This window comes from Moschus berezovskii, chromosome X (assembly GCF_049115385.1).
Source record: "Moschus berezovskii isolate FMDL1 chromosome X, NW_MosBer_1.0, whole genome shotgun sequence".
Lineage (NCBI taxonomy): Eukaryota > Metazoa > Chordata > Mammalia > Artiodactyla > Moschidae > Moschus > Moschus berezovskii.
This window is the reverse complement of record NC_142488.1, coordinates 81,374,728-81,518,906: the sequence shown is the minus strand read 5'-3', so window position 1 is coordinate 81,518,906 and position 144,179 is coordinate 81,374,728. Positions and strand designations below refer to the sequence as shown.

The window sequence follows — 144,179 nt, the reverse complement described above, 5'->3', positions numbered from 1 at the left end:
AATATTTAGAAAATATATATGTATCCCTTATTAATCGGTTTCCCTGGTAGCTCAATTGGTAAAGAATCTGCTTGCAATGTAGGAGATCCAGTTTGATTCCTGGGTTGGGAAGATCCTCTGGAGAAGGGATAGGCTACCCTCTCCAGCATTCTTGGGCTTCTCAGATGATAAAGAATCCGATTGCAAAGTGGGAGACCTGGGTTCGACCCCAGGGTTGGGAAGATCCCCTGAAGGATAGCATAGCAACCCACTCCATTATTCTTGGCTGGAGAAACCCATGGGCAGAGGAGCCTTGTGGGCTACAGTCCATGGGGTCACAAAGAGTTGGACATGACTGAGAGAATATGCACAGTACATCCCTCACTATATATGACATTGTTTCAAGATCTTTATTAATATGCTAACCTTTTTGTACCTCTCCGTGACTCTATGTGATAATTGTGTGTATAATTATTCCTATTATAAAAATTTTATAGGGAATAATATAGGCAAAACTATTCAAAAATAATTTAACTAACTTTAGAGGCTTCTTTTATAGTGAGGAAAAGGCAATTACTGACTTTCCAGAACTACTCATAAGGTTGAGACCTCCAAAAATTGTGTAGGGATAAAACGAGTTCACCTGAGGCATACCAGGTTAGAAATGCCTGTGAATATGATCATAAAGTTATCCAACAGAGGTTTTGATATATAGTTTAAGGCTTAGGAAAAGAGATTATGGCTGAAATTTTAAAGCTGGGGAACATCAGCCTCTAATTAACTGTTGGAATAATTTACCTTGCTATGTAAAATCAATCTCTTAACCTACATGTCTATAAAAACTAGACTTTCAGCTCATTCAGGGTAAAGACCGTCATACAAAAATAGATGTTATTGTCAAGTAAAAGGTAAAGAATAAGTTCAGTTCAGTCACTCAGTCATGTCCAACTCTTTGCAATGCCATGGACTGCAGCACGCCAGGTCTCCATGTCCATCACCAACTCCCGGAGTTTACTCAAAGTCATGTTCATGAAGTCCATGATGCCATCCAACAATCTCACACTCTGTCGTTTCCTTCTCCTCCAGCCTTCAATCTTTCCCAGCTTCACGGTCTTTTCCAATGAGTCAGCTCATCGCATCAGGTGGACAAAGTACTGGAGTTTCAGCTTCAACATCAATCCTTCCAATGAACATTCAGGACTGATTTCCTTTAGGATGGACTGGTTGGGCCTCCTTGCAGTACAAGGAACTCTCAAGAGTATTCTGCAAAACCACAGTTCAAAAGCATCAATTCTTCAGTGCTCATAGAATTTATAGTCCAACTCTTATATCTATACATGACTACTAAAAAAAACATAGCCTTGATTAGACATAACTTTGTTAACAAAGTAGTGTGTCTGCTTTTTAAATTGCTGTCTAGGTTTATCATATTTTTTCTTCCAAGGAGTCAGAATCCTTTTATTTAATGACTGCAGAAACCATCTGCAGTGATTTTGGAGCTCAAGAAAATAGTCTGCCACTGTTTCCAATCTTTCCTCATCTACTTGCCATGAAGTGATGGGACCAGACACCATGATCTTTGTTTTCTGAATGTTGAGCTTCAAGCCAAACTTTTCACTCTCCTCTTTCACTTTCATCAAGAGGCTTTATAGTTCCTCTTCACTTTCTGCCATGAGGGTGGTGTCATCTGCATATCTGAGGTTATTGATATTTCTCGCAGCAATCTTGATTCCAGCTTGTGCTTCATCCAACGCAGTATTTCTTATGATGTACTCAGCAAATAAGTAAAATAAGCAGGGTGACAATATACAGCCTTGACATACTCTTTGTCCTATTTGGAACCTGTCTGTTGTTCCATGTCCAGCTCTAACTGTTGCTTCCTGACCTGGATACACATTTCTCAAGAGGCAGGTCAGATGGTCTGGTATTCCCATCTCTCATAATTTTCCACACAGTCAAAGGCTTTGGCCTAGTCAATAAAGCAGAACTAGATGTTTTTCTGGAACTCTCTTGCTTTTTCGATGATCCAGCAGGTATTGGCAATTTGATTTCTGGTTCCTCTGCCTTTTCTAAAACCATCTTGAACATCCGGAAGTTCACGGTTCACGTATTGTTGAAGCCTGGCTTGGAGAATTTTGAGCATGACTTTACTAGCGTGTGAGATGAGTGAAATTTTGCAATGGTTTGAACATTTTTTGACATTATCTTTCTTTGGGATTGGAATGAAGACTGACCTTTTCCAGTCCTGTGGTCACCGCTGAGTTTTCCAAATTTGCTGGCATATGGAATGCAGCACTTTCACAGCATCATCTTTTAGGATTTGAAATAGCTCAACTGCAATTCCATCACCTCCACTAGCTTTGTTGGTAGTGATGCTTTCTAAGGCCCACTTGGCTCCACATTCCAGGATGTCTGGCTCTAGGTGAGTGATCATGCCATCGTGATTATCTGGGTCATGAAGATCTTTTTTGTACAGTTCTTCTGTGTATTTCTGCCACCTCTTCTTAATATCTTCTGCTTCTGTTAGGTCCATACCATTTCTGTCATTTGTTGAGCCCATCTTGCATGAAATGTTCCCTTGGCATCTATAATTTTCTTGAAGAGATCCCTAGTCTTTCCCATTCTATTGTTTTCCTGTATTTCTTTGCACTGATCACTGAGGAAGGCTTTCTCATTTCCCCTTGCTACTCTTTAGAACTCTGCATTCAAGTGGGTATATCTTTCCTTTTCTCCTTTGCTTTTTGCTTCCCTTCTTTTCACAGCTATTTGTAAGTCCTCTTCAAGCAGCCATATTGCTTTTTTTTTCTTTCTTTTTCTTGGGGGTGGTCTCGATTCCTGTCTCCTGTACAATGTCACAAATCCATCCATAGTTCATCAGGCACTCTGTCTATCAGATCTAGTCCCTTAAATCTATTTCTCACTTCTACTGTATAATCGTAAGGGATTTGACTTAGGTCATATCTGTATGGTCTAGTGGTTTTCCCTACTTTCTTCAATTTAAGTCTGAATTTGGCAATAAGGATTTCATGATCTGAACTACAGTCAGCTCCCAGTCTTGTTCTTTCTGACTGTACAGAGCGTCTTTATGTTTGGCTGCAAAGAATATAATCAATCTGATTTTCGTGTTGACCATCTGGTGATGTCCCTGTGTAGAGTCTTCTCTTGTGTTGTTGGAAGAAGGTGTTTGCTATGACCAGTGCTTTCTCTTGGCAAAACTCTATTAGCCTTTGCTGTGCTTCATTCTGTACTCTATGGCCAAATTTGCCTGTTACTTCAGGTGTTTCTTGAGTTCCTGATTTTTGCATTCCAGTACCTTACAAAGAAAAAGACTTTTTTTGGGTGTTAATTCTAGAAGGTCTTGTAGATCTTCATAGAACCGGTCAACTTCAGCTTCTTCAGCATTACTTGTTGGGGCATAGACTTGGAATACCGTGATATTGAATGGTTTGCCTTGGAAATGAACAGAGTTCATTCTGTCATTTGAGATAATTCTAGTCAACAAAAGAGTCTGAAATGCAGTATTTGGATGCAGTCTCATAAACGACAGAATGATCTCTGTTCATTTCCAAGGTAAAGAGTGAGAAGTGACAAAATCAAGACTCTTTCAAGATAAAGTTTGAACGTTAATAAAAATGCTATCTAGCCTAGAACGGGCAGGTGCTAAATCCTGGAGAAGCCTGATAGACTGGGTGAATTGGGAGTTATCAAAGACCTATATAGAAGTTTGAAGAGTGGGAAATGAGAAAGTGGAAGAAGTGGAAAGGTATGAGAATGTGATGAGAGAAAAGTTTCAGAATTCAAGAATTCAGAGCTTGTACTCTTGAAGATGTTTACAAATTCTAGGGCGTGGCCATGAGAGGGACATATAGGCATGCTGGTGAGAATTTTTGATGGACTAAAAGATAGATATCAGCATTGTGAACTGAGGTTGTTAGATGAGTCTTCGTGATTTTGCATTAGCTGAAGACATATTTACTCAGGATGACAAGAGGATAAATGAATGGGAAACTGAGTGAAGTGTCAAATCCCTCCCTGGAGATGGGGGATGCCCAAGATATTACTTTCAAAAAACAAGTCTAGGAAAAGGTTGGGCAAAAGGTGGCAGCTTCAAAGAAGGAGTAATTAGAGAGCAAAAGTGGTAGGAAAATTGTAACTTACAAGGCTTCAGGTACACTCTTCTATAAGTTACATATTCCCCAATATGTTCCATCCATCCCTTTCATTTGGAATGCACATACCTCAAGCAAACATCTCTCCCTTCACTGAGTCATCTTAGATCTGTTCTTTAAGATTCACCTCAGGTGTCACCACCTCCAAAAAGACCATGTTGACTTATGCAGTCTGGGCTACATGTCCCTCTTCAATGTCTATCACTGTAAATTCACTAATTACAATTAATTATAATGATCAACCTGCATGTCTCTCTCCTCCACTAGGTCCATGTGATAATGAATGTTGTATCCCTAGTTCCCAGCAGTGCCTGACACAAAGTAAGAACTCTTTAAATGTATGCTGGATGGATATTCCGCCTAGTCAAGTTCAATTTTATTAAGGTTTCATTTTACTAACTCACATGTAAAAATGCCATCTACAGCAAACATTACCCCTAATTTCCTTTTCATTTCATAAACTACTTCTCAGAAGTTAATGTTGAAGTTTTGGCTTAGACCTTTGCTTAAAATGAAGACTCTCATATCTACACTTACAAAGTTTGATCCAGATGATCTAGCATGAGGATTAGAAGTCTGTTTTTAACAGGTGCCTCATGTGATTCTGATACATGTAATCTGAGCATAATATTTTGAAAAAAATTCCTTGAAAATTAAATGCTTAAGGATAGATTAATGATGTATAAGCAATGACTTGAAAGACATACTTATTAGTAACTGTTTTAGGAACTTTCATTTCTGACATAGATTTTGTCACAATGAACCATCATCTAGTCATGTTGAGGTAGTGTGCCTCTGAGCCAGACACCTGGAATTTGTCACATGGAGTAAAATTAAAGCTTCGTTTTCACTCAGACACTCCAAGGGCAAAGCTAGTGGCAAAAGCTGAGTTCTGCTAAATCAAATAGATAAGGTACCCTCTCCTGAGGTTAAGGAAGACTTCTCTGTCTGCATATGCACGAAGAAGCTTCTTGAGGGTTGAAAAGGGAAAGTTCTCTGCTCCATAATAAGTGTAAACATGCAGCCGCTGGCTTCTGCAGTGGGATCCATCTTAGAAAAAATTGTATATGCATCTTTGGGAGGGTCCATGTACCTGTCAGTTGTGAAGAAAGAAACAAGATAATTGGCCAAAGGTAAACAAAGACACAGAAGGACTGTCTTATATAAGTGATTCACATCACCTCTTTACTGCGCTATTCCTCATTCAAAATGCCCTCACTCCTCTCCGTGTGTGTCTCTGCCTAGCTTCTGACATGCAGCGTTTCTCACTTAGGATGCCCGCACTCCTCCGATAGTGTGTATCACTGCCTTGTCTCTGACAAATAAATAAACTGGTTTCCTGTGAGCCTCTCATACATTATATCGTGCCTCTAATAGTAAAATTTGTATCTGCTTTGCAATTTTTGCCTCTTTGAAATATTCTTGCTTTCAAATGGTGGAAAAAGCCAGGGCCATTTTGCCTTTAGCCCCTGGTAGTCTAGTGGCTAGGAACTCAGTTTTCATCCAGGTTATCCAAATCCAATCCTTAGCCAGGGAATCAAGATTTCTCTTCACTGCTCCCCCTCCAAGATCAATGTCAAAGTTAGTTTTAGAAGAATGTTGTAAAAATATCTATAAATATGAGTTGAGTGCTTGATAGTACAATGTGCCAGACACAAGATGAAAAGACATTTGTAGCCGTAATTCATAAGAAAAGTCCAACATGACTGGATTTTATTTTATTCAAGAGTTTTATTCAAATAAATTTTTTAACTTTATTCAAGTAATTTTTAAGAGCTTCATTCAATAAGCTCTATTTACCAAAACAAAACATGCAATTCTTTATACTACTTCATTGTATGTCTATACTAAAATTTATTTTTCCTTTTTCCTCTTAATTATTGCAGTTTCTTATTTCAATTTAGACTTCTAAATTCTCCAGTTTCACCCTCCCAGCTCCAACACCTTTGTAATGCTCCTTATTTGTCCAGTTTCCTTTTAACAAACTAGAGAGGACCAAAGAATAGCGACTTTATTCAGAAAGCAAGCAAGTGGAGAAGACAGTGGACTAGTGTCCAAAATCTTACTCGAGTTAGAATTCAGGTTTCATTTATAGTAGAAGGGGAGGAGGTGTAGCTGATTGTTGCAAACTTTTTGTACCCAGTCAGACTCTAGAGAAGATGTGATAATCCTTTGTTCTTGCAGCTGTCCACATAGGTCTGGTCACCATGCTCCTGTAAATCTTGAGCAAGACAAATGTTATTCTCTGTTCTGCAATTTTTTTTTATCTCTATATGAATGAAACATGTTATACTTAAAGATCAAGCCCTGGAAGCAGAGACTTGAGAAATGGCTATTATGTGCATTTCAGAGTATAGGCAACATTGCTTTACAAAAGTACAGAGCCAGAATGACCAGAGGTATAGACAGATAAATGGATAAATCCAATATGCAGTCAGGACTGTTTTCTGTCACAGCTGAACTCTGTAAGTCAGAGATAACAATAGGGGATGTTGTGGTGGATTTGAATTCCCTGATATCATTGGGAACAATGGGATCCTACTGTGGTAGAGGTTATATATTAATAGCAATATTTAACGACCAGAGACAAAGTGTGTACAATTTCTCAATAAACCAAAGAATGTAATGATAATCAGAGAGTGTTTTGACCTGAAGCAAACTATGGCAATTATCAAGTGATCACAGAGTAAATGTAGAAGTAAATATAATGGAAGCCCACTAAGTTGCTTGTTGATAAAAGTATGAAAAATTCCAAATCAAGTTATAAACCTAGCTTGAGTCACTGTCATGGGAATCCATGGCCTCTTCTCCAAATCCTAAAATATAATTGGGTCAAATCCCTTCAACTCAGGGGCAAATTGTGAACCTTCGAGGAGGGACCCTGCAATGTAGCAGTTCATGTTACACAATGAACGTTCCTCAATCCTTCTCCAGTTAAGACCTGAACCCAAGTAACTATATATTGGTGAAAGGATAATACTGTGACCTTCTTGGGATTAAGAACTACTTACCTGGAATTTAGATTGATGACTTCTACAGACAAAAATGCCACTGTAGTCTACTGGTCAAAGTAGAGACTTAGTGAAATCAGGTGAGAGATGTAATCTTGGCTCACATCCATTCCACAATACATCCATTTAGAATGTAAACCTTTTCTGTTACTTCTCTGGTTGCAGTGTATATAGTGAGAATAGATATATTAAGTATTGATAGCTAGCAGAATTTCATAATATCTCCTTGTCTCAGAGTTAAGTTGAAATACTTCATAGAATTGATCAGGTTGTAAAGTGATGATATGTCAAGTGGGAGGGCTATTATGGTAGAAAAATAGTTTCATGGAGGACTCTAATTGCAGAAAAAGTGAAGTAGAGGGCTCTTCCAAGATCACAAACCAAAAGCCCTTGGAGAATTTGAAGAGATTAGTGCCACTATCAAAGACTTTAGAGATGTAGAGTAAATGATTTCTATAACACTCCCATTTATCACACTTTTTGGGCTGTTGAAAGAGCCAGATGGATCATAGAGAATGACAGTAGATTAATACAAATAATCAGGAAGTGATGCCAATTGCAGCTGTGGTTTTAAATGTAGTATATTAACTGGAGCAATCCAACACAGACCCTGGAATCTAGTATGCAGCTACTGACCTGTAAAATGCTTTATTTAACCTTCTAATTAGTATAGAATATCAGGAGTAGTTTACATTTTCATGGCATGGACAGTGATATATTCTTTACTATATTGCATCAGGGCAATGAACTCTCCTGTTCTCATTCATAACACAGTCCAGAGGAACTTTGATCATCTTGGCATCCTGAAGAATATTACTTTGGCCTATTAGATTGATGATATTATGTTAACTGGACCTACAGAATAGGAAGTAGCAAGCATCTAGATCAGTTTTTATCAAACTTCATTGGTAATTTCTTTTTTTAATTTCCAATTTTAAAAGTTTTATTTTTTTCATTTTATCAAGGACTGATACTTTTGTAAAATATAATAAGCACAATTTATTAGAAAACTGTATGATTAGATGTTGCGAGTATGTCAACTTACTGCATAAGTTTTAGGCATTTCTATCCATTTCTATATTGATACTGTTGGAGACAAATGACAGTTTAGGAACTGACATGAGCCCATGGAGCATATTTTCAGTTGCACTGCCACAGACTTCTTAGTAAGACATATGCATACCAGAGAGTAGGAGATAAACCATGCAAAGTTCTGGTCTTGAGTACATTCAGATATTTCCTTCCATAATAAGAGATAAGTTGTCTCACCTTTTAACACACACACACACACAAATAAGCATAATGCTTTGTGATCCTCTTTGGATTTGGAAGGAAACAGAAAACACATTTGTGCTGCTCTGACAGATTCATTTTACAGCCTATACATCTCACTTTAAGTGGATTCTAGAAAAAAATGGACTCTCCATCAGTTCCAGGCTGTAGGGCAACATGTTTTACTACTAAGGCTTAATGAACCAGAAGTCTCCAAAATGCAGGCAGTTTCTGTGGCAGACAGACATGTTATATGGAGTCTCTGGTAAACCCCAATGAGAAGAAAATAGCACAGAACACTTTGCTTTAGGAAAAATATCTTACTCTACTCTATTTCTATTTCAAAAATATTTGTTTATTTATTTCTTTTTGGCTGTACTGGGTCATCATTGATTCACAAGGGCTTTCTCTAGTTGTAGGAAGTAGGGAATAGTTTCTAGTTGTGGTTTGTGGGCTTCTGATTGCAGTGCCTTCTTTTGTTACAGAGCATGGGCTCTAGAGTCACAGGCTTAGTAGTTGTGCATGGGCTAAGTTGCCCCATGGAATGTGGGATCTTAGTTCCTGGATCAGAGATTGAACCCATGTCCCCTGAATTGGCAGGCAAATTCTTAACTACAGGACCACCAGGGAAGTCTCCTCTATTTTCCATTTAAAAACAAAACAGTTCCTGGCTTAAGAATGAGCCCTAAAGGAGACTATATTATTCACTATGAACTGGTGTTGTCTGATTCACACAACATTGAATTTGGATGTGTAGAGCAGCATTTCACTATAAAATGGAAGCAGTGTATACTTGGGCTAAACATATCTGGAAACTCTAAAGATTCTACCAGAAAATTACTAAAGCTAATCAGTGAATATAGTAAAGTTTCAAGATATAAAATCAACACACAGAAATCCATTGCATTCATATACACTAATAATGATAAAATAGAAAGAGAAATTAAGGCAACAATTCCATTCACCATTGCAACGAAAAGGATAAAATACTTAGGAATATATCTACCTAAAGAAACAAAAGATCTGTATATGGAAATGTAAAGACTATGAGCAGATAATCCAGTAATTGTGCCCTTTAGAATTTAACCAAATGAATGGAAAACCAATATCTACACAAAAACCTACACATGGAGGTTTATAGCAGCTTTAGTCATAATTGCCCAAACTTGAAAGCAACCAAGATGTCTGTCAGTAGGTGAAAGAATAAACTGTGGTCTAGACAATTGAATATTATTCAGCATTATAAAGAAATTAATTCTTTAACCATAAAAAAAGCAAGGAGGAAACTTAAGATGCATATTATTAAGTGAAAGGAGTCAATCTGAAAAGTCTACATATTGTATGAACCCAACAATATGACATTCTGGAAAAGGCAAAACTATGGTTGCCAGGGTCTGAGAGAAGAAGGAATACATAGGTAGAGCACAGAGGATTTTTAAGGCAGCAAAACTATTCTGTATATTGTTGTAATAGTGGGTGTGTTATTATACATTATTTTTCCAAACCCAAAGACTGTACAGCACTAGGAATATACTCTAATGGGCAAACTATGGGTAATAATAATGGATTAATGTAGGTTCAACATTCAGAAAACTAAGATCATGGCATCTGGTCCCACCACTTCATGGGAAATAGATGGGGAAACAGTGTCAGACTTTATTATTTTGGACTCCAAAATCACTATGGATGCTGATTGCAGCCATGAAATTAAAAGACGCTTACTCCTTGGAAGAAAAGTTATGACCAATCTAGAAAGCATTTGAAAAAGCAGAGACATTACTTTGCCAACCAAGGTCTGTCTAGTCAAGGCTATGGTTTTTCCAGTGGTCATGTATGGATGTGAGAGTTGGACTGTGAAGAAAGCTGATCAGCCAAGAATTGATGCTTATGAACTGTGGTGTTAGAGAAGACTTTTGAGAGTCCCTTGGACTGCAAGGAGATCCAACCAGTCCATTCTAGAGGAGATCAATCCTGGGTGTTCATTGGAAGGACTGATGCTAAAGCTGAAACTCCAATACTTTGGCCACCTCATACGAAGGGTTGACTCACTGGAAAAGAGTCTGATGCTAGGAGGGGTAGGAGGAGACAGGGACGACAGAGAATGAGATGGCTGGATGGTATCACTGACTCGATGGACATGAATTTGAGTGAACTCCGGGAGTTGGTGATGGACAGGGAGTCCTGGCATGCTGTGATTCATGGGGTCACAAAAATTCGGACACGACTGAGAGACTGAACTGAACTGAACTGAATGTAGGTTCATCAATTGTAATAAGCATATGTCTCTGGTGTTGATTTGATAATGAAGGATGCTACGTGTTTGTGGAGAAAGGGGATGTATGTGAACTCTGTTCTTTCTTCTCAATTTTGCTATGAACCTAAAACTGCTCTACAAATAAAGTTTATTAAAATTTATGATCACATATCTCAGATTCTCAAGACATCTGGTTATACTGCTTTATATATGCTTTATGTGTGCTTTATGAGCACATATCTCAGATTCTCAAGACATCTGGTTATACCTCTCCCTCGAACACATCTATTACTTTCTGAGGAGCTCCTTATGAGTAGTTAATGAGGAGGAAAAAGCATTGAAAATGATAAATCATCCTGATTTATAGATGAAACTACAAGGCACATCAATACCACCTAGAAGGAATGGCTGTGAAAATCATTTGTGAAGGGAAATCCTTTCAGTAGACAGAATATTCAGCAGTATATATGACTTTGCACATCAGTGGGAGGAGAGATGGCTTGAAGTATGAATCTATATCAATTCATGAGCAAAGACTAAAAGGTTGGTTAGGGATTTCGAAAGATCAGAATTGGGAAATTAGCAAGAAATTACAGTAGGTGGGGAGTTGTTTGAATAGACCTCTTCATATGAGCAATGACTGTGTAGATATTTGTATCCTATGCAAATACTGAGACTTCCCAGGTGTCACTAGTGGTAAAGAACCTGCCTGTCAACACAGGAGACATAAGAAATGCAGGTTGATCCCCGAGTGGGGAAGATCCCCTGAAGGCGAGCATGACAACCCACTCCAGTATCTTGCCTGGAGAATCCCCATGGACAGAGGAGCCTGTCTATGAGGTTGCAAAAGAGTCCGACATAACTGAAGCAACTTAGCATGCACACACACATGCAAATACCAACCAAAGGGCATTTATATCAAGGAAGCTCTCAATAATCAAATTGAAAAAGATGAATGGCTCTTTTGGTTAGTCAATCTCCTTTCCCAATCACCCTGATGCTTATTCAGTAGGTCCATGTACAAAATATCCATGGTGGCAGGGATAGAAGCTACACATGGATTAAAAAACATGTTCTTTCCATTGCCAGAGCTGATCACCACTTTTGAGTGACTAACCTGCTCACACCAGAGGTAAACTTTGAGTCCCAAATATGGTATCATTTCCAATGGACCAGCAGGTTCTCTGGTGTCCAACTGATTATACTAGATAATCTTATTACGGAGGAGGCAACACTTTGCCCTTCATGAGATAGACACATATTCTTGATATGGATTTCCCTTATCTGCCTGGAAAGATAAGATTGTGCCAGCACCATTGTCCATGGACTTACAGAATGTCTGTATCAATTGCATGGTATCCCACACAATATTATCTCCAGCTGGGGTATACATTTTAGAGCAATGGACTCACATAGAGTGAATTGACTGGCTGTCCTAAAGGATGCCAGTGTATGTATCAAACCAGTGACCAATAAATGGTGCAATTTCTCCCATAACTAGGAACTAAGTGGTGGGTAGGTGTGGACTTCCTACAACTACAGCTTGTAATATACTTGAAGAATTTTTGCTTCCATTCCCACAATCTTGGGCTTGGTGGGCTTGGAAATACTAGTGCATAAGGGAGGAATATTTCCACCAGGAAATAAGGTCATGATGGACGGCAAGCCGGAATTACTTTGTAGGCTTTTTTTTTTTTTCTTTTTCAGTTCTACATGCTACTAAAGCAGGGCTTTCCCAGTGGCTCAGCAGTAAAGAATTCACCTGCAGTGCAGGTGCTGCAGGAGATGTGGGGTTGATCCCTGGGGCAGGAAGATATCCTGGAAGAGGGCCATGACAAGAGACTCCAGTATTCCTGCCTGGAGAATCCCATGGAGAGAGAAGACTGGTGGGGTACAGTCCATAGTGTCGCAGAGTCAGACACGACTGAGGTGAGTTAGCTTGCACTGTATGCAGGCCACTAAGCCAATATGCAAAGAAGGAAGTCACTGTATTGAACTAAGTAATTTATTCTAATTTTCGGAGGAATTTTAGTTGTTGCTATACAATGGGACAAAGAGGATTAGGTTCAGAATCCGGGGCCTTGACAACTGGGAAAGGGAGTAACAAGAGGCAACCCCTCTTGTGTCAATTGTTACTCCGTTGCTCAACTGTCCACATCAAATGAAAACTGCAACAACCCAACAAAGTCAGGGCCATAGGATTCAGATCCCGCAGGAATGAAGGTTTGTCACATCCAACTACGTAAAGAACCTCATCCATTCAGATGCTGACAGAGGGTAAGGTAACCAGGGAATGGGAGAGGAAAGGCAGCTGTGGTTACTAACTATGCTTTTTGTTCCTTTTATATTTTCCCCTACTCTCCATCACTATTTTAATGAACAGTTGTGACTAGTATTTTACAGGCAGTATGATCGAAATTATACCACTTTTCAATAATATGGTAGCTTGTGTAACTTTATGCAACTCCTTGGGTGGAGACATGAAATTTTTACTCAGATGAAGGACTGGAATGGATGGTGAGGTGTAAAAGAGGTTTATGGTGCTAATTATGGGCCTTCCTTATAGCTCAGTTGGTAAATCATCTGCCTGCAATGCGGAGACCTGGGTTTGATTCCTTGGTCGGGAAGCTACCCTGAAGAAGGAAATGGTAACCCACTTCAGTATTCTTGCCTGGAGAATCCCATGTACAGAAGAGCCTGGTAGGCTACAGTCCACGGGATCACAAGAGTTGGACAAAACTTAATGACTAAAACACCATCAGTGATGATTATGTTTCATTTCACCCTGCAACTCTTCTCTCCACCCTTTTTCAAATGAATTGGTGCCCCAGGAGGCTGACCTATGTTGGACTATATTGACAAGATCCCACAACTTCTGATTTCCAGTCAGTTGATGAAAGTGAAAGAGGAGAGTGAAAAGTTTGGCTTGAAGCTCAACATTCAAAAAAAAAAAAAATAGATCATGGCATCTGGTCCCATCACTTCATGGGAAATAGATGGAAAAGCAGTGGAAACAGTGTCAGACTTTATTTTTTGGGGCTCCAAAATCACTGCAGATGCTGATTGCAGCCAGAAATTAAAAGACGCTTACTCCTTGGAAGGAAAGTTATGACCAACCTTGATAGTATATTGAAAAGCAGAGACATTACTTTGCCAACAAAGGTCCGTCTAGTCAAGGCTATGGTTTTTCCCGTGGTCATGTAAGGATGTGAGAGTTGGACTGTGAAGAAAGCTGATCGCCGAAGAATTGATGCTTTTGAACTGTGGTGTTGGAGAAGACTCTTGAGAGTCCCTTGTACCGCCAGGAGTTCCAACCAGTCCATTCTAAGGGAGATCAATCCTGGGTGTTCATTGGAAGGGCTGATGCTAAAGCTGAAGCTGCAATACTTTGGCCACCTCATGAGATGAGTTGACTCACTGGAAAAGACTCTGATGCTGGAAAAGGTTGGGGGCGGGAGGAGAAGGGGACGACGGAGAATGAGATGGCTGGATGGCATCACCGACTCTGTGGACATGAGTTGAGTGAACTCTGGAAGTTGGTGATGGACAGGGAGGCCTGGCGTGCTGTAATTCATGGGGTCACGGAGAATCAGACATGACTGAGCAACTGAACTGAGAGCTACTGGGTGGAGAAGGCAATGACACTCCACTTCAGTGTTCTTGCCTGGAAAATCCCATAGACAGAGGCGCCTGGTGGGCTGCAGTCCATGGGGTCGCTAAGAGTCGGACAAGAGTGAGTGACTTCACTTTCACTTTTCACTTTCATGCACTGGAGAAGGAAATGGCAACCCACTTCATTGTTCTTGCCTGGAGAATCCCAAGGAAAGGGGAGCCTGGTGGGCTGCTGTCTATGGGGTCACACAGAGTCAGACATGACTGAAGTGACACAGCAGCAAGAGCAGCAGAGCTAGTGGGGAACCAGTGTTATGCCCCGAGTCTGGTCCCCCCATACTGGTAGAATAAGACACTCGCAGCAATGCAAAAGCAAGAATGGGGTTTATTTTTAGCTCGAGCTAGGGCTCATGCCTCCTCCAGCACAGTGGAGTGTGGACAAGAGCCCCAAGCCCAGGTCATAGCGGTTTTTATAGTCTCAGATTACATAAGCACTTATTTTTGTTCAAAAGATCAAGCTGGCAGAAGCTCATTGGCCAGTTTATGTGCACGCGGGGTTTTTCTGGGGGATTTCCCTTTTTCCTCTGATTGGCCTGATTTGGGGCACTGGCGGGACTTTTGTAGGGAGGAGTTTCTTATTTTTGGCGGCAGCGGGATCTTCTTAGGGAGGAGTTTCTGTGAACTTAGCCTCCACCCTCTCTCCAGAAAATCAAAACTTAGGCCTAAGCAAGGTCTCAGGACTATCCTGGCTACTCAGATGTTAGGGCTCCTAACATCTCCCCCCTTTTCTGTTGTTCAAACGGAGGAATCTTCCTCCGTGGGTAGAGTTTGATCCAGGGATCTTTATACAGACTTACTCAAAAACAATTTTAGGAATCTTTACTTAAAAACAACCTTATCTAAAATGGAGTAACTTTAGTTCTATGAGCAGCAAGCAAAGTACAGAAGCAAAAATGCATTACAGGAACATTAAGTTTTACATTAGGTTACAGCGTCTAATCTGAAATCACACCCATAATATCATTTTTCAGGATATCAGGGAAATAGTTATTTCCCAGGATGTCTGAACCATAGCTACTCTATTTTGACTTTTAATTGTAAATTTTTTTTAATAGCCAAAGCAGATGTCACCATTAATCACATCAGTGTTTTTCTAGGTATGAGAAGATGCAAGAATTGGAACTCATAAAACCTTTTTCTGAAAAGATCTGACTATCTGAAGGCCTGTTCTGCCAGTTTTTTCAGAGCACAGAGTGTCTCATTCCTGATTTTCACCCTGAACTTCTTTCAGGGGGTGTTGAAGGTCAGCAGCTTGCAATGGTCATGATGTAATCTTTGTAGAGGCAGCTGGCAAGTACCAACTTCCAGTCAGCAGGGTCTCTTCATAGCCACATATCCTACCATGTGACACCATTATATGGCCATTGTGTCCCGCAGTGCTGGGAAGGCTCATTCCCAGGTCTAGGGAAGCGATGGGCCACTCAGTGTGCTAAAATTGGACCAGGTCTTGCAAGTAGCAAAAGTCTCTGGACCACTGTCTTACTAGCCTCCTGGTCCAGGAAAATATTCCCTCTTGTTGCTTTTTCTCATACCCAGAGTCACCTTATTACAATTATTGATCTCATATGGAACTGCATATCAGCATTATATCAAGGCTCAGTGAAACAAATGACATAGAAAATAATATAGCCATAGCTAGCAGTTATTAGTAAAATAAGAATAATAAGAACTTTTATTAGATAAAGCCTGGTATACCTGGTGTTAATCTCCTGGTTGTACATTATGGAGCATCTGACCTTTATCTGAAGATTGGTTACTGAGATAAGTCTTGGAAACTAACCTAGAGTGTCCTTTTTAATAACTTAAATCTTTTAGCAGTATCACGTAACAAGGAACTGTCTCAGCAGGGAGTCTTAGTAAACACTAGACCTTAATTAACAAAACTAAAAACTTAATTTAACAATTTACAAAACTTAATATTCCATGATTTTTCATTATGGAGGCATTAACCCTGTAGCCAGGAAGGCTTTAACGCATCAAATAAAAAATGAGGTTTGTCAGGGAGCTGGAAAAAGCCAAGAAGCCATTTTGGATTTCCCATAGCCCTGACTCTGATTTCCAGCTATTGTTTTTAATTTTCCAATTTAGAAGCAGACTGTTGCCATGGTTTAAGGACATTAGAATGGCACAAGTCTAACAGAGTTTTTGTATAAGCATAATGAGCTTTTACATGTCTACAAACCCGACAATTGGATTAATTTCTAAAACTAGCATAGGATCAGGCCTATGGTAGAAAAGCATTTGATTTATATGCAGAGGCCTAAGAAGTCAAGAAAACATTATAAATGATCATACGAATCATGTCCAGCATCTTGGGCAAGCTGTCTACCTCTGATGTTGTCGTCTTCTCATCCTGGTGTAGTGTAGTTTCTTCTGAAAAAAGTCCTTCAGTTTGGAGACAGTCTCTTAAATTATGTCTTTTTCTAGTCCTGGTTGCAGGTCATGAGGCATCTGATCTTCATCCAAAGATAGATCACTGAGACAAGCTTCAGAAACAAACCTAGGGTGCTCTTCAAGAACTCAACCAAATCCTATATTAATATCACATAACAGAAAAGATCCATTCAGGAAATGAGTCTTAGTAGATACAGACTTACATTAACAAACTGGGATTCAACATTCATTAAAACATCTTTTTTTTTTCCTAAAATTACTCTCATTTTTTATCAAATATAACCAAATTAAGACTTGTTTACAAAATAGATCTGTTCTCAATAAACTTGACCTGATTATTTATATAACCATAGACTTTTCTTTTTTTTTTTTTTTTGCTGAAACTTTTATGGAGTCTCAAACTTAACTTTAAAATAAAACCTTTCAGGGCTAGGAAAGTCATCCCAAAGGCTTATCACAGATTTCGCCTAACAGATCTAAGTGAATTCCTCCCTTTCTTAAGGTCTCCAAAGCTGAGATTTTTGTACTGGTTAGTGAGATAACCTTTCTAATTTATCTGATAAAGTTACTGGAAGCCTAAGAGTTTCCAGTCCCTGAAGGGGTCAGATAAAAATGTTCAGTTCAGTTCAGTCGCTCAGTCGTGTCCGACTCTCCGCGACCCCATGAATCACAGCACGCCAGGCCTCCCTGTCCGTCACCAACTCCCGGAGTACACTCAAACTCATGTCCACAGAGTCGGTGATGCCATCCAGCCATCTCATTCTCCGTCGTCCCCTTATCCTCCCGCCCCCAACCTTTCCCAGCATCAGAGTCTTTTCCAGTGAGTCAACTCGTCGCATGAGGAGGCCAAAGTATTGCAGTTTCAGCTTTAGCATCAGTCCCTCCAATGAACATCCAGGATTGATCTCCTTTAGAATGGACTGGTTGGATCACCTTGCAGTATAAGGGACTCTCAAGAGTCTTCTCCAGCACCACAGTTCAAAAGCATCGATTCTTCGGCGATCAGCTTTCTTCACAGTCCAACTCTCACAACCATTCATGACCACGGGAAAAACCATTGCCTTGACTAGACGGACCTTGGTTGGCAAAGTAATGTCTCTGCTTTTTAATATACTATCAAGGTTGGTCATAACTTTCCTTCCAAGGAGCAAGCATCTTTTAATTTCATGGCTGCAATCAGCATCTGCAGTGATTTTGGAGCCCAAAAAAACAAAGTGTGACACTGTTTCCACTGTTTTTCCATCTATTTCCCATGAAGTGATGGGACCAGATGCCATGATCTTTGTTTTCTGAATGTTGAGCTTCAAACCAACCTTTTCACTCTCCTCTTTCACTTTCATCAAGAGGCTTTTGAGTTCCTCTTCACTTTCTGCCATAAGGGTAGTGTCATCTGCATATCTGAGGTTATTGATATTTCTCCCAGCAATCTTGACTCCAGCTTCTGCTTCTTCCAGCCCAGCGTTCCTCATGATGTACTCTGCATATAAGTTAAATAAGCAAGGTGACAATATACAACCTTGACGTACACCTTTTCCTATTTGGAACCAGTCTGTTGTTCCATGTCCAGTTCTAACTGTTGCTTCCTGACCTGCATACAGGTTTCTCAAGAGGCAGGTCAGGTGGTCTGGGATTCCCATCTCTTTCAGAATGTTCCACAGTTTATTGTGATCCACACAGTCAAAGGCTTTGGCATAGTCAATGAAGCAGAAATAGATGTTTTTCTGAAACTCTCTTGCTTTCTCCATGATCCAGCAGATGTTGGCAATTTGATCTCTGGTGCCTCTGCCTTTTCTAAAACCTGCTTGAACATCTGGGAGTTCACGGTTTACATATTGCTGAAGCCTGGCTTGGAGAATTTTGAGCATGACTTTGCTAGCGTGTGAGATGAGGGCAATTGTCCGGTAGTTTGAGCATTCTTTGGCATTGCCTTTCTTTGGGATTGGAATGAAGACTGACCTCTTCCAGTCCTGTGGCCACTGCTGAGTTTTCCAAATCTGCTGGCATATTGAGTGCAGCACTTTCACAGCATCATCTTTCAAGACTTGTAATAGCTCAACTGGAATTCCATCACCTCCACTAGCTTTGTTAGTAGTGATGCTTTCTAAGGCCCACTTGACTTCACATTCCAAGATGTCTGGCTCTAGGTCAGTGATCACGTTATCGTGACTATCTTGGTCGGGAAGATCTTTTTTGTACAGTTCTTCTGTGTATTCTTGCCACCTCTTCTTAATATCTTCTGCTTCTGTTAGGTCCATACCATTTCTGTCCTTTATCGAGCCCATCTTTGCATGAAATGTTCCCTTGGAATCTCTAATTTTCTTGAAGAGGTTTCTTGTTTTTCCTATTCTGTTGTTTTCCTCTATTTCTTTGCATTGATCACTGAGGAAGTCTTTCTTATCTCTCCTTGCTATTCTTTGGAACTCTGCATTCAGATGCTTATATCTTTCCTTTTCTCCTTTGCTTTTCGCTTCTCTTCTTTTCACAGCTATTTGTAAGGCCTCCTCAGACAGCCATTTCGCTCTTTTGCATTTCTTTTCCATGGGGATGGTCTTTTTCCCTGTCTCCTGTACAATGTCACGAACCTCCATCCAGAGTTCATCAGGCACTCTATCTATCAGATCTAGTCCCTTAAATCTATTTCTCACTTCCACTGCATAATCATAAGGGATTTGATTGAGGTCATATCTGAATGGTCTAGTGGTTTTCCCTACTTTCTTCAATTTAAGTCTGAACTTCGCAATAAGGAGTTCATGATCTGAGCCACAGTCAGCTCCTGGTCTTGTTTTTGCTAACTGTATACAGCTTCTCCATCTTTGGCTACAAAGAATATAATCAATTTGATTTCGGTGTTGATCATCTGGTGATGTCCATGTGTAGAGTCTTCTCTTGTGTTGTTGGAAGAGGGTGTTTGCTATGACCAGTGAATTCTCTTGACAAAACTCTATTAGCCTTTGCCCTGCTTCATTCCGTGCTCCAAGGCCAAATTTGCCAGTTACTCCAGGTGTTTCTTGACTTCCTACTTTTGCATTCCAGTCCCCTAGAATGAAAAGGACATCTTTTTTGGGTGTTAGTTCTAAAAGGTCTTGTAGGTCTTCATAGAACCGATTAACTTCAGCTTCTTCAGCATTACTGGTTGGGGCATAGGCCTGGATTACTGTAATATTGAATGGTTTGCCTTGGAAACGAACAGAAATCATTCTGTCATTTTTAAGATTGCATCCAAGTACTGCATTTCGGATTCTTTTGTTCACCATGATGGCTACTCCATTTCTTCTAAGGGATTCCTGCCCACAGTAGTAGATATAATGGTCATCTGAGTTAAATTCACCCATTCCAGTCCATTTTAGTTCACTGATTCCTAGAATGTCGACGTTCACTCTTGCCATCTCCTGTTTGACCACTTCCAATTTGCCTTGATTCATGGACCTAACATTCCAGGTTCCTATGCAATATTGCTCTTTACAGCACCGGACCTTGCTTCTATCACTGGTCACATCCACAACTGGGTATTGGTTTTGCTTTTGCTCCATCCCTTTATTCCTTCTATAGTTATTTCTCCACTGAGCTCCAGTAGCATACTGGGCACCTACCGACCTGGGGAATTCCTCATTCAGTATCCTATCATTTTGCCCTTTGTCACTGTTCATGGGGTTCTCAAGGCAAGTATACTGAAGTGGTTTGCCATTCCCTTCTCCAGTGGACCACATTCGGCTGTGGTCCATGTGATCAGATCGGCTAGTTTCCTGTGATTATGATTTCAGTTTGTCTGCCCTCTGGTGCCCCCTAGCAATACCTACCGTCTTATTTGGGTTTCTCTTACCTTGGTCGTGGAAAATCTCTTCACAGCCGCCCCAGCAAAGTGCAGCTGCTGTACCTTACCTTGGACGAGGGGTATCTCCTCAAGGCCGCCCCTCCTGACCTTGAAGGTGGAGTAGCTCCTCTCGGCCCTCCTGCGCCAGCGCAGCCACCGCCTGTTGGACGTGGGGTAGCTCCTCTCGGCCGCCGGCCCTGGCCACAGGCGTGGGGTAGCTCCTCATGGCCGCACCTCTTTGTGTGGTTCGTTGCGCCGGGGCCGGCGTCTCTCGCGTCGCGTCTGCGCCGCCGGGGCCGGCGTCTCTCGCGTCGCGTCTGCGCCGCCGGGGCCGATGTTAAATGCTTCAGTTTGCTTATTAAAAACCATTTTACCAAATTACTGTTAAGTCATAATTAGTTTGAGGGGAAGATTTCCTAAGATCTGGAAAACACAGATTAAAACCTGTAATTTTTCAGAAACCCTAGAAGTTATAAGCATATTTGCCAGTTCATTCGGTCCGTTTGTTAACCTTTGTACAGTCATCAGGTTCCCCACTAGAATCTTTTAATTTCTTACCCAGTTCAGAAATTTGTATTTATCCAAAAGTCCTTTTTTATAAATCTTCTGGAAGAGGAAGCATTTTCACAAGAAACTTGGTTAGTGCTGTGAAAACACTTTAAGATAGTAATCAGAATTATGGCAACATTGTACCTGAATATATCAGAATTTATATATAAATTGTTTCTAGGATATCTGTATTAGTAACATTTACCATACAATATACCCGAGACTTATTATTCACTTGACAATACTTCCCATGTAATTTAACATGGAAGTTGAACCCAATTAGTATAATATCTCCCTTTGGGATGTTTCAGGGGCCCTCTGAAGCATCCCAAAGTTAGCTAGAAGCCAAAAGGGCTTCATCAGAATGATTTAGGAGTTTTGTCAACAAATATCAGAAAGGTTTAGAGCACTCAGTCAGATGGGATTATAGGTCACTGAAACAATAGCTATTCACTCAGCCATAGCAACAATATAGGATTTCAGAGGCAAATATAGAACAGACCACTTAAGAGGCAAATAAACTTAAATCTATTGTTAAATGCAGTTTAACATCTCAAGAAAACGTTTATTTATACACAAAACTCTTACCTTGGGGTCCACTTTCCACAAAACCATTTTATCACTTTCTGTACCCATTTGTTCTCCCATCCTGAACAGCCAACTGTAAGTCAGACCTACTATCTTTTTCCTTCATAAAATGTAACTTCATTCTTCATACCTTCTTTACTGAATGCACATGTCTTACTTCCCTTAAGCAACCAAGAATTGACCTTTATATTAGCATTCTATAGATTGGTGAACATAAATACCAGTGATAACTTAAAAAAATTTTTAGCGAACATCTCAGGATGGCATCAAACAGTATTTATTAATAGTCTAAAATCTTTAGTTTTTCTGTAAGTTAGTATTCAGTAGTGAATGTTTCAGAATCCTATTTGGAAATGACCTAGCTATTCAATAAACTTTTGTTACTTAATTTAGCACAACCTTAGAAATTCAGGTTACCAAAATCTAGAGAAACTGTTTTAGACAGACATTTTTAATCTTAATAGAGTTTATCTAAAAGCTCATGTCTCATTTACATTTCTTAGAAGTTTTTTTTTTTTTTTCACTCAAGGTAATTTCTTTGTCTTCAAACTTGTAACAGATATGATATTTAATTTATACTGAACCTAGGTTCAATGAAAATATTCTACTTAATGTTAATTACTCTAAGACATGTCTATATTAGATAGATCAACAAACATTCTGTTCTGCTCTGTTCTGTTCTGTTCAGTCGCTCAGTCGTGTCCGACACTTTGTGACCCTGTGGACTGTAGCCTACCAGGCTTCTCCATCCATGGGATTCTCCAAGCAAGAATACTGGAGTGGGTTACCATTTCCTTCTCCAGGGTATCTTCAGTATTTAATACTGAATATTTTCCAGTTTACTTGAACCTGGAATTTATTATTTAATTTAGAATTATTTGATTTGTAAGTGCTTACCCTTTTTTAAGCCAATTAAATAGAGCTCATTTACAAATTAACTTCAAAAATATTACTCAGAGACAAAGACATACCAAGACATATTAAGACAGACACAGTGCGAGTCTTTAGTCATGAATTAGATATTACAATATAAAATTCACTAGTTTATAAAAACAGTTGGACTTATTCTATAGGGGGTCGGTGGAGGGACCCCATAAACAATAAAAGGGCATAAGGAAGGAGAGTCACCCAGTCCCCGCCAGTCTCTATTGCCAATTTTGCCAATGTTTCTTTTAGGGTCCGATTCATCCTTTTTACTTGACCCGAGTTCTGGGGACTGTATTCACAGCGTAATTTTGATTTAATCTCCGTAGCCAAAACCAATCCCTGACAACTTAATCTTAGCCAAATTCGTTGGTCTCCTGGCAGCTGCTCGGAGGCCTGCCATAAAAGTCTGGCGGCACACTCGGAGATTCTCCCTACCTTCTGCACGCTCAAAGTCCCACTGGGGCTGGGTCAATGGAAATCCCTAATCAATTAGGTTTGGCTGCATGGTGGGCCTCCGGTCCACACCCGGGACATGTTTCTGAGCTTCCAATAGAATCCGCTCCCATTCTTCCGTGGTGAAGAGCACCTGTAACAGCTACTGACAGTCATCCCAGGTGGGATTATGGGTGAAAAGGATAGAAACAAAAGGCTTTATCCATGCTGGTGGGTTTTTCCACCAGATCTTGCCAGACCAGAATATAGGGCATCTGGTCCGGGTGCCCGGAAGAGCCAGGCGTGAGAACCTTCCCCCTAACAGCCCGGATGGTGGGCAGGCTGAAGTGGGCCACTCAGAGGAGCAGAGTGTCACCAGCTTATTCCTCTTCACTAGCAGAGACAAGTCTCACACTCTAGATTTAAAGTCAGAGAAATGATCCATCATGTGGGAGAGTGGGGTAGAGTTTCCTTGACCCATGACCACAGAATAGATTTCGGGACAGAAAAGACACAGGAGAGACAGAGACAATGCCGGCACACACGAAAACAGGACAAACGGAGGACAGACAAACATCGGCCAAAAACACACTACTAGGTCTCTGAGACCTCTGAGGCTTCCTGCAGTTTAAAGTAACCTTACCGAAGGGCATCCCCTGCCCACCACATTCCGGATTGGGAGAGACCTCCTCTCTCCCGCAGAGCCAGCTGCCTTCCAGCGTGAATGCTGGGCCTCGACCTTACGCCGGCTACGGCGATCAAATCGCCCCTGATCAGACCTGGCACCGGTGCTGTAATCAGCCCTTCTCCAGGCTGATGAACCCCTTCTGCCGGGAGAGTGTTATTCTCCCCAGTCAGAGGGATCCCGGAAGAGCCCCTAAATGTTATGCCCTGAGTCCGGTCCCCCCATACTGGTAGAATAAGACACTCGCAGCAATGCAAAAGCAAGAATGGGGTTTATTTCTAGATCGAGCTAGGGCTCATGCCTCCTCCATCGCAGTGGAGTGTGGACAAGAGCCCTGAGCCCAGGTCAGAGTGGTTTTTATAGTCTCAGATTACATAAGCACCTATTTTTGTTCAAAAGATCAAGCTGGCAGAAGCTCATTGGTCAGTTTATGCACTCACAGGGTTTTTCTGGGGGATTTCCCTGTTTCCTCTGAATGGCCTGATTTTTCATGCTGGCGGGGCTTTTCTAGGGAGGAGTTTCTTATTTTTGGCGGCAGTGGGATTTTCTTAGGGAGGAGTTTCTGTGAACTCAGCCTCCACCCTGTCTCCAGGAAATCGAAACTTAGGCCTAAGCAAGGTCTCAGGCCTATCCTGGCTACTCAGATGTTAGGGCTCCTAACACCAGGACAGGAGATCAGAAAGAAAGACAAAGTGAGATCAGGGAATTTGTTCTCTGAAGTGTCAGATCAGGCTGAATGTGACCAGGCTCAATCCAAGGTGGTTTTGTATACACAACTCTTACCTCTTCAGGTCTAGAAGTTGTAACAAGTCACTATTACTATCGCTAGGTTACCACACTATCTCATATGGTTCTCCTACATTCTGCCAACACTTTTGTAAATAATTATTTTATAAATAAACCCTTCTATTAAAAAGTTTTAAAGAAAATTTTATTTGATTATAGTTGCTTTACTATGTTGTGTTATTTTCTACTGTGTAGCAAAATGAATGAGCTTACATATATAAATACCCTCTTTTTAAAAAAAAATATTCCTCCCCATTCAGGTCAACACAGAGTGTTAAGTAGAGTTACCTGTGAGGTACAGTTGGTTATCATTAGTTATATGTTTTATACATATTATCAATAGCTAATCCTAATTTCCCAATCCATTGCATTTCCCCCTTTCCACTTTGTATCCATACATTTATTCTCTTCACCTGTGTATCTATTCCTGCTTTGTAATTTTAAAATATTTTTCTCTTTCTGACTTGCTTCACTCTATAAGACAGTCCATCCACATCTCTGCAAATAACCCAATTTTATTCCTTTTTATGGCCAAGTAAAGGAGATTATATAGTGGAAGTAAGAAATAGATTTCAGGGACTAGATCTGATAGATAGAGTGCCTGATGAACTCTGGACAGAGGTTTGTGACATTGCACAGGGGACAGGGACCAAGAACATCCCCATGGAAAAGAAATGCAAAAAGGCAAAATGGCTGAATGAGGAGGCCTTACAAATAGCTGTGAAAAGAAGAGAAGCGAAAGGCAAAGGAGAAAATGAAAGATATAAGCATCTGAATGCAGAGTTCCAAAGGATAACAAGGAGAGATAAGAAAGCCTTCCTCAGGGATCAATGCAAAGAAATAGAGGAAAACAACAGAATAGGAAAAACAAGAGATCTTTTCAAGAAAATTAAGATATCAAGGGAACATTTCATGCAATGATGAGCTCAATAAAGGACAGAAATGTTATGGATCTAACAGAAGTAGAAGATATTAAGAAGAGGTGGCAAGAACACACAGAAGAACTGTACAAAAAAGATCTTCACGATGAAGATAATCACGATGGCGTGATCACTCACCTGGAGCCAGACATCTTGAAATGTGAAGTCAAGTGGGCCTTAGAGAGCATCACTACAAACAAAGCTGGGGGAGGTGATGGAATTCCAGTTGAGCTATTTCAAGACCTGAAAGATGATGCTGTGAAAGAGCTGCACTCAATATGCCAGCAAATTTGGAAAACTCAGCGGTCGCCACAGGACGGGAAAAGGTCAGTCTTCACTCCAATCCCAAAGAAAGGGAATGCCAAAGAATGCTCAAACTACAGCACAATTGCACTCATCTCACACGCCAGTAAAGTCATGCTCAAAATTCTCCAAGCCAGGCTTCAGAAATATGTGAACCGTGAACTCCCAGATGTTCAAGCAGGTTTTAGAAAAGGCAGAGGCACCAGAGATCAAATTGCCAACATCCGCTGGATCATGGAGAAAGCAAGAGAGTTCCAGAAAAACATCTATTTCTGCTTCATTGACTATGTCAAAGCCTTTGACTTTGTGGATCACAATAAACAGTGGAACATTCTGAAAGACACGGGAATCCCAGACCACCTGACCTGCCTCTTGAGAAACCTGTATGCAGGTCAGGAAGCAACAGTTAGAACTGGACATGGAACAACAGACTGGTTCCAAATAGGAAAAGGTGTACGTCAAGGTTGTATATTGTCACCCTGCTAATTTAACTTCTGTGCAGAGTACATCATGAGGAACGCTGGGCTGGAAGAAGCACCAGCTGGAATCAAGATTGCCGGGAGAAATATCAATAACCTCAGATATACAGATGACACCACCCTTATGGCAGAAAGAGAAGAGGAACTAAAAAGCCTCTTGATGAAAGTGAAAGTGGAGAGTGAAAAGTTTGGCTTGAAGCTCAATATTCAGAAAACAAAGATCATGGCATCTGGTCCCATCACTTCATGGGAAATAGATGGGGAAACAGTGTCAGACTTTATTTTTGGAGGGTTCCAAAATCACTGTAGATGCTGATTGCAGCCATGAAATTAAAAGACGCTTAATCCTTGGAAGGAAAGTTATGACCAATCTAGATAGCATATTAAAAAGCAGAGACATTACTGTGCCAACCAAGGTCCGTCTAGTCAAGGCTATGGTTTTTCCCGTGGTCATGTATGGATGTGAGAGTTGGACTGTGAAGAAATCTGATCAGCCGAGAATTGATGCTTTTGAACTGTGGTGCTGGAGAAAACTCTTGAGAGTCCCTTGGACTTCTAGGAGACCCAACCAGTCCATTCTAAAGGAGATGAATCCTGGGTGTTCATTGGAAGGACTGATGCTGAAGCTGAAACTCCAATATTTTGCCCACCTCATGCGACGAGTTGACTCATTGGAAAAGACTCTGATGCTGGGAAGGATTGGGGGTGGGAGGAGAAGGGGACGACAGAGAATGAGATGGCTGGATGGCATCACCGACTCAATGGACATGAGTTTGAGTGAACTCCGGGAGTTGGTGGTGGACAGGGAGGCCTGGCTTGCTGTGATTCATGGGGTCGCAAAGAGTCGGACACGACTGAGCGACTGAACTGAACTGAACTGAATATTCCATTTTATATGTGTATCACATCTTCTTTATCCATTTCTCTGTTGATGGACATTAGGCTGTTTCCATGCCCTGGATATTGTAAATAGTTTTGCAATGAAAATTGAGGTGTGGGCGGCGCAGGCGCAGACGCGGGAGACGCCCGGCTCCGGCGACGCAGACGCGGGAGACGCCCGGCTCCGGCGCAACCGACCACGTGCAGAATCGTGGCTGAGAGGAGCTACCACGCGCCCAGGGTTAGGGCGGTGGCCGAGAGGAGCTGTACCATGTTCATGAGGCGGTGGCTGCTTGGGCACCGGAGGGCCGAGAGGAGCTGATCTATATTCAAAGCAGGAGGCGCAGCCTTGAGGAGATACCCCTCGTCCAAGGTAAGGTACAGCGGCTGCACCTTGCTGGAGCAGCTGAGAAGAGATACTCCACGACCAAGTGGAATATAAGAATCCAGTGTTCTGGGGAGGAAGGAACAAGATGGCGGAGGGATAAGGTGGGAAGACCACTTTCTCCCCCACAAATTCATCAAAAGAACATTTGAACGCGGAGTAAAGTCCACAAAACAACTTCTGAATACTGGCAGAGGACATCAGGCTCCCAGAAAAGCAGCCCATTGTCTTCTAAAGGAGAGAGAAGAAATCCAGCTCCACCCACCAGAACACCGACACATGCTTCCCTAACCAGGGAACCCGGACAAGTCACCCGTCCAACCCCACACACAGCGAAGAAACTACGTAATAAAGAGAACTCCACAAACTGCAAGAAGAGGGAAAGGCCACCCCAAGCAAAGCAATATAAGCAAGATGAAGAGGCAGAGAAATACCCAGCAAGTAAAGGAACAAGATAATTGCCCACCAACACAAACAAAAGAAGAAGATATAGGGAATTTACCTGATAAAGAATTTCAAATTTTGATGGTGAAAATGATTCAAAATCTTGAAAGCAAAATGGAGTTACAGATAAATAACCTGGAGAAAAGGATTGAGAAGATGGAAGAAAGATTTAATAAGGACTTAGAAGAAATAAAAAAGAGTCAATATACAATGAATAATGCAATAGATGAGATCAGAAACACTCTGGAGGGAACAAACAGTAGAATAACAGAGGCAGAAGACAGGATAAGCGAACTAGAAGATAGAATTGTAGAAATAAATGAAACAGAGAGGAAAAAAGAAAAATGAATTAAAAGAAATGAGGACAATATTAGAGGCCTCTGGGACAATGTTAAACGCTACAACATTCGAATCATAGGAGTCCCAGAAGAAGAAGACAAAAAGAAAGACCATGAGAGAATACTTGAGGAGATAATAGTTGAAAACTTCCCTAAAATGGGGAAAGAAATAATCACCCAAGTCCAAGAAACCCAGAGAGTCCCCAACAGGATAAACCCAAGGCGAAATACTCCAAGACACATATTAATCAAATTAACAAAGATCAAACACAAAGAACAAATATTAAAAGCAGCAAGGGAAAAGCAGCAAATAACGCATAAGGGGATTCCCATAAGGATAACAGCTGATCTTTCAACAGAAACTCTTCAGGCCAGAAGGGAGTGGCAAGACATACTTAAAGTGATGAAAGAAAATGCCCTACAGCCCAGATTACTATACCCAGCAAGGATCTCATTCAAATATGAAGGAGAAATCAAAAGCTTTACAGACAAGCAAAAGCTGAGGGAATTCAGCATCACCAAACCAGCTCTCCAACAAATGCTAAAGGATCTTCTATAGACAGGATACACAGAAAGAGTGTATAAACTTGAACCCAAAGCAATAAAGAAAATGGCTACGGGATCGTACTTATCAATAATTACCTTAAACGTAAATAGGTTGAAATTTTCAAAAAGGCTAGGAAACAATTCTCATAGCCATCAATAGTTCAGTGTTGAGTTCATGAATAGTTTTTAAAGTTTGGGACAAACTGTAGTATTTGCTATTTGAAGTACTATTTGTAATTGGCATATTACGATGTAACATTGGTCTTCATTTCCATCTTAAAACGCCTAAAAATGCCTAACAGGTGTTTAGATTTGTGAATTTTAGTTGAAATGTATTTTACAATGTTACTAAACCTGCAGAAATATTGAAATATTTCAGAGAACTTATTCACTGTACATTTAATTTATTTTATTTATAAAAGTTATGAACTGTAGAAAGTTTTACTTGTTGGGTCAAATGCTTGTTGCTTCAAATGCTTGTTGCATTTGAAGTGCTAGTTACAAGAAAATCAAATACCTTCAATGTATAAATGCTATTAAGTTTTTAAAGGACTCTGGAGTATAAGTAAGTTTGTTTAAAGAAATTTAGTCTGTTCAACTTGAAAAAAATAAATAAATAAAATTGGAAAAAAAAAACAAAAATTGAGGTGTATGTGTGTCTTTTTGAATTATGTTGTTTTTTTTTTTTTCTGGGTATATGCTCAGTAGTGGAATTGGTGGGTCACATAGTCGTTCTATATTTAGTTTTTAAAGGAATCTCTATACTATTCTCCATAGTGGCTGTATGAACTTACATTTCCACCAGTAGTGCAAGAGTTTCCTTTTCTCCACACTCTCTCCAGGTTTTATTGTTTGTAGGTTTTTTGATAATGGCCATTCTGACAGGTGTGAGGTGATAACTCATTGTATTTTTGAGTTGCATTTCTCTAATAATTAGTGATTTTGAGCATGTGACTCTTGGCTATATATATGTCTTCTTTGGAGAAATCTATTTTGACTTTCCACCAATTTTTGATCGTGTGGTTTATTGTTTTGATATTGAATTGTATGAGCTGTTTGCATATTTTAGAGTTTGATCCTTTGTTGCTTATTTGCAAATATTTTCTCCCATTGTGAGAATTATCTTTTTGTTGTTTATGGTTTCCTTTTCTGTGCAAAAGTTCTGAAGTTTAATTAAGTTCCATTTGTTTATTTTTTATTTTATTCTCATTACTTTAGGAGGTGAGTCAGAAAAGATCTTGCTGTGATTTATGTCGAAGAGTGTTCTGCAAATGTATTCCTCTAAGAGTTTTATAGTGTCTGGACTTAAATGTAGGTCTTTAATTCATTTTGAGTTTATTTTTGTGTGTGCTGCTAGGAAAAGTTCTAATTTCACTCTTTTACGTGTAGCTGTCCAGTTTTCCCAGCATCAGTTATTGAAGAGGCTGCTTTTCTCCATTGTATATCCTTGCCTCCTTTGTCATAGATTATGTAACCATAGGTGAATGGGTTTTTCTCTGGGCTTTATATTCTGCTCCATTGAATTATATATATATATATTGTATGGTACTGGCACACTATATATATATATACACTGTCTTGAATAGTGTAGCCCTGTAGTATAGTCTGAAGTCAGGGAGCCTGATTCTTCCAGCTCTGCTTTCTTTTTTTTTCTTTTTTCCCCTCAAGATTGCTTTGTTTATTCAGGATCTTATGTGTTTCCATATAAACTGTGAAATTTTTTGTTCTAGTTATGTGAAAGGTACCATTGATAGCTTGATAGGGATTACATTGAATATGTAGACTGCCTTAGGTAGTACAGTCATTGTCACAATATTGATTCTTCCAATCCAAGAACATGGCATATTTCTCCATCTGTATGTGTCATCTTTGATTTCTTTCATCAGTGTCATAGTTTTCTGCATATAGGCTTTTTGTCTCATTCAGTTCAGTTCAGTTGCTCAGTCGTGTCCGACTCTCCGCAACCCCATGAATCTCAGCATGCCAGGCCTCCCTGTCCATCACCAACTTGCGGAGTTCACTCAAACTCATGTCCACAGAGTCAGTGATGTCATCCAGCCATCTCATTCTCTGTCGTCCCCTTCTCCTCCCGCCCCCAAACTTTCCCATCATCAGAGTCTTTTCCAGTCAGTCAACTCGTCACATGAGGTGGTCAAAGTACTGCAGTATCAGCTTTAGCATCAGTCCTTCCAAATTACACCCAGGATTGATCTCCTTTAGAATGGACTAGTTGGATCTGGTTGCAGTCCAAGGGACTCTCAAGAGTCTTCTCCAGCACCACAGTTCAAAAGCATCAATTCTTGGCTGATCAGCTTTCTTCACAGTCCAACTCTCACATCCATACATGACCACGCGGAAAACCATAGCCTTGACTAGACGGACCTTGGTTGGCAAAGTAATGTCTCTGCTTTTTAATATGCTATCTAGGTTGGTCATAACTTTCCTTCCAAGGAGTAAGCATCTTTTAAATTCCTGGCTGCAATCAGCATCTGCAGTGATTTTGGAGCCCCCCAAAAATAAAGTCTGACACTGTTTCCCCATCTATTTCCCATGAAGTGATGGGACCAGATGCCATGATCTTTGTTTTCTGAATGTTGAGCTTCAAGCCAAACTTTTCACTCTCCTCTTTCACTTTCATCAAGAGGCTTTTTAGTTCCTCTTCACTTTCTGCCATAAGGGTAGTTTCATCTGCATATCTGAGGTTATTGATATTTCTCCCGGCAATCTTGATTCCAGCTGGTGCTTCTTCCAGCCCAGCGTTCCTCATGATGTACTCTGCACAGAAGTTAAATAAGCAGGGTGACAATATACAACCTTGACATACTCTTTTCCTATTTGGAACCAGTCTGTTGTTCCATGTCCAGTTCTAACTGTTGCTTCCTGACCTGCATACAGGTTTCTCAAGAGGCAGGTCAGGTGGTCTGAGATTCCCGTGTCTTTCAGAATGTTCCACAGTTTATTGTGATCGACACAGTCAAAGGCTTTGGCATAGTCAATGAAGCAGAAATAGATGTTTTTCTGGAACTCTCTTCCTTTCTCCATGATCCAGTGGATGTTGGCAATTTGATCTCTGGTGCCTCTGCCTTTTCTAAAACCTGCTTGAACATCTGGGAGTTCACGGTTCACATATTTCTGAAGCCTGGCTTGGAGAATTTTGAGCATGACTTTACTGGCGTGTGAGATCAGTGCAATTGTGCTGTAGTTTGAGCATTCTTTGGCATTGCCTTTCTTTAGGATTGGAATGAAGACTGACCTTTTCCAGTCCTGTGGCCACTGCTGAGTTTTCCACATTTGCTGGCATATTGAGTGCAGCACTTTCACAGTATCATCTTTCAAGACTTGAAATAGCTCAACTGGGATTTCATCACCTCCCCTAGCTTTGTTCGTAGTGATGCTTTCTAAGGCCCTCTTGACTTCACATTCCAAGATGTCTGGCTCTAGGTCAGTGATCACGTTATCGTTACTATCTTGGTCGTGAAGATCTTTTTTGTCTCATTAGGTAGGTTTATTCCTAGGTTTTCTATTCTTTCTGTTGTAATGGTGAATGGGATTGTTTCTTTAATTTCACTTTATTATTTTCCATTGTTAGTAGATAGGAATGCACGGGATTTCTGTGTATTAATTTTATATCTTGTGACCTTACTACATTCATTGATTAGCTCCAGTAAATTTCTGGTGGCCTCTTTAGGGTTTTCTAGGTATAGTATCATGTCATCTGCAAACAGTGAGAGTTTTAGATTTACTTATTCTTTTCTAATCTGAATTACTTTTACTTCTTTTTCTTCTTTGATTCACATAGCTGGAACCTCCAATACTAAAACAATAATAAATAAATAAACCCTTTATAATTATCCTAAATTGTGTGCACATTCTGTTAGATGACTAGATCTCTGATTGATACAATTCCCTGGGCAGTGCTCTTGGTATAGTCTACTATCTCTGGCTGTGTGGGTATATGCCAGATATCTATGTAAAATGAAAACCGTTTAGTCATGTCCGACTTTTTGCAACCACATGGACTGTACAATCCATGGAATTCTCCAGGCCAGAATACTGGAGAAGTTAATCATTTCCTTCTCCAGGGGATCTTCCCAACCCTGGGATTGAACCCAGGTCTCCTGCATTGCAGGCAGATTCTTTACCAGCTGAGTCATAAAGGAAGCCCATGAATACTGGAGTGGGTAGCCTATCCCTTCTCCAGTGGATTTTCCCAATCCAGGAATCAAACTGGGGTTTCCTGCATTGCAGGCGGATTTTTTTACCAACTGAGCTATCGGCTATCAGATATGTATAGTCAGTTTATAAAAATTTTATGCACATATATGGATATATATAGCAGTTGATTTCTGTCCTGTTACTTAATTGCAATTATCTTTTAGAATTTGATTGTTAAATATTTATTCAATATTATATAGGACTACTGGGCCTATATAAATCATTCATATGGGATTCTTGGTTAAGTCTAGGCTTGAGCAGACATTAAATGACTGCATCATGACTAAAAAATATATAAAGCTTCACACCTGGTGGGTTGATATTCATATTTCTATCTTGTTTTATGCACTGTCATATTATTGAGATTGCTTTGAGTTATACTACATCGTGGATTTTATTAATTTCTTTCCATCCTGTTCATTTATGATAGATGTAACGGGGTTATAACATGGTTCTTCACTTTCTATTACGTTTGCTGTACTTACAGATCTTTATCTGAGTAAAGAGGCTATAATAAAGGGAAACATCTTTCTCTGGATTATATCTGAAGAAGATCTATAAAAAATTAATACTCTGAATTTTGGGATAAGGAATGAATAGTGCACATCTTAAAAAAAATAGGTAAACAAATAGAATAAAGATTATATTTTGGGGTGGATGGGTTGAAACTGAGATATACTGATAACAAAATAATTAAGTTGCTCTGGGCCACTGAAGACAGAAAGAGGATTATAATTACCTCTGTGAAAGAAGAAAATCTCTTTCATGAAGAGAAGACAGGAGAAAATGGTATATTAAAAATGCACGGAATTTATTTTAGTATTTACACTTTGGTGATGTATTGATGTAGATACATACACACACACATAAAGGAAGGGAGTGTTAAGAATTTGGGGTCTGTAAGGTGCTATACTCGGAGAAAGAAATGGCAACCCACTCCAGTACTATTGCTTGAAAACTCCCAAGGACAGAGGAACCTCACAGGCTGCAGTCCATGGGTTCGCTAATGGTCAGACACGACTGAGTGACTTCACTTGCACTTTTCACTTTCATGCATTGGAGAAGGAAATGGCAACCCACTCCGATGTTCTTGCCTGGAGAATCCCAGGAACGGAGGAGCCTGGTGGGCTGCCGTCTATGGGGTCGCACAGAGTCGGATACGACTGAAGTGACTTAGCAGCAGCAGCAGCACGGTGCTATACTGGGATGCAAAGGGTATCTGTTGCCTTTGAAATGGAAAAGATAGTAGTGGTTGTAAAGATGGAGAGTCTTAAAGCCTAAATATTTTCCATGGATTAACTCTTTTAATTGTAGGGCTGCTGTGAGGCAGGCGGTCTTCAAGGCCTGCATTTCTACACTGTGCTGTCTCCAAATTTGGCATAAAGTTTTTGCCCTTAAGTTGGCAAATAAAGTTTATGGTAAAAACTGCATCCATGTCCTGGCTATTATGAACAGTGCTGCGATAAACATTGAGTACATGTGTTTCTTTCAATTCTGGTTTCCTCGGTCTGTATGCCCAGGAGTGTGATTGCTGGGTTGTATGGCAGCTCTATTTCCAGTTTTTTTAGGTGTTGTACTGGGATAAACCAGAGGGATGGGAATGGGGAGGGAGGTGGGAGGGGGATTCAAGATGGGCAACACATGTACACCCGGGGCAGATTCATGTCAATGTATGGCAAAACCAATGCAAAAAACAACAAACAAAGAAAAAAACTGCAACATATTAATCAAAACTAAGTTTTACCACGCTCCTGTTTCATACCATTTAATGTCAATTATATAATAACTATGCTTAGGTGAAATGATTGGTAGTAAAATGATTGGCCTAGGTTCTGAATTGGGATGAGAGGAAGGTAGTCTCATGTCTATCAACAGACAACTGTAACTGTGTATAGAAAAGATTTAAAAATACTTATATGAAAAGGGATTTTCAAGTCTGAAAACAAAGAAAGACATAAGTACTTATTTTAAATATATACAATAATCCTGTCATGAATTTGGGGAAGGGAAAATACAAAGTTCCTTTGGTGGAAGACTTAGTTGCCTATAGTAGCCCTTCAAAGAATGTGGGGTGAGGGCCATTTGGCCAGACTACGTATTTGAATCCTGTAAAATGTTGATACAATGCTGTCAAAGGAAATGAGAAAGGGAACAGTGTTCACAACCTTTATTTTTCAAAACCTTTAATTTTTAGTATCAACTAAAGTTTTTGAAGATATCCTTTAAAATTATTTCTTTGAAACAGGCTTTTCCTGAAAGTACTACATATAATCAAACTCCATAAGTAAAGTAGTAAATGAAAGAATACTTTTCTGAGTTGTCAGCATCGTTATCTAAAATTCTTTGATGCAATTCCACAGAGCCTAAAAATATCAGGGAATAGTCTGAACGGTGGGAATACTAACCTCACAGTCTTCAGGCCTGTTCCAGAGTAGGATGTAAAAACCAAATGCAGAGACTCTCAATCCACCTAGGTTTTTTTTTTTTTTTCTTGTGTGGATAATAACCTGGATTTTACAAGATGATATTTTAACCAGTTATTCTTAGATAGTACTATTGCGAAAAACATTTGATCAAGATTTTCTTTTACAATCAAGTTCATATAAATATTTGATGACTTATTGAACTATTTTAATTGATACAAATGGTTATTTTAATGACGAGTAAGTTAGTTTCTATTCTATTTATATTTCATAAGTTTCCAAGAGCTATAGAATTTTGAGTGCTCAGTAAGAGTAAAATGGGTGATGAACTTTTCAGTATATAAAGTAATTCTATAAATTTATGTCAACTTAAATTCAAGGAAAAGTAAAAGTTTAATTTTCTCCATGTGGGAAACAAGATACTAAAATTAACTAGCAATTAGATGATATATCATAGAAATATTAATTTTTGTAAACAACTTCTGAGAAATGACATCTTAAAAAACCATTTAATTCTTGATTATAGCATTCATAGTAGTTTATTGGAAGGAATATTAGCATATTCAAGATGTCCTAAAACAGTTCTGCTCTTAGCAAGTTTCTGAGCACAATATCATACTCATGGTGTGTTTCATTTTTTATATTTTTTTCTTTTTAAAAAAATTATTTATTTTATTTGGAGGCTAATTACTTTACATTATTGTATTGGTTTTGCCATACATTGACATGAATCTGCCCCGAATGTACATATGTTTCCCCATCTTGAATCCCCCTCCTACCTCCCTCCCCATCCCATCCCTCTGTTTCATGAATACCTATTTAAGCATTTCTATATCAAGAAAATATAATTCTTCAAATAGCTTGCCGTATAATCAGGATTTCAAAGAAGTGCAAGTTACAAAAAAGGAAACTATAAGCAAGGTGAAAAGACAGTCTTCAGAATGGGAGAAAATAATGGCAAATGAAGCAACAGATAAAGAATTAATCTCAAAAATATACAAGCAACTCCTGCAGCTCAATTCCAGAAAAATAAATGACCCAATCAATAAATAGGCCAAAGAACTAAACAGACATTTCTCCAAAGACATACAGATGGTTAACAAACACATGAAAAGATGCTCAACATCAAACATTATCAGAGAAACTCAAATCAAAACCACGATGAGGTACCATTTCAAACCAGTCAGAATGGCTGCTATTCAAAAGTCTACAAGCAAGAAATGCTGGAGAGGGTGTGGAGAGAAGGAAACCCTCTTATACTGTTGGTGGGAATGCAAACTGGTATAACCACTATGGAGAACAGTGTGGAGATTCCTTAAAACCTGGAAATAGAACTGCCATAGGACCCAGCAATCCCACTGCTGGCAGTTTCTGAGGAAACTAGAATTGAAAGAGACACGTGTACCCCAATGTTTATCCAGCACTGTTTATAATAGCTAGGACATGCAAGCAACCTAGATGTCCATCTGCAGACAAATGGATAAGAAAGCTGTGGTACATAAACACAATGGAGTATTACTCAGCCATTAAAAAGAGTACATTTGAATCAGTTCTAATGAGGTGGATGAAACTGGAACCTATTATACAGAGTGAAGTAAGACAGAAAGAAAAACACCAATACAGTATACTAACGCATATATATGGAATTTATACAGATGGTAACGATAACCCTGTATGTGAGACAGCAAGAGACACAAATGTATAGAATAGTCTTTTGGACTCTGTGGGAGAGGGCGAGGGTGGGATGATTTGGGAGAATGGCATTAAAACATGTATATTATCATATGTGAAACGAATCGCCAGTCCAGGTTCAATGCATGATACAGGATGCTCGGAGCTGGTGTACTGGGATGACCCAGAGGGATCGGATGGGATGGGGAGGGAGGTGGGAGGGGGGTTCAAGGTGGGGAACACATATACACCCGGGGCAGATTTATGTCAATGTATGGCAAAAACAATAAAATAATGCAAGTAGCCTCCAATTAAAATAAATAAATAAAACAATACAATATTTTAAAGTAATTAGCTGCCAATTAAAATAAATAAATTTATTAAAAAAAAAAAAACCAAAGAAGTGCAAGTTAGCACTGTTCACAATAGTCAATACATGAAAACAATCTAAATGTCCATCAAAAGGTGAATGGATAGAGATGTGGTACACATATACAAAAGAATATTATTCAGCCATAAAATGTAAAATATTGCCATTTGCAGCAACGTGGATGGACCTAGAGATTCTCATACTAAGTGAAGTAAGTCAGAAAGAGAAAGGCATATATCTTATGATATTATTTGCATGTGCAATCTAAAATATGACACAAATGTACTCGACTCTGAAACAGAAACAGAATCATGGACATGAACAGACTGGTGGTTGCCAAGGAAGAGATGGTTGGGGGGGTGGATGGAGTGGGAGGTTGGGGTTAGCAGATGTAAACTTTTTTGTAAAATATGGATAAATAACAAGGTGCTACTGTATAGGGCAGAGAACTATATTCAATATCTTATGATTAAACATAATGGAAAAGAATAAAAAAAAAAAAGAAAAATAAAGATGTGAAGTCAGATGAATTATGCCCAGTATATCTTTGTATGGAAAGTGGTGTTTCCATTTGGTCTAGTAGAAATTTTTTAAGATGCACTAGATTTTCTTTCATTTTATGAACCTTGAAAATATTATGCTAAGTGAAAAAAGCCAGCCACAAAAGACCACATATTGTATAATTCCATTTATATGACATCTATAGAGACAGAAAGTATGTGGAGGCTCGAGGGTAATGGGGAGGACAGGATTTATTTTTTGAAGGGATTAAAATGTCCTAATGGATTGTGGTTATCTTTGTATATATCTGTGAGTATACTAAACAAAACACTGAGTTACATATTTTTAATGGATTTTATGACACATGAATTATCTCAATAAGCCATTTACAAACTGAGTCAGGGAGCAGATACATAGCAATGGTACACTGGATTTATTCAGACTCTCCTTTGTCCAAGGGCTTCACCAGCTAATTCAATTTAATGAAAATTATGAGGCACCTATCATGTACAAAACACTGCATACCATCATTACAAGGGATAAAAGATGAAACTGCCTCTACTTTTCAGAAGACTACAATGAAGAAAGGAAAATGATGATATAATAATAAAATAATAATGGTGATGATGGTGATGTTAGAAAGAGGAGGAAAGAAGAAGTAGCATTCATTGAGTATTTTTTCTATGTCCCAAAAACTATATCAAATGCTTTAAATGTTATTTTATCTAATTCTCATAGCAGTCACAGAGATAGATATTGTTGTTTTTCTGATTTTGTATCTGAGGAAACACACATAATAAGTGATCTAATTTACTTAGGGTCACATATCAAGAAATGGCAGGATGAGAATTTTATTTTATTTTATTATTATTTTTTTTTTTAGCGGAATCTTTACCCCGTGAATTCATTTAACTGCGGCAGCCATCCGCCGGTTCCTCTAGGACAGCATCTAGTGAAGGTCGGAAGAGTCCGGATCTCTCAGAAAGGTCAGTTGAAAGCGGTGGTTGTAGGATGAGAATTTTAAACTAGTACTTAGCCAAGAGCCAACACTCTTAACAACCTGAGCCTGCAGATATACAAAATACATAATAAAATATTTTATAGAACTGACACCAAAAAAATTTCCCTTTTATCACAGGTGATTGGAAAGCAAAAGTAAGAAGTCAAGAGATACCTGGAAAACATAGAAGTTTGGCCTTGGAGTACAAAATGAAGCAGAGCAAAGGTTAACGGGTTTTGTCAAGAGAATACGCTGGTCATAGCAAGCACCTGCGTCCAACAACACAGGAGACATCACCAGATAGTCAATATTGAAATCAGATTGATTATGCTCTTTGTAGTCAAAGATGAAGAAACTCTATATAATCATTAAAAACAAGACCAGGAGTTGATTGTGGCTCAGATCATGAGCTCCTTATTGCAAAATTCAGGCATAAATTGAAGAACATAGAGTAAATCATAAGGTCATTCAGGTATGATCTAAATCAAATCCTGTATGATTATAGAGTGGAAGTGAATAGATTCAAGGGATCAGATCTGGTAGACAGAGTGCGTAAAGAACTATGGACAGAGGTTCATAACATTGTACAGGAGGCGGTGAACAACAACAAAAAAATCCCAAAATAAAACAAATGCAAGAAGGCGAAGTGGTTGTCTAAGGAGGCTCTACAATTAGTGAAAGAAAGAAGAAAAGCAAAAGGCAAGGGAGACAAGGAAAGATTTACCCAATTGAATGCAGCATTCCAGAGAATAGCAAGGACAGACAAGAAGGCCAACATAAATGAACAATGAAAAGAAATAGAGGAAAACAAAAGATTTGGGAAAGACTAGAGATCTCTTCAAGAAAATTGAAGACATCAAGGGAACATTTCATGCAAGGACCTAAAAGAAGAAGAAGAGATTAAGAGTTGGCAAGAATATACAGAAGTACTATACAAAAAAGGTCTTAATGACCCAGATAACCAAAATGGTATGATCACTCACCTAGAGACAGAAATTTGGAGTGTGAAGTTAAGTGGGCCTTAGGAAGCATTACTACAATCAAAGCTAGTGGAGGTGATGGAATTCCAACTGATCTATTTCAAATCATAAAATATGATGTTAAACTGTTGTACTCTATATGTCTGCAAATTTGGAAAACTCAGCAGGGGCCATAGGACTGGAAAATATCAGTTTTCATTCCAATCCCAAAGAAGGGTAATGCCATAAAATGTTCCAACAACCATACAATTGCACTAATTTAACATTATAGTAAGATTATGCTCAAAATCCTTCAACGTAGGCTTCAGCAGTATGTGAAGCCAGAAATTCCAGATGTAGAAGCTGGGTTTTAAAGAGACAGAGGAACCAGACATTAAATTACCAATATTCCAGAAAAATATTTCCTTCTGCTTCATTGACTATACTAAACCTTTGACTGTGTGGATCACAACAAACTAGAAAATTCTTAAAGAGAGGGGAATACCAGACTACCTTACCTGTCTCCTGAGAAACCTGTATGCAGGTAAAGAAGCAACAGCTAGAACCAGACAAAGAACGACTAACTGGTTCAAAATCAGGAAGGGAGTAAGACAAGGCTGTATATTATCACCCTGCTTATTTAAGTTGTTTGCAGAGTACATCATGTGAAATGCTGGGCTGGATGAAGCACAAGCTGGAATCAAGATTGCCGGGAGAAATATCAATAACTTCAGATATGCAGAGGATACCACCCTTATGGCAGAAAACAAAGAGGAACTGAAGAGACTCTTGATGAGAGTGAAAGAGGAGACTGAATAAGCTGGCTGGAAACCAACATTCAAAAAACTAAGATGATGGTATCTGGTCCCTTCACTTCACAGCAAATAGAAAGGGAAAAATTGGAAGCAGTGACAGATTTTATTTTCTTGGGCTCCAAAATCACTGCAGACAGTGATTGCAGCTATGAAATTAAAAGACTTGCTATTTGGAAGGAAAGTTATGACAAACCTAGATAGTGTATTAAAAAGCAGAGACATCACTTTCCTGACAAAGGTCTGTATAATCAAAGTGAAAGTGAAAGTCACTTAGTCGTGTCTGACTATTTGTGACCCCATGGACTATAGAGTCCATGGAATTCTCCAGGCCAAAATACTGGAGTGAGTAGCCTTTCCCTTCTCCAGGGGATTTTCCCAACCCAGGGATCAGACCCAGGTCTCCCACATTGCGGGCAGATTCTTTAGTAGCTGAGCCACAGGGAAGGCCAAGAATACAGGACTGGGTAGCCTATCTATTCTCCAGTGGATCTTCCCAACCCAGGAATTGAACCAGGGTCTCCTGCATTGCAGGTGAACTTTTTGCCAACTAAGTTGTCAGGAAAGATTATATATAATCAAAGGTATTATTTTTCCAGTAGTCATATACGGATGTGAGAGTTGGACCATAAAGAAGGCTGAATGCTGAAGAATTAATACTTTTGAATTGTGGTGCTGGAGAAGATTCTTAAGAGTCCCTTGGACTGCAAGGAGATCAAATCAACTAATTCTAAAGGAAATCAACCCTGAATATTTATTGGAAGGACTGAGGCTGAAGCTGAAGCTCCAATACTCTGGCCACGTCATGCAAAAAGTTGACTCATTGGAAAAGGCTCCGATGTTGGGAATGATTGAAGGTAAAAGGAGAAGGGGATAGCAGAGGATGAGATAGCTAGATAGCATCATTGACTCAATGGACATAAATTTTAACCAATTTCAGGAGATCGTGGAGGACAGAGGAGCCTGGCATCCTGTACTCCATGAACTTGCAAAAAGTCAGTCACGACTTAGTAACTGAACAACAAGAACTAGGTAGATTGATGTATGTGTCATGAGAGTCAAAAGTGATAGAGTCATTTGAAGAAAGACCACATTTTATTTTCAGCTCAAGTAGGACTAAGAAAACTAGTTCTTAAGTATATAGGTATGCTTGAATGTTTGACTACAATTTTCATGAGTCATGAAGTAGCTTCAAACCTACATCACAAATTAAATATTTCTTTTTTTGGTAAAATAAATATGGTCAAACTGAAAATGACCATAGAATCACAATTTCAAAGGTGAACCTTTCTCAAAATAAATTTGTAATAGCCAAAGAAAGTATCACAAGATACAAAACCAGAACCCCCAATTCTATTCATTCTCCTTATCTCCAAAATAATCTTTATCTCAGTCTGAGATCTTTAAAATTTTTCATTTTCTGCTTGAAATTACATTCTTAATCTAGATTGTATTGATTTTCCCCCACCTCTTGTCTACTTTCTTATTGACTTTCCCACAGCTTCCCATCCCACAAATTTACTTAAATATTGTGTCTAAAGCTATTCTTATGAATCATATAGAGCACATTACTAGTAACAACTGTAGTGCTTTTCACATAAGGGATAACTTATTTAGCTTTTAGTCTGCAGGGAACATATTAAGTGTTCACCTAAATCTACTTAGTCTATTGTCTTCTATATATTTCCTTATCACTTTTTTTAACCATCGTCTATATTTATATGTAACGGAGAAGGCAATGGCAAGCCACTCCAGTACTCTTGCCTAGAAAATCCCATGGATGGAGGAGCCTGGTAGGCTGCAGTCCGTGGGGTCGCTAAGGGTCAGACACGACTGAGCAACTTCACTTTCACTTTTCACTTTCACACATTGGAGAAGGAAATGGCAACCCACTTCAGTGTTCTTGCCTGGAGAATCCCAGGGACGGGGGAGCCTGGTGGGCTTCCGTCTATGGGGTCACATAGAGTCGGACACGACTGAGGTGACTTAGCAGCATACTTATATGTAAAAATTAGCATCCCTATTCTTCATTGATTCCTATGAGTGCTTTAAAACTGCCTTCCGAAAACCTTTACTAGAAGATTGCTTTGGCCATAATCAGAGAAATAATGAAGCAGTTTTACTTCCTAGACAGTTATTATTGCTGATAAGTGTGAAATATCCTAGGCCACCCTCTTCTTAAGTCATTACATAAAAACCCAGTGCAAATAAAATAACATTTCCTTCTTTTATGGCATAAATGATTACTTTTGAATCATTCTACTGACTACATGAAGATGTGATAGAAATAAGTGAGTTATTTTATGTAATAATGAAACAGACATTCTAAAGTTGTGTGTTACTATTCAGAGTAGGATAGTTGATTGCTGCAGTAATGAAAAGGAAGACCCAAAATCTCAGTGGCTTAACACATAACAGTTTATTTCTCACACTCAAAACATTCACTTCAAGTCAATCAGCTCTTCAGGGCAGGTCCCTTACAAACAGAGACTTAGAGATACAGGTTGCATCCACCTTGTAGGTACACTATTTGGAGCACACTGCTTTCAGGTCCACATGGCAGGTAAAGAGAGCTGGAGGGTCACACGGGACTTTTTACTGCAGCGGTACTGAAATGACACATCACTTTTGTTAACAATTTCTCTGTAATCCCTCTGGTAGAAGTAATAAATGGCATTGCCTAACTATAAGTGGCTATGAAGTGAATGCAAGCACATAGATATTTGATAGTTGTTAATGTCTTTGCCACATTCTACAAATAATACATGCTTTTTAATATTTTAATAAAAATAATTTTTGGAAAACTATATGGATAAAAATATCCCTTAAATGTAGTAGTTTTTATTTGCATATAGATATAGTTATATTTTAGGAAACAGCTACAGTTATGAAGCGTCAGTGTGACCTAAAAAGGCATTATATTTATAATGTTCCAAGAATGTTACTGAGAAATCCTGGTGTATGCACTGCAAAAATTTGGGGAGTCAATATGTTATTTATCTACCAGATGTTTTCTATCTTTATAATAATTTTACTTGTAATTCAAGGGAGCTGACATAAAACTAGCTACTTAAAAAAATAGCTATCTATTCTCTCCTGATGCCAAAATACTTTGTTCATATGACATTACAATTAGCACATCCTCTGCAATGGGTGTTTTTCAGGCATCAATTTATAATTCACATTGATCATATAAAATATGTAAAGCAAAAATAAATTTCAACTTATTTCAGCATAGTGGTACACATGAATCAGCAACAAACACGAGGCAACAAACTCCAAATCTTAGTAAAATATGAAACATTATAATTTCCTAATTTAACTCTTATTTTAATTCAATATTAATACTTAAGACAACAAATTTTTAAACAGCATACTAAGATTTTGGCAGTAGTTTTATGTAACAAGACATACAGTGTACTAGAGGTCTGGCACTCAACTTGCTTACAGTAAACTAGCTTCAATATGAAGGCATTAAATACTTTTTTATAACCTTCTTTTTACATGCTAAATATTCTGTAAAGTATGCAAACACACACAGTAATGAAATTAATATAGTAAGATTAAGAAATTAAAAACTTGAAACTTGTGCCCTAAGCATAAATTATATTAAAAAAAGATTACTGATTATATAGAATGTCCCTGGATAATCAAAACTTAATAGTATAAAACATGCAAAACATTTCAGGATAAAGATTTATTAATAAAAAAATACCAGGGTCTATTTAAAATGATTTTCCTCCAAAGGGTATCAAAGTTAATTCAAATCATGTAACACTCTAACAATAAATATTATTCAGTACTGTTGAAGTGGAGGTAAGTTTTATAAAACAGGGATTTTACGTATACTGTAAACTGCTGTCTTTCTTGTTCATGTGAAGTGGCATACATTACTAAGTAAGAAAAGAATGGCTGCTGCACTAGCAAAAATAGGATGTGTAAGTATCAAAGGCACACTATTCAGCTTGCCAAAGTGATAGCAAACTCTTTCCCCCCCCACAAGCCCTTTCCTCATGTAAACAAAAGTTTACCAAAGAGAAAAGAAAAATAAACTAAATTTTAATCTTCAGACATAAATATTTTGAGACATTAATGTTAACTCCATGATTCAAAAAGGTCAACTATTGTTGACTGGATATTTCTCAATATATTTTAAAGATGTGTCCAAATTAGATACTTTTGACATTAGACAATGTTTGGTCAGAATTATTTATCATCTAAAATATTTAATTTAATTCTAAACATTTTAACCACTAGTATGACAACACAATATTAGCTCTCAGAGAAATTAGCCAATGGAGGGAAAAACATGTAAATAAAACAAAACCCTACATTTAAGCTGCAGGCAACAATTACGGCCCTTTCTGGCACAGTGGCATTTGACTGGCAACAAAGTCCAGGAATAATTCTATTAACACAGGGAAACTCATGCATTTTGATAAATATGCTCTAACAGTCACAGTTGAATTTTCCTATAGACCTTCCTTGCTTTTTCAACAAGTAAATCTCCCTTTATTTTCTTGATACTACCCTGATTTGTGACTTGAACCTGATTTCTTTTTCTTCTTCTTACTATGTTTTTTGTGCTGTTTCTTCTTCTTCTTCTTTGCTTTTTCTGTTGCTTTTTCTTGCTCTTCACATCTTCTCTTCTTTTTTGCTTGCATCTCCTCTTCATAATCTGATTCTGATGAGGACTCCAATGATAAAGGTTTATCCTCAGGACAAGTCTTCTTTCTTTTTTTGCTGAGACTTCTAAGACACTTTTCTTTCTCTGTTTCATCCTTTGACTTCTTTTTCTTTTTTACAGATTCCTTGCTCTCTGATTCAGAATCACATGGAGAGCTTTCTGATGATTTGCATGAATGGTTCTTCTTTTTCTTTCTCTTTTTTCCTTCTTTCTTTTTCTCATCTTCAGAATCTGGAGAACTGCTTGAAGAATCAGTGCTTGATGAAGAAGAAGATGAAGACCGACAAGATTTCTTCTTTTTCTTTTTCTTTCTTTCTCTTTTTTTGTATAAGCTCTCATTTCCACTTAATAGTTTCTCTCTGCTTTTTTCTAGTTCCTTCTTCCAGTTCTCATTCATTTTTTCTTCAAATTCAGCTAATGCCTTGGAGCCTTTCTTTTTATTTTCTAATTGTTTCTTCACTTCTTCCCAGGTGGGCCTTGGTCGATTCAGATAATCTTGTATTGTTGGGCCTGCAGATTGAGATGGGCCCCTCCATCTGGCCATTGCTATAGGATTCATATAGGCCACCCGATTGTCCCGCTTCCCCATGGTAACTGATGGCTCCCAGAGCAGACTTTCAGTTTCTAAAGAGAATAAAGACAGACACCCTTCTTAAATTCTTCATCTGCTGGTATACCAAGCAGGTTCCATTCTGTGAGAGAAGCAGATGGAATGTTACAAAATGCCTTTAATATAAGACAAAGTAAGCACATAAGTTTAATTGTTCACTGTTTATCACATAGTATGGAAGAAAGGTTTACAAAATCTTAGACCTTGAGAAAAAATAATAAATACACAAAAGTTTTACTTGTTTAAGACATTGTGATGTAAATATAACAAAGTGTTTTTCATATCTCATGTAAGGTTCTGATTGTTAGCTAAATTTTAAATAACTATTTCTTTTTATATTGTATGGTACTTACCTTTTTTTCTTTCTTTCATTCTGCCTTATATGGTATAATGAGAGAGAAATTTCTGTAGCCAATTTCTGTACCAGGCAGACCTTCCCCAATTTAGTAGAGTGCAGCACAATCCATTCCACTTTTTGACAGAAACCTAGGAGTCATGCCTGAAAAATCCTTCTCCCTCAATTCACATATCCAATTCATTAATAAATCTTGCTGCTTAAACCCCCACAACAAGAGGTCTCATGTTTGTTCACTTCTTTTCAAATATGCTGTCATCAAAATAGTGCAGGTACTGTCACCTATCATTTGGATTATTAATGTTTATTAGATGCCAGGGACTGCTCAGCCTTGTGCAGTGGATTATCTTATTCAGTCTCTCACTAATCTACAGGTTAGTCCTAGATCAACATCCTATGAAGCTGATCCCGTCATTATCCTATTATACAAATGAAGAAACTGAAGCTTAGAGAATTTGAGTAACTTGCATAAAGTGACATAATAAATGGCAAATGGTAAAACCAGTATTTAAATCAAGGCAGCATGAGGCCAAACCCTGTACATTTAACACAACATCAACTTCTTGACAGCCTTATTTTTTGCCTTTATTCTCTTCCCTTTCAGTCCCACACTGAAATCAGAAGGATTTTAAAATAGTCTAGTGGCTTTATATTTTACTGAAAATCAATCCAAATTCCTATAAAGATTCAATATGATCTGTCCTGCTTATAGCTCTTACATTTCATCAGTTTTCTCAGTTCTATCTTTTCCAGTCTTCTCTTGGTTTCTGGAACATGCTAAGCTTCAAGTTTAGCCACCTTGGCCAGTTTTACCTCATCTTCAGATCTCAGTTTAAAGGTCAGTTCCTCAGAAAGGCAATTATTAGGTTGAACTACATAAAATCACCAATTATATGGAGTAAAAACAGTCAGATACTAGCAATTTCACATGACTCAACCATATATTATGTTGCTTCTGTATCTATCCCTTATATTCATTATTCTGTATAACAGTTTCTTGCCTTTTTTACTCATAGCACTTAGAAAACTGATTATTTTATTTATCTATTTGGATGTGTATTTGTGTGTGTGTGTGTAAATGCATGTGTGTGTTCATTTCTAAATATAAGGCCAAGAAGGGTAAAGGTCACATTTGAGCTGTCTTCTAGCCATGATGTTCCCAGTACCTTACATAGCATCTGGCCCATGCTAAGTACTCAATAAATATTTGCTCAATAATAAACAAACAAATGAGTGAATTGATGGATGGGTAACTCTGTGAGAGAGGTGCATTCAGAGAAGGCTCCTGGAGTTGGTGATGTCAGTACAAGGGTTTGAAGAATAAATAGGAGTTCACTGAAGAAATGAGGAACTGAAAGACATTCTAGGCAGAAGAAACTATACGTGAAAAAAACAAAGAGACTGGAAAGATCACCATGTATTTAGTGATGATGGAGCCTAAAGTGAAAGGGGGCAGTAGCAGGAGGTGAGGCTGCATAGGAAGTAAATAGCCTGATCGTAGAGGCATTCTTAGGTCATTTCAACATCTTAGATTTTGTCCTATAGTTGTTAGGAAGCCAACACAAAGTCTGAAAAGAAAGATGATCAGATATAGCACAGATTTTTCTGTCAGTCTCCATCCTGACTTTGACCCTTTAAGTCGACCTAATATACCGACCCACCATAAGCTTAATGCCACAGTGACTCTTGGTAATAGTTTCTGGATTTGATTTGTTGTGTTAACTTACTCTCCCTCCTCTTCAGTTCTCTTAGATATTTTTGTCATTTTCTTTATTACTGGAACCCAAAGGTCTGTCAAATATCATTTCCCATACTTGGTCATCAAATGTCTTTAAGGATTTTAGTTCACATTCAATTGGTGGTTGTTTCTACTACTGCACACTTAGAATAGCATAATCCATTCTAATTACACTTCCTTGAAACTTAGTCGTAATATTATCTACAAAGACAGGCAAAGACCAGTTCACAAAGGTTTGAATGAGATGCCGAGATTTGAATTTATTCTATGGGACTTTCAATGAAGCTAATGGGGAGATAGTGACTATTTTAAGCAGGAGAGTGATATGATCACATGTGAGTATTTAAGAGACAATTCCTTACAGCATGAAAGATGAGCTGGAGGTAGGTAAACCTGAAGACAATGAGGTTAATTCAGGTATTCTTACAGATAAGAAGAGTCTGAAATAAAAATAGTGGTATTATGAGTAAAAAGGGGGAAAATATGAGCCATACTAAGGAGATTCTACTGGAATCAATGAACAATTAGACACAAAGCATGAGGAAGAGAAAGGAATCTAGGGCAAGGTTCTGGCCTGCTGTTGTAGTTCAGTCACTCAGTGTCCAACTCTTTGCAACCCAATGGACTGCTTCCCTATCCTTCAATATCTCCCAGTGTTTGCTCAAACCCACATCCATTGAGTTGGTTATGCCATTTAATCATTGTCCTCTGTTGTTCCCTTCTCCTCCTGCCCTCAATCTTTCCCAGCCCCAGAGTCTTTTCCAATGAGTTGGCTCTTCACATCAAGTGGCCAAAGTATTGGAGCTTCAGCTTCAGCATCAGTCCTTCCAGTGAATATTCAGGGTTGATTTCCTTTAGAATAGGCTGGTATGCTCTTTTTGTAATTCAAGGGACTCTCAGCATTTTGAAAGCATCAATTCCTCAGTGGTCAGCCTTCTTTATGGTCCAACTCTCACATCCATAACATTACTACAGGAAAAAACATAGCTTTGACTATATGGACTTTGTCATCAAAGTGATGTCTCTGTTTTTCAACATGCTGTTTAGGTTTGTCATAGATTTCCTTCCAAGGAGCAAAATGTCTTTTAATTTCATGGCTGCAGTCACTATCCACAGTGATTTTGGAGTCCAAGAAAATAAAATCTATCATTCTTTCCAATTTTTCCACATCTATTTGCAATGAAGTTATGAGACCGGATGCCATGATCTTAGTTTTTGGAATATTGCATTTTAAGCCAGCTTTTTCACTCTCCTCTTTCACTCTCAACAAGAGGCTCTTCAGTTCCTTTTAGCTTTCTGCCATTAGAGTGGTATCATCTGTATATATATCTGAGGTGGTTGATATTTCTCCTGGCAATCATGAGTCCAGCTTGTAATTCATCCAGCCTGGCATTTCATTATATACACTATATAATAGTTAAAATAGCAGGTGACAATACACAACCTTGAAATAATCCTTTCCAAATTTTGAACCAACCTGCTGTTCCATGTCTGGTTATAGTTGTTGCTTCTTGACCTGCTTACAGGTTTCTCAGGAGGCAGGTAGGGTAGTCTAGTAGTTCAATCTCTTTAAAAAATTTCCACAGTTTGTTGTGATCCACACAGTTAAAGGTTGTAGCATAATCAATGAAGCAGAAGTAGATGTTTTTCTGGAATTCCATTGCTTTTTCTACAGTCCAACAGATGTTGCCAATTTGATTTCTGGCTTGTGAGACAAGATGAAAGGCCAACGACTGGATAATATAGGAAATGACATGGACTTTGAGTAAAGTTCTAGGTTCAATGTTAGATTCATAAAGCTTGAAACATGTGAATGAACTTATATGTAGGAAATTGGATGTATGGGTGATAAAACTCGGGAATGTGACCTGAGTTATAGATACAGGATTGGCAGTCACTGCTTGATGGCTAAAGTCATTAGAGAAAATTAAATTACCTTGAGGGAAGATTTCATATGAATAAATGTTTGGGCACTGGGTCCAAATGAACAACACACAAGGGGCTGGCAGAGAAAGTAAAATTTACAAAGAAGACATCAGAAAATTAGCTAGAGTGTTAAGAGATACAGCAGTATCAGAAAATAAAGTAAGGTCATAGAAAGAGAGTGGGGAGAGTAAAGTTTCAAGGTGAGGGAAATTATCCTTAAAGGTTCATAAATTTCACTTGAGGAATTTCTAAACATTAAAATTTGAAGAAAAAACCTAAATGTTCATCAATAATAAACAGGTTGTATGAATTATACTACACACATACAGAAAGTTCACCAATGTAACTACTGGTTATCTCTGCATATGAGAAGACATTATTTCCTTTTGTAAGATTTCCTATACTATTTATATTTTTTTCTTACAATGAGCAGGTATTAAGTTCAACTTTAAAAAATCCAGAATAAAAACTATCTTATAGACAGCAATACTAAGTCAAATAGGTCAAATAAGATAAAATCTGAAAATGTCCATTATATTTGACTGTGAAGAAATTATTAGTAACTTTATTTATTTATTTATTTTTTGGTCAAACTGTAAATTTATTTTCTTTTGAGAAAAGATGTGTGTCTTACTGAAAACTACAGGTAAAATGAAGAAATGTCTTTAAAAAGATTAACATTTTGAAAAGTACAGTCACTCTGCTGAGTACAGTTTTGTAAATCATTTTACTTTGACTATAGTTTTGTCACCCTAAATTTTCTGATAACAGGAAAGAAATTTGCTGCAACCATTGAAAATAACAGTACTTCAATATAGCATACTATTAAGAGTTGCCAAATTCCATAAGCTTATACAGTGTTCCTTAACAAAATCAAAATTATCAAGTAACTTTGTTTTTCTTTCTTTCTTTATTTTTTTTTTAAATTGGAGGCTAATTACTTTACATTATGTATTGGTTTTGCCATACATTGACATGAATCTGGCCCTGGTGTACATGTGTTCCCCATCTTGAACCCACCTCCCACCTCCCTCCCCATCCCATCCCTCTGGTTCATCCCAATACACCAGCAACGAGCATCCTGTATCATGCATCAAACCTGGACTGGTGATTCTTTTCACATACAGGTTTCAATGCCATTCTCCCAAATCATCCCACCCTCACTCTCTCACTCAGTCCAAAAGACTGTTCTAACATCTGTGTCTTTTTGCTGGCCACCTCATGCGACGAGTTGACTCACTGGAAAAGAGTCTGATGCTAGGAGAGATTGCGGGTGGGAGGAGTCGGGGACGACAGAAAATGAGATGGCTGGATGGCATCACCGACTCGATGGACAGGAGTTTGAGTGAACTCCAGGAATTGGTGATGGACAGGGAGGCCTGGCATGCTGTGATTCATGGGATCGCAAAGAGTCAGACATGACTGAGCGACTGAACTGAACTGAACTGAACTGATACAGGGTTATCGTTATCATCTTTCCAAATTCCATATATATGCGTTAGTATATGGTATTGGTGTTATTCCTTCTGGCTTATTTCACTCTGTATAATAGGCTCTAGTTTCATCCACCTCATTAGAACTGATTCAAGTGTATTCTTTTTAATGGCTGAGTAATATCCATTCGTCTGCTGATGGACATCTAGGTTGCTTCCATGTCCTGGCTATTATAAACAGTGCTGCGATAAACATTGGAGTACATGTGTCTCTTTCAATTGTGGGTTCCTCGGTGTGTATGCCCAGGAGTCTGATTGCTGGGTGGTATGGCAGTTCTATTTCCAGTGTTTTAAGGAATCTCCACACTGTTCTCCATAGTGGTTGTACTAATTTGCATTCCCACCAACAGTGTAAGAGGGTTCCCTTTTCTTCATACCCTCTCCAGCATTTCTTGCTTGTAGACTTTTGGATAGCAGCCATTCTGACTGGCGTGAAAAGGTAACTCATTGTGGTTTTGATTTGCATTTCTCTGATTATAAGTGATGTTGAGCATCTTTTCATGTGTTTGCTAGCCATCTGTACGTCTTCTTCGGAGAAATGTCTGTTTGGTTCTTTGGCCCATTTTTTTGATTGGGTCGTTTATTTTTCTGGAATTGAGCTGCAGGAGTTGCTTGTATATTTTTGAGATTAATCCATTGTCAGTTGCTTTATTTGCTATTATTTTCTCCCATTCTGAAGGCTGTATTTTCACCTTGCTTAAAATTTCCTTTGCTGTACAGAAACTTTTAATTTTACTTAGGTCCCATTTATTTCTTTTTGCTTTTATTTCCAATATTCTGGGAGGTGGATCATGGAGGATCCTGCTGTGATTTATGTCGGGGAGTGTTTTGCCTATGTTCTTCTCTAGGAGTTTTATAGTTTCTGGTCTTACATTTAGATCTTTAATCCATTTTGAGTTTATTTTTGTGTATAGTGTTAGGGAGTGTTCTAGTTTCATTCTTTGACAAGTGGTTGACCAGTTTTCCCAGCACCACTTGTTAAAGAGATTGTCTTTTCTCCATTGGATATTCTTGCCTCCCTCGTCAAAGATAAGGTGTCCATAGGTGCGTTGATTTATCTCTGGGCTTTCTATTTTGTTCCATTGATCTATATTTCTGTCTTTATGTCAGTACAATAATGTCTTGATGATTGTGGCTTTGTAGTAGAGCCTGAAGTCCAGCAGGTTGATTCCCCTAGTTCTATTCTTTCTAAAGATTGCTTTGGCTGTTCGAGGCTTTTTGTATTTCCATTCAACTTATGAAATTATTTGTTCTAGCTCTGTGAAAAATACTGTTGGTAGCTTGACAGCGATTGCATTGAACCTATAAATTACTTTGGGTAATATACTCATTTTCACAATATTTTTTCTTCCAATCCACGAACACAGTATATTTCTCCATCTATTAGTGTCCTCTCTGATTTCTTTCACCAGTGTTTTATAGTTTTCTATATATAGGTCTTTTGTTTCTTTAGGTAGATATATTCCTAAGTATTTTATTCTTTTCGTTGCAATGGTGAATGGAATTGTTTCCTTAATTTCTCTTTCTATTTTCTCACTATTAGTGTATAGGAATGCAAGGGATTTCTGTGTGTTGATTTTATATCCTGCAACTTTACTCTATTCATTGATTAGCTTTAGTAATTTTCTGGTAGAGTCTTTAGGGCTTTCTGTGTAGAGGACGATGTCTTCTGCAAACAGTGAGAGTTTTATTTCTTCTTTTCCAATTTGAATTCCCTTTTATGTCTGTTTCTGCTCTGATTGTTGTGACCAAAATTTCCAAAACTATGTTGAATAGTATGGTGAGAGTGGGCACCCTTGTCTTGTTCCTGACTTCATGGGAAATGATTTCAATTTTACACCATTGACGATAATGTTTGCTGTGGGTTTGTCATCAGTCAGTTCAGTTCAGTTCAGTCGCTCAGTCGTGTCCGACTCTCCGCAACCCCATGAATCACAGCACGCCAGGCCTCCCTGTCCATCACCAACTCTCGGAGTACACCCAAACTCATGTCCACAGAGTCGGTGATGCCATCCAGCCATCTCATTCTACGTCGTCCCCTTCTCCTCCCGCCCCCAACCTTTCCCAGCATCACAGTCTTTTCCAGTGAGTCAACTCGTCGCATGAGGTGGCCAAAGTATTGCAGTTTCAGCTTTAGCATCAGTCCCTCCAATGAACATCCAGGATTGATCTCCTTTAGAATGGACTGGTTGGATCTCCTTGCAGTATAAGGGACTCTCAAGAGTCTTCTCCAACACCACAGTTCAAAAGCATCGATTCTTCGGCAATCAGCCTTCTTCACAGTCCAACTCTCACAACCATACATGACCACGGGAAAAACCATTGCCTTGACTAGACGGACCTTGGTTGGCAAAGTAATGTCTCTGCTTTTTAATATACTATCAAGGTTGGTCATAACTTTCCTTCCAAGGAGCAAGCGTCTTTTAATTTCATGGCTGCAATCAGCATCTGCAGTGATTTTGGGTTTGTCATATATAGCCTTTATTAGGTTGAGGAATATTCCTTCTATTCCCGCCTTCTGGAGGGTATCTATCATAAATGGGTGTTGAAATTTGTCAAAAGCTTTCTCTGCATCTATTGAGATAATCATATGGTTTTTATTTTTCACTTTGTTAATGTGGTGTATTACATTGATTTATTTGCGGATATTGAAGAAACCTTGCATCCCTGAGATAAAGCCCACTTGGTCATGATGTATGATCTTTTTAATGCTTTGTTGGATTATGATTGCTAGAATTTTTTTGAGGATTTTTGCATCTATGTTCATCAGAGATATAGGCCCGTAGTTTTCTTTTTCTGAGGCATCTTTGTCAGATTTTGGGATTAGGGTGATGGTAGCCTTATAGAATGAGTTTGGAAGTTTACCTTCCTGTGCAATTTTCGGGAAGAGTTTGAGTCAGATAGGTGTTAGCTCTTCTCTAAATTTTTGTTAGAATTCAGCTGTGAAGTCATCTGGACCTGGGCTTTTGTTCGGTGAAAGATTTCTGATTACAGTTTCAATTTCCATGCTTGTGATGGGTCTGTTAAGATTTTCTATTTATTCCTGGTTCAGTTTTGGAAAGTTGTACTTTTCTAAGAATTTGTCCATTTCTTCCAAATTGTCCATTTATTGGCATATAATTGCAGATTAGTAATCTCTTATGATCCCTTGTATTTCTGCCTTGACTGCTGTGATATATCCAGTTTCATTTCTAATTTTATTGATTTGGTTTTTCTCCCTTTGTTTCTTGATGAGTCTGCCTAGTGTTTTGTCAATTTTATTTACCCTCTCAAAAAACCAGATTTGGTTTTCTTGATTTTTGCTATGGTCTCTTTTGTTTCTTTTGCATTTATCTCTGCCCTAATTTTTAAGATTTCTTTCCTTCTACTAACCCTGGGGTTCTTCATTTCTTCCTTTTCTAGCTGCTTTAGGTGTACAGTTGGGTTATTTAGTTGACTTTTTTCTTGTTTCTTTAGGTATGCTTCTATTGCTAGGAACCTTCCCCTTTGCACTGCTTTTACAGTGTCCCACAGGTTTTGGGTTGCTGTGTTTTCATTTTCGTTCATTGCTATGCATATTTTGATTTCTTTTTTTATTTCTTCTATGGTTTGTTGGTTATTCATTAGCGTGTTTTTCAGTCTCCATATGCTGGAATTTTTAATAGTTTTTCTCCCGTAATTGAGACCTAGTCTTACTGCATTGTGGTCAGAAAAGATGCTTGGAATGATTTCAATTTTTTTGAATTTACCAAGGCTAGATTTATGGCCCAGGATGTGATCTATGCTGGAGAATGTTCTGTGTGTGCTTAAGAAAAAGTTGAAATTCATTGTTTTGGGGTGAATTATCTTATAGATATCAATTAGGTCTAACTGGTCTATTGTATCTTTTAAAGTTTTTGTTTCCCTGTTAATTTTCTCTTTAGTTGATCTATCCGTAGGTGTGAGTGGGGTATTATTGTGTTATTGTTAATTTCCCCTTTCATACTTGTTAGCATTTGTCTTACATATTGCAGTGTTCCAATGTTGGGTGCATATATATTTATAATTGTTATATCTTCTTCTTGGATTGATCCTTTGATCATTATGTAGTGTCCTTCTTTGTCTCTTTTCACAGCCTTCGTTTTAAAGTCTATTTTATCTGATATGAATATTGCTACTCCTGCTTTCTTTTGGTTTCAGTTTGTGTGGAATATTTTTTCCAGCCCTTCACTTTCAGTCTGTATGTGTCCCTCGTTTCGAGGTGTGTCTCTTGTAGACAACATATATAGGGGTCTTGTTTTGGTATCCATTCAGCCAGTCTTTGTCTTTTGGTTGGGGCATTCAACCCATTTACATTTAAGGTAATTATTGATAAGTATCATCGCAATGCCATTTACTTTATTGTTTTGGGTTCTAGTTTATACACTATTTCTGTGTTTCCTGTCTAGAGAAGATCCTTTAGCATTTGTTGGAGAGCTGGTTTGGTGATGCTGAATTCTCTCACTTTTTGCTTCTCTGTCAAGCTTTTGATTTCTCCTTCATAATTGAATGAGATCCTTTCTGTGTACAATAATCTGGTCTGTAGGTTATTTTCTTTCAACACTTTAAGTATTCCCTGCCATTCCCTCCTGGCCTGAAGAGTTTCTATTGAAAGATCAGCTGTTATCCTTATGAGGATCCCCTTGTGTGTTATTTGTTGCTTTTCCCTTGCTGCTTTTACTATTTGTTCTTTGTGTTTGATCTTTGCTAATTTGATTAATATGTGTCTTGGGGTATTTCAGCTTTGATTTATCCTGATTGGGACTGTCTGGGTTTCTTGGAAATGGGTGATTATTTCCTTCCCCATTTTAGGGAAGTTTTCAACTATTATTTCCTCAAGTATTTTCTCATGGCTTTTCTTTTTCTTTTCTTCTTCTGGGACTCCTATGATTCAGATGTTGGGGCGTTTAACATTGTCCCAGAGATCTCTGAGATTGTCCTCATTTCTTTCAATTCATTTTTCTTTTTTCCTCTCTGCTTCATTTATTTATACCATTCTATCTTCTAGCTCACTTATCATATCTTCTGCCTCCGTTATTCTACTGCTGGTTCCCTCCAGAGTGTTTTTGACCTCATCTATTGCATTATTCTTTATATATTGACTTTTTTATTTCTTCTATATCCTTGTTAAACTTTTCTTGCATCTTCTCGATCCTTGTCTCCAGGTTATTTATCTGTACCTCCAATTTGTTTTCAAGATTTTGGATCATTTTCACTCTCATTATCAGAATTCCTTATCAGGTAGGTTCTCTATCTCTTCGTTTTTTATTTGGGCTTGTGGGTATTTATCCTGTTCCTTTACGTGGTGGGTATTTCTCTGCCTCTTCATCTTGCTTATATTGCTGCGTTTGGGGTGACCTTTACGTCTTCTGGCAGTTTGTGGAAGTCTCTTTTTTGTGGAGTTTCCTCACTGTGGGTGGAGTTGGATGGGTGGCTTGTCAAGGTTTCCTGGTTAAGGAGGTTTGTGTCGGTGTTCTGGTGGGTGGAGCTGGATTTCTTCTCGCTGGAGTGCAATGAAGTGTCCCGTAATGCATTATGAGATGTCAATGTGTTTGGAGTGGCTTTGAGCAGCCTGTATATTGAAGTTCAGGGCTATATTCTTGTGTTCCTGGAGAATTTGCGTGGTATGTCTTGCTCTGAACTTGTTGACCCTTGGGTAGTGCTTGGTTTCAGTGTAGGTACGGAGGCATTTGATGAGATCCTGTCAATTAATGTTCCCTAGAGTCAGGAGTTCTCTGGTGTTCTCAAGATTTGGACTTAAGCCTCCTGCCTCTGGTTTTCAGTCTTATTCTTGCAATAGCCTCAAGACTTCTCCATCTGTCACTTCCAAGGCGCTTCCCTCTGTTTCAGCTTCTTCTGTTTTTTCTCTTCAGTGTCTAATTTCTGCCCTGACGCTAGCGGGTGGTGGTGGACAGTTTTTAATGCTCACTTGTTCAGTGGTGCTGGGTGAGGGAGGAACACTGCAAACAAATATCACTGGCGTCTGTGAGGAGTGTTCGCTGTGTCTCGGCCACACTGGGTTTGCCCCTGCTCACGTTGTGTGTGTTTTCCCTGTCTATACTGCTCAGGTTCTAGGTTGCTCTGCCAGGAATTGTCTGAGGCGAGCCCTGGGTTGTATGCATTTCCCAGGTCAAATCTGCTCAGGTTCAGGTACTCGGGTACTCCACATAGGCGCAGACTTGGTTAGGCCTGCGTTTGGTGTCCTTCCCTGGTCTGAGCAGGTCAGGTGACCAAGCATTTGGCAAGCACGGTCACTGCGACTTCTTGCCTCCCCAGTCCCTGCCACTCAGTTTTCTGTGTGTCCAACCGGCTTACCTTCTCAGGCAGATGTCAACCGGCCAGAATCACAAGAAGTCTTTGTTAGCAATGAAACCTGCTTGCAGTCTGGTATCAGATGCCTCTCTTCTCGCGATTGCCCCCTTCTGGCTCTGGAAGCCCTCCCCTGCCTGTCTTGGCGGTGGATGGGTGATGAGCTGTCAGTAGCCGGGAGCTCTATACAGTCCTTTGTTCTGTGAACTGGTCTGGTTGTGTCTTAGGTTAAGGCTTTTTGCCTTTTTGCAGGGTAGCTTTCCCACAATCTGCTTTGCTATCTCAAGTTAGTTCCGTCAGATTGCCCTCTGGGCATTCAGGCCCGGTCCTTACTCTAAGCAATGCAGCTGGCGCCACCCTACCCAGCCCCCGCTTGCTAATGGCAGGGTGTCTGTGCTGCTTCTCCGCTGGGAGTTACTATTGGGCATGTAATCTGTAGGTTTTAATTATGTATTTATTTTTCCTCCCGGTTATGTTGCCCTCTGAGGTTCCAAGGCTCACCACAGACTCGCCAGTGGGTGTTTCCTGGTGTTAGGAAACTTCTCTCTTTTTTAAGCCTCCTTTCCCAGGACAGATCTCCTTCCCTACCTCTTTGTCTCTCTTTTTATCTTTTATATTATTTCCTACCTCCTTTTGAAGACAATGGGCTGCTTTTCTGGGTGCCTGATATCCTCTGCCGGCATTCAGAAGTTATTTCAGGGAATTTACTCAGCGTTCAAATGTTCTTTTGATGAGTTTGTAGGGGAGAAGGTGGTCTCCCCGTCCTATTCCTCTGCCATCTTCCTCCCTCTCCAGTTTTTAAGTTAATACCCTTTTTCTGTTCCAGGAACCCATCCAGTATATCATATAACATTTAGTAATCATGTCTCCTTGGCTCTTCTAGACTGGCAGTTACTCAGAATTTTTTTTATTGTGAGGAGTATTGATCAGATGTTGATTTTTCAGAACACTCTTCAATTTGGGTTTTTCTGATGTTTTTCTCATATTTAGAATTAGACTGCAAGTTCTTGGAAGAAAGCACAAAAGTCAAGTATCATTCTCACTACATTACATTGAGGGTACATGTGAAGGTGACTTATCATTGATGTTAATGTTGGTCATAAGACTGAGGTAGTGAATGTTTGCCAGCTTTTTCCACTGCAAGATCATACTCTGTTTCCATACTTTATTCTTTGAAAGGGTGTCACTATGTGCAATCCACACTTAAGTAATGGAGATTTATGCTCTACCTCCTTGATGGGAAATAGCTACATAAAATATTTGAAATTCTTGTGTATGGGAGATTTGATCACTGTATCAGTATAGATCATGAGTATTAATTAAGTTTATATTCGGGCAATATTTCAATACTACCTTACTTATTTTGTTGTTGAAATTGTTTCAGCGTTGGCCTTCAGGGGCTCTTTTAGTTGGCTCCTGTATCCTTTCGACACATCCTTATCATTTTGTCTCCTAAATACTTCCTTACTTTCTGATTCTACAAGACACTCTGGGATCATTTTGTATATCCTCTGCATTAGCCCCCATTGGAGTATTGCTGTTTCTGGACTCTTTCGGCAGACAGAGCTAGGAAATAGGAAATTATTTTAATTTATTCAATCACATACTAACCTTAAATTAAGTACCTGGCACTTGGATGACAAATATAAATTATTTGGAGATGGATCACAAACATTGTGTTTACTATAACGTGGCATCTAGGTGACATGACTGACTCAACCTCATTAGAGTCCATATCACGGTTATTTCTCAACTAGTAGGAATGGCACACTCTTGCATATATTTCTGAACGTGTTTGAAAATTCTGAGTATAGTTGAAGAGCAAAGGCCCTCAGAAGAACAACTTTGCCCTTTAACATTTTGCCCTAGTCAAGAAGCCATGAACAAAATAACAGATACTCTGTAGAAAACCATTTATAAATGGAGTAAGCATTTGGCAAAAAGGTACTTATTTTGTCAGTGCACTTGATAAGTTTTGGATGCTCACTAATGACTTTCTTGAGTCTTCTTTGACAACAGATTTTGCCCTTTTGTGTGTGCTTAGATGTGGTAATTCATGGTTATACATAACATAACCAAAACGTCCTAAGACCACTGAAAATTCCAGTTCCTCTACTCAAGGGATCACCTTATATGAACCATTGCTAACTGAATACTAGTTTCTTTCCATCTGTGTGATATTACTTCTATGAAAATAGACTCCCCAAATAAGGTTTGCCACATCTTTTCTCCCCATTGTCCCAATTTCTATTTAATAAATAAGTTTTATGTAAACCCTTGACAAGATACTTCAAGTCACAAAGCTTGTCTGTGTTTTTCAGCACTGAACATCTAAAATCAATTTCACTCACATCTGACCAGTTGTGCAAATGGAATATAACTCACACATTAGAAGTTCCAAGTGAGATAGACTTGTACCTTCCATTTATTACTTATAATTTTATCTACATTTTGTGCTAAAAGTAATATATTTTATATAAGAGAATCATGAGATGCTTATTGAGGCAATGCACTGTGAATCCAAACTCAGTTGTAGTGTAAAACCTGTCAACTTTTACCTGGATCTAGTTGTGCCAGGATACACTTGTCAGCTCTTCCAACAACGTATGAAAGATAAGTCCTAAGCATAGGAAGCAAACCAGGGAAGCTATTATTTCGCCAGGGAACAGAGTTCAAAACACATTTATTTATGCATAGCTTTAAATAGTTTTAGTTGTTTATTCATGTATCAATGCTTCAATTACTACCTTCTGTATTCTGCCACCCTTACATGAATTTTTTAAAGTATATTTCTAAAAACAGAATAGAGAATTTTATGTAACGTGTATATATGAATACTGGCTATAAACTAAAAGCAGCACAGTTAGGTACATTTACATGAGTCACCTCTCATCTCACAAATGACTACATATGCAAATTTCCTAAAAATTCAAAGGCCAGATCATACAAACTTGTTATAATAACTAACTTACAGATGCTTATTTGAAACAGTAATGAGGTATGTTGAAAAGCATCGGAAAGTGTGAAAGCTTGTATTAATAATACTTTAGTATGCTGGACTTGCCTGATTTGGAAAACCATGTGAAAGAGATAACTCAGCATTCATCTCAAGGGGGAGAAAACTTAGTTTTCAATTCCAAGAAAAACACTGAGGAAAAGTTGGTTTGATGAAGGCAGATAAGGTATTTTAGGAAAATTCACTAGGCAGGCTGTTTAACTTCACTGATGCAGCAATCATCATTAGAATTCAGTATCATTATAGAGGTGAAGGACCATCTTCCCTATTAACTTACTGAGTGCTCTCAGACAAATTACATAACCTCTCTGTGTCTCAGTTTCAATCCTGTCACCTGCTCCCAGGTTCAAATGAAATATATTTTGTCCCTAGTCTGAAAAGTATTAAAGTCTATATAAATTAAAGACTTGATATTCCTATGACTATTTCCACCAATCATGTAATAATGATTACAATTATTCAGTATTCATCATGAATAGGTACTGTTCCAAGTGGTCTACATGGATTATTTCATTGAAATTCTCACAATTTCATGAAGTAGATGCTATTATTTTCCCATCTGACAGATTAGCAAAGTCAGTCTCAGGAAGGTTAAATAATTTTTCCAATGTCTGATAGGAGTAGAGCCAAGAATGAACCCCTGGCAGACTGATTTAAAGTCTGCATTATTGGCGAAGGAACAAGATGGCGGAGGAATAGGACGGCGAGACCACTCTCTCCCCCACAAATTCATCAAAAGGACATTTGAACGCGGAGTAAAGTCCACATAACAACTTCTGAATGCTGGCAGAGGACATCAGGCACCCAGAAAAGCAGCCCATTGTCTTCGAAAGGAGGTAGGAAAAAACATAAAAGATAAAAAGAGAGACAAAAGAAGTAAGGACGGAGCTCCGTCCTGGGAAGGGAGGCTTTAAAAAGAGAGAAGTTTCCAAACACCAGGAAACACTCTCACTGGCGAATCTGTGGCGAGCCTTGGAATCTCAGAGGGCCACATAACCCTCTTTTTTTTTTTTAAGATTTTTTTAAAACCCACAGATTACCCGCCAAACGGTAACTCCCAGCGGAGAAGCAGCGCAGACGCCTGCATATGCCATTAGCAAGCTGGGGCTGGGCAGGGAGGAGCCGGCTGAACTGCTTAGAGAGAGGACTGGGCTTGAATGCCACGAGAACAATCTGAAAGAACTGGGGATGGCAAAGCAGACTGGGATAGCTTCCCCACGAAAAGGTGGAAAGCTCTAACTTAAGATTCCACTGGCCCTGCTCACAGAACAAAGGACTGAGCAGAGCGAGCCGGCTGCGGTCGGCCCATCCCTCTTCCCCCTCTGAGACAAGCAGGGAGGGCAGCCAGAGCCGGAGCGGGCAACTGCGGCCCCAGAAAGGCATCAATAGAAACTGCAGGCAGGCCTGTTGCTAATCAGGACTTCTTGGGCTCGGGCCGGTTGATATCCCCCTGAGAAAGTGCGCCAGTGGTACACCCAGAAAACTGAGTGGCAGGGACTGGGGAGGCGATAAGTCGCAGCGACCACGCTCGCCAAACACCTGGTCCCCTGAGCTGCTCGGACAAGGGAAGGCACAAAACGCAGGTCCAACCAAGTCTGCGCTTTTGTGGAGTACCCGAGAACCTGAACTTGAGCTGCTCAGACCTGATAAGTGCATACAACCCGGCGCCGGCCTCGGACAGTTCCTGGCAGAGCAACCTAGAGCCTGTGCAGGGTAGACTGGGACAACACACGCCTTGTGAGCGGGGGCAATCCCAGTGTGACCCAGAGGCTGCGAGCACTCCCCACAGACGCCAGAGATATTTGTCTGCAGTGTTCCTCCCTTCCCAGAACAGGACTGAACAACTGAGCCTTAGAAAGTGTCCACCCACCCCCTAGTATCAGGGCGGAAATTACACACTGAAGAAACCAGCAAACAGAAGCTAAAACAGAGGGAACCACCTTGGAAATGACAGATAGAGTAGTCGAGAGGCTACTCCAAGAATAAGACCAAAAACCAGAGGCAAGAGGCTTAAGCCCAAATCCTGAGAACACCAGAGAACTCCTGACTCCAGGGAACATTAATCAATAGGAGCTCATCAAACATCTCCATACCTACACTAAAATCAAGCACCACCCAAGGGTCAACAAGTTCCAGAGCAAGACATACCACGCAAATTCTCCAGCAACACAGGAAACTAGCCCTGAGCTTCAATATACAGACTGCCCAAAGTCACTCCAAACCCACTGACATCTCATAACTGATTACTGGAAACTTCATTTCACTCCAGAGGGAAGAAATCCAGCTCCACCCACCAGAACACCGACACAGGCTTCCATAACCAGGGAACCTTAACAAGTCACCTGTCCAACCCCACACACAGCAAGGAAACCACATAATAAAGAGAACTCCACAAGCGGTCAGAAGAGGGAAAGGCCACCCCAAACAAAGCAATATAAGCAAGATGAAGAGGCAGAGAAATACCCAGCAAGTAAAGGAACGAGATAAATGCCCACCAACTCAAACAAAAGAGGAAGATATAGGGAATCTACCTGATAAAGAATTTCGAATTTTGGTCGTGAAAATGATTCAAAATCTTGAAAGCAAAATGGAGTTACAGATAAATAACCTGGAGAAAAGGATTGAGAAGATGGAAGAAAGGTTTAATAAGGACTTAGAGGAAATAAAAAAAGTCAATATACAATGAATAATGCAATAGATGAGATCAGAAACACTCTGGAGGGAACAAACAGTCGAATAACAGAGGCAGAAGACAGAATAAGCGAGCTAGAAGATAGAATTGTAGAAATAAATGAAACAGAGAGGAAAAAAGAAAAAAGAAATAAAAGAAATGAGGACAATATTAGAAACCTCTGGGACAATGTTAAACGCTCCAACATTCGAATCATAGGAGTCCCAGAAGAAGAAGACAAAAAGACCATGAGAGAATACTTGAGGAGATAATAGTTGAAAACTTCCCTAAAATAGGGAAAGAAATAATCACCCAAGTCCAAGAAACCCAGAGAGTCCCCAACAGGATAAACCCAAGGCGAAATACTCCAAGACACATATTAATCAAATTAACAAAGATCAAACACAAAGAACAAATATTAAAAGCAGCAAGGGAAAAGCAGCAAATAACACACAAGGGGATTCCCATAAAGATAACAGCTGATCTTTCAACAGAAACTCTTCAGGCCAGGAGGGACTGGCAAGACATACTTAAAGTGATGAAAGAAAATAACCTACAGCCCAGACTACTATACCCAGCAAGGATCTCATTCACTGATGAAGGAGAAATCAAGAGCTTTACAGACAAACAAAAGCTGAGAGAATTCAGCATCACCAAACCAGCTCTCCAACAAATGCTAAAGGATCTTTTCTAGACAGGAAACAGAGAAAGGGTGTATAAACTCGAACCCAAAGCAATAAAGAAAATGGCTACGGGATCGTACTTATCAATAATTACCTTAAACGTAAATGGGTTGAATGCCCCAACCAAAACACAAAGGCTGGCTGAATGGATACAAAAACAAGACCCCCATATATGTTGTCTGCAAGAGACCCACTGCAAAAAGACGGACACATACAGACTGAAAGTGAAGGGCTGGAAAAAGATATTCCATTCAAATAGAGACCAAAAGAAAGCAGGATTAGCAATACTCATATCAGATAAAATAGACTTTAAAACAAAGGCTGTGAAAAGAGACAAAGAAGGAAACTACATAATGATCAAAGGATCAATCCAAGATGAAGATATAACAATTATAAATATTTATACACCCAACATAGGAGCACCAAAATATGTACGACAATTACTAACAAGTATGAAAGGGGAAATTAACAACAATGCAATAATAGTGGGAGATTTTAATACCCCACTTACATCTATGGATAGATCAACTAAACAGAAAATTAACAAGGAAACAGAAACTTGAAATGATACAATAGACCAGTTAGACCTAATAGATATCTATAGGACATTTCACCCCAAAACAATGAATTTCACCTTTTTCTCAAGCGCACACGGAACCTTTGCTGGATAGATCACATACTGGGCCATAAATCTAGCCTTGGTAAATTCAAAAAAATTGAAATTATTCCAAGCATCTTTTCTGACCACAATGCAGTAAGATTAGACCTCAATTACGGGAGAAAAACTGTTAAAAATGCCAACATATGGAGACTGAACAACATGCTGCTGAATAATGAACAAATCATAGAAGAAATCGAGAAATCAAAATATGCATAGAAATGAATGAAAATGAAAACACAACAACCCAAAACCTCTGGGACACTGTAAAAGCAGTGCTAAGGGGAAAATTCATAGCAATACAGGCACACCTCAAGAAACAAGAAAAAAGTCAACTAAATAACCTAACTCTACATCTAAAGCAACTAGAAAACGAAGAAATGAAGAACCCCAGGGTCAGTAGAAGGAAAGAAACCGTAAAAATTAAGGCAGAGATAAATGCAAAAGAAACAAAAGAGACCATAGCAAAAATCAACAAAGCCAAAAGCTGGTTCTTTGAGAAGGTAAATAAAATTGACAAATCACTAGCCAGACTTATCAAGAAACAAAGGGAGAAGAACCAAATCAATAAAATTAGAAATGAAAATGGAGAGATCACAACCGACAACACAGAAATACAAAGGATTATTAGAGAATACTATCAGCAATTATATGGCAATAAAATGAATAACCTGGAAGAAATAGACAAATTCCTAGAAAAGTACAGCTTTCCAAAACTTAACCAGGAAGAAATGGAAAATTTGAACAGACCCATCACAAGCACGGAACTAGAGGCTGCAATCAGAAATCTTCCAGCAAACAAAAGCCCAGGTCCAGACGGCTTCACAGCTGAATTCTACCAAAAATTTAGAGAAGAACTAACACCTATTCTACTCAAACTCGTCTAGAAAATTGCTGAGGAAGGGAAACTTCCAAACTCATTCTATGAGACCACCATCACCCTAATCCCAAAACCTGGTAAAGACCCCACAAAAAAAGAAAACTACAGGCCAATATCACTGATGAACATAGATGCAAAAATCCTTAACAAAATTCTAGCAATCAGAATCCAACAACATATTAAGAAGGTCATACATCATGACCAAGTGGGCTTTATCCCAGGAATGCAAGGATTCTTCAATATCCGCAAATAAAACAACGTAATACACCACATTAACAAACTGAAACATAAAAATCATATGATTATCTCAATAGATGCAGAGAAAGCCTTTGACAAAATTCAACATCCATTTATGATAAAAACCCTCCAGAAAGTGAGAATGGAAGGGACATACCTCAACATAATAAAAGCTATATATGAGAAACCCAAAGCAAACATTATACTCAACGGTGAAAAACTGAAAGCATTTCCCCTAAAGTCAGAAACAAGACAAGGGTGCCCACTCTCACCACTACTATTCAACATAGTTCTGGAAGTTTTGGCCACAGCAATCAGAGCAGAAAAAGACATAAAAGGAATCCAAATTGGAAAAGAAGAAGTAAAACTTTCACTGTTCGCTGATGACATGATCCTCTACACAGAAAACCCTAAAGATTCTACCAGAAAACTACTAGAGCTAATCAATGATTACAGTAAAGTTGCAGGATATAAAATCAACACACAGAAATCCCTTGCATTCCTATACACTGATAATGAGAAAATAGAAAGAGAAATTAAGGAAACTATTCCATTCACTGTTGCAACGAAAAGAATTAAATACTTAGGAATATATCTAACTAAAGAAACAAAAGACTTTTACGTAGAAAAGTATAAAACACTACTGACAGTAATCAAAGAGGACACTAATAGATGGAGAAATACACCATGTTCATGGATTGGAAGAATAAATATTGTAAAAATGAGTATACTACCCAGAGTAATTTATATATTCAATGCAATCCCTATCAAGCTACCAATGATATTTTTCACAAAACTAGAACAAATAATCTCACAATTTGTATGGAAATACAAAAAACCTCGAATAGCCAAAGCAATCTTGAGGAAGAAAAATGAAAATAGGGGAATTAACCTCCCGGACTTCAGGCTCTACTACAAAGCCACAGTCATCAAGACAGTATGGTACTGGCATAAAGACAGAAATATAGATCAATGGAACAAAATAGAAAGCCCAGAGATAAATCAACGCACCTATGGACACCTTATCTTTGACAAAGGAGGCAAGAATATAAAATGGAGAAAAGACTGTCTCTTTAACAAGTGGTGCTGGGAAAACTGGTCAGTCACTTGTAAAAGAATGAAACTAGAACACTTCCTAACACCATACACCAAAATAAATTCAAAATGGATTAGAGAGCTAAATGTAAGACCAGAAACTATAAAACTCCTAGAGGAGAACGTAGGCAAAACACTCTCTGACATAAATCACAGCAGGATCCTCCAAGACCCACCTCCCAGAATATTGGAAATAAAAGCAAAAATAAACAAATGAGACCTAATTAAAATCAAAAGCTTCTACACAGCAAAGGAAACTATAAATAAAGTGAAAAGACAGCCTTCAGAATGGGAGAAAATAATAACAATTGAAGCAACTGATAAAGGATTAATCTCCAAAATATACAAGCAGCTCCTGCAGTTCAATTCCAGAAAAATAAATGAACCAATCAAAAAATGGTCCAAAGAACTAAACAGACATTTCTCCAAAGAAGACATAAAGATGGCTAACAAACACATGAAAAAATGCTCGACATCCCTCATAATCAGAGAAATGCAAATCAAAACCACAATGAGATACCATTTCACACCAGTCAGAATGGCTGCTATCCAAAAGTCTACATGCAATAAATGCTGGAGAGGATGTGGAGAGAAGGGAACCCTCTTACATTGTTGGTAGGAATGCAAACTAGTATAGCCACTATGGAGAACAGTGTGGAGATTCCTCAAAAAACTGGAAATAGAACTGCCATATGATCCAGCAATCGCACTCCTGGGCATACACACCGAGGAAACCAGAATTGAAAGAGACACATGTACTCCAATGTTCATTGCAGCACTGTTTATAATAGCCAGGACATGGAAACAACCTAGATGTCCATCTGCAGACGAATGGATAAGAAAGCTTTGGTACATATACACAATGGAGTATCACTCAGCCATTAAAAAGAATACATTTGAATCAGTTCTAATGAGGTGGATGAAACTGGATCCTATTATACAGAGTGAAGTAAGCCAGAAAGAAAAACACCAATACAGTATACTAACGCATATATATGGAATTTAGAAAGCTGCAAATGATAACCCTGTATACGAGACAGCAAAAGAGACAGAGATGTGTAGAACAGTCTTTGGCACTTTGTGGGAGAGGGTGAGGTTGGGATGATTTGGGAGAATGGCATTGAAACATGTATGTTGTCATATGTGAAACAAATCACCAGTTCAGGGTCGATGCATGTTACAGGATGCTCGGGGCTGGCATGCGGGGATGACCCAGAGGGAGGATAAAGGGATGAGGGAGGTGGGAGGGGGGTTCAGGAGGGGGAACTCATGTACACCTGGGGTGAATTCATGTCAATGTATGGCAAAACCAACCAATATAATATTGTAAAATAATTTGCCTCCAATAAAAAAAAAATTAATTAAAAATAAATAAATAAAGTCTGCATTATTAAAGAATGTTATATTAATAGCATGAAAAATGGCTGCAAATTCTAGCTGACGACTCTAATAAAAATATGATGATTATTTGTAACTGTACATCTAGCCCTTAAGTTCAGAAGGTCATAGGACAAATGCTCCCTTGAAAGAGTAGGAAGGTGTTTAATGTTAAGAATTGGCTGATAATATCAGTTTCTAAAATTGAGACAATCTGTAGCAGATGTTCTATTAATTGCCATACTAATATAGAATTTTCAGATACATGAAGCATAAATCTTTCTTGGGTGTGAGAGTATAGCTTAAACTAGTCAGTGTGTTTTTCTGCATAACCATGTGGTGGATACAACTAACTTTAATGATAATGAAGATAACTTGGGAAAATACAAATGTATAGAAAACTCAAAAACACCATTTCACTCTCTATTTTCATTTCTTTCCTTACCCAACCTGGTTAACAGAGTTGCTAAAATGGACTGATTCAAGTTTTCCCATCTCTCTTCACATCCGCAAGTATGGGGATGCTTAAGGTACAGTGTTAATTATAAAGCAAATGGAAACTATTCAAATCAGCCTGGATAATCTATAAATTACTAAGAGTTTCTTCCCTTTATGGTCCAGATTGTGTGTGAAAGTCGCTCAGTCATGTCATCCTTTGAAACCCCATGAACTATACAGTCCATTGAATTATCCAGGCCAGAATACAGGAGTGGGTAGCTGTTCCCTTCTCCTGGGGATATTCACAACCCAGGAATTGAACCCTGGTCTCCCGCATTGCAAGTGGATTCAATACCAGCTGAGCCACCAGAGAAGTGCACAGTCCAGATTACTTATTAACTGGCTCTGTCCCTTTGCATGGCTGTTTGCGTTCCTGCCATGTATATGTAGAGTGTCACTTGTAATTTCCTTTTCCTTCACTGGATTGCAGATTCCTAAAGAGTAAAGACTGTGGTACTGCCAAGATTACCATGATCTCTATCCACTACTTTCGCAGATATTTTGAGTCAAAGAATTTGCTAACCTGATATTTAACAGGTGATATCAGTTATTTTTACCTATTTCTCATATCATTGCCAGCAGCAGTTGTCATTCAGTAGTCAGGAATATAGAAAAGTTCCACACGAGGAAGTGAGTTGTTTTTACCTAGACTCCCGTGAATCTTTTTCACCCTTTGACAGACACTGAAACAATCTGCCTACATTATTGTCGGAATCAGGAACCTGAAGATCTCAGTATATTTTCTTGATTTACTTCAGACTCAGTAACTCTCAGTTCAGTTCAGTTCAGCCACTCAGTCGTGTCTGACTCCTTGCGACCCCATGAATCACAGCATGCCAGGCCTCCCTGTCCATCACCAACTCCTGGAGTTCACTCAAACTCACATCCATCGAGTAGGAGATGGCATCCAGCCATCTCAATCTCTGTCGTCCTCTTCTCTTTCTGCACCCAATCCCTCCCAACATTAGTCTTTTCCAGTGATTCAACTCTTCACATGAAGTGGCCAAAGTATTGGAGTTTCAGCTTTAGCATCAGTCTTTCCAATGAACAACCAGGATTGATCTCCTTTAGAATGGAATGGTTGGGTGGTCTTGCAATGCAAGGAACTCTCAAGAGTCTTCTCCAACACCACATTTCAAAAACATCAATTCTTTGGTGATCAGCTCTCTTCACAGTCCAACTCTCACATCCATACATGACGCGTGGAAAAACCATAGCCTTGACTAGACGGACCTTGGTTAGAAAAGTAATATCTCTGATTTTTAATATGCTATCCAGGTTGGTCATAACTTTCCTTCCAAGGAGTAAGCATCTTTTAATTTCATGGCTGAAATCAGCATCCACAGTGATTTTGGAGCTAAAAAAATAAAGTCTGGCACTGTTCCCCCATCTATTTTCCATGAAGTGATGGGACCAGATGCCATGATCTTAGTTTTCTGAATGTTGAGCTTCAAGCCAACTTTTTCACTCTCCTCTTTCACTTTCATCAAGAGGATTTTGAATTCCTCTTCACTTTCTGCCATAAGGGTAGTGTCATCTGCATATCTTGGGTTATTGATATTTCCCCTGGCAATCCTGATTTCAGCTTATGCTTCTTCCAGCCCAGCGTTCCTCATAATGTACTCTGAATAGAAGTTAAATAAGCAGGGTGACAATATACAACCCTGATGTACTCCTTTTGCTATTTGGAACCAATCTGTTGTTTCATGTCCAGTTCTAACTGTTGCTTCTTGACCTGCATACAGGTTTCTCAAGAGGCAGGTCAGGTGGTCTGCTATTCCCATCTCTTTCAGAATGTTCCACAGTTTATTGTGATCCACACAGTCAAAGGATTTGGCATAGTCAATGAAGCAGAAATAGATGTTTTTCTGGAACTCTCTTGGTTTTCCATGATCCAGCGGATATTGGTAATTTGATCTCTGGTTCCTTTACCTTTTCTAAAACCAACTTGAACATCTGGAAGTCCACGGTTCACGTATTGCTGAATCCTGGCATGGAGAATTTTGAGCATGACTTTACTAGCATGTGAGATGAGTGCAATTGTGTGATAGTCTGAGCATTCTTTGGCATTGCCTTTCTTTGAGGTTGGAATGAAGACTGACCTTTTCCAGTCCTGTGGCCTCTGCTTAATTTTCCAACTTTGCTGGCATTTGAGTGCAACACTTACACAGCATCATCTTTCAGGATTTGAAATAGCTCAACTGGAATTCCATCACCTCTACTAACTTTGATTGTAGTGACGCTTTCTAAGGCCCACTTGTCTTCACTTTCCAAGATGAGTGGCTCTAGGTGAGTGATCACATATTCGTGATTATCTTCATCGTGAAGATCTTTTTTGTACAGTTGTTCTGTGTATTCTTGCCAACTCTTCCTAATATCTTCAGCTTCTGTTAGGTCCATATCATTTCTGTCCTTTATCGAGCCCGTCTTAGCATGAAATGTTCCCTTGGTATCTCTAATTTTCTGGAAGAGATCTCTTGTCTTTCCTATTGTGTTGTTTTCCTCTATTTCTTTGTATTGATCCCTGAGGAAGGGTTTCTTATCTCTCCTTGCTATTCTTTGGAACTCTGCATTCAGATGCTTATATCTTTCCTTTTCTCCTTTGCTTTTCGCTTCTCTTCTTTTCACAGCTATTTGTAAGGCCTCCTCAGACAGCCATTTTGCTTTATTGCATTTCTTTTCCATGGGGATGGTGTTGGTCCCTGTCTCCTGTACAATGTCACAAAACTCCGTCCATGGTTCATTAGGCACTCTATCAGATCTAGTCCCTTAAATCTATTTCTCACTTCCACTGTATAATCATAAGGGATTTGATTTAGGTCATATCTGAATGGTCTAGTGGTTTTCCCTACTTTCTTCAATTTAAGTCTGAATTTTGCAATAAGGAGTTCATGATCTGAGCAACAGTCAGCTTCCGGTCTTATTTTTGCTAACTGTATAGTGCTTCTCCATCTTTGGATTCAAAGAATATAATCAATCTTATTTCGGTGTTGACCATCTATTGAGATATGTAGAGTTTTCTCTTTTGTTGTTAGAAGAGGGTGTTTGCTATGACCAGTGCGTTCTCTTGGCAAAACTATATTAGCCTTTGCCCTGCTTCATTCCATGTTCCAAGGCCAAATTTGCCTGTTACTCCACATGTTTTTTGACTTTCTACTTTTGCATTCCAGTCCCGTATAATGAAAAGAAAATCTTATCTGGTGTTAGTTCTAAAAGGTAACGTAGGTCTTCATAGAAACGTTCAACTTTGGCTTCTTCAGCATTGCTGCTTGGGGCATAGTCTTGGATTACGGTAATATTGAATGGTTTGCCTTGGAAACAAACAAAGATCATTATGTGCTTTCTGAGACTGCATCCAAGTACTGCATTTCGGACCCTTTTGTTGACCATGATGGCTACTCCATTTCTTCTAAGGGATTCCTGCCCACAGTAGTAGATATAATGGTCATCTGAGTTTCACCCATTCCAGTCCATTTTAGTTCACTGATTCCTAGAATGTCTACATTTACTCTTGCCATTTCCTGTTTGAGCACTTCCAGTTTGCCTTGATTCATAGACCTAACTTTCCAGGTTCCTATGCAAAAGCCTTCCTCAGCGATCAATGCAAAGAAATAGAGGAAAACAACAGAATAGGAAAAACAAGAGATCTCTTCAAGAAAATTAGAGATATCAAGGGAACATTTCATGCAATGATGGGCTCGATAAAGGACAGAAATGTTATGGACCTAACAGAAGCAGAAGATATTAAAAAGAGGTGGCAAGAATACACGGAAGAACGGTACAAAAAAGATCTTCATGACCAAGATAATCACGATGGTGTAATCACTCACCTGGAGCCAAACATCTTGGAATGTGAAGTCAAGTGGGCCTTAGAGAGCATCACGACGAAAAAAGCTAGTGGAGGTGATGGAATTCCAATTAAGCTATTTCAAATCCTGAAAGATGATGCTGTGAAAGTGCTGCACTCAATATGCCAGCAAAGTTGGAAAATTCAGCAGCGGCCACAGGACTGGAAAAGGTCAGTCTTCATTCCAACCCCAAAGAAAGGCAATGCCAGAGAATGCTCAAACTACCGCACAATTGCACTCATCTCACACAATGGTAAAGTCATGCTCAAAATTCTCCAAGCCAGGCTTCAGCAATATGTGAACCGAGAACTTCCAGATGTTTAAGCAGGTTTTAGAACAGGCAGAGGCACCAGAGATCAAATTGCCAACATCTGCTGGATCATGGAGAAAGCAAGAGAGTTCCCGAAAAACATCTATTTCTGCTTCATTGACTATGCCAAAGCCTTTGACTGTGTGGATCACAATAAACTGTGGAAAATTCTGAAAGAGATGGGAATACCAGATCACCTGACCTGCCTCTTGAGAAACCTATATGCAGGTCAGGAAGCAACAGTTAGAACTGAACGTGGAGCAACAGACTGGTTCCAAATAGCAAAAGGAGTACATCAAGGTTGTATATTGTCACCCTGCTTATTTAACTTCTATTCAGAGTACATCATGAGGAACGCTGGGCTGGAAGAAGCACAAGCTGGAATCAAGATTGCTGGGAGAAATATCAATAACCTCAGATATGCAGATGACACCACCCTTATGGCAGAAAGTGAAGAGGAACTCAAAAGCCTCTTGATGAAAGTGAAAGAGGAGAGTGAAAGTTTAGCTTAAAGCTCAACATTCAGAAAACAAAGATCATGGCATCTGGTGCCATCACTTCATGGGAAATAAATGGGAAAACAGTGGAAACAGTGACAGACTTTATTTTTTTTAGCTCCAAAATCACTGTAGATACTGATTGTAGCCATGAAATTAAAAGACATTTACTCCTTGGAAGGAAAGTTATGACCAGCCTAGATAGCATATTCAAAAGCAGAGACATTTCTTTGCCAACAAGGTCCGTCTAGTCAAGCCTATGGTTTTTCCCGTGGTCATGTATGGATATGAGATTTGGACTGTGAAGAAAGCTGACTGCCGAAGAATTGATGCTTTTGAACTGTGGTGCTGGAGAAGACTCTTGAGAGCTCCTTGGACTGCAAGGAGATCCAACCTGTCCATTCTAAAGGAGATGAATCCTGGATATTCATTGGAAGGACTGATGCTGAAGCTGAAACTCCAATTCTTTGGCCACCTCATGCGACGAGTTGACTCACTGGAAAAGACTATGATGCTGGGAGGGATTGAAGGCGGGAGGAGACGGGTACGGCAGAGAATGAGATGGCTGGATGGTATCACCGACTCGACAGACATGAGTTTGAGTGTACTCCGTGAATTGGTGATGGACAGGGATGCCTGGCGTGCTGTGATATATGGGGTCTCAAAGAGTCGGAAACGACTGAGCGACTGAACTGAACTGATGAAATATTGCTCTTATAGCATCGGACCTTGCTTCTATCACCAGCCGTATTCACAACTGGGTATTGTTTTTTGCTTTGGCTCCATCCCTTTTTTCTTTCTGGCGTTATTTCTCCACTGATCTCCAGTAGCATATTGGGCACCTACAAACCTGTGTAATTCCTCATTCAGTATCCTATCATTTTTCCTTTTCATACTGTTCATGGGCTTCTCAAGGCAATTATACTGAAGTGGTTTGCCGTTCCCTTCTCCAGTGGACCACATTCTGTCAGACCTCTCCACCATGAGCCAGTGACTCTAGATAACTCATTTTCTCTATTGATGGAGTCAATTCTACCCCCAAATTGCTGAATAGCACTGAATGTGAGCACATATTTCTTATGTAATCCTTTAAGTGTTCTGATAAGCAGGCCTATAAAAATTTTGTAATCTATTTTGCTGATCTATTCCAAACTGTTTTAGCATGAAATTTCTCATCTTGTAATTAAATTTGATATCCTAAAAATTAGAGAAACATCTAAAATGTGTATCTGCATGTGAGTGCTCAGTCATGTCTGACTCTTTGCGACCCCATGGACTGTAGCCCACTAGGCTCTTCTGTCCATGAAATTTTCCAGGCAGGAATACTGGAGTGGGTTGCCATCGCCTCCTCCAGGGGATCTTCCCAACCCAGGGATCGAACCCGCGTGTCCTGTGGCTCCTGAATTGGCAGGCAGTGGTACCACTGAGCTACCTTTGCATGCTGTATGTGTATTGCATGCTGAAATGGAAGAAAACTTGCTTTACATCAGCTTGAATTACAGGATTATAGATTCTATTAGGAAAAGATTTATATGTACTGTGTTCACTACTGAAGCTCTTAAAAAATACATTAGCATAGAAACATGCTATTGTATCACTTAAACCAATGAAAACCACCTTGGGGCTTTTTCACCTCACTCACTCCATGGGAACTTTTGCTGTCCAGGACATTAATCACCTTCATGCCTGTAAATCTAATGATCAATTTTCATTTTCTATCTTAACTTCATCAATCAGCAGCAGTTGACACATTGGATTACTCCCTCCCTCCTCCTTGAAACACTTACCTGAAATCGCTTCCAAGCTTACAAACATTCAATTTTTCTCTCACTTTCCCAGCTGCCTTTTTCCAATCTCCTTTTCAGGTGCTTCCACTTTGACCAAAGATAAGAAATGAGATAATATTTGTTAAAGTCTTTGCATAATTTGGCAGCAAGTTTTAGGTTATAGAACTAAAACTTAAAGTAACAACAACAACAAAATGTAACCAAATTTGAAGACGTGTGTTGACCAGAAGAAAAGGTTCTTTTATTCAGTCAAAGGAATTACTCTCATTTAAAGGTTATGATTAGCACTTTCTCACCATTATAGTTATTTATTCAATTGTAAATATCCACTATATAAAACTCCAGGTTATCTGTTTCTTTTATACTTTTCCTAACTATATATTCCTATGTTCACCTAATGTATTCCTTCTTCATTTCCTATTGATATTCCTCTACCCTGAAAGAAATCTTTGTTCTGAATCCCAGTTTCTTTAAACAAAATTCTGCCCAAACACCTGGACTCCTATTTTATATTTCTATAGTGCTTTCAAATTTATAAAGTAAATTAATAAAAGAGCAATATTGGGATAAATTTTATGAAATCATTTAACAACTCCAAACAGTCTAAGGAACAAATTAATTTTTCTACCTTCTTTAGTGTCCCTAAACTTTGATGACTAATACAGATAAGAACATAACCATTACTGATAGCAATAATAGCTATTAGTTTAAGACACTAAGTCAAAGTGTGAGGCCTGTATCCATGGGAGTCTCCAGGATCCTTTCATATTGTCTGCAAATATGTTATTTGAGGCTTGAGGCTTTTTTTTTTTTTTTCATATACTTCAACCAAAACATTGCATCACAACAGATTGAATGTAGAAATATATGAGAATTATTAAGTCAGCATAAAAGAGATTTGAAAAATGTTAAACTAATACATCTCTGTTCATTACACGTTTTTAATTTTGAAAATAAAATTATTTTTCACACAATGTTATCTAGTTAAAATTTAATGGTCTTATTATTGGCATTTTCAAATGGATTAATATTTTAAAATTTCTGTTTAGTTTTTAATACCATAAATATCAATAGCTATTATTTATCAGATATTCTTTACCACATAAACAAATGTTCCTTGGGGTTCTCAGTAATTTCTAATAGTGTAAAAGGATCCTTAAACCAAATGGTTTGAGAACTATTCGTCTAGAAAATTTTTTCTCAAAATATGTCCACTGATCATCTGAATCAGAATTATTAATATCTGTGATACTTGATAATGTTATAGGTTTCTGGACTCCATATATGACCTACTAAATCATAACTTCTGGAGTCATGAACATATATTTTTAACATGACCCTCAGGTAATTCTTACATACATTAATGTCAGAAAAATTTAATAAACAGTTATATAGACTTTGGAGTCATGGATTGAAACTCTAGTTCTGCTACTTCTTGTTTGTCATCGTAACCTATACCACTTTCTACCAACCAATTTCTTACCCTTACTTTTCCCTCACTCCCATCTCCTGAGTCCTCCTTCAATTGCACTCAATTAAATAATTCATCATTTGCAGAGTAAGCTGGAAAATTTGCATGTAAGAGGTATTTAGGGGCAGCAATCTGGCTCTGAGTGAAAGCTGTTGTTGTTGTTCAGTCAAAAAGTTGTGTCCAACTCTTTGCAACCCCATGAACTGCAGCACGCCAGGTTTTCCACCATCTCCTGGAGTTTGTGCAAACTCATGTCCATCGAGGCAGTGACGCCATCCAATCATCTCATCCTCTATCATCCCCTCCTCTTTCTGCCCTAAATCTTTCCCAGCATTAAGGTCTTTTCCAATGAGTCAGCTCTTCTCATCAGAGAAAGTTAGGGACTTAAAAGTTGCATTTGCATAGGAAGCACATTGCTTTTACTTAGATTGTCTCACTTGGAGATGTGGAGATGATAAGAATTTGGAAGAGGGTTATATTATCTAGGCTGCACCTTGGCATCAACACTTACCTATTTGCTTTTCCTCCTGAACAGGGAAGACTTAAAAGGTTTCTACTTTATTTTCCTCACCTTAGGGCACACAGTACAGTGAATATGGCAGCCATTTTGTCTTCCCTTAGCCCTGCCTCTGTCTGTTATCCTTACAAACATGCCATCCACTTCCTCAATCCTTGCTGTGATTTGAATACAGAGTTCTGATTAGAGATCTGAAACTGATTATGATGTCATTATAGCAGAAACCTAATATAAATCATGAATTTTGCCCAGCTGTGAAAAATCACATTAAGAACCATAGGTTTACTTAAATATAGCAAATTTTTCTGTAAAACAGTGCTATTCAAGGTAAAGTCCACTAATGATAAGCTCAGAATCATATAGGCTGTTTTTTTTTTTTTTTAATGCAGAGTCCTAGGCTTCATCTTAAGCTAAGTGTTATCAGAATCTCTAAGTCCCACAAACGTGTAATTTTAATAATTTCCTCAGGTTATTATGATACAAAGTCCAAAAACCATTCCATGAGGAAATTTCAACGAGAAACAATAAAAATAAGAGGAAACATAAGCATAATCTGTATAACAACTTTGTTGTTTTGTTGATTGCAAACAGATAAATGATGTCACCCATATGCTTTTCCATACAGATATAGTATTTGCTTCAATCTATGTAAAACTTTATATTATTTTATCAGTGTGCCAGGTGTACCTGGATGAGGGAGGCTAATTCACACTAACTAAAGTCACCTGATATCAGTGTATAAATCAGATGCCCATCCATTAGTTTATAACTGGAAATGTTGTAAACAGAAGTTGTACAGTTTGATAACCAGCATCCTGAATCTATTAGATAAAACACGTACAAAGTACAAAATTCAAAGTAGAAATGAACCTGGAATCATTAAAAAAAATGTCTCAGTAGATATTTTTAATGATTACTGCCTCAAGATTTAATTTGATCTACCTAGACATGGAACAATGGACTGGTTCCAAATAGGAAAAGGAGTACATCAAGGCTGTATATTGTCACCCTACTTATTTATCTTATATGCAGAGTATATCATGAGAAATACTGGGCTGGAGGAAACACAAGCTGGGATCAAGATTGCCAGGAGAAATATCAGTAACTTCAGATATGCAGATGACAACACCCTTATGGCAGAAAGTGAAGAAGAACTAAAGAGCCTCTTGATGAAAGTGAAAGAAGAGAGTGAAAAAGTTGGCTTAAAGCTCAACATTCAGAAAACTAAGATCATGGCATCTGGTCCCATCACTTCGTGGCAAGTAGATGGGGAAACAGTTGAAACAGTGGCTGACTATTTTTCTGGGCTCCAAAATCAATGCAGATGGTGATTGCAGCCATGAAATTAAAAGACACTTAATTCTTGGAAGGAAAGTTATGACCAACATAGACAGTATATTAAAAAGCAGAGACATTACTTTGCCAACAAAGGTCTGTCTAGTCAAGGCTATGGTTTTTCCAGTGGCCATGTATGGATCTGAGAGTTGGACTATAAAGAAAGTTGAGCACCGAAAAATTGATGCTTTTGAATTGTGGTGTTGCAGAAGACTCTTGAGAGTCCCTTGGACTGTAAGGAGATCCAACCAGTCCATCCTAAAGGAGATCAGTCCTGGGTGTTCACTGGAAGGACTGATGCTGAAGCTGAAACTCCAGTACTTTACCTCCTGTGAAGAGCTGACTCATTTGAAAAGACCCTAATGCTGGGAAAGATTGAGGGCAGGAGGAGAAGGGGACGACAGAGGATGAGATGGTTGGATGGCATCACTGAGTCGATGCACATGGGTTTGGGTGATCTCCAAGAGTTGGTGATGGACGGGGAGGCCTGGCGTGCTGTGGTTTATGGCGTCGCAAAGAGTCAGATACAACTGAGTGATTGAACTGATCATGAAGGACCTCACAGGCAATATTAGAGATGAACTTTGTCATAAAACTTATGGGAAGATTTCTGAATAAAGGAGAAAAGAGATCTGCTCATATTTGTATTTTAGAAAAATCATTCTCTCCACTATGTGGAAAATAGATAAAAGTAAGACTGCAAACACATTGAAGAAACCAGTACTCGAGAAACCAAGCACCACACTCGGAGAGTTGCAGAACTCAGGTTTATTACGACAGTGGCCCCAGTGGAGTTAATACTCCATGCTCTGAGCCGCAAACAAAGGGATTACAGAGTTTTTATAAACAGACTGTAGTGGCAACACTAGGTGCTAATAGGCTGGTTTAAGCTAAGGGGTTTTGCGTGTGTGGGAACAGTGGTCAAGATGGGGAGGGGGATGCCTGACCTGGACAGGTATGATTAAGCAGGTTTGCAGGGGCCGGGTTATTAAAAAGAACAGGACAAGGGTGAATGAGATAAACTTTAGTTCTCAGCATTGCAAGTCCCCACTTTTTGAGACTACGTGACCTATGTGATCTCGACTTTGCAAGGGGCAAGCTGAGTTACAGAGGAAGAAAGAGAAGGAGGTTATGCAAAATTTTACCTTTTCTTCTTCAAACATAAGGAATGTTAATCTAGGTGGGAGATCTAGGTTAGTTGGACTAGGTCGAGGCTAAAATGCACTGGCTCTTGAATAACATAATTAACTGGGCACCATATTGTACATCAGTTGTGTAACCACTGAAAATTTTAAACAGGGAAGTGATGTGATCATAATTCCATGTTTCAAAGATCACTGTTAGGTAGTTAGAATAGGAAACAAGAGTCCAAAATGGCGGTGACTAAAAGACAAGGAAGGGAAAAGCCTGTGAAAATAGAACAAAGGAAGGTCAAAGGGAGGTCCAAGGATCAGAGTGAGGACCCTAGGTAGAACAAACAGCAGTCCTGGCTAGCCCAATTTACATAGGGAAGGCCCGGGGAAGGGGGTGAGGAAAAAACATATAAAAAGAGGAGCCAAAGGGCCAGGGCTCTCTCTACTCTTCACGTCTTTGGATCTGCATGCCTTCACGCCACAAGGATTTAATTTCCTGCTATTTTCTAAAATTGAGCTATAACACGGAACTGTAACACTGATCTAAGAGCTATAGCACGGTCTGTTCGAGGCCCGAGAGCTATAACACAGTTTGTCCAAGAGCTGTGACACACCGAGGGCTTTAATGTCTGTCACTTCAAATTTTGTTGAGATAAGACAGAACTGAGGAGATTACACTCACCTGACATTACATTGCCCCACTTGTGAAGAATTGATATTAGCTGTCTAGGAAGGAATGCAGGGTGATATACTAGGCAGTAGTCCAGGTATGATAGCTTGGAGGGAGTGGTGGCAGTAAATGAACATGGTTTGGACTAGGTTGTTAACATTAGAGTAGGAGACAAACGAGCAGATAGATATGAGATATTTTGGAGGTAGAAGCAAGAGGACTTGGTGACTGATTGGATAGGGGGTAAGGGGGGAGAAAAACAAATCAAGGATAACTACCAAGTATCTGAAAATTGGCAGAGAGAAGTACCATTTATTGAGATGGGGTCACTGAAGAAGATTAGTTTTAAAAGGGGGGTGAGCAAATTCATTCTTGTACATGTTAATTTTGAGATGCCCACTAGATATCCAAATAGAGATTTTGAATAGGCAGTTAATTATATGAGTCTGGGGCTCCAAAGCTATGTACACTTGGCTGTCTACTTATACTTCAGACTCTGAAGACATGAAGACCTGAAGTATACTTAAAGACTCTGACACAACATGGAGAATTTCTTTAGGGTAACACTAATGATTTATTCATCTATTATGTCCTGTGTATTATGTGTACCAAACACATAAGAAGTGTTTGATATATCTGTTTATTTGAAAGAAATTATGCAGTCAATTTTAGTCACTTTCATCACAACTCTAACACATAGTCAATGCAATACAAAAAGTTACCAATAAGTTATATGTTTTGGCTTTACAAGAGAAGTAGCAGTTTGATGTATTTCTTGAATGAATTAACTTTGCTCAGTAGATATTCTATCACTGAGATTTTGGAGTTAGAAGTAGTTGGAACACAAATTCTCATAAAAACACACACATGTTGGAACTTCCAGCTATGGCTAAATGAGGAGGTCAGGAAATCTTTCCCTAAAGCATTATAAACCTGGACAAAATTAACAAAATAACCATTTCAGTACTCTGAAAACTGACCAAAACTATATACCCATCTGAGGAGTGTTTATTCCCGAAACATTACTGACCTTGGGGTACAAAGAATGGGAATCTGTGGCATTAGGACCTGGAGCTGCTCCCATACCTTCCACCCCTCAGCTCATTCAGCACAGAGTTTCTTCCAGGACTTATACACTAAAAACCACAAAACACTGCTGAGAGAAATTAAATATCTAAATAAATAGATATTTCATGCTCTTAGATAGGAAGACTCAATATTACCAAGATAGTAATTCATCCTAAATTAATGGATAGACTAAATACAACCCATATGAATGTCCCAGCTGGCTTCCTAGCAGAAAATGACATTGATAAGCTGATTTTAAATTTCAAATGGAAATACAAGGGATCAGAATAGTTAAAATAAACCTGAAAATGTGGAACAAAATTGGAGGACTCAGACTTCCTAATTTCAAAAAGCCACAGTTAAGCAGACAATGTGGTATTGACCCAAAGATAGTTATGTGGATAAATGGAACAGAATTCAAAGTTCAGAAATAAATTCTAACATTTACGGTCAGTTGATTTCCCACAAAGGTACCAAGATAATTCAATGGGGGAAAGTGTAGTCTTTTCAACAAAGGGAGTAGGACAATTGGATATCTACACTTGAATTAAAATAGAGGGGTAATTTCCTGATGTTCCAGTGGTTAGGACTTGGTGTTTTCACTGGCTAGGGAACTAAGATCCTGCAAGCCATGTGGTGCATCCAAAAAAAAGAAAAAGAAATTAGAACCTTGCTTCATGCCATGCCATATGCAAAAACTTAACTCAAATTTAAGAGCTAAAATAAGTAACTTCTAGGAGAAAAAAAAAAAGAAAATTTTTGTGACCTTGAGCAAGGCAGAGATACAATACTGAGGGCGTGACCCATAGAAGACAAACTGGATCAACTTGAATGTATCAACTTTTGCTCCTCAAAAGTCACCAATAAGAAAATAAAAGTAAAAGCGACAGACTAGTAGAAAGTATTTGCAAATCTCAGATCTAATAAAAAGCTTGTAGATCCACAGTCATGGATGGTCCAGGGGCTGCTTTCTGCTGCCTGAGTGCCTTGTCTATAGCAGTAGGGGGTGGGGGGCTTAGGCTTGGCCTCCTACAGGGCTCATGGAGCTAGTTTCTGGATGCCCACAGGAAGGAGCTCTTTCACAAGACCAACAAACACCACTTTTTACATAGACTGGTCCTGTTAGGGGTGCTCCTATGCAGAAAGTCCCTCTGGGCAGGGTTACTGGTAGCTTTTGGAATACCTTATTCTGTACCAGCTTTAACTACCAGGCTCTGAATGAAAACCCCAGCACCCAGAACTTTGGCTTCTGTGGGAAGGAGTCTGCCACTCAGGCTGGGTTGCCTTGGTTCTTTGAGCTTCTGTATGTTTAATTTCTGGGTTTTTTTTTTTTTTTTAGAATTTGAGGAGGTAGGGGATTAAAAGAGAAAGGCATATTAAAAAATAATAAAATAAGCTTGTATACAGAGTATTAGAATAACTCTTATGACTCAGTAATTATTAGGAAGAAAAAACCAAATTAAAAATAGGCAAATGATTTCATTCAACATTTTTTGAAAGAAGATATGAATGGCTTAAAAAGATATGAAAAGATATGCAACATCATTAATCATTAGGGAAATGTAAATCAAAACACCAATTAGAAACTGCTACATATTCACTAGAATGACTAAAATAAAAAAGACAAACAGCATCAAGCTTTGAGGATGTAGAGAAAGCAGACCACCTGTGCATTGTTGGTGGGAATGTAACATGGTACAAACACTTTGGAAAACATTTCCAGTTTTTTACTAAGTTAAACAAAAATTTCCCATATAGTAACCATTTTACTTTGTGGCCTCTAACCAGAAGAAATAAAAATATATGTCCACACAGAGGCATGTTGTCACTATTCATAGAAAAATTACCCATAAAAAGAAAAAAGAAAAAAATGGAAATGTCCAGCACCTAGTAAATGAACGAACTGTTCTATACTTGTTCTATATTTACACAATGGAATACTATTAATCAATTAAAAAGAGCAAGTTATTGATACATGCTACAACATGAATACAACTTAAAAATATGCTTAGTGTAAGAAGCTAGGCACAATGGAGCACATATTATATTATTCCACTTATATTAAATGTACAGAAAAGGCAAATTTACACAGAAAGAAAACAGAAGAATATTTGCTTAAGCCTGAGGATGGGAGAAGAGATTTACTGCTAATGGGTCTCACAGAATTTTTGGATGATAGAAAAAATTTAAAACTGAATTGTGATGACTGCTGCACAATTCCACTAATCTACTAAAATAATTGAATTGTACGCTGAAAAGAATAAATTTTACAGTATGTATTGAAATGTAGTATGAAAAAGTGAAAGCATTTTTGCCTACAGAATTCCATGGAAAGAGGAGCCTGGCAGGCTACAGTTCATGGAATTGCAAAGAGTAAGACATGATTGAATGACTAACACTTCCACTTTTTCACTTTTTCATACTAAATTTTAAAAAAATCCGTTTTAAAAAACACAAGGATGTTTTAAATGGAAGAATTTGGTGGACTTCCTACATGGCTTTGTTAGGCTTACTCTATGTAGTAATTTTCATAATTTCTCCATTTACACTAACACTGCTTACAAAAAAATGAATCACAAGCCTGGATCTCCAGCCCCAATTGTTAAGCCTTTTTCCAGTTCTGGTTTCATATATCCAGTTATTTTTCTTCTACTTCCTGCTAGGAAGAAAGGCAATGCTGAGGAATGTACAAACTAATGCAAAAGTGCACTCATTTCACACTCTAGCAAAGTAATGCTCAAAATTCTCAAAGTGAGGCTTCAACAGTACACGAGTTGAACTCCAGATGTTCAAGCTGAATCTAGAAAAGGCAGAAGAACCAGAGATCAAATTGCCAACATCCGCTGGATCATAGAAAAAGCAAGAAAATTCCAGAAAAGCATCTACTTCTGCTTCATTGACTACACTAAAGCTTTTGATTGTGCGAATCACAACAAACTGGAAAAGTCTTAAAGAAATGGGAATACCAGACCACCATACCTGCCTCCTGCGAAACCTATATACAGGTCAAGAAGCAACAGTTAGAACTGGACATGGAACAACGGACTGGTTCAAAATTGGGAAAGAGTATGTCAAGGTTGTATATTATCACCCTGCTGATTTAACTTATATGAAGTGTACATCATGTAAAATATTGAGCTGGATGAAGCACAAGCTGGAATCAAGACTGCAGGGAGAAACATCAAAAACCTGTTATGCAGATGACACCACCCATATGACAGAAAGCAAAGAGGAACTAAAAAGCCTCTCGATGGAAATGAAATATGAGAATGAAAAAGCTGGCTTAAAACTCAACATTCAAAAAACTAAGATCATGGTATCCCATCCTATCACTTCATGGACAATAGATGGGGAAACAATAAAAACAGTGACAGGCTTTATTTTCTTGGGCTCCAAAATCACTGTAGATGATGACTACAGCCATGAAATTAAAAGATGCTTGCTTCTTGGAAGAAAAGCTATGACAAACCTAGACAGCATGTGAAAAAGCTAATACATCACTTTGCTGACAAAGATCCATATAGTCAAAGCTATGGTTTTTCCAGTACTCCAGTAGTCATGTATGGATGTTTGAGTTGGACTATAAAGAGGACTAAGTTCTGAAGAATTCATGCTTTTGAACTGTGGTGCCAGAGAAGACTCTTGAGAGTCCCTTGGACAGCAAGGAGATCCAACCAATCCATCTTAAAGGAAATCAGTCCTGAATATTCATTGGAAGGACTGATGCTGAGGCTGAAACTCCAATACTTTGGCCGCTTGATGCGAAGAGCCAAATCATTGGAAATGACTCTAATGCTGGGAAAGATTGAAAGCAGGAAGAGAAGGGGATAACAGAGGTTGGGATGGTTGGATGGCATCCCTGACTCAATGGACAGGAGTCTGAGCAAGCTCCAGGAGATGGTGAAGGACAGGGAAGCCTGGTGTGCTGCAGTCCGTGGGGTCGCAAAGAGTCGGATATGACTGAGCAACTGAATAACAAAAACTTCCTGCTAACTCCACTTCTCCACCTCAATAAGACTTCCTTCACAAATTATCCATAGCTATTAATTATTCCTGCTTTTTGTATCTTCTCATACCCTTAGTACCAATATATAACATCTCATTATGATATGTTTTACTTATTAATATAACTGCACTTTTGATACTTTGTGATTTTATTTTTTTGCTAGTTAATTAAACTGTGACCTAAAAAGGCAACTTTCAAATTTTTTTCCCCACATTCTCAAAACAATCACCACAGTGCTGAGTATACAGAAGGTGATCATTAAACGAATGTTTCAATTTAAATTAATAATTCACATTCTTGTATCCATTTATCATAAGTTTATGAGCACCTACTATGTGTAAGGCACTGGGTTCACTGTCATCAAGGAAGAAAATAAATATGATACATGCTGGAGAAGACTCTTGAGAGTCCCTTGTACTGCAACCAGATCCAACCAGTCCATTCTAAAGGAGATCAATCCTGTGTGTTCATTGGAAGGATTGATGCTAAAGCTGAAACTGCAATACTTTGGCCACCTCACGCGATGAGTTGACTCACTGGAAAAGACTCTGATGCTGGGAAAGGTTGGGAGCAGGAGGAGAAGGGGACGACAGAGAATGAGATGGCTGGATGGGATCACCGACTCTATGGACATGACTTTGAGTGAACTCTGGGAGTTGGTGATGGACAGGGAGGCCTGGCATGGTGTGATTCATGGGATCGCAAAGAGTCGGACATGACTGAGCGACTGAACTGAACTGAACTGAACTGAATCTCTCTTATGAAGGAGTGTATAACGCAGCTGGGCACGTGAAGATTTAGTGATACAAGATTACCATTCAAAAAAGATGTCAAGAAGCAATGCATGATTAAGACAAATGAAGAAACAAAATCAGTGATTCTGGGACCAGAAAAAGAGCTAAACTGAGTCTTTCAAGAGATAAATTGGATATGAAAATGTGAGCGAGGTTGAGAATATTTCAGGCAGTGAAAATGGACTAAGTGAGAAAGAAATAAATGATAATTCAAGGTTTATGTAGAGGATTGGGGAGAAAATTCAGTTTAAAAAGTTGATTAAGGTCAGAAATTGAACAGTCATGAAGGCCTGATTGTTTCCCAGACATAATTCTGTTAAAATAGCCATTTACTGAGCACCTAATATGTGACTGGTGGTTTACATACATAGCTAGTGATTGCTGTATGTTGGATATCGGGCATCCATTTTCTCATTCTCTTAGCACTCTGATTTTCTCTTAAGAAGAATCTAATGGGAATATAACTAGAAGCCTTACCCTATTGCAGTGAAAAGGCAAACAATTAAATTGAAAGTGACTGAAGTTTCAGTTTATCTCATCCTAAACATCATGATTAGACTACTTTGGTTTTGAGGTCCTGTGTTTTTTCCTTCCTAGGTATCCAGAGCTACTTCAGTTCTTGCCTGCTTCCAGACCTGATTCACCAGTCTTCCACAGATTCTGTGAGACCTTGCTACTTTCCAATGAATTAAATATTGAGTGAAACAGCCAGAGTTGTTTTATACTCTTTGTAACGGAAAAGTCCTAAGTGATATATTATTATTAAGAATTAGTTGGGCTTTCCTCATGGCTCAGATTTTGAAGAATCTGCCTGCCAAACAGGAGACCTGGGTTCGATCCCTGGGTCAGGAAGATTCCCTGGAGAAGGGAATGGCTCTCCACTCTAGTATCCTTGCCTGGAGAATTCCATGGACAGGGGAGTCTGACAAACTACAGTCCATAGGGTTGCAAAGAGTTGAACATGACTGAGCAACTAACACTTTTTCACTGTTATGAATTAGTTAGCTATTATTTTCCACTTTTCTCTGATAAAGAGACTGTGGGTTGGTGACACTAAGTAACATTCCAAGGTCATACAGCTAGCAACTGGTAAATATGTGTATGTTTGACTCGAATCTAATTTCTAAAAAAATTACTTACCAAGACTCAAACCCAAGTTTGTCTGACTTCAAAACTGCTGTTTATTTTTTCCCCTTCACCACTCTGCCTTTCAGTGAAGATTCACCGCAGAGTATCAAGAAGGGTAGAATATGATGAAAATGGCATTTTTAGAAAGGTTAGGTTCACAACACAATATAGGCTAGAAGGGATGGAAGAGAACTTGAAGTAGGGAGATAGATGACAAGGATGAGGTAAATAACTCAGATGGAAAATAACAATGGTCTGAAACAATGAAATCACAGAATGCAAGAGAGTACAGAAGGGAATAGTAAATAGAATATTTTATCATTTGTCATAGCTATATCTCTAAAATGTGCATCCTATTAATTTTTACTGTTTTATAATGAATTTGGTTCAGTGATTTTAAATTTCAGTACAGTAAACATGTCTTACTGAATTAAACAGAATCTCACAGTAAGCATATTATAAACTTACAAGCAAATTCACATCATTTGTAGTTAAACTATATATATCACAAAAATGCACTTTGCCTAGTAATTTTATGATCAAGGAATATTTTATGGCTTTAAATTTCTTCAAATTATCACAAAGCCACAGGAAGGAAAGGATATCACAAAATCCAAACAGTTATTTGTAAGAATTGGCCTAAGTTTTCCCCACAAAGTTAAAAATAAATGGCTCAGAAGAATGGTTAGTCTACTCATGGTCCTCATTTTCCAGGCAACCTGAGCCTGTAGAAGCAAAAATTATTTTCTCCATTAAAAACAGCTGTACACAGGGAGAGGAAAGGAGAGGGTGAGATGCATGAAAAGAGTAACATGGAAACTTACATTACCATATGCAAAATAGATAGCCAACAGGAATTTGCTCTATAGCTCAGGAAACTCAAAAAGGCGCTCTGTTTCTACCTAGAGGGGTGGGATGTGGAGAGAGATGGGAGGGAAGATCAAAAGAGAGGGGATATATATATACCTACGGCTGAATCATGTTGAGGTTTGACAGAAAAAAACAAAATTCTGTAAAGCAGTTATCCTTCAATAAAAATAATAAGAACCAGAGGGATGGGATGGGAAGGGAGGTGGGAGGGGGGTTCAAGATGGGGAACACATGTACACCTGGGGCGGATTCATGTCAATGTATAGCAAAACCAATACAATATTGTAAAGCAATTAGCCTCTAATTAAAATAAATAAACTAAATAAAAATTAAAAAATTCTTTAAATGTTGAAAATGTACTAAATTAATGTGATTTGTTGCATGGCGGGTATGCAGCAGTGAATTTGGCACATTAGGGTATGGCACAATTTTTAAAGAAAAATAGGAGCAATAAAACTTCAGCAGCAAGTACAAACAATCCTGCTCTCAGGAAGCCAGTTCATTAGCTTCAGAAGTTGGTTTATTAGTACTAATTGTGTTCTTGTGCAGACCAAATACTCTGTGTGAAGATGGAGAGTTATGTATAAGAAAACATATCAGGCCCTATCTTAGGGAAATTTAAAATATACTTGTGGAAAGAATAGGTTTGAAAAAGAAATGATCTATGTGGCTCCATTAAAATGCTTTTCAAAACGTATACAAAACTTTAAAATAGCTTTAGTAAATAAGCCTTTCTTATCTCTCCTTGCTGTTCTTTGGAACTCTGCATTCAGATGCTTATATCTTTCCTTTTCTCCTTTGCTTTTTGCCTCTCTTCTTTTCACAGCTATTTGTAAGGCCTCCTCAGACAGCCATTTCGCTCTTTTGCATTTCTTTCCCATGGGGATGGTCTTGGTCCCTGTCTCCTCTACAATGTCACGAACCTCCGTCCAGAGTTCATCAGGCACTCTATCAATCAGATCTAGTCCCTTAAATCTATTTCTCACTTCCACTGTATAATCATAAGGGATTTGATTGAGGTCATATCTGAATGGTCTAGTGGTTTTCCCTACTTTCTTCCATTTAAGCCTGAATTTGTCAATAAGGAGTTCATGATCTGAGCCACAGTCGGCTCCTGGTCTTGGTTTCGCTAACTGTATACAGCTTCTCCATCTTTGGTTGCCAAGAATATAATCAATCTGATTTCGGTGTTGACCATCTGGTGATGTCCATGTGTAAACTTCTCTTGTGTTGTTGGAAGAGGGTGTTTGCTATGACCAGTGCATTCTCTTGACAAAACTCTATTAGCCTTTGCCCTGCTTCATTCCGTGCTCCAAGGCCAAATTTGCCAGTTACTCCAGGTGTTTCTTGACTTCCTACTTTTGCATTCCAGATAAGAAAGACTTCCTCAGTGATCAATGCAAAGAAATACAGAAAAACAACAGAACAGGAAAAACAAGAGAGCTCTTCAAGAAAATTAGAGATTCCAAGGGAACATTTCATGCAAAGATGGGCTCGATAAAGGACAGAAATGGTATGGACCTAACAGAAGCAGAAGATATTAAGAAGAGGTAGCAGGAATACACAGAAGAATTGTACAAAAAAGATCTTCACTACCAAGATAGTCACGATAACATGATCACTGACCTAGAGCCAGACATCTTGGAATGTGAAGTCAAGTGGGCCTTAGAAAGCATCACTACGAACAAAGTTAGTGGACGTGATGGAATTCCAGTTGAGCTATTTCAAGTCTTGAAAGATGATGCTGTGAAAGTGCTGCACTCAATATGCCAGCAGACTTGGAAAACACAGCAGTGGCCACAGGACTGGAAGAGGTCAGTCTTCATTCCAATCCCAAAGAAAGGCAATGCCAAAGAATGCTCAAACTACCGCACAATTGCACTCATCTCACACGCTAGTAAAGTCATGCACAAAATTCTCCAAGCCAGGCTTCAGCAGTATGTAAACCGTGAACTCCCAGATGTTCAAGCAGGTTTTAGAAAAGGCAGAGGCACCAGAGATCAAATTGCCAACATCCGCTGTATCATGGAGAAAGCAAGAGAGTTCCAGAAAAACATCTATTTCTGCTTCATTGACTATGCCAAAGCCTTTGACTGTGTCGATCACAATAAACTGTGGAACATTCTGAAAGAGATTGGAATCCCAGACCACCTGACCTGCCTCTTGAGAAACCTGTATGCAGGTCAGGAAGCAACAGTTAGAACTGTACATGGAACAACAGACTGGTTACAAATAGGAAAAGGTGTACGTCAAGGTTGTATATTGTCACCTTGCTTATTTAACTCATATGCAGAGTACATCATGAGGAACGCTGGGCTGGAAGAAGCACAAGCTGGAATCAAGATTGCTGGGAGAAATATCAATAACCTCAGATATGCAGATGACACTACCCTTATGGCAGAAAGTGAAGAGGAACACAAAAGCCTCTTGATGAAAGTGAAAGAGGAGAGTGAAAAGGTTGGCTTGAAGCTCAACATTCAGAAAACAAAGATCATGGCATCTGGTCCCATCACTTCATGGTAAATAGATGGAAAAACAGTGGAAACAGTGTCAGACTTTATTTTTTGGGGCTCCAAAATCACTGTAGATGCTGATTGCAGCCATGAAATTAAAAGACGCTTGCTCCTTGGAAGGAAAGTTATGACCAACCTTGATAGTATATTAAAAAGCAGAGACATTACTTTGCCAACCAAGGTCCGTCTAGTCAAGGAAATGGTTTTTCCCGTGGTCATATATGGATGTGAGAGTTGGACTGTGAAGAAGGCTGATCACCGAAGAATCGATGCTTTTGAACTGTGGTGTTGGAGAAGACTCTTGAGAGTCCCTTATACTGCAAGGAGATCCAACCAATCCATCCTAAAGGAGATCAATCCTGGATGTTCATTGGAGGGACTGATGCTGAAGCTGAAACTGCAATACTTTGGCCACCTCATGCGACGGGTTGACTCACTGGAAAAGACTGTGATGCTGGGAAAGGTTGGGGGCGGGAGGAGAAGGGGACGACCGAGAATGAGATGACTGGATGGCATCACCGACTCTGTGGACATGGGTTTGAGTGTACTCCGGGAGTTGGTGATGGACAGGGAAGCCTGGCGTGCTGTGATTCATGGGGTCGCGGAGAGTCGGACACGACTGAGCGACTGAACTGAACTGAACTGAACTGAAATAAGCCTTGAAATAACTGAAGAGTTTAAGAACTACATTCTACTGGGTAAGCATTCCTGGAGAAGATAAGTTTGGTAAGGGAGTTAGAATTCACTGATGGAGCATTCACCACATTCAAAATATTTACATGTATTATGCTACTTAAAGCTCACCATGTTTGTATGAGGAAGGTACTGTTATTATCTTCATTTTACAGATGATGAAACTGAGGCAAAAGGAATTGAAAAATTTGCACAAGGTCACCAGAGGATAAAAGACACAGCTTAGTCTTACATGCACAGATCTGTCTCCAGACAGTGGAGTATCACCAAAACTTTGGGATTAGAAAAGGGATAAGGTAAGTATTTTCAAGAATATTTTTCAAAAAACTATGCATTAAAAGATAAGGAACATCATGGAGAGCACTGCAAGCAGATAGGCCATTTAGCCTAATAATTCATGTAATTCTGTCTTTAAGTCATCTTTAATCTTCCTTCCAGAGAAGGCTAAGTATAGTCTCATGATGCTAGATAAAGAAATTGTGTTAATTAGAATATTTGCTTATCTCTAAACAAACAATGCTTAGTCTTTTAGATAGACAAACACTGGTTATAAAACAAGAGAAACAAAACTGCTCGATATCATAATTTTGAAATTTTGGTTGCAACAATTTAAAAGAGTCACTAAAGCAAAATTATAAATCTGGAGAATTTATGGTTCCATTCCATTTCTTTCTCTGTATTAAGTAGCTTTTTTATAATTAAAACAATGGCTTAATTAGCTATCTTGTTCATTTACTCACCTGTAGTCAGTCATGATTCAATTTCCCTGCTTCTCTTTCATTGATGAGTTAGAGAACAGTGAAGTGTTAGCTATCTTCTCCTTGAAAATATTAGTATTAACTAGATTAGCTGAAGCATTGGTGGCTCAGATGGTACAGAATCAGCTTGCATTGCAGGAGACCGGGATTCAATCCCTGGATCGAGATGATCCCCTGGAGAAGGGAATGGCTACCCACTCCAGTATTCCTGCCTGGGGACTTCTATGGACAGAGGAGTCTGGCAGGCTACAGTCCAAGGAGTTGTAAAGAGTGGGACATTACTTAGCAACTAAACAACAACAAGCATGTCATTTAACTGAAAAGCCTGCCCCAGTGGAGAATAACTAACCCAAGGATATTAGTTCTCATCTTAACAAAATGTTACTTTGGGTTATAAGGCAAATTCAACTTATTTTCTAAGTTGAGTATAAAAAACCTATAAAACACAGCATCATACATTGATTAAACTCATTAACCTTGGCCCTGGAATATACTTATTTAACTGGGACAGGAACCCTATGTGGTCCCGTGAATGGCATAATAATAGACAACACTTATTGAGCCTATACACATATGAATAAATAATTTACACAGATTAGCTCTTTCACTTATATGTAACCACCCCATAGGGCTGTTCCTATCATCCTGTTTTTATAAGAAAACTAAGAGCTGTCCAAGGTTATATAGAGAGTAAGGGGAAGGATTTAAATACAGACACCAGAGTCTGTGCTGCTGCTTGAAACTCACAGGAAAATAGATCAGATTATCATAGTGTATCAATCATCTTGGGTGTTAATTTTACTCAGGGACCAGGAATCTCACATAAAACTATGTCAATAAATTACAGAACACAAGTCAAATACTGAAAGGAAATGTATAGATAAAATGTATAGATTCCAAGGACATTTTCTGATATTCGGGTCGAATTTTAGGCTTCTTGAAGTACAAGTCGGAGAAGGCAATGGTAACCCACTCCAGTACTCTTGCCTGGAAAATCCCATGGATGGAGGAGCCTGGTAGACTGCAGTCCATGGGGTCGCTAAGAGTCGGACACGACTGAGCAGCTTTACTTTCACTTTTCACTTGCATGCATTGGAGAAGGAAATGGCAACCCACTCTAGTGTTCTTGCCTGGAGAATCTCAGGGACAGGGGAGCCTAGTGGGCTGCCTTCTATGGGGTCGCACAGAGTCGGACACCACTGAAACCAATAAGCAGCAGAAGTACAAGTTCCTCTGCTGCTGGAGATACTAAATGCAAAAATTCCTAGGGTAATTTTCATTTAATTGTGGACTGAATACTTTGGTATTTACTTTAAACTCTGATCTCCCAGTGTTTGGCTATTAACCAAATAAAGTCATTAGGCATGTTAAATTTAATAAAAACCATCTTTTTCATTAAACTAGCTTGTTCCAGTATACCTTGTTAGTTCAAACTAAATCTCTTGTGTAAGTCAGAGGAACTTTAGTACTGATGCCCCTAAAGGTGGTAATACCAAGAAGACATAACTATTACAGAAGGATGGAAGCATGGCAAGGGCTGTCATTTAACTCCAGTTCTAGGAGTTGAGGAGTTCACTCACTTTTGTTCCGTAAAGATGGTGTAATAGAATGGTTAAGAACTCAACTTTTGGAATCAAATCATCTGTTTTCACATCTGAGCTTTTCTGATTATAAACTATTTGACCTTCAACAAGTTATTCAGTCTCTTCAATGAGGATATAGTACTAAGGGTGACATGAGGATATCAAACAAAGATAGTATGAGGATGATAATTAACTACAAATGGGTTCATTAAACAGGAAAAGTAAAGCACTTATTTCAGTTTCTGATACACGAAGGTGATAAATACGATTATTTATTATCATTTAGTGACAACCATATATACTTACTACACAGTGCTTATGCTTAGGGTAATTATCCATTGTTAGAGGATGTGAACAATCTTTATTTACTCTTTAAATTGCTCTAAACCAAAGTCATTAACATTTGAGGAAACCACTTTTTGAATGCATAATAATACATGTAAAAGTGTGTTAACTGCAGAATTGTCTGTAGTGAAAAATATAGGGAAAGTCCTAGAATGCCCATCCAATAAGGAAGGCCTCAGTTTCCCCAGTCTGTATAAGAAGATTTTACTCGAAGATCTCTAAAATCCCTTTTGTCTCCAATTAGGACTATATTTTCCACCAGTTGTTCATTAGATTTGACACCGATACTCTAAAAAATAGAAATGAGATAGGAAATCTAAAGTACTAGGTGAGTATTTAAAATTAAGTCATATTGTATTGGTGTTTTTCTTTTTTGGCTTACTTCACTCTGAATAATAGGCTCTAGTTTCATCCACCTCATTAGAACTGATTCAAATGCATTCTTTTTAATGGCTGAGTAATACTCCATTGTGTATATGTACCAAAGCTTTCTTATCCATTCGTCTGCAGGTGGACATCTAGGTTGCTTCCATGTCCTGGCTATTATAAACAATGCTGCAATGAACATTGGAGTACACGTGTCTCTTTCAATTCTGGTTTCCTCGGTGTGTATGCCCAGGAATGCAATTGCTGGATCATATGGCAGTTCTATTTCCAGTTTTTTAAGGAATCTCCACACTGTTCTCCATAGTGGCTAGATATATAGAATTTAGAAAGATGGAAATGATAACCCTGTATACGAGACAGCAAAAGAGACACAGATGTATAGAACAGTCTCTAGGACTCTGTGTGAGAGGGTGAGGGTGGGATGATTTGGGAGAATGGCATTGAAATATGTATATTATCATGTTACTGAATGCTTGGGGCTGGTGTGCGGCATGATCCAGAGGGAGGATAAGGGGAAGAGGGAGGTGGGAGGGGGGGATCAGGAAGGGGAACTCATGTACACCCGGGGCAGATTCATGTCAATGTATGGCAAAATCAACCAATATAATATTGTAAAATAATTAGCCTCCAATAAAAATTTAAAAAAAATTAAAAAATAAAATATAAACAAATAAAATAAAATTAAGTCATAATGAACAGTATGGTAAAATTAAACAATATGTAAAAAGTAAATATATATACATATATATATTTCAATATCAAGAGCAGAAGTCATTATTTAACACATTGGGAGTTATTTTTATTATGTTTTAAGATATATGTAATTAATGGTATGCAAATTTTATACTTTTAAACTTCATAATGGAATAAAAAATAAAGGTATGAAAAATAAATACAAAACATGAGTCTGAGGTTTAAATATTGAAGATGTATAATTTAGGACTATCAGCAAGTCTGAAAGCTCTAAAGAAAGAAAAGGGGCTGCATATGCTGTATACTAAAATGATATTTGGTTTGAATTTAACTTAAAATTGTGATGGTTTATTTTCCTTTGAAATAATAGCAGATAGTCTGTAGGCACACACATATTTGACTTTAGAACTATCAAGACCTAATATTATTATTACATTCATAAAATATTCACCCACACGTATGTCAGAATTGGAAAATATCTATTTGTAGAGTCCTATGAAAGAGATGGGAATACCAGACCACCTGACCTGCTTCTTGAGAAACTTATGTGCAGGTCAGGAAGCAACAGTTAGAACTGGACATGGAACAACAGACTGGTTTCAAATAGGAAAAGGAGTACGTCAAGGCTGTATATGGTCACCTGATTATTTAACTTATATGCAGAGAACATCATGAGGAACGCTGGGCTGGAAGAAGCACAAGCTGGAATCAAGATTGCTGGGAGAAATATCAATAACCTCAGATATGCAGATGACACCACCCTTATGGCAGAAAGTGAAGAGGAACTCAAAAGTCTCTTGAGGAAAGTGAAAGAGGAGAGTGAAAAGGTTGGCTTGAAGCTCAACATTCAGAAAACAAAGATCATGGCATCTGTTTCCATCACTTCATGGGAAATAGATGGGGAAACAGTGGAAACATTGCCAGACTTTATTTTTTTGGGCTCCAAAATCACTGCAGATGCTGATTGCAGCCATGAAATTAAGACACTTACTCCTTGGAAGGAAAGCTATGACCAACCTAGACAGCATATTAAAAAGCAGAGACATTATTTTGCCAACAAAGGTCTGTCTAGTCAAGGCTATGGTTTTTCCAGTGGTCATGTATGGATGTGAGAGTTGGACTGTGAAGAAACCTGAGCGCTGAAGAATTGATGCTTTTGAACTTTGGTGTTGGAGAAGACTCTTGAGAGTCCCGTGGACTGCAAGAAGATCCAACCAGTCCATTCTAAAGGAGATCAGTCCTGGGAAGATCCAACCAGTCCATTCTAAAGGAGATCAGTTCATTGGAAGGACTGATGCTAAAGCTGAAACTCCAATACTTTGGCCACCTCATGCGAAGAGTTGACTCACTGGAAAAGACTCTGATGCTGGGAGGTTTTGAGGGCAGGAGGAGAAGGGGACGACAGAGTATGAGATGGCTGAATGGCATCACCAACTCTATGGAGGTGAGTTTGAATGAACTCCGGTAGTTGGCAATGGACAGGGAGGCCTGGCGTGCTGTGATTCATGGGGTCGCAAAGAGTCGGACCTGACTGAGCAACTGAACTGAACTGATGATGCTTCCAAAGAGTGGGACAGGACTGAAGTTACATAGCACATGATGCTTCCAAAATACAAGTCACAACATATTCAGAAAGAAATGCTATGTGTGGCTTAAGACTATATAGTAAGAAATGTGTCTTTACATACAATCTTGATCAACGATAATATTATGAAAAATAGCAAATAATACTGAATTTGAGATCTGTGTAATATTTCAGCCGCATTTTAGTGAGGGAGAATAGAAGTAATAAAAGTGAGGTAGCCTGCCCAATATCTAATACAACTAGTAAGAGAAGTAACCAAGATTCAGCCTAGCATTTGTGACTCCTGAACCTATGCTAAAATCAATTAGGTCATAAAGTCTCATTAAGGAAATCAAATGCTGAAATTTGGTTATTATTGAGATTCTACTCTTAAATTCTGAGAGGATTTTTAAAATTATGTGTATGTTGTTTGATACCTCTGAAGAGCTATGGAATACATATTTGTTTTCAGCAGAAAGAATATTTACAATTCCGTAAGACTTTTCTTTTTCTCAGAGGGTGTATGTAATCTAACTAATTAAATCTATTTGGGTATTCTGGATGAAAAAATTACAGAAAATATCATTTGGGCTTGTTCCATATTGTCCAAATATAATACAAAATTTAGAAACAGTTTTTGTAGTAATGTATAAATGCATGAACATTGCTCACCAGTCAAAACCCTTAAAATTTTTCCTCCCTAGAATGAAATAAAATGCTTCCAAATTTGCAGTTTAAAAGGTTTACTTTACTAGAATTTTTGTGTGAGAATTCTTCCCATGAGTACTGTGGGCAAAAGATTCTTGAATGGCCTTGTAAAAGTGCTCCTTTACATTTTTGAACAACCTATGCTATTTTTAAGTTGAAAAGTAGCATTAGAACAAATATCCAAATTATTAAGCAATTTTCCTTCTCTTCTATTGCTTTAATTGTAACTGTTCTCTTAAATTCCATGCAGGTAAGGCTATAATGCCAGAAATGTAATTTACAAATAGTTCCTTTGGGGAGGGAGGTGGGAGGGGGGTTCAAGATGGAGAACACATGTACACCCAAGGCAGATTCATGTCAATATATGGCAAAACCAATACAATAATGTAATTAGCCTCCAATTAAAATAAATAAATTAAAAAAATAAAAAATAAAGTTGCAAACATAAAAAAGAAATCAAATGTTATGGGGGCATATTCCATTTGTGTCAGAAAAGATTATGCATGTTTACTGGCACAAAGTTTGATATGTTTATTAAATCAAGTTTCTTAAAAATAAAATATGTTATAGCTATAAACCATATTCTATTCATTTATGTGTATCCCTACCTTAGGAATGAGTATGAAATGATATAATTTTGACTTGAAAAACAACAGTGTGAAATAATAACCAATTTTATTGCTATTCCTTTTTAAACCATAGTTTATTAACAGTTTGGAAACACTATTTAATTTCACCAAACAGGTCTCTCTATCAAAGGAAAGAAATACAGTGGCATTACTTGTGCTCCTGAATAATATTAGCTACCACTCCTATTGCTGGACTACAGACAGCTATACACTGGCAAATCCAGAAAACGGAAGAGCATTTGACGTTTCTTGTGCTGATTGGTTTTCTAGATTATTACTGCTGTTATTTGCCTCTTTTTCACAGATATTGAGAGCAGAAATGAAAGGCCAAAAAATGAAGATGAAGCTTCTGTAACTAACTCTACTGCAATGAAATTCTTTTGTCCTATAATTTGGGTCTATTTTCCTCTCAAATATACCTAACAAATATTTACCAATTAGGTGATTAAATAGAATAAACAAGGGAACAGAACAGAGTCTAACATATACCCACACATACATGGAAAACAAATTTTTGAGGAAGGTGCAAAAGTAATTCAGTAGAGCTTTCCCAACAAATTATGCTGGAAGAATTGGTTATCCATTTGCAAAAAAGTAAATAAATAAATAAAAAGAATTTCAATCCACATCTTGTACCATGAACAAAAATAGATCAGATTGAAATATAGTATCTAAAAATACAAAACTTAAAAAAAAAATAGAATATCCTTGTGACTTTGGCCTATGCAAAAAACATAGACCATAAAAGGAACAAAAAAATGATGATAAATTGGACCATCAAAATTATAAACTTCTGCTCTCTGAAAAACTGAAAGACTGTTAAGAGTATGAAAAAAAATTCATGGATGGGGAGAAAATATTTGCAGAACTTATCCCTGATATAGGACTTGTATCCAGAGTAGAAAAAGAATTCCTAAAACTCAAGAGTAACACAACAACCTAATAGAAAAATTGGCAAAATATGAATAGACACATCAACAAAGAGAGAGAGAGAAAAAAAAAAGAAAAGAGAGAGAAAGAACTATCCCACGAAAAGCCCTAACCTAAGGCACTGCCAGGCCTGCTCACAGAACAAAGGACTGAGCTAATACCAGAGGAGAACTAGCCAGTTGTGGACCAGCCCATCCCCCACGGGACACAGGTAGGCAGGCGGGGTGCAGCCAGAGCTGGAAGGGTCAATCTTGTCCCCTGACAGACATCTTCTACCAAACTGCAAGCAGGCTTCCAGTTGCTAACCAAGACATGCTGGGATTCCGGATGGTTGACATCCACAGGGAGGGTCGCAGCCAGAGATCAGCTCCCCAGAAGAGACACACGGCACACCTGAGACGGGAGCGTCTGCAGTCACCCAGGAAACCGAGAGGCTGGGAACAGGGAGGTGATAAGATGCACTTCCCACCTGGGGAGATGGCGCTCACCAAGGACCTGGTTACCTGAGCTGCTCAGACCTGGGAAGTGCACAAAATGCTGGCCCAACTGAGTCTGCGCCTTTGTGAAGTACCCGTAAACCTGAACATGAGTGGCTTAGACCTGGGAAGTACATGCAACGCAGGGCCCACCTCAGAGAGTTCCTCAGCAGAGCAATCTAGAATCTGAGAAATATAGACTGGGAAAGTGCACGTGCCATGAGCGGGGCAAACGCAGTGCGGCCGAGACACTGTGAGCACTCTACATACATGCCAGTGATATTTGTTTGCAGTGTTCTTCCCTCCCCACAGCACGACTAAACAAGTGAGCCTAAATAAGTGACCACCTTCGCCCCCTTGTAACAGGGCGGAAATTACACACTGAAAAGACCAGCAAACAGAAGCAGCTAAAATAAAGGGGACGGATTTGGAAGTGACAGGTGCAACAGATTAAAACTTTGTAGTTAGCACCGACTACACTGGAAGGGGCCTACAGATCTTGAGAAGTATAAGCCGAATCAAGGAACTATCTGAAATTGAACTGACCTCACGCTGTCTGCAACAACTCCAGAGAAATTCCTAGATATATTTTTACTATTATCATTTTTTAATTTTATTTTTAAGTCCTCTTTTACTCCTTTAATTTTCATTTTTGTAACCTACTATTTCCTTGCAAAAATTAGACCCAGTTTTTATTTTATTTTTTTAATTTATTTGTTTTAATTGGAGGATAATTATTTTACATTATTGTATTGGTTTTGCCATACATTGACATGAATCTGCCTCGGGTGTACATATGTTCCCCATCGTGAACCACCCCTCCCACCTTCCTCCCCATCCCATCCCTCTAGTTCATCCCAGTAACCCAGCCCCGAGCATCTTGTATCATGCATCGAACTTGGACAGGCGATTCATTTCGCATATGATAATATACATGTTTCAATGCCATTCTCCCAAATCATCCCACTCTCGTCCTCTCCCACAGAGTCTAAAAGACTGTTCTATACATCTGTGTCTCTTTTGCTCTCTCATATACAGGGTTACCGTTATCATCTTTCTAAATTCCATATATATGCGTTAGTATACTGTATTGGTGTTTTTCTTTTTGGCTTACTTCACTCTGTATAACAGGCTCCAGTTTCATCCACCTCATTAGAACTGATTCAAATGTATTCTTTTTAATGGCTGAGTAATATTCCGTTGTGTAAATGTACCATAACTTTCTTATCCATTCATCTGAAGATGGATATCTAGGTTGCTTCCATATCCTGGCTATTATAAAACAGTGCTGCGATGAACATTGGAGTACATGTGTCTCTTTCAATTCTGGTTACCTTGGTGTGTATGCCCAGGAGTGCGATTGCTGGGTCGTATGGCAGTTCTATTTCCAGTATTTTAAGGAATTTCCACACTGTTCTCCACCACAGTGGTTGTACTAGTTTGCATTCCCACCAACAGTGTAAGAGGGTTCCCTTTTCTCCACACCCTCTCCAGCATTTATTCCATGTAGACGTTTGGATAGCAGCCATTCTGACTGGCATGAAATGGTACCTCATTGTGGTTTTGATTTCCGTTTCTCTGATTATGAGTGATGTTGAGCATCTTTTCATGTGTTTGTTAGCCATATGTATGTCTTCTTTGAAGAAATGTCTGTTAGTTCTTTGGCCCATTTTTTCATTGGGTCATTTATTTTTCTGGAATTGAGCTGCAGGAGTTGCTTGTATATTTTTGAGATTAATCGTTTGTCAGTTGCTTCATTTGGTATTATTTTCTCCCATTCTGAAGGCTGTCTTTTTTATAATTTTTGTGACTTTTATTTTTAATTTGTTTATTTTAATTGGAGGCTAATTACTTTACATTATTGTATTGGTTTTGCCATACATTGACATATATCTGCCCCGGGTCTAAACTCTACTCTAGTTTTTTAATCTGTGCTTTTTGGTATTTGTTATCAATTTTGTACATTTAAGAACCCAATCTTCAGTCCCCATTTTTACTTGGGAGTGTGATTACTGGCTTGATTGCTCTCTCCCCCTTTTGACACTCCTTTTTCTCCACCAGGTCGCCTCTATCTCTTCACTCCCCCTTCTCTTTTCTACCCAAATCTGTGCATCTCTTTGTGTGCTCCGGGCTGTGGAGAACACTTAGGGAACTGACTACTGGCTGGATCTGTCTCTCTCCTTTTTATTCCACCTTTTCTCCTCCTGGTAACCTCTGTCTCCTTCCTCCCTCTTCACTTCTCGGCAGAACTCCATGAACCTCTCTGAGGGGTACAGACTGTGGAAAGCACATAGGGAATTGATTACTGGCTAGCTTGCACTCTTGCATTTTGATTCCCCCTCTTCTCCTCCTGGTCACCTCTATCTCCTTCCTCCCTCTTCTCTTCTCCATGTAACTCTGTAAAACTGTCCGGTTGTGCCTCACTGTGGAGAAGCTTTTCATCATTAACATAGATGTTTTATATCAGTGCTTTATAGATGGAGAAGTCTTGAGGCTACTGTAAGAATAAGACTGAAAACCAGAGGCAGGAGGCTTAAGTCCAAAACCTGAGAACACCAGAGAACTCTTGACTCCAGGAAACATTAATTAATATGCCCTCAGCCAAAAGCCTCCATAACTACCTGAAACCAAGCACCACCCAAGGGCCAACAAGTTCCAGAGCAAGACAAAACAGGCAAATTCTCCAGCAAGGCAGGAACATAGACCTGAGCTTCAATATATAGGCTACACAAAGTCACAACAAACCCATAGACATCTCAAAACTCACTACTGGACACTGCACTGCACACCAGAGAGAAGAAATCCAGCTCCACCCACCAGAACAGCGACACAAGCTTCCCTAACCAGGAAACCTTGAGAAGTCACCCATCCAACCCCACCCACAGTGAGGAACCTCCACAATAAAAAGGAACCACAAACTGGCAGAATACAGAATGGCCACCCCAAACACAGCAATCTAAACAAGATGAAAAGGAAGAGAAATACTCAACAAGTAAAGGAAAAGGATAAATGCTCAGCAAACCAAACAAGAAAGGAGGAGATAGGGAGTCTACCTGAAAAAGAATTCAGAATAATGATAATAAAATGATCCAAAATCTCGTAAACAAAATGGAGTTACATATAAATAACCTGGAGACAAGGATTGAGAAAATGAAAGAATTGTTTAACAAGGACCAAGAATTAAAAAAAAAAAATGAGTGAATATATAATGAATAATACAATAAATGAGATCAAGAACACTCTGGAGGGAACCAACAGTAGAGTAGCTGAAACAGAAGATAGGCCAAGTGAGGTGAAAGATAGAATGGTGGAAATAAATGAAGCAGAGAGGAAAAAAGAAAAAAAGAATTTAGAAAAATGAGGACAACCTCAGAGACCGCTGTGGCAATGTTAATAAGCCCAACATTCAAATCATAGGAGACCCAGAAGAAGAAGACAAAAAGAAACACCATGAGAAAATACTTGAGGAGGTAATAGTTGAAAATTTCCCTAAAATGGGGAATGAAATAGTCACCCAAGTCCAAGAAACCCAGAGAGTCCCAAACAGGACAAACCCAAGGCAAAACATACCAAGACACATATCAATCAAATTAACAAACATCAAACACAAAGAACAAATATTAAAAGCATCAAGGGAAAAACAGCAAATAACACACAAGGGAATTCCCATAGGATAACATCTGATCTTTCAAAAGAAACTCTTCAGGCCAGAAGGGAATGGCAGGACATATTTAAAGTGATGAAAGAGAAAAACCTACAAAACCAGATTACTGTACCCAACAAGGATCTCATTCAAATATGAAGGAGAAATCAAAAGCTTTACAGACAAGCAAAAGCTCAGAGAATTCTGCACTACCAAAGAATCTCTTCAACAAATGCTAACAGATGTTCTCTAGATAGGAAACACAGAAATGGTGTATAAACTCGAACCCAAAACAACAAAGTTAATAGCTACGGAATCTCACTTATCAATAATTACCTTAAATGTAAATTGGTTAAATTGCCCAACCAAAAGACAAAGACTGGCTGAATGGATACAAAAACAAGACCCCTATACGTGTTGCCTACAAGAGACCCACCTCAAAACAAGGGACACATACAGAATGATTGTGAAGGGCTGGGAAAAATATTCCACACAAACAGAGACCAAAAGAAAGCAGGGGTAGCAATACTCATATCAGACAAAATAGACTTTAAAATAAAGGCCATGAAAAGAGACAAAGAAGGACACTACATAATGACCAAAGGATCAATCCAAGGAGAAGATATAACAATTATAAATATATATGTACCCAATATAGGAGTACCGCAATATGTAAGGCAAGTGCTAACAAGTATGAAAGGGGAAATTAACAATAACTCAATAGTGGGAGACTTTAATACCCCACTCACACCTATGGATAGATCAACTAAACAGAAAATTAACAAGGAAACACAAACTTTAAATGATACAATAGACCAGTTAGACCTAATTGACATTTATAAGACATTTCACCCCAAAAAAATGAATTTCACCTTGTTCTCAAGTGCACATGGAATCTTCTCCAGGATAGATCACATCCTGGGCCATAAATATAGCCTTAGTAAGTTAAAAAAAAAAAAAAAATATATATATATATATATATATATATATATATATATGAAATCATTCCAAGCATCTTTTCTGAACACAATGCAGTAAGATTAGATCTCAATTACAGGAGAAAAATTATGAAAAACTCTAACATATAGAGGTTGAACAACATGCTACCAAATAATCAACAAATCACAGAAGAAATCAAAAACAAAATCATAGTATGCATAGAAATGAATGAAAATGAAAACACAACAACCCCAAACCTATGGGACACTGTAAAAGTAGTGCTAAGGGGAAGGTTCATAGCAATAGAGGCATACCTCAAGAAACAAGAAAAAAGTCAAATAAATAACATAACTCTACACCAAAGCAAATAGAAAAGGAAGAAAGGAAGAAACCCAGGATTAGTAGAAGGAAAGAAATCTTAAAAATTAGGGCAGAAATAAATGCAAAAGAAACAAAAGAGACCACAGCAAAAATCAAAAAAGCTAAAAGCTGGTTCTTTAAGAAGATAAATAGAATTGACAAACCATTAGGCATAGTCATCAAGAAACAAAGGGAGAATAATCAAATCAACAAAATTAGAAACGAAAATGGAAAAATCACAACAGAAAACACAGAAATTCAAAGGATCAGCAACTATATGCCACTAAATAGGAAAACTGGGAAGAAATGGACAAATTCGTAGAAAAGTATAACTTTCCAAAACTAAACCAGGAAGAAATAGAAAATCTTAATAGACCATTCACAAGCACGGAAATCAAAACTGTAATCAGAAATCTTCTAGCAAATAAAAGTCCATGACCAGACGGTTTCACAGCTGAATTCTACCAAAAAAGTAGAGAAGAGCTAACTAATAGCCTACTCAAACTCTTCCAGAAAATTGCAGAGGAAGAGAAACTTCCAAACTCATTCTATGAGGCCACCACCACCCTAATATCAAAACCGGATAAAGATGCCACAAAAAAAGAAAACTACATACTAATATCACTGATGAACATAGATGCAAAAATCCTTAACAAAATTCTAGCAAACAGAATCCAACAACACATTAAAAAGATCATACCTCATGACCAAGTGGGCTTTATCCCAGGGATGCAAGGATTCTTCAATATCCGCAAATAAATCAGTGTAATACACCACATTAACAAAATGAAAAATAAAAACCATATAATTATCTCAATAAATGCAGAGAAAGCCTTTGACAAATTTCAACATCCATTTATGATAAAAAAAACCCTCTAGAAAGCAGGCATAGAAGGAATATACCTCAACATGATAAGAGCTATATATGAAAAACCCACAGCAAACATTATCTTCAAAGGTGAAAAATTGAAAGCATTTCCCCTAAAGTCAGGAACAAGATAAGGGTGCGCACTCTCACTACTATTCAACATAGTTTTGGAAGTTTTGGCCAGAGTAATCAGAGCAGAAAAAGAAATAAAAGAAATCCAAATTGGAAAAGAAGAATTAAAACTCTCACTATCTGCAGACGACATGATCCTCTACATAGAAAACCCTGAAGACTTCACCAGAAAATTACTAGAGCTAATCAATGAATATAGTAAACTTGCAGGATATAAAATTAACACACAGAAATCCTTTGCATACCTATACACTAAGAATGAGAAAACATAAAGAGAAATTAAGGAAACAATTCCATTTAGCATTGCAACGAAAAGAATAAAATACTTAGGAATATATCTCCCTAAAGAAACAAAAGACCTACATATAGAAAACTATAAAACACGGATGAAAGAAATCAAAGAGGACACAAACAGATGGAGAAATATACCATGTTCAAAATGGGGAAATGACAATGTCTTTAACAAGTGGTTCTGGGAAAAGTGGTCAACCACTTGTGAAAGAATGAAACTAGAACACTTTCTAAAACCATACACAAAAATAAACACAAAATTGCTTAAAGATCCAAATGTAAGATCAGAAACTATAAAATTCCTAGAAGAAAACATAGGCAAAACACTCTCTGACATAAATCACAGCAGGATCCTCTATGGCCCACCTCCAAGAGTAATGGAAACAAATGCAAAAATAAACAAATGGGACCTAATTAAATTTAAAAACTTTTTCACAACGAAGGAAACTTTAAGCAAGGTGAAAAGACAGCCTTCAGAATGGGAGAAAATAACAGCAAACGAAGCAACTGACAAAGAATTAATCTCAAAAATATACATGCAACACCTGCATCTCAATTTGAGAAAAATAAACGACCCAAGCAAAAAATAGGCCAAAGAACTAAACAGACATTTCTCCAAAGAAGACATACAGGTGGCTAACAAACACATGGAAAGATGCTCAACATTACTCATTATCAGAGAAATACAAATCAAAACCACAATGAGGTATCATCTAACACCGCTCAGAATGGCTGCTATGAAAAAGTTGACAAACAATAAATGCTGGAGAGGGTTTGGAGAAAAGGGAAACCTTTTGCACTGTTGGTGGGAATGCACACTAGTACAGCCACTATGGAGAACAGTGTGGAGATTCCTTAAAATACTGGAAATAGAACTGCCATACGACCCAGAAATCCCACTGCTGGACAAACACACCGAGTAAACCAGAATTGAAAGAGACACATGTACCACAATGTTCATCGCAGCAGTGTTTATAATAGCCAGGACATGGAAGTAACCTAGATGTCCATCAGCAGACAAATGGATAAGAAAGCTCTGGTACATATTCACAATAGAATATTACTCTGTCATTAAAAAGAATACATTTGAATCAGTTCTAATGAGGTGGCTGAAAATGTTATACAGAGTGAAGTAAGCAAGAAAGAAAAACACCAATACAGTATACTAACGCATAGATATGGATATTAGAAAACGGCAATGAAACCCTACATGTAAGACAGCAAAAGAGAACAGTGTTTTAGACTCTGTGGGAGAGGGAGAAGGTGGGATGATTTGAGAGAATAGCACTGAAACATGTATATTATCATATGTGAAAGACATAGCCAGGTTCAATGCATGAGACAGGGTGTTCAGGGCTGGTGCACTGGGATGACCCAGAGGGATGGGATGGGGAGGGATATGGGAGGAGGCTATAGGATGGGGAACACATGTACACCCATGGCTGATTCATGTCAATGTATGACAAAACCACTACAATATTATAATTAACCTCCAATTAAAATAAATAAATTTAAAAAAATTAGCAAACTGCACATTTTATATATGATTATATCTCTTTTACAGTCCCTTGAACCACTTTGGGGATAGGGGTGCTCATCCTCTAGGCAGTCAAAAATCTTGTGTACAGCTTTATAGTGTGCCATAGTATCCACAGCTTTGCATCCTGGGATTCAACTAACTGTGGCTTGTATAGTACTGATATTTATTGAAAGAAATGGGTGGGTCCATGCAGCTCAAAACTGTTGTAGCAAGGTCAACTGTACTTCAGTAAAATTGTTTTAAAAAGAACTATTTTTTTTTTTTACTCAGAATAAATCTGTCTAGAAGAACTAATAATAATAATAAGTCCAAAAATAAATTAATTTGCAATGCTTGGCTTCTTAAATATCTACAACAAAAGATAATGCTAGAGCAGTTTTCATTGTGTATTATATATTGTGTTTGTATGGCAGGGGTGGTGGTTAGGATTGTATATATGATCATAACAGGGAAGGTATAAACAGACGTCCAAGAGTCATGTTCAACCTCAAATAGATTCTGTGTTAACCATCTCATGTAGAACTATGAACATTTAACCCAGCAAAAGAATATCATAAAACAATGGAACAGAGATCATATTACTATACAAGTAATTTACAGGTAGCCTTATGAAGAAAAATAGCGTATTATATACTAGCACTAATACTTAAAATAGAAAAAAAATATGGTATTATACACAAATTAAATTCATTATATGAATACAATATTTATTTTCCTTTAGGGACCTGCCGTTATAAAATTAACTAATAGACAAAAAAAAGCTACAGAGATAAGTGTGTCATGAGATACCTAAAGTAGTGCATGCACATCAAAAATAGACCATTGTTAGAAAAAAGCACCTAAAATCTACGGCTTGGGGGAAAAATACTTCCAATCAAAAACCAGCATAGCTCATTAATATATTATCTTTGCATGAGGTTTTTATCACAAGTTACTTTTTCTCTTTTTACTCTCCCTGTTCCATTCCAAATTTTTCTGTATCAGTGTGAGTGATTAAGAAACTAATGCTTGAAAAGCGTGTAAACAATGCTCTAAGTAGGTAATTTCAGAATGAAAGCTGTGGTTGAGCCATATTTGTCCAATATCATAAATGAGAAGAGAGGTATTTTCTAAAAGAGTCACAGGTGTCTTAATTCAAGGCCAAAATTATTTCACCCTTAGGATTTCAACCACTGATTAGTTTTTTCTCAGTTCAGCAGAAAAACAAAGGATATGAATAAGCAATTCACAAGTGGACGATAAACATATGAAAAGACATTCAATTTTACCACTCATCTAAGAAATACAAATGCATAATAATAAGAAATTAACTTGGAGATGGTTATTAAAATGTGAATGATGACTATCATCATGTTTTGAGTTATTTTAAATTTATTTTTTGGAATTCAACATACTGACTTTTTTCAATCCATATTATGTCTAGAAAATATAAAGTTATTTTAAAAACTGTCTCCTTAGTTATCTGCAGATAAATTATGGAGATTGGATCAGGTTTCCCTGGTGGTTCAGATGGTAAAGAATCTGCCCACAGTGCAGGAGACCTAGGTTTGATCCATGGGTGGGGAAGAACCCCTGGAGAAGGGAATGGCTACCCACTCCAGTGTTCTTGCCTGGAGAATTACATGGACAGAAGACCCTGGCAAGCTACAGTCCATGGGGTCGCAAAGAGTCGGACATGACTGAGCACCTAACACTTTAACTAACTTTATGGAGAATGGATCAGAAAACAGAATTCAGACACAGAACCAAATGATTTAGTTAATACAGTAAAGGTGGCACTTCAAATAAGTGTGAGACAGAAAGACTATGAAATAAATGATACTCAGAAAATTAACTAGCTAATAAAAATAACAGATGAGTTTGAATCCCAAACTCATCACTCCGAAATACTAAATCTTATTGGTACAAAATTTAACATGTATATTAAACCATTAAAGTACTATAAAATATAAGTTTCTTCATTCACAAAATATGTCCCTCATTTTAAGGGAAAATAATAATTTGTAGAACAATATTTACAGCATAGTTTCATTGATTTAAATCATTGTTTCCATAGTTTATATTTTAATTAAAATTATAAAAGTGAAAGGATATACACCCAGTAAGTTTTATTTAGCATTATATCATCATCTTCTACCACATGTGCCTGGCATATGGCAGGCACAAAAATATAATAGTTGAATGACTAAATAAATGAACTGATGCATTGTTGGTGTGATTGCAAATTGTGATAAATTTTTCTGGAGAGAAATTTGGCACTATGTATCAAAGAGTAAAATGAGCAGGTAGTTTATTTCAGGACTCTTATTTCTAGGAATCCATCATATGGCTAATTTTTATCAGTGCATAGAGTAGGTATCCAGGATAACTACTTTGTAACAGGAAAAATATGTGTGTTAGTAGAGAGGTAATATGAGAAGTAGCTGCTGTACGATAGGAATCTGGTTAAATTAAGGGAAATATTTTCATGGAATATACATCTATTTTAAAATGAGATGTTCAACCATTTATTGTGAAAGTATAGCCACAATTAATTGATAAATGAGCAGACAAAACACAATATGATGTCACATAGATAAAACAGTATATGTAAACAGGCATGTGTGTATATTTATAAAGAAAATTCTGGAAGGAAATGCATCAAAATTCTAACAGTGGTTATCATTTGATTAAGATTGTGTTTGTATTATTGTTGAAAGTTTCTATGCTGTATTTTTCCTTACAATGCTTACATACTTTGACAATCAGGAATAAATAATAGAAATAAGTGTTTCCTAACTTTTAATATGACTAATTAAGCACAATTTCTGTAATAAAAAGGAAAGATAAGGGTTAATCTAACTTTAATACTTTTCCTCATTTGAAATGAATAATTTATCATATTTTATATTTCAATTTGTTACTTGTAGTCTATGAGCAAGTTTAGAAAAGTGAATGTGATTAATTAGGTTATTTTCTACATTAGTATCCCAAATCACCTCTGTGGATTTTTCTGCTTCCATGGAACTAACAAGGTATCTTTCAATTAAAAGACTACATCTTGTGAATTTTTATTCAAATATAGATAGGTAATTCTTGTCATTCATAAAAATGGGCTAAATATGTTCCTTACCTTTTAATGAAAAGTAAACACTGGTCTTTTTGGTTGTACCAAGGGAGTCGTTCTGTTGCAAAAAAAAATCCTGTAAATAAAAATAACAGATACCTGTTTTTAAACTTCATTTTGCAAAAGTTTATTCATATATTACTGGACCTGTAAATCATACTTCAGTATGGCTAGAATTTTACAATCTTAGAAGGAAACTGGTGGCAGATGACATTGTAAAGTACACCCTGACAGAGGATGCAGTTCCATCAGCACAGATTCCCCCTCCCATCCTGCTATTCGTGAAATTAAATGCTGCTGCACGAAAGAATAGAACAAACCATCTGCTTTTAAATAATACTACCTAACATTTGAATGCCTGTTTATCCCTTTTATCTACAAGGTTGCTACAAGCATCAAGAAGGACTACGTGGCAAATCACCAGCAAGGATGGGGTCTATTATATGTCAGTTTAAAAAGAGAAATACAGTAAAAACTGTGTAACTGACTCACAGCAACATGGGTTCACAAACCTTGTAGAGGGATATAACCTAGGCTTGCCAAACATCACAGACAGCACTTATTAAAGCTACTACGTGGAATTCAATATGCCTGCTGTCTAGCCCCTCCCCCCTTCTCCAATAAACGACTCCCCCTTTTTCCCCAGTATAAAAATACATGCTCATAAAACATTCAGATAAAAGAAAGAGAATTTAAAAAAATCCATAATCATACTACCCAATGATGCCATTTGGAGCATTTTCTTCCAATTTTTTAAAAACAGCTTTTTGTCACGAGGCCCCTGACAAACCAAACGGGAATTAAGGATGAGCGGATGAGAGGATACTCCTCTTCCCTTGTTAGGAACCATGACTAGTATTTTTACCTCATATCTAAGCTTTTTTTTTTTTAATTATAAATCTATAAAGACAAAATTTTAAGGGGAAAAAAAAAACGTCTTCAGTGGTGTGTGCCTCAGCAACCAAGGAGCGTCTGGAAAGTAGGGCGGAGCCTGGAGGGGGCGGTGTGCTTGCGCACTTATTGGGCTGAGGCATCGTCAATCAAGGTCAATCAAGTTTGTCCAGCTAATGATGTGCGAGCTAAAGGCACACAGGGAACTAGATGAACTGGAGGTCTGACTGCGAGGGGGAGGGGCTCAAGATGTAAGCAGTGAAGAGATATCGGGCTCTCGCAATTCGACATTCAGCTGCGTCACACCTCATTCCGCCGCATCTGTAGCTCAGAGAGGCCTTGCCTCCGCCACTTTCGCCCAGGCCTCCGCTGCCGCTGCCACCTCCGGTGCAATCACCTCGGCCCAGCCGCGCCCCGCCCAGCGGTCCTGCTGCCTTCACCGCTGCCACTTCCTCAGCCCCGGCTTCCGCCGCCACCACCCAAGCATCCGTGAGTCATTTTCTACCCATCTCTGGGCACGCGGTAGTGACCACCCTAAGAGGTTTGCAGTCTTGCAGAATGGCAGAAGCTGATCCTAACAGGGTCTCGGAACCTGCCGCCTAGGGGGTGGATGAAGAGATGGTAGCTCTCTCGTCTAGCGATTCTGGGGATGAATCTGACAGCAACAGCTCTAGCAGCAGCAGTAGTTGCAGCAGCAGCAGCAGTGACCACAGCCCCTTCTATAGAAGTATAAGTGTACCTGGGCCTTCCAGAAGTTTGCGGCAGGCTCCGTTAGGTAGAAGTTTCGTGGATCAGCTGCCTCGGGCAGTTAGAAATCGTGTGCACGCTCTCAGAAATATTCAAGACGAATGTGACAAGGTAGACGCCCTATTCTTAAAGGCAATTCACAATCTCGAACAAAAATATGCCGAACTCAATAGGTCTCTGTACAACCGGCGATTCCAAATCATCAATGCAGAATATGAGCCCACTGAAGAAGAATGTGAATGGAATTCGGAGGATGAGGTGTTCAGCAGCGATGAAGAGATGCAGGAAGACTCTAGTGAGATGCCTGCTTTAGAGGGTGTGGAAGAAGAGGATGACCTGGAAGCAAAATCTGAGGTCAAGGCTAAAGAAAATGTAACACCAAAAGAAAATCCCGAAAAAAAGACTGAAGAAAAAGCAGAACCCAAAGATGCTCTGGAGGCCAAGCCTGAAGTAAAAGAAGATCCAAAAGAAGCCCCGCAGGCAAAGGCAGAAGATAAAGGGCAGACTAAAGCACCACAGGCTAAGGCAAGGACTCCAGGAAAAGAGGCTCCAAAAAGAGTTCCTAAGGTCATGCCTAAAGAAAGAGCTCTTAAAAGAGCTCCCAAAGGAAAGCCTAAAAGAGAAAATCCTAAAGGCATTCCGGACTATTGGCTGACTGTGTTCAAGAATGTTGACAAGCTGGGGCCCCTGATTCAGAAGTATGATGAGCCCATTCTGAAGTTCATGTCTGATGTTAGCCTGAAGTTTTCAAAACCTGGCAGGCCTGTAAAGTTATGCATTTGAATTTTGCTTTCTACCAAATCCATACTTCAAGAATGAGGTGCTGACCGAGAGATATATAATAAAGTCAAAGCCAGATCACAAAGATCTTCTCTTGGGGCTGAGAAATCCAAGATTCCAAATGCTGTAAGATAGATTGGAGAAGAGGAAAGGATGTCACAGTGACAACCACCCAGAGTCGCACAGCAGCTACTGGACAAGTTAAAACCCAGCCAAGAGTGGTTCCTAATGCATCATACTTCAACTTTTTTAGCCCTTCTGAGATTCCTACTATCGGAAAGCTTGAACCACGAGAAGATGCTATCCTCGATGAAGATTTTTATATTGGTAAAACTTTACATGATAATGTCATCCTGAAATCTATTAGTATACAGGAGAAGTCAACTGTACATCTGATTTCAGTAAAGATTATGGAAACAGGCAATAACAAAAATATAAAAGAGGCTGCATGAAAGAATTTTCAGGAATCTCAAATTTCAAGCAGAAGTGAAGCAGGTTTATGTAGCCTTGAAAAAACCTGTCCTGTAATCTCAACGCTAGTATTCCTCATAGTCTTGAGTTTTTGTACTTTCTTGGTAGCCTAAAATATTGTCTTAAATTGTCTTAAGTTTCAGTTTATTCTATATAGCCTATTGTAGTGCAATATTCTTCACAATGTGTAAATTGCTGTCAGTTATGTAAAGCATGTTGTTTGGTGCTGCTGCTGCTGCTGCTGCTACTGCTGCTAAGTCACTTCAGTCGTGCGACCCCATAGACAGCAGCCCACCAGGCTCCCCTGTCCCTGGGATTCTCCAGACAAGAACACTGGAGTGGGTTGCCATTTCCTTCTCCAATGCATGAAAGTGAAAAGTGAAAGTGGAGCCACTCAGTCGTGTCTGACTCCTAGCGACCCCATGGACTGCAGCCTACCAGGCTCCTCTGTCCATGGGGCTTTCCAGGCAAGAGTACTGGAGTGGGTTGCCATTGGCTTCTCCGGTTGTTTAGTGCTACAAAGTTTTAATTTTTGTGAAAATTTTTGTTGTATTCCTATTAAAGTATAGCTGTGAAAGATCAGACTTGTTAACCAAGACAATATTTTCTTGAAATAAAACAAAGTTCAATGCAAATGTTTTGTTTTGTTTTTTCTCTGGCCGGGAAGACTAAGGCTTTAAATCTGCTTTGTACTAGCTGTGCCTTCATTTGCTATAGAAATACAGTATTATTTATACTAATCTGAACAGCACATTGTGAAATTTGACTGCTTGAAAAAAGATTAGCATACATTTAATAATGTCCATCAAACCATGTATGATATGACTGAGCATGTTAATGTGACATAGTGATTTATAAATATAAGCCTAATGAAGTTACTGTTTACTACTGAGGTGTTAATATAACATAGTATTTTTTAAAAATCTGCTCATCTTATCCTGTGTTACTGTGAACTAAAGGTACTAACCACATTTTCTTTGTAATATGTTCTACTTTGCCTTTCACTGGAAATGATCACTTTATATCATTTGTTTTTTGTTTTTTTCATGTTCTATTGAAATCTAAAATAAAGAAATGTCAAATAAAGTGTATCATGCTATAAAAATCTACCATATTTGCCTCATTATAAAAAACGTGTTGCTTAAGAAAAAGTAGGGAATCCTTAGGAAAGGGATATTTTTAAAATATATGATTATAATTAATGTTCTGATTCATTTCCTAGACGTTAAGTCTTTTTTGGAGGATATACATTCAAATGATTGGAGAAAAATGGGACAGGGGAGGAGGACTAAGATAAGGGAAAGAGGAAGAGAAGGGGAGGAGGGTTGAAGTAGAGAAAGTGGGGAGGGAGATGGAGGGTGAGGAGGTGGGTAGAAGGAGAGAACAGAGTGGAAGACAGAAGGATGGGAAATGAGGAGAGGGGAGAAGGGAAGGGAGGAGGGTGGGGAGTGGAAAGAATGGGAAGAAGTGGGGATGGGGAAGAGGGGAGATAGGCAGGAGTGCCTCACCCAGAAAGGACATCAATAAAAGTTTTCACTTCCCAGAGCAGGATCTGAAATGACCCAGGCCCATCCTCCACTGTGACTTGGGAGGAGGTCTCTCTCCCTTGTGTGGTTTATTTTTCCTTGTACGTGATATTATGCATGATCCTAAGATTTTGGTTTGGATTTATTTTAAGGAGAAGATCCCTTAAACTCAGGTTACCAGAGTGCTTTGTACTAGGCACAAAGACATAAACACAGCAAATAATGCTTTATTTCACATCTGCCATTTCCCCAACTGCATATATTTTCTTCAAGACCTTACAGGAAAGAGTTGCAGGAGGAAGACAAAATTTGTGAATTTCAGGGTCTCTTGCCATAAAATTACCCAATAGTCTTCCGAGATCCCACCATTAATAGCTTAGTATCTTGCATTTATCCCTGCTTAACAGTAGCCCCTCATGTCTATGTGTTGTGTGCTCAGCCGCTTCAGTTGTGTCCAACTCTTTGTGACCCCACGGAGCATAGCCTGCTAGGCTACTCTGTCCATGGGATTCCCCAGGCAAGAATACTGGGGTGTGTTGCCATGCCCTCCAAGTGATCTCCCCAACCCAGGGATTGAACTGGTGTCTCCTGTATTGCAGGCAGATTCTTTACCCCTGAGCCACTGGGAAGCCCCTTCGTGTCTATAAATGTAAAAATGTTCCAACCCATGAAATATATGTTTAACCAATCACATGTTTGGATATTTAGGTTACGATTTATACAAAATCAGGAAGCAAATAATTGCTTTTAGCAATAGCTGTGCTATTCTGAGAATGCCTGTATTTTAGTTCTGAGATTTTTGCATCCATCGAGAAGTGGTGTGGCAGCAGATTTACCTATAAGCCAGTGCCAAGTAGAAGACTGTAGTAAATAGCATGTACCTGGCTCACTATGTGCTACCCAGGTGGTGCAGTGATAAAGAATCTGCCTGTCAATGTAGGAGACTCAAGAGATGTGGGTTTGATCCCTGGTACAGGAAGATCCTCTGGAGGAGGAAATGGCAACCCACTCCAGTATTCTTGCCTGGAAAATTTCATGGACAGAGGAGCCTGGTATTCCATGGAGTCTCACAAAGAGCTGCACATGACTGAGCACACACACAGACATACACACACATAACACCTGGGTCACTGCTGCAGAGGTTCCCAAATGGGATAATATACCATGATTGCCAGACATCACAGGTAGCAGAGCCTTTAAATTTTCTACATGAAATGCAACATCCTTATTGCAACTTAGCATATTTACCGAAGTATTTAGCCCCTTCCTGCTCTGTATTTTCCAGTATTAAAGGAACACATGTCATTATGGAATATTTGCAGAATAAAAGGAGAAATGCAGATAATAATAATCATTCAGAAGCTCACTACAGGAAGACTGGTGTATGGAGCTTGGTGTATTTTCTCCCAGTTCATCTCTTTGATTAGGTTTTACCAAAAGTTCTTGTCTCAAATCATGTTGGGTGGGCATAAGAAGCTAATTGGAAAGACAACTTACAGGTCTTTTCAGGTTAAGTATGGTGGGGGTTGGGCTGGGAAGCGGGTAAGTGTCCTGGATTTTTTAATCAGTATAGCTAGGATTCTGGGACTGCAAAAGGTGGGCGGTGGGTGCTTCAACCACCTAGGCTAAGTCAAAGGTAAAAAGAGCCAGGAAAGCCGATGAGATTGCGCGTTCGTTGGGCTGCAGGTTTGTCCATCACACTCGCTCAGCCAATGAATGATGCCAGGAAAAAAAAAAATGCAGGCTGGGAATGCAGTTCAGTGGCAGGGGACAGGGGCGTGAGAAGGGTTTTATGGGGTCTTCCTCAGTGCTTTCTTACTACTGTGCTGTTTCGTTTGGCAGTGATTAAGGATGAGGACAGCCGTTTCCTTCCTCCCCCCAGCCTAACCTAAGAGGTCTTCACCTCCTCCGGTGCTGAAGTCGTCCCCGCCTTCTCCTTTGAGAGATTTTAGCAACCTGAATTTGCCCTGGTAGGCTGCAGTCCATGGGGTCGCTAAGAGTCGGCCACGACTGAGTGACTTCACTTTCACTTTTCCCTTTCATGCATTGGAGAAGGAAATGACAACCCCCTCCAGTGTTCTTGCCTGGAGAATCCCAGGAACGGGGGAGCCTGGTAGGAGGCCATCTATGGGGTCACACAGAGTCAGACACGACTGAAGTGACTTAGCAGGAGTCCAGGTCGTCACTCTAAAAGTTTGTTTTTTCCCTTTAACATGGCAAATGTAGATAAGGGAAGGGCTTTCCTAAGCAGTCGCAGGTGCTGCTGAAGAGGTCAGGGAAGAAAGGAGTGAAGAAAGAGACCGCACAGATAGTCAAATGATGCAAATGTTCCTATTCTGACTAGGTCTAACAGTACAGATGTCCTAGACCTCAAAGAGTTTCAGGGGTTAAGTGATAAGATAGAAGCTGAGTTTGAAAAGGAACTGACCTCTTTGGAAAAATGGATAAATCATCACTTGATTAGGTGTTCGCAAGGATTAGGACAATCTGCAGTATAATAACTCCAACACGCATGAATTCAAAGTTTATGTTTTGTGGTTTTTTGTGGAGTGTCTTTTAAATTTAAAAATTAAAAATTTAAGTATTGTAACACACAGCATTTAGAAATACACTTCTTTACAAGAGATGTAGAACACAGCACATTCTGTAAAGCCTCTGTGTAGTTTAGTCCTTATGATGCCCTTTTAGAGTGTAACTGGGAAAATTATCAGAACTTCACTGAAGCTAATATTTACTTGAGGAAAAAAAAGTACTTTACATGTGTGATGCCTGTTCCTCAGAGGTACAAAGAGTTTAAATCAACCTGGACCAAATATATAGTACATTATTATCACTGACTTTAAGTAGCATAGAGTTAAGAATTTTTAATAACACATTAATACCAATTCTAGATTATTTATGTTTTTAAATTTTGCATGACAGATATTTCTAAAGAAAAAATAAACATAATGGAGCTATTATTTCCTTCCGTGTTGCGAGTAAAAATGTTTGCAAATGGTTTTCTTATCTTTTACTCATAAGTTATGTAAACTAAGGGCATTAAATATATCTTTGCATTATGCTTCAATGAAAGTTATCACTTTATTATTATTTTATTATATCTTTTGATTATAAAATATGTTCATTACAGAAAATATGGAAAATAAACTGAAAACTATAAAAATTATTTTAAACAATCCTATCTTCAAAGATAACCACATTTCACTTGAAAATATTTATATCTATCTTTATTAATGTACTGCTATCCATTTAAATTTTCGTTTGATGTATTTTGAAATCCTTTCTCTATCATGGCATGTAAACTTCATTCTGCTTCACATAATATATCATAATGTCATCAGTTTCTTATAGGCATTTGTTTTAGGAGAATCTTTATTTTTTTTTTTTTCAGGAAACTTTTAGCTTTGTATACAGATTGTTAAGATAGCACAGAGTTTACAAATATCCTACACTTAGTTTCATTTGCTATTTAAATCTTATGGTAGAATGGTATGTTTTTCACAATTAATAAAGAGAACACGATACATAATTATTAACTAAACATATATTAATATTTTATTCAGATTGCCTTTGTTTTTACCTAATGTCCTTTTACAAACATATAGAATTTCATTGTATGTATTTGATGCACCAGCTATGTCTTACTTTTCCACAATAATTTTATTTTATCTCATCTTTTCATATAAAATTTTATGCCTTGGATATGTTTGTGAATATGATATAATTCCACTTTGACCATTGGGAACTCTTTCATTTGGCTCCTATGTCGCTTTGATAGATCCATCTTTTTTTTTTTTTTTTTTTAGTCACTTTCTTATTTTCTGGGACTATAAGATGCTTTAGGTTTCTTTGTTGTTGTGTTGTTTTTTTCTTTATTTCTGCCCTGTTCCTAAAAAAAACAACCATTTCGGCAAAGATCATGGTTCCTTTTATTGGAGACAATATTGGAAACTGGGTACGCTTGTTCCATAGGTTTTCTTGCTTCTAAGCCATTTCAACTGAGAGCACAAGGTAATATATGTATATGTATTAGCCTATGCCTATACTCATATTTCTATATTTAACTACCTATTTCTATATTTAGGTACTCATGAATTCATACTGATGTCTCCAACTCTAATCTGTTAACACATGGATACTTCTAGCCTTCCCCTCTTGTTTCTAACATACCACTCCAACAGTGGGACGCATGGATTCGACTATCTGCTATCCTTTTACATAATTGTTCATCCTATTATATATTTGAAGTGAGTGGTTTTAAAATTGTTAACCAGTGCTCCATGAGAAATACTTTACCCAAAAGAGGACTGTGCTATGCATGTTTCCTTTTTGCTTTATTTGTTTTTTTGTCTACATTTCCAAGGTCACCTACATTAGAACATTTTTCCACCACCATCTTCATTGAAATTATTTCATATATTTGTAATACAATTAGATTCTTGTTACAGTTATCATTTAATCTTGGGATCCAACAACTTCTTAAATGTTTTATTTATTTACATATATAAAGATTTGTATACATTATTCTTTGTGTCATTAAGTTCTACTGGTTTTAACAAATTTATAAGTGTTATATATGCTATATAGTATAGTTTCACTAACCTAAGAAAATCCATATTCTTTGCCTATTTAACTGCACCCTCCAGCCCATGGCAACCGCTGTGCTTTTAACTATCATTATAGTTTTGCCTTTTCCAGAATGTCATATTAATGGAATTATAGTGTATATAACCCTTTCAGATTAGCTTCTTTGATTTATCAGCATGCATCTATCATTCATTTATGTCTTTTCATGGCTCATTTCTATGTGCTGATGAAGACTATTCCATTTTATGGATGTTCCATAGGTTTCGGCTCCAGCGCTAATATTTTTAACCACCATGTTCCATATCTCTTCCCCCAAACTATAAAAACTCAGGCAATCATTATTTAGGGAGATGTTTTTTTTTTTTTTTTTAGGATTTTTAAATCTATTCTTAGCCATTTTTCCTCCCACTCTATTCCTGTGCTTCTGTAGGTAATTGTAGTGCACTGAGTCTGACTTGAAGAATCTTGTTTTTTTTTTTTTTTTTTTTTTTGCTCAGATAACAAACAGTGACATGCCAGGAGCAGACAAAGTGAAATCCCAAACTCTTTTATAAGGGTATAGTTTTAAGAGCATCTTTTTCTAATTGATTGGTAATTGTAAGAACTGTCTTTGAATTAAGGGAAAGGGTTTCGGTTGCAAAGAATTGGACACAACTGAGAGAGTAAGCACAAGCCCAAGCAAGGATTTAGGTAGCTATATGACTTTTTATCTTTCTACACAACTAATCAGTTGTTTTGACACCATTTATTGAATATTGAATATCCAGTATAATTAATTGCTGCCTTTATTATGTAATCCATTCCCTTATACCTATTTGTACCTATTTGTACCTATTTCCCTGTTTGTACCTATTTCTGGACTGTTCTCTTTAGTAGTGTTATTCTTGTGCCAGTATAAATCTTCTAAAACAAATTTCTCATGTACATTTTATTATTTGGTAAGAAAGGTCCTTATAAAACTTTTTTTAAAGATTTTGGAGGGATATTTTCACCTATTTATTTTCTGAGATGAACTGTAGTATCAGTTTTTTTCAGACTCCCTCTCTAAGGCCTATGGATATTTTGATTATTATTTTATGATTTCATTTACAGAGAATCAGGAGTATTATATTTTTGTCTTCTTATCCAAGGACAAGCTGTTTTTAATATCCTTCAGTAGAATTGTAGAGTTTACCTGTTAAAAGAGGCTTTTAAAGAATATTTGGAGCCTATTCTTCAGTTTCTTCTTCCTTCATCTACTTTTTACTTATGCTTTTCTGCTTCTTATTGTTAAATCATCTGTGCTTAGGCATTGTCCCTTTTATTTCCAGCTTTGAATGTGAGCAACTGTTTGCTGAAGTGTGATGTGTAAGTGGTAGGAGGAATGAGCCTATGCATCGCAGAAGTTTCAATTCAGGTTTGTCTCATTCTCTTTCTGAATTGCCATATTTATTTTCTGCCGGAGGCCATTGTATCTTCAGTTTATGGTATTCTCTACTTTCTCAGCCCTTACTGGTGCCAGCTTTGGATTGAGTAGGTCAACATGACTCAGTGCAATGCCTGCTTTAGAGGTATTCTGTGGCAATCTTCTCGTTAATTTCTGCTCAACAGACTGGCCAGCATCTTTAGTTACATGTTGCTTATCTGTCTCCTTATATTGAAGCAGTCTCTAGCTGATCTCTGAAAATGAAGATGATGTGTTGGTATAATTTCTCCTTAACTCCAGCTCCCTTTTTGTTCTATATCATGAAGCTATTTTCCTAATGGGTCACTTCATGCTGCTTTCAACGTCTGTCACAGGCCTAAATCAGATAGTCACAACTTGAACACTTAAGGGAAAAACAAGCATTAGTTCAGAGTCCTGCAATATTTTTGTTTAAATGTCATTGTAAATGGAAGATATTATTTCCAGTGTGTGACTAGGGATTGTGATGATTTCTTTGATTTAAAGATCATTTCTGCCTTTAATTTTTATTTGGATAATTCTGATGCACAGGAAAGATTGAAAACAACAGAGCAATGTAGAAGGGAATCTCCATGAAGGGAAGGGGTATGTCATGTTCCCTAAATGTATTGACCTCAGAAAGCTTTTCTGCAGCACAGCTATTAATTGTCCTAACTTGTAGTATTCTGAAATACCAGTCTGATGAATTTGGCCTTGGCAAAATAGGGAAATTAGCCCAGTTTTATCTACTGGTAAAAGCATCCTTAATCAGCATTTAAAAATTTTATTTTGAGATAATTAATGACTCACAGAAAGTTGCAAAATAGTACAGAAAATTCCTGTATACCCTTCACCCAGATGCAATTAATGGTAACATCTTACATGACTAAATACCCAAGCCAGGAATTTAACATTGGATAGTCTACAGATGTCACTCAGATTTTGATAGATTTTACATGCATTCCTCTCTCTGTGTATGTATTAGTGTGAGTGTGTGTTTCTGTGTAGTTCCATGTAGTTTTATCACATGTATAGGTTCATGGAACTACTGCTAAAATCAAAATTCAGAACTATTCTTCTTGTCCCTAAATTCTGACAACTATTACTTTGTTCTCAATTTTGAAATGAAAAAAATTATATAGATTGTTAAATGAATGGACTTATATAGCATGTAACCTTTTGAGGATGACATATTTTCACTAAGCTAAATAACCTTACAATCCATACAATTTGTACCTGTATCAATAGGCTATTCTTTTTATTGCTGAGTAGTATGCCAGAATGTTAATCACTGGCTTATGACTCTTTTGTAGGAGAATAAGGGTTTCTCTGATGGCTCAGTTTGTAAAGAATCTGCCTGCAATGCAGGAGACGCAGGTGTGATCCCTGGGTGGGGAAGATCCCCTGGAGAAGGAAATAGCAATCCACTCCAGTATTCTTGCCTGGAGAACCCCATGAACAGAGGAGCCTGGAAAGCTACAGTCCATGGGGTCACAAAGAGTCAGACACAACTTAACAACTAAACCACCACAACCACCATAGGAGAACAAAAACAAGTGGAAAGGAAATAGGACTGCCAGTGGCCAGAACCTCCCACAGGGACAAAAGGAAGAATTAAAAGGTCCTTCTTCCAAAAATCTGAAAGTTAAATTCTTGTTGTTCAGTCGCTCACTCACGTCTGACTCTGTGATCCCATGGACTGCAGCACGCCAGGCTTCTCTGTCCTTCACCATCTCCTGGCACTTGCTCAAACTCATGTCCATTGAGACGGTGATGCCATCCAATCATCTCATTCTCTATTGTCCCCTTCTCCTGCCTTCAATCTTTCCCAGCATCAGAGTCTTTTCTAATGAGTCAGCTCTTCACATCAAGTGGCCAAAGTATTGGAACTTCAGCATCAGTACTTCCAGTGAATATTCAGGGTTGATCTCCTTTAGGATTGATTGGTTTGATCTCCTTACAGAAAATGCTTATGCAGTGTTTACTGTGCACTAGGAGTATACATGTTATTATTTGTGTAATCTTTATTAATCTTTATTACACATCCATGGGATCATCGAAAAATCAAGAGAGTTCCAGAAAAGCATCTACTTCTGCTTTATTAACTATGCCAAAGCCTTTGACTGTGTGGATCTCAGCACTGTGGAAAATCCTTAAAGAGATGGGAATACCAGACCACCTTACCTGCCTCCTGAGAAATCTGTATGCAGGTCAAGAAGCAATAGTTAGAACTGAATATGGAACAACAGACTGGTTCCAAATAGGAAAAGGAATATGTAAAGGCTATATACTGTAACCCTGCTTATTTAACTTATATGCAGAGTACATCATGCGAAAAGCTGGACTGGATGAAGCACAAGCTGGAATCAAGATTGCCAGGAGAAAGAGCAATAACCTCAGATATGCAGATGACACCATCCTTATGGGAGAAAGCAAAGAACTAAGAGCCTCTTGATAAAAGTGAAAAAGGAGAGTGAAAAACTTGCCTTAAAACTCAACATGATCATGGCATCTGGTCCTATCACGTCGTGGCAAATAGATGGGGAAACAATAGAAATAGGAGAGACTTCATTTTTGGGGGCTCCAAAATCACGGCAGATGGTGACTGCAGCCATGAAATTAGAAGACGCTTGCTCCTTGGAAGAAAAGCTATGGCCATCCTAGATAGCATGTTAAAAAGCATAGACATTACTTTGCCAACAAGTTCCATCTAGTCAAAGCTATGGTTTTTCCAGTAGTTATGTACGGATGTGAGAATTGGACTGTAAAGAAAGCTGAGTGCTGAACAACAAAGAATTGATGCTTTTGAACTGTGGTGTTGGAGAAGACTCTTGAGAGTCCCTTGGACTTCAAGGAGATCAAACCCGTCAGTCCTAAAGGAAATCGGTCCTGAATATTCAGTGAAAGGACTGATGCTGAAGCTGAAGCTTCAATACTTTGCCACCTGATGCAAAGAACTGACTCACTGGAAAAGGTCCTGATTCTGGGAAAGATTGAAGGTGGGAGAAGGGATGACAGAGGATGAGATGGTTGGATGACATCACCGAATTGATGGACATGAGTTTGAGCAAGCTTTGGGAGTTGGTGATGGACAGGGAAACCTGGCGTGCTGCAGTCCATGGAGTCACAAAAAGTCAGACATGACTGAGCAACTGTACTGAACTGAATTTTTCTTACAGTATTATTATTATTATTTTATTAATTAGGTAAAATATTATTTCTTTTTTGCTATTCATTTTATTTTATTTTTAATTTATTTATTTTAATTGGAGGCTAATTACTTTACATTATGGTATTGGTTTTGCCATACATTATCTATTTAACAAATGGGGAGACTGAGGTACAGAGAGATTAACTTGTCCAAGCTCATACAATCAGTAAGTGACAGTCAGGCTTTAAAGTTGGGAATCTGGCTCTAGTCCATGTTCTAAACTGCTCTATTATTCCACCTCTCTACCATGCTATATCACCTAGAGAAACACCTTCTTTGTCTGTACTTAGGAGTAGATAGGAAGCAAAGGAAGCAGCAGAGAAGAAATAAGTATAACCTAGAATAAAAGTGGATGCCTATTTATAGAGGAAGAGTAAGAATTTCCACTTCCACAGCAGTAGTGTCCCCTGAATCCACTTGTAGCCCATTTATGAGAAATCTTATCAAATTTTATAGCTTAGTGAGACCACTGGGTAATGGTAAGCCCCTAGGTCATATTTATCATACACAGAAGTATGATGAAAACTGATTTAGTAAGTGTTTCTATTTCAATTAAATATAGAGTGATCCATTACTACTAAAGATTTCTTTTACCTTTTCAGCTGCTTATATTTTTAATCATTACATGATTTCCTGTAATAAGCAGCAGTAAAGAGCCTAACAATAGGTGCAAGATGCAAAAAAAAAAAAAAAGTTGAAAACGTGGTTTACTCCTAAGCATCCTTGAGCAGAACCGAAGGGACATTTATAGGAATTGGGTAATATAGAGGATGAAAGCTCATGTTTTAAGTCTAATAGTCTTGGTATTCAGAGATGGCAATGGCACCCCACTCCAGTACTCTTGCCTGGAAAATCCCATGGACAGTGGAGCCTGATAGGCTGCAGTCCATGGGGTCGCGAAGAGTCGGACACGACTGAGCGACTCCACTTTCACTTTTCACTTTCATGCATTGGAGAAGGAAATGGCAACCCACTCCAGTGTTCTTGCCTGGAGAATCCCAGGGACCGAGGAGCCTGGTGGGCTGCCGTCTATGGGGTCGCACAGAGTCGGATAAGACTGAAGTGACTTAGCAGCAGCAGCAGTCTTGGTATTGACTCCCACTTCTGTCACTTATTGCTGTGTGACCTTTTACAAGTTACTTAACCCCTCAAATCCTTGTTTTTCTTATCTCTAAAATGGGCCTATTTATCTGAATATGTGTGTGTGTGTGTGTGTGTGTGTACGCTCAGTCACTCAGTCGTGTCTGACTCTTTGCAACCCCATGGACTGTAGCCTGCCAGACTCCTCTGTCCATGGAATTCCCCAGGCAAAAATACTGAAGTGAGTTGCCATTTCCTTCTCCAGGGGATCTTCCTGACCCAGGGATCCAACTCACATCTCCTGTGCCTTGTGCATTGGCAGGCTTGTTATCTGACTACTCATAGAATTATTGTAAGGTTTACATGAGATATTGTTTATCAAGTGTTTTAGAGTGTTTGACATGCAGTGACCATTTAAATGAGAATTTACTGCTATATTTAAGATAATTGAGTTTTACTTGGTAACTCCAGGTAATATATCATGATACTAAAGATGTTAGAGTTTATATTAACTTATCCAGGTTTGTCTGTCTTCAAGGAAGAAAATCCTCTTTCTTTCATGAATTTCATGTAACTGTTACTGTTTTTTCTTGGATTTTTCCTCCCTAAATCACTAGCTCAGAACTAATTCCTGGTAAACACCCACCTGCCTGCATACTTCCTTACTCCTGATGTCTACACTCCTTGAAGGTGAATTTGAATTTTTATCCATTTCTCCAAGGAGTCGGAACTCTACCTAGTTTGTTTTCTAACCAAAAGTCTATGACAAAAGCTTTTCTTTGGTAATGTTGAATACATCTGGACCATTCCCAGACCCCAGACATGCATTTCTATGCAAGATAGTGGTTTACAAACCATCTCCAGTGTGAACTGTTTTCCTCATAACCTCCTCTTAGTTTTGACCAAGATATTAACTGGGGACATAGAAGTCAGGTCAGTGATTTTTATTTTTATTTTTTTGCCATGGTTTCTAAAATGTTCTTTTGGTTAGATAAGAACTGCTTGCAGAAGTTTAAGAGAACGCAAGAGGTAGCATAGCAGATGGCATCACTTAAAACATTTGCACTGCACTCCATAAGAAATGAAATGTGAGGAAAGTAAAAAATTTTCTTGTAATGATTACCTTAAACTGTTATGACTATTTACAGCTTCAAATAAAATATCAGCTGTAAAGCTGTTGAAATAGGTATTAACTTGCACCAGCCTGTCTTGCTTTAAGGGAAAACATCCCTTTTAATCCTGTAAAAATATGAGAATATGATGCATTACTTATAATTATTTAGGTGTAATTCAAGTTTTAATAGAGTTCATCAGTCTCTGGATTGAAAAACCAATTTTAAAATGCACCAAAACAAATACATAACTTAAACATTTTTTTTTCATTATTTTTGACTAGGTTCAGGGTGCTAGGAAAACATTTCACCCAGTGTAATATAATTTGAATATTGGAAAAGTTGAATTTTCACAGTGTAATTACTGTCAGCAGGTTGCCAATTAATTGATAGAAATTCTTTTATGAGAAGACTACAGCTGCATTTAATTATTCTGAAGGGCTAGCGAAAAAGCATAGGTATTTTTTAAAAATCTGAATAGATGATGAGGCTTTACGGAAATGGATCAATTTTTTGCAACTGCAACTTTACTAAGATCAATCTCTAAGCAGCACATGGGAAAATTTCAGAAAATTTATCTAGCTTAGGGAAATCCCCAATTGATTTTCTCAACAACTGTTTTGGAAATAAGTTAGATCTTTTGAAATGTTGTGTTTAGGTTTGTTTAGCTCATGTTATTAAATATTCCCATTAGTATAATTATTAGTGATTTCATAAAGAAGCAAGAGATCACAAATGGCTTACCTCAATTACTATAATATTCATATGTGAAAAAGAATATTTATTGCAGAAACACTTATTTCATATTGAATATGGTTTAAATCTCTGTCCTAATGTTATCATCTTTTTTAATACACAAAAAGTATTTGTGTATTGTAACGCATCAAGCTTGTATATTGTCCCCCGGCTTATTTAAATTATATGCAGAGTACATCATGAGGAACGCTGGGCTGGAAGAAGCACAAGCTGGAATCAAGATTGCTGGGAGAAATATCAATAACCTCAGATATGCAGATGACACCACCCTTATGGCAGAAAGTGAAGAGGAACTCTAAAGCCTCTTGATGAAAGTGAAAGAGGAGAGTGAAAAGGTTGGCTTGAAGCTCAACATTCAGGAAACAAAGATCATGGCATCTGGTCCCATCATTTCATGGGAAATAGATGGGGAAACAGTGGAAACAGTGTCAGACTTTATTTTGGGGGGCTCCAAAATCACTGCGGATGCTGTGCTGATTGCAGCCATGAAATTAAAAGACACTTGTTCCTTGAAAGGAAAGTTATGTCCAACCTAGATAGTATATTAAAAAGCAGAGACATTACTTTGCCAACTAAGGTCCGTCTAGACAAGGCTATCGGAGAAGGCAATGGCAAGCCACTCCAGTACCCTTGCCTAGAAAATCCCATGGATGGTTGAGCCTGGTAGGCTGCAGTCCGTGGGGTCGCTAAGGGTCGGACATGACTGAGCGACTTCACTTTCACTTTTCACTTTCACATATTGGAGAAGGAAATGGCAACCCACTCCAGTGTTCTTGCCTGGAGAATCCCAGGGACAGGGGAGCCTGGTGGGCTTCCGTCTATGGGGTCACACAGAGTCGGACACGACTGAAGTGACTTAGCAGCAGACAAGGCTATGGTTTTTCTAGTGGTCATGTATGGATGTGAGAGTTGGACTGTGAAGAAAGCTGATCGCCAAAGAATTGATGCTTTTGAACTGTGGTACTGGAGAAAACTCTTGAGAGTCCCTTGGACTGCAAGGAGATCCAACCAGTCCATTCTAAAGGAGATCAGTCTTGGGTGTTCATTGGAAGGACTGATGCTAAATCTGAAAGTCCAATACTTTGGCCACCTCATGCGAAGAGTTGACTCACTGGAAAAGACTCTGATGCTGGAGGGATTGGGGGCGGGAGGAGAATGGGACTGCAGATAATGAGATGGCTGGATGGCATCACCGACTCGATGGAGGTGAGTTTGTGTGAACACCGGGAGTTGGTGATGGACAGGGATGCCTGGTGTGCTGTGATTCATGGGGTCACAAAGAGTCGGACACGACTGAGTGACTGAATTGAACTGAACTGAAGAGCTTTTATTTAGCCTTTCTTTTTTATTTCACAACCTGATTTGTGATTACTTTCCTAAAGGTACTTTGTACCTAAAGGAAGATAGGAGAGAGAATATAGCCTGACATTTCTCATCCAATTTTAGGGTCTGCCTTGATAATTCCTATTAAAAACCATACTAACACTATTTATAAGGTAATGTTTAAAAGGAATGACAATCTTAGGAGAAAAATATTTGCAAAGGAAATGAATAAGTAATTCAGAAGAATATTTTTATAGGTTAGTCTTTTGGCTATTATATATGAAAAATGGTCTCCTATACTACTTATTTAAAAATGAACATTAAAATAAGAAGATACTGCTATTTACCTGTTTTGTTGGCAAAGTAAAATTTAAAATTTTCCATCATCATTCCAAAATGTGAAGAAAATACCTGACCACGTGCTGCAAGTGGAAAGGTATAATGGTATACATTTTCAGGAGTATGAATTGGCAATACTTAATAAAAACCTCTAAAATGTGCATATTCTTTCACCTGGCAAATCTTTAAGGAATTTATCTTAAGGAAATAATAGTGAGCAAAAACAATTATAGGAGTATTCATTTTGGAGATGCTTACAATACTGAGATTTCTGAAACAATTTAAATGTCCAAAAAGAGGGGATACGATTTATAAACTATTGTTTATTCATACAGTTGAATAATGTAAAGGCATTTAAAATAATAATCTATGCTGACATTGAAAGGTAGCTAAGTTTTTTAATAAAAAACATCTCAAAATATGGAAATGTATGCATATATATGTAAATTTTATGTAGTACACAAAAATGTTGATGCTAGTTATCTATGTATAATGGAACTTTAGGTAATTTATATTCATGATTTTTGGTATTCTAAATTTTATATAATGATCAGAACTTACTGATGTGATCAGAAAAGAAAGCAGGAGAAATAGGAATATTTTAGAATTATAAACAATAATGTGGATGTGTAGAGTCAGAAAACAAATGAGTAATTGTGAAAGTGCCATAAGGCACATATTTGAGCTATGTAATATTGGAAACTAACTTTTAAAAGTATATGCACAAGTGTTGTTTCCTTCCCAGTGGTCACCTTAAGACCAAACACTTACTCCAGTTATGCTGACACTAACAGAATGTTAAAGATGATCTACTTCCTCATTTTATAGGTGAGAAATCTTGGGCTTGCTGCATCTAAATACCATCTAAGGTCACACAACAGCCATGTAATGAGAGGTTTACAAAACCATAATATTTTTCCTTTCCATTTTTGGGATAATTAACTATTACTACAAAGCCAAGTTTTTCCAACCTCTCGGACCTTCAGTGGCTGCTTTTCCTTTTAAATAATCAAATAACCTAGCCTCAGCTTTCTTTCCTAATCAAATAACCTAGTTTCTGCCCAGTTTCCTAGAAATACTAGAGAATGCTTGGTCATATGTTCCAAAAGTGTGCCTAATGGTCATTTATCAGTTCTTTCTTATGGAATGTGCTTCAGACTTTTCCACTGATCATATTGTGCTGTCTTACAACTTCTTCTTCATGCCACTGCCTCTTACCCAACCCACATTATACTAAGAATGAACACATCACTCTAGAAAGTAAACCCTTAAACACAGTTCATATCTGACTCTTAAATGCTTAACAGTACTTTATTGATTGTTTGGGAATGGCAGAAGAAAATTATCAGACTTAAAAAGGAAAATTTTTAAAAAGTTTGTATTGGAGTATAGTTGCTTTACAGTGTGCTAATTTTTTGCTGTACAGCAAAGTGAATCAACCATATGTGTACATACATCCCCTCTTTTTTGGATTTACTTCCCGTTTATGTTACCACAGAGGATTGAGTAGAGTTCCCTGTGCTATACAGTAGGTTATTGTTAGTTATCTAGTTTATACATAGTAGTGTGTATATGTCAATCTCAATCTCCCAATTCATCCTACCCACCCTTCCTACTCCTGTGCCCCCATACAATATGTTCGTTTTCTATATCTGCACAGCTGGATCTTTTTTTTTTTTTTTTAAGAAAAAGGAAATTTTAAAACTAACCATCAAAGGTCCATTGTCTGTGCATTTGAACAGGGGTCCCTGAATTGCAGTCCTCCCAAATGGCAACCCACTCTAGTATTCTTGCCTGGAAAATCCTAGGGATGGAAGAGCCTGGTGGGCTGCGGTCTATGGGGTCGCACAGAGTCAGACACGAGTGAAGTGACTTAGCAGCTGATGCCATATATCTTGTAAGGACCAGCTTATTTCCCACACTGGGGTTTCTTGACCCTCTTCTTCATTACAGGTGATTAAGGTCCCCATTTTTCTTGGAGATTAGAGAAAAAAGGAGTTTCTTCCTTTCTCCTTGTCAAAGGACTGTTGTTTTGCCAATTGGAAAGTTAAAAGCCTCATTTCCTTCAGCAGAAACTCCATCATTGCCACAACAATGTTCCAGACAGAATAATTTTAATAGTACATTACTCAGTCTGGTCTTTATATATACGTAGAGTATATTAATTTAATTCTGTGAACCAGCAACTTCAGTTCAGTTCAGTCATTCAGTCGTGTCTGACTCTTTTCGACCCTATGTACTGCAGCATGCCATGCTTCCCTGTCCATCACCAACTCCCGGAGCTTGCTCAAACTCATGTCCATTGAGTCGGTGACGACATACTACCATCTCATCCTCTGTCATCCCCTTCTCCTCCTGCCTTCAATCTTTCCCAGAATCAGAGTCTTTTTCAATGAGTCAGTTCTTTGCATCAGGTGGACAAAGTATTGGAGCTTCAGCTTCAACATCAGTCCTTCCAATATTCAGGACTGATTTCTTTAGGATTGATTGGTTCTATCTTCTTGTAGTCCAAGGGACTCTCAAGAGTTTTGCCCGACACCACAGTTCAGAAACATCAATTCTTCAGCACTCAGCTTTCTTTATGGTCCAACTCTGACATCCATACATGACAACTGGACAAACCATAGTTTTGACTAGACAGAACTATTTCGGCAAAATAATGTCTGCTTTTTAATATGCTGTCTAGGTTGATCACAGCTTTTTTTTTTCCAAGAAGCAAGCGTCTTTTAATTTCATGACTGCAGTCACCATTTGCAGAGATTTTGGAGCCCAAGAAAATAAAATCTGTCGCAGTTTCCATTGTGCACCCATCTATTTGCCATGAAGTGATGGGACCGAATGCCATATCTTAATTTTTTTGAACGTTGAGTTTTAAGCCAGCTTTTTACTCTCCTCTTTCACTTTCACCAAGGGGCTCTTTAGTTCCTCTTCACTTTCTGACATAAGGGTGATGTTATTTGCATATCTGAGGTTATTGCTATTTCTCTGGGCAATCTTGATTCCAGCTTGTGCTTCATCCAGTCCAGCATTTTGCACGATGTACTCTGAATATGAGTTTAATCGGTAAGTTGACAATATACAGCCTTGTCATACTCCTTTCCTAATTTGGAACCAGTCCATTGTTCCATGTCTGGTTCTAACTGTTGCTTCTTGACCTGTATAGAGATTTCTCAGGAGACAAGTAAGGTGGTCTGTTATTCCCATCTCTTTAAGTATTTTCCCCAGTTTGTTGTGATCCACACAGTCAAAGACTTTAGTGTAGTCAGTGAAGCAGAAGTAGATGTTTTTCTGGAAATCTCTTGCTTTTTCTATGTTCTTTTGCTTTTTCTATCATCCAACTCCTCTCCTTCCTTAAACCCTCTTAAGTTATTATTTTGTGAACCAACAAAGGATTTTCAGTTACAAGGCCTAAATCATCTTTTCAGTTGCTTCTTTTTTGTTCTCTTTATTTCAGTTTGTCTCTCACTTTTTCTAGAGTTCTACTTTCTCTCTAACTTTGTCTATCTTCACTCCTCCTTCTCTTCTCTTTTCACATGTTCTGTTGCTTTTTGCTTCCTCGACAAATTATTAAGTCAATTTTGACTAAGTTACTCCTTTTCTATGCCATTTTTTGATAGTTAATGTGTGATAATATGTAAAGATGAATTGAAATTCTCAGACAAGGGGATTGTTTTTACTTCACAATTAAGTATGATAGATTTGCCAATTAATCTGGTTCTAACTATCTCATATAAGACGTCCCAACAGATAGACTGTCTTCATAGAGGTATAAAATACACTAACAGCAGAACCCTTAGTAGCAGAAAATGCCTGAAAAATTCAAACATCCCCAGTATAGAAATCAAAATAGAGTATATATTAATATTGAACATACCTTCTTCTAGGTTCTTCTCTTTAAGACTTCCAGCTCTCTTGTTAGTATGTTTTTTATAATGGCTAAATAACTGAAACAAGTCTATGACTTTTATTTTAAATAATATGAAAGTCAAAGTAACACACATTTTTTCCCTCTCCACTCTCCCTTTCCCCCTCTTCATGATCACAAAAGAAAAATAAAAAAATCCTCTCCTTCCTCCAAGCCTCAGAAGTTATTATTTTGTTGTTCTATCCTTTTGAAAATAATAGCTTTCTTGAGAGAGACTTCATGGACATTACCGTTTACTTTTACAATATATTAATACAATCTAATGGTTTTTAGTATATTTAAAGAATTGTGAAATGATCACCATGATCAAAATTTTTTTCATCACATGAAAAAATCCTATACCTACTAGTGGTCACTCCTTATTTCCCCCAGTTCTCCTTTCCTCCAGCCCTAGGCAATCACTAATCTACTACCTGTCTCTATAGATTTTCCTGTTTTGGAAATTTCCTATAAATAGAATCATATATAATGTGGTCTTTTATGACTGGCATTTTTCACTTACCACAGTGTTTTCAAAGATCATCCATTTTGTATCATGAGCTAATACTTCACTCCTCTTGATGGTTAAATATATTCCATTCTATGGATATGTCACATATTCTTGTATAATGTGATGACATTTGGGTGCTTCCACTTTTGGCTATTATGAATAATGCTACCATGAACATTTATGTAAACATGTGTTTTCATTTCTCTGGAGTATATATCTAGAAGCAGAATCGCTGGTTCATGTGATAACTCTGTTTAACTTTTTGAGAAAATGATAGGCTGTTTTCAATGGTGGTTTTATCATTTTATATTCCCATCTGCTAAATACGAGGGATCCATTTCTCTGTATCTTTTCCAATATTTGTTATTATCTCTATTCTTGATTCCAGTGATTCTAGAGAGTGTGAAGTGGTTTCTCAACATGATTTTGATTTGAATATTCTCTTTATTTATTTTTTTTATTGGAGGCTAATTACTTTACAATATTATGTTGGTTGGTTTGGCCATACATTGACATGAATCTTCCCCGGGTGTACATGAATTCCCCCTCCCGAACCCCCCTTCCACCTCCCTCCTCCCCTTATCCTCCCTCTGGGTCATCTCCGCATACCAGCCCCGAATATCCTGTACATGCATCGACCCTGAAGTGGCGATTCGTTTCACGTATGATAATATACATGTTTCAATGCCATTCTCCCAAACCATCCCACCTTCACCCTCTCCCACAGAGTCCCAAAGACTGTTCTATACATCTGTTTCTCTTTTGCTGTCTCGTATACAGGGTTATCATTTGCATTTTTCTAAATTCCATATATATGCGTTAGTATATTGCATTGGTGTTTTTCTTTCTGGCTTACTTTACTCTGTATAATAGGCTCTAGTTTCATCCACCTCGTTAGAACTGGTTCAAATGCATTCTTTTTAATGGCTGAATAATACTCCATTGTGTATATGTACCAAAGCTTTCTTATCCATTCGTCTGCAGATGGACATCTAGGTTGCTTCCATGTCCTGGCTATTATAAACAGTGCTGCAATAAACATTGGAGTCCATGTGTCTCTTTCAATTCTGGTTTCCTCGGTGTGTATGCCCAGGAGTGCGATTGCTGGATCATATGGCAGTTCTATTTCCAGTTTTTTGAGGAATCTCCACACTGTTCTCCATAGTGGCTGTACTAGTTTGCATTCCCACCAACAGTGTAAGAGGGTTCCCTTCTCTCCACACTCTCTCCAGCATTTATTGCATGTAGACTTTTAGATAGCAGCCATTCTGACTGGTGTGAAATGGTATCTCATTGTGGTTTTGATTTGCATTTCTCTGATTATGAGGGATGTTGAGCATTTTTTCATGTGTTTGTTAGCCATCTTTATGTCTTCTTTGGAGAAATGTCTGTTTAGTTCTTTGGCCCATTTTTTGATTGGGTCATTTATTTTTCTGGAATTGAGCTGCAGGAGCTGCTTGTATATTTTGGAGATTAATCCTTTATCAGTTGCTTCATTTGCTATTATTTTCTCCCATTCTGAAGGCTGTCTTTTCACCTTGCTTATAGTTTCCTTTGCTGTGCAGAAGCTTTTGATTTTAATTAGGTCCCATTTGTTTATTTTTGCTTTTATTTCCAATTTTCTGGGAGGTGGGTCTTGGAGGATCCTGCTGTGATTTATGTCAGAGAGTGTTTTGCCTACGTTCTCCTCTAGGAGTTTTATAGTTTCTGGTCTTACATTTAGCTCTCTAATCCATTTTGAGTTTATTTTGGTGTATGGTGTTAGGAAGTGTTCTAGTTTCATTCTTTTACAAGTGGCTGACCAGTTTTCCCAGCAGCACTTGTTAAAGAGACTGTCTTTTCTCCATTTTATATTCTTGACTTGCTTCGGCAGCACATACACTAGAAAACTATAAAACACTAGTTAAAGTAATCAAAGAGGACACTAATAGATGGAGAAATATACCGTGTTCGTGGATTGGAATAATAAATATTGTAAAAATGAGTATACTACCCAAAGTAATTTATACATTCAATGCAATCCCTATCAAGCTACCAACGATATTTTTCACAGAACTAGAACAAATAATCTCACAATTTGTATGGAAATACAAAAAACCTCGAATAGCCAAAGCAATCTTGAGGAAGAAAAATGATTTGAATATTCTTGATGACTAATGATGTTGAGCCAGGTCTAAAGATGATGTATAATTATTGATTATTAATTGACTTTTAAAAGTGAATAAGAGGAAAGAGTATATCTGCTTCCTTTTTAAGTTTTTATTTTTATGAAAGTATTTTTGATTTGCAGTGTTGTGTTAATTTTTGTTGCACAGCAAAGTGATTCAGTCATATATATATATAAATTTTTAAGTATTATTTTCCATTATGGTTTATCATACATTATATTATATAATTCTTTTTGCTATATGCTAGGACCTTAGGGTTTATCTATTCCATATATTATAGCTTACATCTGATAACCCCAATCTCCCACTCTGTCTGTCTCATAGTCCCCTCTGTCTTGGTAACCACCTGTCTGTTCTCTATGTGTGTGAGTCTGTTTCCATTTCTTAGATAGATCCCTTTGTGTCATATTTTAAATTCCACATGTAAGTGAAACTATATAGTATTTATGTCTTTCTCTTTCTGACTTACTTGATTTAATATGGTAATCTCTTTTGTATCCATATTGCTTCAAATGACATTATTTCATTTTTTATGGCTGAATAGTATTCCATTGCATATATGTACCACATCTTCTTTACCCGTTCCTCTGCTGAAGGACATTTAGGTTGTTTCCATGTCTTGATTGTTGTGAATAGTGCTGCTATGAACATAAAGATTTATGTATCTTTTTGGATTAGAGTTTTGTCCAGATATATGTGCAGGAGCCAGGTTGCTGGACCATATGATAGCTCCATTTTCAGTTAGTTGTTTTTTTTTTTTTTTTTTGAGGAACCTTCAATCTGTTTTTCATAGTGGCTATATCAACTTACATACTCGCCAATATTGTAGGAAGGTTCCCTTTTCTCCACATCAGCACCAAAATTTGTTGTCTGTATTAATATATTTTTAATGATGGTCATTCTGACTGGTATAAGGTGGTACCTCATTGTAGTTTTGATTTACATTTCTCTAATAATTAGAGAAGTTGAACATCTTTCCATGTGCCTGTTGGGTGTTTGTATTTCTTCTTTGCAGAAGTGTCTGTTTAGATCTTCTGCCCATTTTTCAATTGGGTTTTTTGTTTTTGTTGTTAAGTTGTATTTGCATACTTTGGAAATTAAACCCTTATCAATCACATTGTTTGCATATATTTTTTCCCCATTCTGTAGTTTGTCTTTCTGTTTCTTTATGGCTTCTTTGGCTATACAAAAACTTGTGAGTTTGATATGTCTTATTTGTTTATTTTCATTTGTTTTTATTTCTGTTGCCTTGGGAGACTGACCTAAGAAACCATTGGTGCAATTTATGTCAGAATTTTGCTATAATCTCTTCTAAGAGTTTTATGATTTCATGTCTTATGTTTAAGTATTTAAGCCATTTTGAGTTTATTTTTGTGTATTTTTTGTGAGAGGGTGTCTTATTTTTGATTTACATGTGGCTATCTAACTTTTCCACGACTTACCAAAGAGACCTTTTCCCTTTGTATATTCTTGTCTCTTGTCAAAGATTAATTGACCATTGGTGTGTGTGCTTCCTTTTGATAATAATAACCATCAGTTTGATCCCTGTCTAGGGAACTAGATCCGCGTACCACAACATATATATATATATATGTATATTTACACACACATATATATTTACACACACACACACATATATACATATACATTACACACACACACACACACATATATATATATATATTTACACATATATACACGCACACAAAGTATATGTCTAAGACTTTCTGTGTGAAAATTCTGATCAAATAATGATGGAATTTTGAGTGCAGTTTTACAAAATAGACAACTGTATCATTACTTGTCATAAAACAACCCCTGTTCTTGAGTTTCTAAGCAAAAGAAACTTATTAATGATATTATATTCCAGTTACTCAAGTAGATCATTGCTTTTATTTTTACTAAAGTCAAAATTCATGCATGGATAAGCTTTAAGTTTTTTCTTTGCATACACAGATGTATGTTCTTTGCAAAATGTCCATTCCATTTTTATATTCTTCACTCTAGAGTGACTCTGACATGAGATTCAAATACATATTGCTTTTTCAGTTATTAGTTGTGTCATCTTGGGGAAGGTAATCACTTTTAAAACTAGTGGATATATAGAATTATGAATCATGTCTCTGTCCATATTCTTTATACTATTAATAAAATACTATCCTATATGAATAAAAGTTAATAAATATTCTATGTATTAACTTTTGCAATTAAATTATACATATATACATAGAGGAAATATTTCAGATCATTGAGTCTATTGTGAAGCACTTGTTAGAAAGCAGAGTTTACATTTTAACAAAAAGTTCAGAGTATTAGGAATTAGTAGCTCAAATATTTCTAGAATTTTGGGTTCAAATGTAGTTCCAATTGCTATTTGAAAAAAATAAAAAGTTTAACAACAGCCCCAAACCATGCTTTTGGCCACCTACCTGAAAATACAGGAATGTTGTTACAGGAGATCTTCTCCAGGCAAGTAACATACCTGTTAAACAAAACGTTTCCAAGCATATTTCATGAAAAATATATTCTCTGTCACAATACATTTTCTATTGTTTATTATCAACTCTGACTAGAGAATTTGGCCAGAAGGTCTTATTCTCTGTGACTGAGATGACTGGGTAGGGTGGTAGCACTGTGGCTTTTAGAATTCTTGCAATCTTCAGGATTAGACTGGACCATGACAAATAAATATATCTGAAAATATTATTCCTATTTTACTATCCAGTGTGCATGACTGTGCAGATGTAGCTTAATAATATTAGCAACAACATATCTTCTCTAAATCCTTTAATATGTTAATGATGAGTATGTTTCACAGAAGCATCCCATTTTATGGAATATACTGGCAGGAGATGAATCTTTTCCTAGAAGCTGGGACTTAGGATCTTTTTCAAAGTCTCTGAAATACAAATTTGCTAAAAAGACGTGTGTTCAAGTTGAAGATTTCCAGATTAGAAGCATGTCAGAAAAACAAGTCTTATCAAATATCGCTTTTCCACCCACCCCCCAGTTAACCGATTCTCTGCATGTGACAAGGTTTTCTTAAAGGGAAAGCTTTCATATTTAAAGAGAAACATTCATGGAGATACTAGTGTGGAGGAAGATTTTTTTCCAGGCAGTAATTATTATCCAATTGAGTGAATTCTGGCTTCTTTCATATGGTAGAAGTCACGAAGTACATTTAGAGGACATACGTAGGCATTCTGGCATGGTATGCCATATTTGTCAGTGTCTCTGGAAGTCACAGTATTCTTATAATTTCTCTATTGTAGCATTTCTTTCAATCTTATTGACCCTTGGATCTGTATATGCAATTTTTAGAGAACCTATGGATAACCTTTAATAAAATGTAGCTTCTAAATATCAGGAAAAAATAGGGAGCACCTACTGTGATCCACCTGATGCTGGGAAAGATTGAGGGCAGGAGGAGAAGGGGATGACAGAGGATGAGATGGTTGGATGGCATCACCGACTCAAAGGACTTGGGTTTGGGTGGACTCCGGGAGTTGGTGATGGACAGGGAGGCCTGGCGTGCTGTGGTTCATGGGGTCGCAAAGAGTCGGACACGACTGAGGGACTGAACTGAACTGAAATGAACTGTGATCCAGAAAGTATATTGGTACAAGAAAGTTGTTTTCCATACTCCTGCTGCAGTTTTCTGCTTTTTTTTTTTTCTTTCTTTCTTTAAATCTACACTAGCAGTAAACGTGGAATTGAATGCCAAGAAACTTCAGGAAAGAATACTTAACTGACAGATAATTGATCCTGCCATGATTATGTGAACTTGGTAAGATTTTAACCTCTGAGCCAGGGAAGCATCATTTGTTAATCTGCTTCATGTGAGTCTGCTAAAAAGCTGAAATTTAGCCAAGAATATTCTAGTTATCTATATCATTATTATGTGAAAAATCCTAGCATACTTGTATGAGTAGTAGAATGATACAGGGAAAATAAAGTGATGTTATTTAGTGAGTGATAATTATAATTTTTAACTTTAAAATTAAATAATCACTAAAGAACTTGATTTCTTTTTTGCATGAAAGGATATACAATGTTGGTGGGTGTTTTGGAATACTCATCTGGAAGGTATCTCAAATTATTTCCTGAGAAATGCAGGCTTGGAGAATCCCAGGGATGGAGGAGTCTGGTGGACTGCCGTCTGTGGGGTCGCACAGAGTCGGACATGACTGAAGTGACTTAGCAGCAGCAGCAGCAGTGGCAGGCTTAAAACCTCACATTTTGCCTGCTTCTTTTTCACAAACCCTTCCCAATGAATGGATTGCTAAGCATGTTCTCATATTTCCTTTATACCAACTCTCAAGTATATTCCTTTCCTTCAAGGGACATACACTTTAGAAGCTGACTGCCTGAATTTGAATTCAAACTTGGGCATCTACTAATTGCATAAATCTTGAATAAATGCTTAACCTTTCTATATCTCAATTTATTTGTCTATAAAATGAACAATAATGATGCTTGCTTCATGAGATGGTTGTGCTTCTTTATATCCCACAGTACAGAGTCAGGTTTGATTCTGCATGAATTTACTCAATGAATGAGTGCCTCTCTACCCAAATTTTAAAAAAATGAACCATCTGAATTTAATACTGTGACCCAAGGATTATTGAACAAAGACTTTTACTACTTGGCCTTAGAGTGTTGCCCTGATTTCATATAATATGCGTGATTTGAATTTCTCCCCATTTTTAAGAGAGTCAATGGACCATAACAGCTGCAGTTATTTTTATTGCATGCTTATAAGGTGTCCAGCACAGAGTTAGACAGTATGTAGAATATGGAAAAAATATATGCTGCAGTCCCTGTACTTAATGAGCTCAGCCTCTAATTAGGAAGGCAGGAAACAAATCCTGCGTGCATGAAAAGTTAAATAGCAAAACAAAAATGTCTGAAGGATACACAAGAAACTATCAGCAGTAATTATTGGACTGAGGAAATGAGGGAGGTTTCCTGCTTGTTGATACACTTTCATACATTGTTGTTATTATTGTTTCTCTACTGTTTGTTACTTTAATGTGTTCACATGAAGTTATCAAATTCTGTATTAAAATATGACATAAAATATAGTTTATAGTTATAGTCCACTTTTTAGCACAGAGTGTAGGTGCGTTTCCAAGGAAGGAGTGAGCTGCTTTCACAATTTACATGGAAAACAATTGTGGAGCACTACAAGACCCACAAGCTGAGTTGGTAAAGAATCTGCCTGAAATGAAGGAAACCCCGGTTCAATTACTGGGTCAGGAAAATCTGCTGGAAAGGGATAGTCTACCCACTCCAGTATTCTCAGGCTTCCCTGTGACTCAGCTGGTAAACAATCTGCCTACAATGTTGGAGACCTGGGTTCGATACCTGGGTTGGAAAGATCCCCTGGAGAAGGGAAAGGCTACCCACTCCAGTATTCTGGCCTGGAGAATTCCATAGACTGTATGTATAGTCCGTGGGGCTGCAAAGAGTTGGACATACCTGAGCAACTTTCACATCACTTCACTTCACTTCTCCAATACCATAAATGGGACTGAAATAATTTGGACTCAGCTTAACAGCACACACGTACATCATTGCTTGTAATTCTTTTTATATTCCGTTCCGTTCCATCGCTCAGTCGTGTCCGACTCTTTGCGACCCCATGGACTGTAGCCTACCAGGCTTCTCCGTCCATGGGATTCTCCAGGCAAGAATACCGGAGTGGGTTACCGTTTCCTTCTCCAGGGGATCTTCCCGACCCAGGGATCGAACCTGGGTCTCCCGCATTGGAAGCAGACGCTTTAACCTCTGAGCCACTAGGGAAGCCTGATAAATACTATATGATATTGAGCTGATTGATTTCCTTACATTTTCCTGATATATATATCCATACGTGCATTTTAGGTTGACCAAGCTGAATTTAGCATGTTTAAATTGTGTGAATATATATACACATATACACTTATATCCAAATTCCACTGCTAAGAGTGTAAGATATTAATGAACATATTTATAATAGGAAGTAATGTATTTAGACTAGATGTGACATTAATTTGAATTTAGGAAAAAAAGCTATTTTGAAATCAGATTTAAAGGTTAATTGTTTTAAAGCTTTGTTTTTAAAAATGTATATAGGATTTTAATATTATACAGAAATAGCTGAATTTGAGAGATATAATAAATAACTTGTAGGACCCATATATTTAGTTCTACTCAAAAGGAATTTATTATTATCTAGTATGTGCTTGTTTTAATAGTCATGGAGCACTTCCTATATGACAAGTTCTGTACTAAGTGCTTAGCAATTCAGCACTTAGTACTTCACATACTGTGTTAGTTAAATGGGAAATATTGTAACACTGCAGGTAGAAATAAGTATTGGAGGCATGGATGGACTCAGTGTGCCAGAGACATGACGTCATTTTCTGTAATAACATGATCTCTGCTTCTTAGTGTCCATTCCATAGGAACAGTGGACAAGTAAACTCTTATGTTTAAGGTTCTGTATTCTGTAGAGTTTGGGTCACACATTTAGGGTCTTAAGTTGCCCCAGTATTTTAGCTGAGATTCTGGTCTTCAGATACTTGGCCATACAGATACCACTGAGATGCCCATTATCCTAGTCTAAGTAACTGTCAGGTATGGGGGAAAACAGCTAATTTTGTGCCAAACCTGGACACAAGAATTTTTGTTGAAGCTTGATTTTTCTGTGCCAAGAATCTCACCCACCCCACAGCCATTCCTCTGCAGGATTTGTTATCATCCCTCTCTGGGACTTGTTACCTCTTCAACAGTGCTGATAAAAAGCAGAAGTCAGGGAACCTCAGGCATCTTTCTTTCTCCTCCTCCAGACATTGAGGTTTTCTTCCCACCAGCTTTGTATGTATTTCGCCAGACTTTAGAGGTACCTGGGAATCTAATTTTTTCAGTACAATATAGTAGCCAGAGGCTCAGGCCCCAGAATCAGATAAAATTGAAATTCAAATTCTCATCTCCACCATCTACTGTCTATATGACTTGGGGTGAGTTATCTTACTTCTCAGGATCCTCATCTTTAAATTGTACATTTTAAAAATACCTATTTTGTAGGGATATTGTAGGATATAAGATAATGAACACACATGAAAGGCTTGTTAAATGTGGTATTCAAGGAATAGTAGCTATTCCAGGAAATATAAAGTAACCTCATCTCAAAAGATTGGAGACCACAAAATAGACCATGTCTTATTTTACTAAAGATTTGAAGGATCATAACAAGCTAGAGGTACCATTGAAAATAAGTTAAAGGCCCTGATCCTTTTTTACACTGCTTTAAATTACTGCTTAAATTACTTGATCTTCTTATGCAGTGTTCTATTTGCCTTTTCTTTGATCGAGGCCCACATGGTTGATGATAAAATTTTCAAGTTTGAAACTCTTCCAGTCTTTAAGAAGAATGGTAATAGATTGACTAGGCTGCTAAAAATTATCCCCCATTAACATGCTTGAAACAAAATATGTGCTTGTTAAAGGGGTGATATGAATAGATGTGAATGTCTATAACAAAATCAATAAAGGAGGAGTAGGTATATTTTCGGAGAATGCAATGACTCCCCACTTCAGTGTTCTTGCCTGGAGAATCCCAGGGATGGGGGAGCCTGGTGGGCTTCTGTCTATGGGGTCGCACAGAGTCGGACACGACTGAAGCGACTTAGCAGCAGTAGGTGTATTGTATATATTTCTGGTGTGTTTTTAGAAAGGCTAGAAAGAGGCTATAAATATTAAGTCATTAAAGAAAGATGTACTTGTATAAAAAGGTTAAGGGATAGAGACGGAATGGAGGCAGGAGTGCTGCATGCTTCTTTGAGTACTGAAAACAAAACAAGCAACAATAACAACAATCAAAAAAAAAAAAAAAAACAGGCCAGGAATTATTTTTTTTATAGTTATACATAAGATTTTGTTTCCTCCCTTCTTTGAATATGCATGTTTCCTAATGGCATATGCTTAGAGACATGTCAATAAGTCATATTAGCTCAGCTGCACATTCTAAATCTAAACCAAAATCACTATCTCAATATTCATATATAAAAGAATACCATTGTAATGAGGTCAGTTATTACTGAGTACCATGTTAGCAGTTTATTTCAAAGACAGTAATTTTGTCTTTAGAAATACTAATGTTAAGTATGTTAATGTGCTGATTGTTGACTTAACTGGTTAAAAAAAAAGTATCAGTTGTTGAAGTCAATTTACATTGACAAAGAACTGTTAAATATTGAAGTGGATTGAGATATAATCATATTTTACTATTTCCCATTCTAACATATAGTCTAGAATTTTGGCTGTTTAAAGTGAGGGAAGGGAGAAAAAGAAGAGTAAACTGCTGGATCTTTATATGCTAAGTCCTATCCTTTGTCATTGACATGCTTTCAGATTGCTTTTTACTAACCATTCAAAATATCAACACTTCTCTAACAGATTATTTTGGGGAAAGGCATGACTAAGAGAAGAGGGATAATGAAATGAAGATGGAAAGAATAGATAAATGTATTTTAGAAATAATTAAAGTCTTTGTTCTCCTTGGGGTGCTATTCTAATAAAAATTATGCCTATAAGAGAATTGAACATTCAGTTCAGTTCAGTCGCTCAGTCCTGTCCGACAATTTGCGACCCCATAAATCACAGCATGCCAGGCCTCCCTTTCCATCACCAACTCCAAGAGTTCACTCAAACTCACCTCCATCAAGTTGGTGATGCCATCCAGCCATCTCATTCTCTGTCGTCCCGTTC

General features: G+C 38.1%; 2 protein-coding genes across 2 annotated transcripts; one reads left to right on the top strand and one right to left on the bottom strand.

The window, feature by feature from the left end:
• Positions 1 to 43,205: 43,205 nt before the first annotated feature.
• Positions 43,206 to 111,474, bottom strand: FAM133A (family with sequence similarity 133 member A). Its single transcript, XM_055393721.2, has 4 exons — positions 111,314 to 111,474; positions 110,603 to 110,672; positions 75,447 to 75,533; positions 43,206 to 46,153 (listed from the first exon to the last, which is right to left on the bottom strand). The coding sequence occupies exon 4, from the start codon at positions 46,048 to 46,050 to the stop codon at positions 45,301 to 45,303; it is 750 nt and encodes a 249-aa protein (XP_055249696.1). The 5' UTR covers positions 46,051 to 46,153; positions 75,447 to 75,533; positions 110,603 to 110,672; positions 111,314 to 111,474; the 3' UTR covers positions 43,206 to 45,300.
• A 195-nt stretch (positions 111,475 to 111,669) lies between these two features.
• On the top strand, positions 111,670 to 114,594 carry NAP1L3 (nucleosome assembly protein 1 like 3). Its single transcript, XM_055438356.2, has one exon. It carries the CDS (start codon positions 112,106 to 112,108, stop codon positions 113,015 to 113,017), a length of 912 nt encoding a protein of 303 aa, XP_055294331.2. The 5' UTR covers positions 111,670 to 112,105; the 3' UTR covers positions 113,018 to 114,594.
• The last annotated feature ends 29,585 nt before the right edge of the window (positions 114,595 to 144,179 follow it).

Coding starts and splice junctions, on each gene's coding strand:
- FAM133A (XM_055393721.2), bottom strand. CDS start 46,050: ATGGGGAAGCGGGACAATCGGGTGGCCTATATGAATCCTATAGCAATG.
- NAP1L3 (XM_055438356.2), top strand. CDS start 112,106: ATGGTAGCTCTCTCGTCTAGCGATTCTGGGGATGAATCTGACAGCAAC.